The 144,179-nt window shown below is 40.2% G+C and overlaps 5 protein-coding genes across 8 annotated transcripts; 3 read left to right on the forward strand and 2 right to left on the reverse strand.

The window, feature by feature from the left end:
• Window positions 1-29,029: 29,029 nt before the first annotated feature.
• Window positions 29,030-30,629, forward strand: LOC117553575. 2 transcript variants are annotated; one of them, XM_034227579.1, is made up of 4 exons: window positions 29,030-29,375; window positions 29,634-29,819; window positions 30,186-30,223; window positions 30,257-30,629. In XM_034227579.1, exons 1-4 carry the CDS (start codon window positions 29,207-29,209, stop codon window positions 30,485-30,487), a joined length of 624 nt encoding a protein of 207 aa, XP_034083470.1. In that variant the 5' UTR covers window positions 29,030-29,206; the 3' UTR covers window positions 30,488-30,629. The 2 variants fall into 2 exon arrangements, with proteins under 2 accessions (XP_034083470.1, XP_034083469.1); XM_034227578.1 differs by having other exon boundaries at window positions 29,044-29,375; window positions 30,186-30,569.
• A 15,329-nt stretch (window positions 30,630-45,958) lies between these two features.
• Window positions 45,959-76,226, reverse strand: map2k6 (mitogen-activated protein kinase kinase 6). Its single transcript, XM_034227508.1, has 12 exons — window positions 75,852-76,226; window positions 63,105-63,168; window positions 61,883-61,931; window positions 60,212-60,325; window positions 59,315-59,434; window positions 58,179-58,295; window positions 57,999-58,050; window positions 54,502-54,629; window positions 53,595-53,672; window positions 51,091-51,230; window positions 50,102-50,147; window positions 45,959-49,642 (listed from the first exon to the last, which is right to left on the reverse strand). The coding sequence occupies exons 1-12, from the start codon at window positions 75,940-75,942 to the stop codon at window positions 49,565-49,567; spliced, it is 1,077 nt and encodes a 358-aa protein (XP_034083399.1). The 5' UTR covers window positions 75,943-76,226; the 3' UTR covers window positions 45,959-49,564.
• A 1,604-nt stretch (window positions 76,227-77,830) lies between these two features.
• LOC117553494 (BTB/POZ domain-containing protein 17) lies at window positions 77,831-83,596 on the reverse strand. Its single transcript, XM_034227447.1, has 3 exons — window positions 83,400-83,596; window positions 80,954-81,248; window positions 77,831-79,839 (listed from the first exon to the last, which is right to left on the reverse strand). Exons 1-3 carry the CDS (start codon window positions 83,476-83,478, stop codon window positions 78,765-78,767), a joined length of 1,449 nt encoding a protein of 482 aa, XP_034083338.1. The 5' UTR covers window positions 83,479-83,596; the 3' UTR covers window positions 77,831-78,764.
• A 10,193-nt stretch (window positions 83,597-93,789) lies between these two features.
• Window positions 93,790-109,304, forward strand: gpr142 (G protein-coupled receptor 142). Its single transcript, XM_034227448.1, has 4 exons — window positions 93,790-93,837; window positions 94,150-94,482; window positions 102,489-102,643; window positions 108,285-109,304. The coding sequence occupies exons 3-4, from the start codon at window positions 102,505-102,507 to the stop codon at window positions 109,241-109,243; spliced, it is 1,098 nt and encodes a 365-aa protein (XP_034083339.1). The 5' UTR covers window positions 93,790-93,837; window positions 94,150-94,482; window positions 102,489-102,504; the 3' UTR covers window positions 109,244-109,304.
• Window positions 109,305-127,008: 17,704 nt separating this feature from the next.
• gprc5c (G protein-coupled receptor, class C, group 5, member C) lies at window positions 127,009-141,574 on the forward strand. Of its 3 annotated transcripts, XM_034227562.1 has the most exons (6): window positions 127,009-127,331; window positions 128,065-128,212; window positions 130,440-131,486; window positions 135,401-135,501; window positions 138,433-138,561; window positions 139,828-141,574. In XM_034227562.1, the coding sequence occupies exons 3-6, from the start codon at window positions 130,499-130,501 to the stop codon at window positions 139,858-139,860; spliced, it is 1,251 nt and encodes a 416-aa protein (XP_034083453.1). In that variant the 5' UTR covers window positions 127,009-127,331; window positions 128,065-128,212; window positions 130,440-130,498; the 3' UTR covers window positions 139,861-141,574. The 3 variants fall into 3 exon arrangements, with proteins under 3 accessions (XP_034083453.1, XP_034083452.1, XP_034083454.1); XM_034227561.1 differs by lacking the exon at window positions 128,065-128,212; XM_034227563.1 differs by lacking the exons at window positions 128,065-128,212; window positions 138,433-138,561.
• The last annotated feature ends 2,605 nt before the right edge of the window (window positions 141,575-144,179 follow it).

Genomic DNA, 144,179 nt, shown 5'->3' on the forward strand with positions numbered 1-144,179 from the left:
AATATTACTGTAAACTAACCTGTGTAAAAGTTTCTCGAATAAATGTAATTTTTTTGGTGGAAGAAGCATGTATAATTTTTTTACCCTGCCCCTCAAAGAATCGGAATTGAGAACCGTTAAGAACCGGAATCGAAAAGTAGAATCGGAATCAGAATCGTGGAAATTCAAACGATACCCAACCCTATGACCCACACAGCGTTTTACGTCGCTGATTTTCTCCGCAACACCGCTCACAACAACATCAATAGAGGACTGCGTCGGGTAGTTTTTAATTATACGAAGCCAGATTAAATTAAAGAACTACTTCTCCAACCTTGTACCTTTCTCAAGAGTGCCGTGGTGTATTGTTTATTAATGTGGTTCAGCTGCATTACAGCCTGCTGCAGTGCTGCTCGCCTACCGGAGTTTATTCTCCCGTTAACTCGCGGCAGCGGCCACTGTAAAGTTTTCATTGTCTGACTGTCACACAAGCAGCTGATAAATATCCCCCATCCCCATAAGTCAGTGGTTCTCAAACTTTTTCTGTCAGGCCCCCCCTTTGGAGAAAAAAAAAGTCGGGCCCGCCCAACACAAATAGTCAGGCTTAGTGGCGGCGCCAGAGATTTCTTTTGGGGGTGCTGTGGGGTAGCTTGACGTTTCATAGAGGGTGCTCAAACATTTAGGGTTTCCCATTAATGTACCGGTCGCGACAGTTTAATTTTCTACTGCAACACTCCCCACACATATACACAGTGTACCTGCGACAGTTACAATGAAGGCTCGATAATCAGCTCACGAAATATAGGTGTAAGCAGGAGTAAAGTGCTATTTTTATAGGTGGTGTGTGGACCTCACATAGGGGGGTCCGGGGGCAAGCTCCCCCGGGAAGATTTATTTTTTATTTAAGTTAAATGCATCAATCTGGTGCACTTTGAGAGCAAAATGAAGAGATCCATACATCTCTCAACACCCATATGAAACAGAACTGTAAACAGATTTACTTTATGGATATTTTACAAATCACCCTTTTAAACTTTATTCTTGTTTTACTGTCATATAGTATTTCATACCTGTTTTTCGTTTATTCTCTTATTTTTTTATAACTATAAGGATCATATAAACGTGTGCCTCAGAAATAATTGTTTACATTAATGGTGACCAAAACATTTGAGACCCACTGAGATAACACTGACAGAGTCCTTTAGCTCACTGAGTCTCTCAGTCTGACAGGAGAGGACTCTCCTCCACCTTGTTGTTGAAAAAACTCTGTTAGCGTAGCTCGCCAGCACCAGAAGCTAACAACAACGATCTCCGGTACCGGTGCGCTCTCTCTCGCTCACGCACACAAAATGGCTCATTACACACACACACACACACACACACACACACACACACACACACACACACACACACACACACACACACACACACACACACACACACACACACACACACACACACACACACACACACACACACACACACCACACACACACACACACACAGCCAGCTTTAATGAAACACAGAGACACAGACGTAATAGTACTGTACTGTATCATATTATTAATTTTTTTTTTTATAACAATTTTTCCTCCTGGTCTCTCGCGCCCCCCACTTTGAGAACCACTTTGAGAATCACTGCCATAAGTGAATGTGTTTTAGTCTGAAAGCTGTTTGGCATCACAATGCTGTTATGAAAGTTTCTCTGGCATTCTACAGGTGATGTTAGCTAATCAGACTATCTTGACTACTTGTTGCTATCATAATGTGGCATAACACGCATATTTTACCGGCGTAGTTTTCGTTATGATTTGACTTGTGATGGCCGTGGCTGCTGTAGGAACTGAGGATTATGACCCCCGTAGAAGTATTCGTCACAACGCTGCTGCGCCTTGTTTTAAACCCTACCCGAGAACAACAAGGCTTCTTCGTGCTTACAGCGACAATGTGGAGGTCACTGAGGGACCCGGGGAGGGTCCGCAGACGCAGAGTCAGTACAGGAAGAGGGTGAGAGGCCTCAGTAAAACTGCTCTAAAATGTAAACATGATTGGAGTGACACACGTGAGGAGTTGTCGCGTGCCCACACCCCTACACACGGGTGTTCTATAGGAGGCTTCTTATTATTGAAGCATGACGGCATGGGAGAACCACACAGGGGACTACCAGCCTGTGTTGATGTTGTGTTAATGTTGTGTTGTTTTGCACAATTTGAAATCAAACATCAGAATAAGGGTAAAGAATGGTGTAAAAAAACAGTATTGAAAAATTGGTTATTATTAAAAGTGGCCTATGCTTCGTGGACTTACAGATTATGGATTTTTAATGATGATAACAAAGTTGATATTTGACATTTTGAAAAAAATGAAAATAGTATTTACTAGGATGATAGAATCTTCTTCTTGTAGAAACATAAAATCATCAAATATATTTAATAAGGAGCCCTTAAAGCCCCTATAATCAAAAGATGTATTGATTTGTAATGTGAAAACAATGGTAAATCATTAGATTTACGTACAGCTGAATCTGCAGCTCCCCCAGCTTTACAGAGCTTCTTATTGAATTTCAGCTCATTGTTTATCTGCACTACTTTACTGCATGGCTCTCAATGCTCATATAGCAGCGTTTCAAACAGCAACAGGAAGGAGTTTTCAGAAAAGAAGCTCTCAAAACTATTAATAACATACCTACTGTATCATCAGGGTTGCGAATCAATATATTCTGATATAAGATAGGCAATTTATAGCAATTTTCTGAATGTATCTTAGGAAATAGGTCATAGAATTAAAGACAAACCGCCCTATGCTTTAAATATGGGTATAAAAACGTGTTTTAGTGCAATCAGAACAGTGTCACCTTTATCACAGTCCCTGTAACATTTAACAAAACTGATTTTGTCTGTCATGATTCGTTGCATGAAAAATATCAGAACTGCTCAACTTCATCATAAATTGGAATCTTATTTTCACTCATGAAAAGATCCTCTTGGCTCCACCAAGTGTAGCATACAATATAGGTAAGACATAAATAAGGACATAAAACAGTGCAATCATCGTGCAAGTGATGCAAAACAGAAAGTCAAATGCAGAAGTAGGTAAGCTGTGAACATGTTGGACAGTATAAAATAAAACATAATGTACATTTAAATACTGTACAGTGGAATAAATACTGCAAACTGTGAAATACAAATATATACAGTTGTATTATTGACAGGCTGCGGGATAAAACTGCCTGGTCCTGGTGCTGCTGAGAAGGATTACATCTAAAGTTTGTTGTGAATTGATGGGATCAGTGTTACTTCACACTCACAGACAGACCCAGACGAGTGTTTAAGAGTGGGAATGTTTGGGGTGAATGAAGGGGGGGGGGGGAGCAGAGATGTTGGCTGCCTCTCACAGTTTCTCCCCTTGTGGTTCCATTGTATCCAATGTCTGCTGCTCCTCTTTTTTCCACTCGCTCTTCCTCTGTGTAACTCAAGACCACACAACACAACTGGCTGTGTCTCGGGGTAACATTGAAACATCAAAGGCGGGGTGGGGGTTTGGGGGCAGCTGAATGAATAAAAAGAGACTGGACTATTTTTTCCCCTCCTTCTGCTACTTTTACTCGGCACGTTTTTTCCGTCTGGAAACCCCGGGTGATCATGTTTCCTGATTGCGATTTGTTTCCCCTTGTTAAAGAGAAAATAGGAAAGTAGGGGTTACATTTAGATTTAGAGATTCTCTGCTTGGAAACCCTTCTACAGCTGTGGGGGTCAGTGCATCTGTCTGGCTTTATTTGTGTCCGTGCAAAAAGCAGCGAGGAGAGATGGGTTGACCTTGATCGATGCCTAGATATCATTGAATTGTGTGAAAATAAACGCTTCCAAATAAATATAACTTAAGGATTTAAGTTAGTGGTGCACGATAATTATCGGCCCGATAATTATCGGTCCGATATTAGGAATTATGACGTCATCCCGATAAACCCGATAAAAGTATTAATAGCCCCGATAATATACAATATATTTTTTGGGTAAAAAAAAAGAAAAAAATACTGCGGATTGGGATGAGGGGCACTTGTTTTTAACTCGGCTCCTCCCGTTTTGCCAGTACTGTGGTATTAGTGGTTTAGGAAGAGGGGAGTTTTTCACAAATCCAGCGCTCCCTAACTCATGCCTGGCTGTGACGTAAATGGTGTGCGGCCGTGAAGCCAGGACAGTAAACAAACATGTCGTCGGTAGTATGGGACTATTTCAAAGTTTCAGAGTTAGATAGTTCGCTTGCTATTTGTATTAACAAATGCAATGCAGAAGTTCCACGAGGAGGGAAAAAGGCAACGAGCTATAATACTTCCAACCTGATTAGTCACCTGAAACATCGCCATCGCTACGATGGTGTGTTAAAAGTGTACGAAGAGGCCCGCGCTGCTAAACTAGCGGTGAATCCAAAGCCAGCTGCAAAGGCACCGGGGCTTTTACCTATCGACGAGGCTTTTGAAAAAGGCAAGAACTTTATTTGGGAAAATAAATATGGTCACTGTTCTTGGCTTTGTTTTGTTCATAGTAGTAATGCTCATGTCATTTGCTCACTACTAGGGATAGGAACGATTAATCGAATATTCGAAATTATTCAGGTATTCGAATATGAGTTATGAATTTCTTTATTAATTCTTTTTTTTTTTTATAAATTTTTTTTTTGGGAGTGATTCCTAAGTTGATTACATATTATCAAATTGAATAATTCAATGTATACGACAGTGCCATAGCTAAATGTGTTAGGTGACGTCTGTGTGTTTTGCTCCGCTCACCGGTCCCTCACAGCGGGCAGAGCTGCAGGTGCTGATCTCTCTCTCTCTCGTCCGGTTATACTTCACTCGCGTTTATGTCCAAATCCATCAGATTTAGCTAGTTCTAGCCAATGATATGGCTGCTGCCCCTCCCTACACGCAGATCACGCAGACTCAAATCTCATTTTAGGCCCAAATGTGGCGCAAATGAGCTCCGCAGCCGTTGCGAGGTTCCGGCGCTAACAGTTAATGAGCGTGCTCCCCTGCCCCCTGTCAACACTCGCGACACATGAGTGGCCAGCCTAAACAACAATAAGCGCTGCTTGGCAACCGTGTGTGCCGGCAAAGTACAGACATTTTGACAGGAGATATTTAGTTTTGCCGGTATTCAACATATTTTACCAGTCATAGTCCGGTAATTATTTACACTCCAAGAAGAGTCCTACAACAAACATGGCGTCAAAAAGGAGTAATGTGTGGAAATATTTCGACCAGGTTAGTGAGTGCGATGTAGAAGTCAAACTATGCCAAATTAAACTTATACATGCTATACCTTGCTATACCCGCAACCTCCGTTCCAGAGGGTCTTCTCTACAGCTGGGCTGATTGTGAATGCCTCCGCACATGAAAGCTGTAGGCCTGGTGATCAAACTGTGATCACCAGTTCAATACATTTGACAAATTCGACTTGGTTTCTACACTTATTTGAACATGTATGTATTTATTTCCAAAAATTATTGAAAAAAAATTGGGTAAAAAAAATCAATAAAAAAAAAAAAATCAGAAAAACATTTTTTTTACCCAATTTTTTTTTATAGGATATGTACATTAAGGTTAACCGGTTAACCGGATATTCGAATATACATTTGCTTTCAAATTCCCATCCTTACTCACTACTAGTCTTTTTTTTACCACCAGGTGTGCAAAAACTACAGGTACATTTTTACATTACATTACATTGCATTTAGCTGACGCTTTTGTCCAAAGCGACTTACAATAAGTACATTCGACCAGGAAGACACAACCTTGAAGAAAACAGAATCATATAAGTATATCAGGTTTCATAGAGCCAAACATTTCAAGTGCTACTCAACTGGCTTTAGGTAAGCCAGTCCTTTATTAGTATAAAAGTGCTTTGTTAATAGTTCTAACGCTCGAAGTGGAGTCGAAAGAGATGAGTTTTCAGTTTGCGCCGGAAGATGTGCAAGCTATCTGCCGTCCTGATGTCAATGGGGAGCTCATTCCACCATCTTGGAGCCAGGATAGCAAACCCACGTGTTTTCGCCGATGGGAACTTGGGTCCCCCTCGCAGCGAGGGCGCAACGAGTCGTTTGGCTGATGCAGAGCGTAGTGCACGCGCTGGGGTGTACGGTTTAACCATGTCCTGGATGTAGGAAGGGCCAGATCCATTCGCAGCACGGTAAGCAAGTACCAGTGTCTTGAAGTGGATTCTAGCAGTTACCGGAAGCCAGTGAAGGGAGCGGAGGAGCGGAGTGGTGTGGGAGAATTTAGGAAGGTTGAAAACCAGACGAGCCGCTGCATTCTGGATGAGCTGCAGAGGTCGGATGGCACATGCAGGTAGACCAGCCAGGAGGGAGTTGCAGTAGTCTAGGCGTGAGATGACGAGAGCCTGGACCAGAACCTGAGTCGCTTTCTGAGTCAGCTGGGGACGTATCTTCCTGATGTTGTAAAGCGTGTATCTGCATATATATATATATATTATATTATTATCGGTTATCGGTCTTGAGAAGCAGGAAGTTATCGGTATCGGTTTCAAAAAACCAATATCGTGCATCTCTAATTTAAGTAGTAGTATTTAGTGTCCTTGTTTCCGTTGTGTTTGAGCTTCTTGTGGCGTTTTTTATTTGCAGCATTTTGTATTTGCAGCATTTTGTATTTGCAATGTTTTGTTTATGCAGCACTTTTAGTAAGTGCTGTGCATGTTTCGTCAAGTTGGCAAATGTTTTCTTAAAGCTGTGCATGTGTCGTCAAGTTGGTGAAGATGTACATGCCCCTGTCGGCCACTGTGGAATACAACCCAAAAATTGCATGAAATCTTAACCTTAACTCCTGATACGTTGTACTGCATAAGGCCAGTATTAATCATTATTAAACCATCAGAGATACAATATATATTATTTGTATGGGACAAGGTTAGTATATTTTGAACTTCTTTTAATTACATATCATTTTTAGTATCAATACATATATTATTTAACATTCAAAACTTTCTGTCAATATATTTGACACCACCCGTGGGTAACTCCCTTTGTGTTGTGGAAAGAAAACAGTGTTTGATGGCAGTGAAAAGTTGTTTTTAAAAAGGCTATACGGCAAGACATATTTATTGAACTGCAATATTCCTTTTAACGATTAATCGATTTTAAATCGAAATCGCGATTTGAAATGATGCAATTATCAAATCGCAAAGCCTGCGATTCCTTTATTATTTATTTTTATTTTTGAAAGTGCCTGCCCTCTGTTACAACCCGGCTCCTGAGCTGCAACAAAAAGCAGGGAGGCGAGACGAAAGGTAAGAAAATAGCAATTGTTTATTCTCTTATAAACAAAGTAATGACAGAACCAGTCCCCGAGGCTGGCACGGAGAGAGCGCCCAGAGGAGTCCGAGAAAACGTAACCGGCTGGCTCCTCCTATATCCTGTTTCAACAGGTGTAGCTCATCCGGCAGGTGCGCCTCATCAAACAGCTGCAGCTGGAACCTGCAATCACACACAAAACACACACAACCAGACGGCACCCCACGCGGTGTGGAGGGGTCGTCACACCTTTCCAAACGGCTTCCAATGGAGCTTTCCTAGATGGTTTGGTGAAACAAAGCATCTGAGTCAGGTTAGTAATGCTCCATCACATGTTCTACATCTATTACAGGGTGAATCTTAAACTGAAGCTTGACTTTAAAGCAACCCAACGGAAGTTTCATGTAAGCTTTGTTCTTTCACTCGTAGCTCGGGCTGCGGGGGTGCTAGAGATGGGAGCACGTTGATGCGACCTTCCTAGCCGGAGATATGGCCGCATTTTAGAATAAACTTCCGTTGGGTCGCTTAAAAACAAATATCGCAATATCGCAATTAGATTATTTCCCCAAATCGTGCAGCCCTAATCCATATTGAGTTATTTGAGTTTAAAACAATCCTGCAAGTCATCATTGGAATAGCATATACAGTATATACACTGAACAAAAATATAAATGCAACACTTTTGTTTTTGCTCCCATTTTTCATGAGATGAACTCAAAGATCTAAAACATTTTCTATATACACAAAATAACCATTTCTCTCAAATATTGTTCACAAATCTGAAAAAATCTGTGATAGTGAGCACTTCTCCTTTGCCGAGATAATCCATCCCACCTCACAGGTGTGGCATATCAAGATGCTGATTAGACAGCATGATTATTGCACAGGTGTGCCTTAGGCTGGCCACAATAAAAGGCCACTCTGAAACGTGCAGTTTTGCTTTATTGGGGGGGTCCGAAAACCAGTCAGCATCTGGTGTGAGGGGTAGGGGTAGGGTTAGGGTTATGGTAATGTTGTGAATCGAGTGGCCCATGGTGGTGGTGGGGTTATGGTATGGGCAGGCGTATGTTATGGACATAAGAAAAAAAAATTCAAAGAAGAGGAAAGTAAGTCCTCAGCTGGTAGCAGTTAATCAGTTAACAGTGATGGCGGCGGCGGCAAAAGCTTCTGGAGAGGAGTTTCGTCTTTATGTCATGATAGAGAGATACAAATACTGAATAGTTTAGATGAGAAAAGGCATCGAAATGCCAGGTTACTAGTATTTATCATGTAAACAGGGAACATGAATAACCCGATCTCTGTGCTCATGTAAACACCATATCCCCAATATGATCATAACTGGGATAATACTCATAAACAGCTTACTGATGTCCATGTAGAGCTGCAGTCAGCGTGTTTGACTGGAGCCTCAGTTCGATAACAGACTATTTTCTGAGTTCTTTAACTTAGGTACTCTCTCTCAAAATGGTAATGTGCATTATGTTTTAATTATACTTCTTATCATTCAGAAGCTTTTTGTGTGTGTTTATGTTTTACTGAGTGCTTATAGGCCATTTCCATCCCAGTATTCAGTTAACTATTTATTTTCTGTGCACATTACATAGACTAGCTAATATTCTACCTACTGCTTGGGACTTTGAGTCTTCAAAATGTCCAATGTCACAGACTGGGACTTACTTTAGAGTCAGTTGTATTTACATTCAGTATAACTTGTTATGATTCAATGTGAAAGAGTATACTGCTCAATAAATAATTATCACTTCACCACCTCTCTTGACATCTAGGCGCTTGAGAGTGAGTCAGAGGCAGAACACAGGGACAGTGGAGAGAAGTTCGTTGCTGAGGTGAGTGATGAAAGGGAAATAACAGTTTAGAGTAAATTGTGATGTGGACTCTCATCCCAGAATGTTAAGGAAATCAGTGGGGATATTGAACAGGAAACATTTCAGTCAAGGGGCATCATCATATGACCAATATAGACAGAAGAGCAACATTTATTTGAACATTTAAGTCAATGATACCATTCCTAGGTGAACTTAACATCTGTATGGAGTCAGATCAGTCTCAATATTAATAAATGCTCACAGAAGGATTCACAAATGTATTTTGCGATTTATATATAAATGACTCTCCACAACAATATCTCTCAATGCACTCACAAATATGTATTGTTGTATATAAATGTACAAAAAATGGGCATTTAAACTGCTTTTTATTAATTCTAAGACGGCTCTGAATTAATAATCAAATATGTTTCCTTTCTTTACTACTGGATCAAATTACAAAATGTACCCATCATTTTCCTCATGCTAGTATAGCCACATAAAAGTATCAAACCACCCGTTAAAATGCACCAGAATACAGGAAATATATATTTAATTTTTTTAAATGTCCCCCCACATTCAGGATGCTTCCTACGCCCATGATTGTAGCAGCTATCAGATGGAATCAATACATGGGCTGCACAGGTTGTGCTGTCGGACTATCATAAGTAGAATCATAATGAAAAGGTAAAATGTGCCTGTAGAAAACGGCTTATGCCACAATAGGATAGCAACAAGTAGTCAAGATAGTTAGTTTAGCTTTGGTTGCTGTTGCATAACTGCGGTCAACTCAGCCGTCTCTCGTGTTCGCATGGTCAATTCAGCAGCTATTTATTTTTGAGAGCGCAATGAATAGCGCCTTTACGGTAATCGCTGTACAAGAGTAAAATAATACATCTTTTTTTCTGCTTTATTTGCAACACAAGTCATTTGTACCATAAGTTCTTTTTGGGTAATACTCTCTCAAAGTCCCCTCCTGAGAAGAAAATCATGCCACTTCTGCTATATTTGATGAGAGATACAATTATGTGTAGCAATAAGCAGTGGCGTTTTCTCCTGGAGGCCAAGGGAAGCCAGGCTTCCCCTGTTTTTTTGGATTGTAGTAATAATTTTAATAAATAAAAACACTTCGTTTAGTTTCGGAAATTCTTTGTTGTGTGTTGCTGCCGGCCCGTCTCTCCCCCATTCTCATTGAGTATTTTACAAAGAGTGGAACAGCGCCCCTGTCGATGTTATGGTGAAACAGTAGATGGCACTCTCTGTTGCGAGAGGAGGCTAGCCGAAATTGGCTTCCCTTGGTGGAAAAAAAATGGAGGGATTGACCAATCAGATGAGGCTCACGTCATGCCCCTGCCAACCTGTGATTGGTCAGGGCCATGCCAAGGGAAGCCAGTGGCGGCTGGCTTCCCTTGCCTCACAATCCAATCAAATCGCATCAATTTAGTGTTGCAGTGACGCGTCCTAAAACCCGGAAGTAAGCTGCGCTCGGTTTCCCTCGACCAATAAGCAATGGGATTTCTCCATAGGATTTAGGAAAATAGCTCCAAATAAGGTCAGTGGAAAACGAACCTGTTAGATAAATGCACGTTATGTTCAGCCGGATAATATCCACATGTCTACCCTACTTTTATAATTTTCTAATCATAAATCTAATCCATAGAAGATAGATAGCGTCACTGCACCACTCTCATCGCCGTTAGAAAGTAGCAAGCAACTGAAGCAAGTGCAATTATGGAGGGTGGAGATGTGGAGTATTTAATCAAAAATAATTGTACTAAACTTCCGCTACAGCAGCAACAACAAATACAATCTGATGACAGGCCAATGCCCAAACTGGAGCTGTGTACAGCGAGGAAAAAAGGAGCGAATTGGACGTAAAACGTTAAAGGTCTCCTGATTTAGTTTGTGAATGAATGCTTATTAGAGTTTGGGCTGGAGAGTGCGTGCGGACCTGTCGGTTAGATAACAGGCGTGTGTAAGTCCTGCATCTGTATGATACAAATGTGTGTAAAATGATACCGGGTGCTGTAATCACTCATCTGGTTACGTTATTACATTGACCACCACACCCCCGACCCAAAAGAAAGGACGTATTATTGGCTTCCCCTCATTTTTTCCCCACGCCACGCTACTGGCAATAAGTTCTTAATAAAATTGGTACTATTGGACTCAGTACTTTTTAGACAACTACCCCAAATACAATGAAGTACTTTTATTGTGTATTTTGAGTAATACTAGGTAAAACTCTTGTCCTGAATACATTCTTTCATGCATTCTGCTATCTGTAAAGCGACCTTGAGGTTATGAAAGGCGCTGTATAAATTCAAGTTATTATTATTATCGTTGATAACCATCGTGGTCCTGTAACTACACGGACCACTATTGCGGTAAGCATGTTGTAACTTCCGGTTGTTGTTGTTGTCATCTCCGGGTATCCTGTGTGCCTGTTCTGCTGCTGATAGCTTATTATCTTAACTTAATCGATCGTTTTAAAACTCTTGATCACGGCAACTGCCTGACGTTGTAATCACACGTTACTACAGCTTAAGCACTCACAACTCTCCTTCTCTTAGCGACTGTAACTCCACAGTTGCCTACACTCTTTTCGGGTTTGCTAACGGTAGCTACTTTAGCTTGATAGCTAGCCATGGCTCTTTCCCCACCCTCGGGTGTTATTTCCTGCTCTAACTGTCTCATGTTTGGTTACTTCCCTTCCTCCTTTACTGGTACCGATACATGTGTTAAATATAGTATAGTTGTTAGGTTGGAGGCGGGAATCATAGCCATAGAAGCCCGGCTCCGCATCTTAGAAAGTAACTCAGCTACAGTAAAGCCCATGTTAGCCAGTGCGGACCGGCAAAAGGTAGCTCCTCTTAGCCATCCCCCGGCAACTCCCGAGCAGCAGGGAGACTGGGTGACTGTTCAGAAGGGGCATAACGCGAAACCCGCAGGTCCCCACCAACCCATTCACGTATCTAACAGATATTCCCCACTCAGCGAGACGCCCGCTGAGAAGCCAACTCTGGTTATTGGTAGCTCTATTATGAGACACGTGAATTTAGAGACCGAAGCCTCCACAGTCACATGCATTCCGGGGGCCAGAGCGGGCGACGTTGAGGCGCATCTTAAACTGCTGGCTAAAAATAAACGTAAATACAGTAGGATTATTATTCACGTCGGTGGTAATGATGTTCGTTTACGCTAATCAGAATGCACCAAACTTAATGTGGAGTCGGTGTGTAGTTATGCTAAAACAATGTCGGACACCGTAATCTTCTCTGGTCCCCTCCCCAATCTGATCAATGATGACATGTATAGCCGCATGTCATCATTTCAGCGCTGGTTGTCTTGGTGGTGCCCAGCAAACAATGTGGGCTTCGTAAATAATTGGACAGCCTTCTGGGGAAAACCTGGTCTGATTAAGAGAGACGGCATTCATCCTACTTTGGATGGTGCAGATCTCATTTCGGCAAACATTTCAGGGCTTTGTGGACTTAATCCATGACAAACTGGAGTTGAGACCAGGAGGCGGAGTCGCAGTCTTACACGCTTCATCCATAGGAATCCCGAACCCAATAAAATACCCAATATTAACGGTGTGTGTGTCTGCCCAAGGACAAGTTAAGGTAAAACCTAATAGAGGTGTCATACATAATAACCTAATAAAAGTAAATGTAAATGTTTTCTTCAAGGTTGTGTCTTCCTGGTCGAATGTACTTATTGTAAGTCGCTTTGGATAAAAGCGTCAGCTAAATGCAATGTAATGTAATGTAATGTAACAAATACTACAGTGCAACAAAACAGGAAGATTAAATGTGGTCTCTTAAATATAAGATCTCTAATATCTAAAGCAATATTGGTAAATGATTTAATATCAGATTATAATATTGATATATGCTGTCTCACTGAAACTTGGTTGAGACATGAAGAATATGTCAGCATAAATGAGGCCACTCCACCCAGCCATATCAACACTCATATTGCCCGAGGCACGGGCCGAGGAGGTGGAGTTGCAGCAATCTTTGACTCAAGTTTACTTATCAATACTAAACCAAAATTAAATTATACCTCCTTTGAAAGCCTCGTTTTTAGTCTTACGCATCCGACCTGGAAAACTTTGCAGCCAATCTTATTTGTTACAGTGTACCGTGCACCAGGTCCTTATTCAGAATTCTTATCTGAATTCTCTGAGTTTTTATCAACTTTGGTTCTTAAAACAGATAAAGTAATTATCGTAGGTGACTTTAATATTCATGTTGACGATGATAAAAATAGCCTTACTGTTGCATTTAACTCTATATTAGATTATGTTGGTTTCTGTCAGAGTGTAAATAAACCAACCCACTGCTATAATCACACTCTCGACCTTGTTCTGACTTATGGTATTGAAATTGAGCAACTATTAGTCGAACCGCATAATCCTGCTTTATCCGACCATTTCTTAGTAACTTTTGAAGTACTGTTACGAGACTACAAAGCATTAGTCAAAAGCTCTTGCAGCAGAAACCTATCTGTTAGTGCTATAGCCAAATTTAAGGAAGAGATTCCACCAATACTTAACTCGATAGCATGTCTGCATGTAAGGGAGGAAACTTATGCAAAATGTACACCACCCCAAATTGATCATGTTGTTGATAGTGCTATAGATGCGCTGCGAATAAAATTAGACTCTGTTGCTCCTTTGAAAAAGAAGAAAATAAAACAACATAGATTAGCTCCATGGCATAATGCCGAAACCCGCAAAATAAAGCAAAAGTCGAGACAACTTGAAAGGATATGGCGTTCCACTAAACTTGAAGAATCTCGTTTAATTTGGCATATTACTCTCAATGAATATAAGAAAGCACTGCGTAAAGCGAGAGCAGCCTACTACTCTTCATTAATAGATGAGAATAAGAATAATGCAAGATTTCTTTTCAGCACTGTAGCCAGGCTGACAGAGAGCCATAGCTCGATTGAGCCTTCTATTCCCATAGCACTCAGTAGTAATGATTGTATGTGCTTTTTTAACGATAAAATTGTTACTCTTAGAAACAAAATTAATAACCTCTTGCCTTTGACCAGTATAGTGTTATCAACAGCTCCCGGAAACGTAAGTTCTAATATTACACTAGATAGTAAACTAGAATGCTTTTCAGCCATAAACCTTGAACAATTAAATTCAATGATTCTCTCTTCTAAACCATCAACGTGCATGTTATACCCAATTCCAACTAAGCTGTTGAAGGAAGTTTTTCCATTAATTAGCACTTCTTTATTAAATATTATGAATATGTCTTTATTATCAGGCTATGTTCCACAATCATTAAAAGTAGCAGTGATAAAACCGCTTCTTAAAAAGCACAACCTCGATCCAGAGGTTTTAGCCAACTATAGACCTATTTCTAATCTTCCGTTCCTCTCAAAAATTCTTGAGAAAGCGGTCGCAAAACAGCTGTGTGATTACTTAAAAAACAATGATTTATCTGAAGATTTTCAGTCTGGCTTTAGAACACATCATAGCACAGAGACAGCTCTGGTTAAAGTCACAAATGACATTCTAATAGCCTCTGACAAGGGACGTGTCTCTATTCTTGTTTTGCTCGATCTCAGTGCTGCATTTGATACTATCGACCATGATATCCTATTGCAAAGACTAGAGCACTTAGTTGGCATACAGGGAACTGCTTTAGATTGGTTTAGGTCCTATCTATCTGAACGCTCTCAGTTTGTACGTGTTAATGATGAATCTTCCACGCAAACCAACGTTAGCCATGGTACCCATCATTTTCCTCATGCTAGTATAGCCACATAAAAGTATCAAACCACCTGTTAAAATGCACCAGAATACAGGAAATATATATTTTATTTTTTTAAATGTCCCCCCCACATTCAGGATGCTTCCTACGCCCATGATTGTAGCAGCTATCGGATGGAATCAATACATGGGCTGCACAGGGTTCAGTGCTCGGACCTATTTTGTTCACATTATATATGCTTCCGTTAGGCAATATTATAAGGAATCATTCTGTAAACTTTCATTGTTATGCGGATGATACTCAACTATATTTATCAATCAAGCCTGATGAAATTAATCATCTAAATAAAATTCAAGACTGCCTCAAGGACTTAAAAACGTGGATGACCTTGAACTTTTTGATGTTAAACACGACCAAAACTGAAGTTATTGTACTTGGCCCGAAGAATCTACGAAACAAATTATCTAAAGATATACTAACTATGGATGGCATTAATTTGGCCTCCAGTGAGACTGTAAGGAATCTTGGTGTTATATTTGATCAGGATTTATCCTTTAACGCCCACATAAAATCAATTTCAAGGACCGCCTACTTCCATCTACGTAACATTGCAAAAATCAGGCATATCTTGCCTCAAAACGATGCAGAGAAACTAGTCCATGCATTTGTTACTTCAAGGCTGGATTATTGTAACTCCTTATTATCAGGGTGTAACAAGAAGTCAGTCAAGTCGCTTCAGCTGATTCAAAATGCTGCAGCTCGTGTACTAACCAGAGTTAGGAAAAGGGACCACATTACTCCTGTTCTGGCTCCCTATAGAACACAGGATAGAATTTAAAATTCTTCTTCTCGCCTACAAAGCCCTTAATGGGCAGGCGCCATCTTACCTTAAATAACTCATTATACCCTACTGTCCTACTAGGGCATTTCGTTCCAAGAATGCAGGGTTGTTGGTTGTTACTAGAGTCTCTAAAAGTACAATGGGAGCCAGAGCCTTTTCTTATCAAGCTCCACATTTGTGGAATCAGCTTCCAGTTTGTGTTCGGGCGGCAGACACCCTATCCGTTTTTAATAGTGCGCTTAAGACCTTCCTTTTTGATAAAGCTTAGTTAGGGCTGATTAGATTCAGCCCCTAGTTTTGCTGATATAGGCTTAGTTTGTCGGGGGACATCTTACTTCTTCCTTCTCTCTGTCTATACCTGTGTACTCTCATGTTCCGATTAACCCAGCTTCCCCAAATTTCTTTCTTTTTGGTGTCTATATACGCCGGGATCCGGAGTCATGGATGATCCTGCGGTCCTGTGTCCTGGATCGCGAGCCCTGGATCTTGAGTCGTGGCTGTGGTCCTGGATCATAGGTCCTGGATGGATATCCTCGTGGATTCATCTTCCTATTATACACACATGCATTTCCAAACATTTGGACTACCTATGTTGCAAATGTATTACCTTTTCAATTTACACACGGCATCTATTGCACGTCTGTCCGTCCTGGGAGAGGGATCCCTCCTCTGTTGCTCTCCCTGAGGTTTCTCCCATTTTTCCCTTTAAACTGTGGGTTTTCTCCGGAAGTTTTTCCTTGTACGATGTGAGGGTCTAAGGACAGAGGGTGTCGTATTGTCATACTGATATTCTGTACACACTGTGAAGCAGAGGTGTGGACTCGAGTCACATGACTTGGACTCGAGTCAGACTCGAGTCACCAATTTGATGACTTGAGACTCGACTTGACAAAATCACAAAACACTTGCGACTCGACTTGGACTTGAACACCAATGACTCGGGACTTGACTTGGACTTGAGCCTTCTGACTTGAGGTGACTTGCTACTTTAATTCAGAGGTCTCCAACACGCCGATCGCGAGCTGCCGTTAGAAGAGCAGACTCCAGTCGGGGAGAGCAGAATCTTCAGCCGCTCCTACTCTTGCTGAGAGTCCTTGCAGGCAGGGGCGGGACTTTATTTAGCTGGGCCACCAATGCGGCCAATCATATGTGAGGTCACACTAGGATCATACCATTATGTGAAAGAAGGGTGGGGGGCACAGCAGGTGTAGTGGTACAGGCCAGCTGCACAGAGCGACGGGGAGACGGATTTAAATGCAAGTGCGTCGGAAAAAGTCAAGAAATTAGCGAAAACCGAAAAAATAATCAGCATCTGGCTGCATTTGAATGATATTGGAGAAAGCAAAGCTGAGTGCAGGATTTGTAAAATGAAAATAACCTTTTTTGGTTAACTTTATTTTGGTAACAACTCAGGATTTACTGTCAGAGGAGAAGTTCAGATCTTGTACTTGAGTAAAGTACCAGAGTGTAGGAATACTCGGTTACAATAAAAAGTCCTGCATTCAAAATGTAACAAGTAAAAGTACAAAAGTATTAGCATCAAAATATACTTAAAGTACCACCTGCAGAGGGATCTAGATTCAGGTGTTCTTTTCCCCATAGAGACCGCCTCGCTGCACATTATCCCTTGCATAAAGATAGATTGTGGGTCCCTTATAACATGTTGTACACAGTGGAAATAAACATTCTGGTTACCTCAACATCAGGGATCTTATACATTAAAGTCCTTCTGAATCAAACCGTCACGGTAGCCTTACCTTACTGATCCCTCTTAAAATAGAAAAAAACACGTTACTTTACCAGCAGAGAGAAAATTGATTATTAAATTATTAATGTGACTAATAAAGAGCAGTTTGATTATTAAGTATTATTCTGTTGATCGATGTCATTACATTTGGTGAAAAACACATAATGACTTGTTTATGACTCGTTTTGTCAAAGTTTAGGACTTGACTTGTACTTGCCCAACCTGACTTGAGACTCGACTTGGACTTGAGCGCAAAGATTTGAGACTTGACTCGGACTTGCAAAACAATGACTTGGTCCCACCTCTGCTGTGAAGACCACTGAGACAAATGTAACATTTGTGATATTGGGCTATATAAATAAACATTGATTGATTGATAAGAGATAATATCTATATTTCAGATATTTATTTAAATAAGAAGTGACCTTTGAATAAATATTGCAAAACAAAGCCTATATCACCTGCAGGCTGTAGTGTAATATGTGTATGTATTCATATTAGCAAACTATGGATAAGCTTAAAATGGGAATAATTTGGGTAAAACTGTGAGCTAGATATGGGGCCTGTTGACATGTGTTTTTGAGGACAAAGGAAGATGGGGGAAGGTGAGAGCATGTCTTGATTTGCATTCAACTTAGATCTAGCTACAGTGTTTGTGATATTAAGAGAGGTCCCTTGGGTTTCTCTGGTGGTTATCAATAGTAGCAGTTAAGTGAATACTGTTCAAACAATACCTGTGTCTGTGTTTTATATTGATTTCTCTGTTTTATCCTTTCATAAATGTAAGGACTAAAAATGGCTATAAACATTCTGGGCTGGTTGGAGTAAACAGGGTTTTATTGCTCTGTGGGGGAGGTGTAGGTATGTAGGCCTTGAGACCTTTTGTTGGAAAGTGAGCCTGTTTGGTTTCCTGCTGGCCAGCGTTGCGTCGCCCAATGAGATGACCTGAAAAGATGACCAGCTGACCTAACCCCTAACCCCTCCTTCTTGCTCTGGTATATCTCCGGTGGATCCCTGACGTTCGGTCTCTCTTCACATGCTGCCCCGAGCGAAAGGATCTCCGCAGCACGCGAACCAGGGCAGGAGTGAGCCGGCATTACTCCTTAACCATTACAATATAATTGTAATATATTATGTTGTATTGTAATGATTGTATTGCATTGTCATATTGCCATTAAAGTAGATTATTGTTAACGGTTACTTTGTAGATATGGATTCCTTCCTGTATTATAACCAGCTTGATAGGGACGCGCGGAGATTTGAAAAGCGGGCCAGTTTGCCCCCTAAATCTCTTACAAATGGTGACCCAGACGTGCCAGATATAACGAAGCTGAGGAAGAATTCAGACGACCAGAATGGGTCGGGAACAGACGCTTTCAAACATCTCAGACAATCGGCAGGACCCTGCAACTCTGCAAATAAGGTACGCAGACGCCTGTTATGAAAACCGACTGTCTGTAATTGGATACGCTAAAACTTTAGGATTGTCTGTAGGCGTTTCACAGTGTTTTTAAAGTTTAAATGGAATATACAATGCATATTTTACTATGTTAGGAAAGTTATATACAAAACGTAAACGTTGATCGCCAGGTAGACGGAAAGTCCTGCGTGACGTAAATAGAGCAGTTTGGCGCGGATCTGCAGGTAGTTTATTCCTGAGTGGCGTGGAGACGGTGCAGTTTTGTTGGTTGCGAGGTTTGATTCCTGCACGACAAAAACCTGGAAACACGATATTTTAGATCGGGTCGCCGTTTATAACTGGGGTTAAATAACAGACCAAGGCTGAAAGCTAAAAGCCAGAGGTCTGTTATATGTTAAATCGAGGGAGAGCGTTTCCCTTTGTCTGTGAACTTCTGCTGCTGCCATCTAGTGGCTGAAAGGGGGTATCACACCCTTGACATTTTTCATTACATTGCTGGCCGGTATTGAATAGTAACAATGACAATAGCCCAGTATATTAATATTAATTAAGTCAGAGAAATAAAAGCAAAGTTAAAAAAGGAACATGTTGGCACCTTCTTACACATTGTGTAGCCGTACCGCCACCTTTCCAGAAACGGCACGGCAGTTAGAACTGATTTTGGAAAACTGGTACAAAACAATAAGGAATTGAACATTTTTTACAACTACAGCACCAGGAGATGAGTAAACTCAAGAATCTGTAGAGTGTAAATACATTGTGAAAAACACATTTTACACTCGAACTGTTTGCACATCATAGACAAGGAATTTAGACAATATAAATAAATGTTCAGAAAGTAGACATAGGCCTACACTTGATTCAAATTTCATTACTGTGATCCGATTGGTGTGCTCTGCAGGTTTACTATTGTTCGAAGTAACAGTGGGATTTAAAATGAGAGAAAATATGGGGATGTTTTTTTTCGTAGTGTGTGGAATATGTGATGCTGGAAACATGTAAGTATTTCAGAGTTGTGTTGGGTAAATATGTAACAATGGATGAAACAATTTTTGGAGTGAGTTTTTGTAATATCATTAGTAGACATTAATTATGTTGTTTAGATGGCATTTAACAACTAAGACAGATAGTATTATTAGAAAGAGACAGAGTGGAAAGGGTTGGATTTATTTAACATCAGTGTGCTAGACTTCTTATACTGTAGGTAAGGTGTCCCGAGACCTGGACTCCCCCTCTGAGTTAGAAAGGCTTCGATCCCGACCCTCCAAGCAGACAAAAGACCTAACCCAACAGGAGACTCCTCCTTCTCCATCGTACAGACAGAGAACCAGAGCTGAACCAACAACAACAACAAGACTACATCAAGACTGCAGCCAGAACTATCTCCACCTGTGGCATCCAGAACCAAACAGCATGCTGACATACAGAGAGATACTCTCATCAGCCCCTCAGACAGGACATGAGAGCAGAATCCGCCCTCCATAAAAACAGCAGAGACTGTGAAGGAGGAGTGCAACAACAGTGGCATGATGGGGCTGCAGAGGTAACTGGGCCAATGGCTGCCTAAAAAAGTTACAGCGGATGGATTCAACAGCTGATGGACTGAAGAGAAGACAGAATCAGAGGAGTTGGCATGGTCGATTAGAAGTGAGGAGGCCGGGGTCACGGCTTGAGAAAACCAGGGGAGGAGAAAAGGAGAACGGGAATGAGTGAGTTTACACATAAACACACTTATTCACAAAACGCACATTTAAATAACTTGAATTAACTTCATAAATACGTAAAGACAGAAAGATGTATTAATCAATTGGTAAATTAAAAATAGCAGTAAAGAGGAAACTATTAAAGTAAAATGATAATCATCCTAAAACACACTGACAGAGTAGAACCATATTCTTCAATATTTTCATCATGTTAACAAATCATTCTTTAAGAGATTTTTATTCACGTGTGAATAAAGTAGCGATCTCATTGGTTACAATATTGATCACCATTAAAAGGATAGTTTTAGGAACCACTCTATAGGACAAATCTTTATTTGTATTAATAATGTTAAAGGGAGAGCTGGTGCCAAGCCACATATAAGATTCCAATCTAAAGTGTTGATTTCACCATTGTGGCATAGTTATTACCATAGGTTTAAATCCTTGATAAAGGAGGGAGTAATTGTTGCATGTTCGGACACCCAAGGTTCCACACACTGCTAAAGAGTTTAACATTGTTTTTTAAGTAGACCAGAATTAAAGATAAATGAGTATGATGAGCTATGAAATGCAGAGCGACACAGATCCTAGTAATGTTTTGACTCAAGATAATAGTTATGTACACAAGTTTCTGAAATAGATCATTAGACATTTTAATACTAATTAGGTGTAAATGGATTGCAGTAGTAGTAGTACTCGAAGGAATTGAGTTTTGTACCAAGTTTCAGGAAAAGTGGGAGGCAGAAGTCCCAATGACAAGTGAGAATCATCTTGAAAATCATAGTTGAAATCGTGACATATTTTTGTAGACAAAGGATACTGGCCTATGCTGAAATGTCAAAGTCTCTGCAGAGCACGACACATGGCCAAAAAAGACGGAGACCAACTGACCTTTGACCCTGACCGACAGTGTAACTTGACAAGGCACTGTGGATGACTGACTCTGGGGTGAAGCTGACCAAACTTGACATGACAACCAGACAGTGTGAGTGTGGATGAATGCCGGCATGTGATCAGTGTAACTGCATGATTCTAAAACAATAACTAACCAAGCATGTTTTTGGACTAACATATTATTTTGGAGCTCCAAGGGAAACGAGAGGTTTCCTAAAAATTCCACAACAAGGGGAAACCGCACATGTGATATTTTCCTCTCACATGAGTTGGCGGTTTGCAAATGTAAAACTAAAATCTGAAGATTCTGTTTCTTTTAGGCCTGAAGGACGGAGAGGAACACTTCTTTTCACTGAAGTGTTTACTGTGGAAATAATGATAATGGATGTCAAATTGTATATAATGTTCGTTATGTCCCTAACCAATTACCTGACAGTTTTTGTTCCCCTCCCATTACAGGCTTTTGTTACACATTATTTCATGTGTAAAAGGGGGGAGTGAGTATAATGTATAAATGTTAACATGGCTGTAAAATTCACAATTTAAATTTTTCTTTTAAGGATTGACAGAAACCTTCCGCCCCAACCCAGATGTTCAAACTGAGCATTGAATGTAATTAACCTGCTCCATATCTGGGGATAAGATACTGTTTGATGAATGTTGAGATGTTTCTAAATATTGATTTGAATTATAACAGGTAACAAAGAAGCAGTGGCCAAGGGGCTACTGTGAAACCGAAGAAGTTGACCTGTGATAATGAAACAATTTTGTAATATTTTAACAGACATTAGAGCAACTGAGGTTTGAAATGTAGAAAGAACATATTACAGTTAAAGCTAAAACATAGTAGTGTATTGAGACAGAATTTAATTTAGACAACATCATGTAACTAGCCTGGTAAAGAAGTAAAAGCCATATACTTTATTGTTTAGGTCATTATGGGGATATACATTTCATCTAAATTTAGAATAGAAAGACATTTGATGACAGTTTGTTGGAATTCTGTATTCATTTTTTCAGCGTGATAATATCTAAGCACTGACAGGTAGAAGCAGTATCACCAGGAAATCATTCACTTTGTTAGCATCGTGATTTTGGTTGTTTTTGAATCCATAACATTAGTGTGTTTCTTTACCAGAAACATTAGCAGTTCATATTATATTTGGATTTTAAATAGGATTTCATTTAAAAATAAACACAGATGCTTGTCAGAAATTCAGAGCTATTGAAATATGTTATTTAGTTTACCTAAAGATGTTGAGGTTCTTATTTAGTTGGCACAATCCAAGTATTAAGATTCTGAAGCTGTACTGGCAGATAGGAGGTCTACAATTAATTTAGAAAACCTGTTCACAGACGGCTGTTGTTTCAAGACACTCCAACAACAGGCTCCAAGTGGGTCAAAACAGCTGAGCGTAGGCTTGAGGGAGTTGTATCAGATTTCTCCACACAGGTCACCGGCGCCAAAAGGGGGACCCGAGAAGCACGAGGACAAAGTGGCTCAACCCCAGGCTCTCCGACCCCGACCGAGTGACCCAGCGGACCTCTTATGCCGTCTGCCTGGGAGAAAAGGGGGACAGCTCGTACCACGGGAGCCAGTGTGCGGCGGGGAAACCACCTGCTAGGACCAGGGGACGACATCAGGAAGGACGTGGCCCTGGCAGACGTGGACTACTCAGAAGCAGCGGACTGGAGAAGGAGGATCGGGAAGACATCTCTACAGCATCGACCCGGAAGCCGCCATCAGCGGGCCGGAGGACGAGGAGGAGGAAGACATCTCTCTAGCAGGCAGCCCAGAAGCTGCTGTCAGCGGATCGGGGGGACAAAGACACGGCAAGCCAGGACGGCACAGGGGACTTGTCGAGGCAGCAGAGGAGTCTACTTCTCTCTGATCAGTTCCACCCGTGAAGGGGAAGCCGCATCTCCCCCTCCCTATTAGCTGTCCTTGTGGGCTATTCCTCCGAGGGGGGGGGGGGCTGATGATTCTAGCACTCAGCTGCCCCTTCATGGTTCCTTCACTGCCATGGAAAGTGGTGTTCTGTCTCCATGAAGGTTTCAAGTACTCTAAATACCAGCTTCGGATGGATTTATACAATGTTTGGGGGACGGAAACAGTAGAAAAGAATGACAGTGGGTATCTTTCAAAATGCCTTGTCTGAGTTTATCTCTGGAGAAGGAGATAAAAAGGGGGATTTGTAGTGTAATATTTGTATGTATTCATATTAGCAAACTATGGATAAGCTTAAAATGGGAATAATTTGGGTAAAACTGTGAGCTGGATATGGGGCCTGTTGACATGTGTTTTTGAGGACAAAGGAAGATGGGGGAAGGTGAGAGCATGTCTTGATTTGCATTCAACTTAGATCTAGCTACAGTGTTTGTGATATTAAGAGAGGTCCCTTGGGTTTCTCTGGTGGTTATCAATAGTAGCAGTTAAGTGAATACTGTTCAAACAATACCTGTGTCTGTGTTTTATATTGATTTCTCTGTTTTATCCTTTCATAAATGTAAGGACTAAAAATGGCTATAAACATTCTGGGCTGGTTGGAGTAAACAGGGTTTTATTGCTCTGTGGGGGAGGTGTAGGTATGTAGGCCTTGAGACCTTTTGTTGGAAAGTGAGCCTGTTTGGTTTCCTGCTGGCCAGCGTTGCGTCGCCCAATGAGATGACCTGAAAAGATGACCAGCTGACCTAACCCCTAACCCCTCCTTCTTGCTCTGGTATATCTCCGGTGGATCCCTGGCGTTCGGTCTCTCTTCACATGCTGCCCCGAGCGAAAGGATCTCCGCAGCACGCGAACCAGGGCAGGAGTGAGCCGGCATTACTCCTTAACCATTACAATATAATTGTAATATATTATGTTGTATTGTAATGATTGTATTGCATTGTCATATTGCCATTAAAGTAGATTATTGTTAACGGTTACTTTGTAGATATGGATTCCTTCCTGTATTATAACCAGCTTGATAGGGACGCGCGGAGATTTGAAAAGCGGGCCAGTTTGCCCTCTAAATCTCTAACAAGGCTTAGCCAGTGTGTATTTCTTCCTGCACTACAAGATTTCGATGTGTACAAATCTGGGCCATTTATTGTGTCATTTCTCCAAACAAATACAGTACACATGCCTGTATTGGAGTCTTAAAAAGGTGCAGTAGAAGGACTTTAGCAGCATCATAAGAGGCCAACAAGAGTGACAGGGGTGTGTCACTGTGCTGAAGGAAAGTTGTGAACAGCTATCAGGATAGTCTCTAAAGACTTTCCAAGGGGTAACAATGCTGCTGCTGGAGTACTGATCTAGTGGATCTAGTGTTGATGTCATCTGTCTACCATATCCTCTTAAAATACTCTGTCTAACATGTTCTGTACATTACATTACATGTCATTTGTTAGACACTTTTATCCAAAGCGACTTACATACATTCAGTACTATGGACAATCCCCACAGGAGCAATTTGGGTCGAAGTGTCCTCCCCTGATTCGAAGTCCAGCACACCATCCACTGAGCCACAGCCTCCCAGTATTGTGAACGCTTTTAACGCTTATTAAATATAGCAGAACACATGCATTATTCTACTCAGGAGGGGAGTTTGACAGGGGATTACTCAAACACTTGATTGTACTTGTGGGAGTAGTCCAAGTAGTACTGACTCCAACAGTATCAATTTCATGTACAGTAGAACTTGTTGCAAAAAATCATTTTATCCCTCATCAAATATAGCAGAATACATGGATTATTGTACTCAGGAGGGGAGTTTGACAAAGGATTACTCAAGAAGTACACAGTAAAAATACTTTATTGTACTTGTGGGAGTAGTCCAAGTAGTACACAGCAAAAACCACAGTGTACATTGTACTCTATAAGAGTACATTTAACACCAGTCTCTGGGTGAATATAGGTCCAAGAGTTTGGTGTTCTCTGAACACTGTAAAAAGTGTAAAATATAAACTCCAAATAAAGAGTTTGATTTGAACACTTTGGGAGTCAAAATATACTCTCCAACAGTCCCAATTGTATTAAGAACTTATGGCAAAATATCATTTTATCTCTCATCAAAGATAGCTAAAAACATGCATTATTGTACTCTGGAAGGGAGTTTGACAGAGTATTACTCAACAAGTACACGGTAAAAGTACTTCATTGTATTTGTGGTAGTAGTCTAACAAGTACTGAATCCAACAGTACCAATTGTATTAAGAACTTATGGATACAAATCGTTTTATCTCATCAAATATAGCAGAAGTGGCATGATTTTCTTCTCAGGAGGGGACTTTGAGAGAGTATTACCCAAAAAGTACACAGTAAAAACTTCATTTTATTGTAGCAGTCAAACTAGGACTGAGTCAAACAGTGTCAGTTTTATTAAGAACTTATGGTACAAATGACTTGTATTGCAAATAAAGCAGAAAAAAACATGCAATATTTTACTCTTGTACAGCAATTACCGTAAAGGCGCTATTCATTGCACACTCAAAAATGAATAGCTGCTGATTTGACCAAGCGAACGCGAGAGACGGCTGAGTTGACCGCAGTTATGCAACAGCAACCGAAGCTAAACTGACTATCTTGACTACTTGTTGCTATCCTATTGTGGCATAAGCCGTTTTCTACAGGCACGTTATACCTTTTCATTATGATTCTACTTATGATAGTCCGACAGCACTGTAGTGTTGTCATCTAGTATGTGTATCTTGCTTTATTATAGACAACTCAGGAGACAGCGAGTATCGTTAACTGTGCTTTATTCCCGCTCTGTACTCCCTAATAACTGGTGTCACACATATCACATTCCGGGTATCCACAACTCCGGACCAAATAGTATGTCACAACATTACAAGCACAACCTGTGCAGCCCATGTATTGATTCCATCTGATAGCTGCTACAATACAAAACAACAATTCTGCCTGCCCTCCACAATGATCAATGACAGTGAACGGATGGTCAAAGTAAGGTACAAATAAACAGAATCACACGAAGCCTGGTTAGTGTTGCCTGACATTGTAAAGTGTGTTATTAAGTGTGTGGTTGCGTTCTAGTAACTTTGCTCAGCGCTACTGCTTGTTACAACTTTCATTTTCCGTAGGGCTACTCGCCATAAACTGTTATTATGGCTCAGGTTAATCTCGCCCCCTTCTGACGTGAGCGTGGTTCTTTAGAGCCGGCGGCTCCGCTGCGGCTGAAACAGGAAGAACCAGAGCTAAATCAGGCTGTAGCCCGGAACTGGCTCTGGACTCAGAACCAGAGAAGAACCAGTTAAGCACCAGAAAAGCACAAGAACGGTTCTTGAACCGGAACCGGTTTGGTTTATTGGCAGTTTGCAAACCACTTAAGAGTACTGGAGTGTGAAACAAGAGCTATTGAGTCAGTGTTGTGGTGCTGTTGCTTTGGTCTGGATCTGTGAGCTAACCACGCCCCGTTCATTTGCATATAAGGAATGGAAATGTGTCATTATGAAATACAAGTCCCATGAAATAAATAAATGTGTCATTATGAAATGCAAGTCTCTTGAAATAAATAAACGTGTCATTATGAAATAAAAGTCCAATGAAATAAATAAATGTGTATTTAAATGTACATGTATACATATTTATTGCCTCATTTATTTATTTCAGAATGTATTTCATAGGTATATTTATGTTTTATTTTTTTATTTATATATATATATGTATTTATTCAATTATTTATTTATTTATTTAATGTTGGCTTAAATGGCATTCCATAGTTGTCAACGTGGGAGTTTAACGTCAACAGCCGATTTAAGAAGAATGCATGAATGGAGAGTTATTCCTCAATCATGGTTATTGGAGTCTTACCCCCAGTTTCCACTGGGTCCGTCTGCGCCGCACTGCGCCGCGCCGCGGTTTTGGTCCGACCTCCTCTAGCGCCATAACCCACCGGACGCGTCCCAGAAGCGTTTCAGAAGCGTAGCATCGTGCGTGCAGGCTCGCAGTTTTGTTATTGATTCGGGCATCCTGGACATTTGTACTTCTACAAGAAAGTAAGTAGGCTACGTAGTTAAATGTTTTATTTTTGTGTCTGTTTAAATTGTGTTTATTGAATGGCTCTGTACTGTACCTACAAGTATTAATTAACTTTAAAACATTAATATGTAGTTACCTTCCACTCCACAAACTGCAGCGACTAAAAACCAGGCCTTGTCCTTTCTGATGTTGTCCTTGTAGTAAGCATTGGTTACATCATATAAAATAGTGTGTTTTTCCACTTCCATGATGAAAACCTCATTGTCCATTGTGCGTATCGTAGTGGAGGTGTTGTGATGAAGGAGGGGGGTCTGCTAAATTAGTATATGTGGGGCCTGGCCCGGATGCTCACCTTTCCACTTCCTGCGAGGGGGGGCTGCCTGCCCGACCTTAAGTTACGGCTGTGCCGCGGCAAAAATAGGATTCATCCTAATTTTAGAGAAGCGCTGCACTGAGCCGCTTCTGGGACGCTTCTGGGACGCTTCTGGGACGCGTCTGAGCCGAGACGCGTCTGAGCCGTAACACGGCGCGTGTGGTGGAATAGCACCCATTGACTAGAGTGGCCGCGATCCTTACGACCTCCGCGGCGTAGCCGTAACGCGGCGCAGCCGTAACACGGCGCAGCGCGGCGCAGACGGACCCGGTGGAAACTGGGGGTTACTGTCGCTTTCATAAGATGCAAAATATATACTATTAATATAATAGCCTTTTTTTAAACTTCCATGTACATTTGTGTTCTTTTCTCTTATATAGTTATCCTTCCAATCCAAGTATTGCTTGAATTTCTTAAGTTTATATATCTTATTATATTTTGGCTGATTTTAAGAAAATAAATTCAATTAAACCCATATTTTGCTTTTTTAAAAGCTCATTAAGATTAAAAACCCCTTTTTTCACATGAGTGTTTTTTGTAATTCTAACGTTTTCAGGGACAGATTACACAGACCGATTTAAGAGCAATTACAAAGTTTTATTTCCCAATCTTCAGTTTAGAAAATACAGAGTTCATGTTGCCACCCCTGTGATTTCAGACAGCTGCAGCATCCAGATACACAATGGGTACTATTTGTGGGGCGGCTTGTGGCAGAGGTGTGAGACTGCCAGGAGGAGTTAATAACAGCTGAATTTGTCACTGCCAATTGCACAAAACAAAGAGGTGTGGGGTTCCAAGGATGGGCACAGTAGCACATCACATGAGCAGATACGGGGGCACCTATGGCCACTTTGGACCCCACAGGCTGCATATGTCTGAGCAGACCCTCAGGAATAGATAAGCTAATGGCGCATTTCCACTGCAGAGGGTAGCCCCGTTTAAGCGTCCTTAACCGTCCTCAAGCGGCCAGGCCAATTTTTGGTGGCCTTTCCATATAGCCTAGCACCGGCTAGCGGGTACTTTTTCCCTCTTTTTCCGGCCCCATAAAATCGTGGTTCTATCAGGCCAGGGCCAGGGCTGAACTAGTGACGTCAACACTCTTGACTGCTGATTGGTCAGAGAGAATCATCACAAGATCGCGCGCGAGATCATCCCTAGCGTCGCATATATGTCTAGAAGCAAGCTTGCAGCATTTTTGTAAACGGAGGAGCTACAAAAATGGCAACGTCGAAGAAAAGCACACCGTGGTCGACCGAGGAGGTGACGACGTTCCTAAATCTCATTGGGGATGATAAAATCCAGCGGGAGCTCGACGGAACAACTCGAAATGTGAAAGTGTTCCAGGATGTCTCTGCACAGATGTCCGCGGATTTTCGAGGACTTTCCTGCAGTGTAGGGAAAAAGAGATGAAGAGTGAATATCGCCAAGTAAAGGACAACAATAACACGAGTGGTGCGGGTAGGAAACAATGGAAGTGGTTCGACTTGTTGGACCAGATTTACGGCCATAGACCGGCCAACGTTGGGAGGGAGGGAGGCCTGGACTCTGCAACGGCTTTACTGGAGTCCCTGCAAGGTACGCTCACTTCTAACAAATAAGTCTATTTTAATCCTTACATTAATGTTCGACAACCCATGCTTTTATGGAGCCCCGAAGAGCTACATAGCTAGCTAAGGCAGATAGCCTAGGCAGATAGCCTTAGCTAGAGCTATTGTTTGCTAACACCATATGTGCCATTGTTTACGTTCAGTTTTTCTTTTCTATAGTTGTTGTTGCTATTTAGTATTGTGCTGCAGTAGTTTGTGGAATTAACAAGTCATTTTGCTGGTCTAGATGATTACATTGGGACTAGTGAGGAGGAACATTCCCGAACAACGGGTGATGGCAGTTTTCCGTCCACAACATCGTCATCGAATCCAGAACGGACCCCAGCTCGACCACAGACACCAGCCGAAGAACCGACACCAACTCAACCACCAACGCCGAGTGCCATCACGACACCGCAGCGTGTGGTTCTAGGTAAGAAATAGAAATGGCAAAACGACTGGAATTGTGTTTAGTTTTTTTAAACCTTGGATCATCCATCGTCAGTAATTAAAATAAGCTATACCACTGTGTGGAAATGCTCTGTTACAAGTAAAGTCTTAGCTAGTAAGCAGCTAGTACAGTTGTGTGTGACTTCCTATCATATACATATATTTATATTCATTATCAACAGGCTGGACATAATGTAATTCACAATCATTGTAAACATCTAGGGCCAGAACTTTCTTTAGTTCACCTTACTGTTGTTCTGTTTATACATGTTATTCTTATATCCTTGTGTGACCTGTACCTGTCCAGTGTTTTTCACTTATTGCTAATTATTATCTTATTGTCACCCAGGCAAGAGGAAACGAGGAGGAGAGGATCGGGCCCAGCAGGAACGGCACCATGAACAGCACATGGCCCAGCAGGAACGGCACTTGGACTGGGCCAAAGCGTCTGCTGAGCGGAGATGGGAGTTGGATGCGGCCTTGAGAAGGGAGGAGGCCGCTCAAGCAGAGACCTTCAACCTAGCCTTCCTGCGCACTCTTGGCCAGGTGCTAGGGGGACTGGGCAGCCGACTGGGCAGCCGACTGGGCAGCCGACGTGGCAGCCGACGTGGCAGCCGACGTGGCAGCCGACGTGGCCCGTCTCCTCCGTGATACTTAAAATAACCTTAATAGTTATTGTACATATTATATATTTTTTATCTAGTTAATTTTTAAATGCAACATTTGTACTTTCTTGTTTATTTATTTTCTTTAAAATGTGCATTTTATATTTATTTTTACAATGCCATGTATATTTATGCTGGCTGCAATACAGTTTTACATTTTTTATTTGTATTGTTTAATGGCATGCCTTTTTGATACAACATTTTTTTTGTATTTTTATACTGCCATCAATAAAGTACTTCTTTGACTTATCTTATCTCTTGTTGATAATGAATTGCACCCAACAGAAATAATCACATAATCTTGATTTAGAGAAGATATAAACATACATGAATTTATAAAGCAATAACAAACACCATCAGTTAGGAAAAAGCCCATAAGATAAGTTAGTTTTAAGAGATTTAAAGCAAGAAATTGAGTTTGCTAGCTTGAGGTCTTCCTGTAAAACATTATTACATGTTTATTTTGTAATAGTATTAAGAATACATGATAAATACATAATACATGTAGTAGAAATTGCTCAATTGTAATACCCTCGTTCTACTAGACTCAAACAACACATTCCTTATATATTTCAAAGACGAGAGAACAAAAGAAGAAACCTATAACCCATTCAAGCAAGCTTTTAACATGTCTAGAAGAAAGATTGAGGTTATATTTTAATATATTATTTTATGTTGTGGATACTTTAGCCTCCATCCATGTTTACAATTGTCCACACTATTTTACACTTGCATTTATGAATATAGTTTTGCTGTGTTTTACACTTTAGTATTTATGTTTATAGTTAGCTTTGATATTCGCTTAATTGATTAGAAAGATTTTCTTTTCATGATCTGATATTTCCTCAAATGTTCTTATTATGGGGCAGTACTTACTGGTGCTTGAAATTCAAATATTTACTAAATATTCAATTCAGATAACAACATTTGTTTAAAACATTTGACAAACACATGTATATGAAAAAAAAAGATGTATTTATGTTCAATACAATGAATACAATACAATGCATATTTAGGTATTCAGGTAGCGCATCAAAACCTCTCTGATGTCAGTGCCCTCCTCCTCTGCACCTTGAGCCACTGCTACCCCAGGCTCTGCTGCTGCTGGTGCATTCCACCCATCATCATAGTCCTCTCCATGACTCTCGCAGAGGTTATGCAGAGCACAGCATGTTAACAAGCCACACACCAAGAAACAAGTAAACGATCGCTTCCACATCCTCCATTGTTGTGTGTGTTTTGTGAGTTGTGTCGCATTGAAGATGACGCCACTGCAGTTTTACCCAGCGTCGCTCCGCCCAAAAAGCCGATCGCCCCGCCTACACTGCGTTGCTACCCCAGGTCCTAAACTGTAATGGAAATGCGCCACGGCCTCGGACGGCCAGCGAGGCAGCCCGAGGCCTGAGCGAGGACGCTTAGGGACGCTTAAACGGGGCTACCCCGCTGCAGTGGAAATGTGCCATTAGAGGACGGCTTCATCCATCCATCCATCCATCCATCTTCTCCCGCATATCCGTGGTCGGGTCGCGGGGGTAGCAGTTCCAGCAGAGCCCCAAACTTTCTTTTCCCTGGCGACATCAACCAGCTCTGACTGGGGGATCCCAAGGCGCTCCCAGGCCAGCGAAGAGATATAAGCCCTCCACCTGGTCCTAGGTCTACCCCTTGGTCTCTTCCCAGCTGGACGTGCCTGGAACACTTCCCTAGTGAGGCGCCCAGGTGGCATCCTAACTAGGTGCCCGAACCACCTCAACTGGCTCCTTTCGACGCAAAGGAGGAGCGGTTCAACTCCGAGTCCCTCCCGGATGACCGAACTTCTCACCTTATCCCTAGACACCAGCCACCCTGCGGAGAAAACCCATCTCGGCCGCTTGTATCCACGATCTCGTTCTTTCGGTCATGACCCATCCTTCATGACCATAGGTGAGGGTAGGAACGAAAATGGCCCGGTAGACAGAGAGCTTTGCCTTCTGGCTCAGCTCCCTTTTCGTCACAACGGTGCGGTAAAGCGACTGCAGTACCGCTCCCGCTGCTCCGATTCTCCGGCCCATCTCACGCTCCATTGTTCCCTCACTCGAGAACAAGACGGGGGACGGCTTAACCCCTAGTTTCCACCGGGTCCGTCTGCGTCGTGTAACGGCTGCGCCGCGGTTTTGGTCCAGCCTCCTCCGGCGTCATACCCTACCGGGCGCGTTTCAGAAGCATTTCAGAAGCGGAGCGTCTTGCCTGCCGGCTCGCAGTTTCAGTTGATTTGAGCATATTTCCTGGACAGACTACTTTGTACAGACGAAGTTAATAATAATTGTAATATCCCAGTTATAAACGACATGAATCAAAGATGTGTTGCTGTATTTTAGTGGTAAAATCATCATCATTATTCTATATATATAATTTACACAGTGCCTGTAAACCGGAGGAGAACGCTGGCATTTCTCCTCCTACTTGAACGACTACGGAGGGATAGGGTCTGCAAAATGTGTTTGTGTGTGTGTATATATATATGCTATACCCTATATGCTCTGAACGTTCCACTTTCTGCCTGCCCGACATTACCTTACGGCTGCGTCGCGTCGAAAAATAGACTTCAATCCTATTTCGAGCGGAGCCCAGCGGTGAGACGCTTCTGGGACGCTTCTGAGCCGTAACGCGGCGCGTCTGGTGGAATAGCACCCATTGACTAGAGTGGCCGCGATCCTAGCGGACACTGCAGCGCAGCCGCAACGCGGCCATAACGCGGCGCAGACGGACCCGGTGGAAACTAGGGGTAAGGAATCAAATAGCTGAGGTGTCACAGACCTGTGCCAGTATGCCATTAAACTTCCCAGTGAGCAGTAGCGTGGCGTGGGGAAAAAATTAGGGGAAGCCAATAATACGTCCTTTCTTTTGGGTCGGGGTTGTGGTGATCAATGTAATAACGTAACCAGATGAGTGATTACAGCACCCGGTATCATTTTACACACATATCATACAGATGCAGGACTTACACACGCCTGTTATCTAACCGACAGATCCGCACGCACTCTCCAGCCCAAACTCTAATAAGCATCATTCACAAACTAAATCAGGAGACCTTTAACGTTTTACGTCCGATTCGCTCCTGTTTTCCTCGCTGTACACAGCTCCAGTTTGGGCATTGGCCTGTCATCAGATTGTATTTGTTGTTGCTGCTGTAGCGGAAGTTTAGTACAATTATTTTTGATTAAATACTCCACATCTCCACCCTCCATAATTGCACTTGCTTCAGTTGCTTGCTACTTTCTAACGGCGGTGAGAGTGATGCAGTGACGCTATCTATCTTCTATGGATTAGATTTATGATTCGAAAATTATAAAAGTAGGGTAGACATGTGGATATTATCCGACTGAACACAACTTGCATTTAGGTTCGTTTTCCACTGACCTTATTTCGAGCTATTTTCCTAAATCCTATGGAGAAATTCCATTGCCTTTTTGTCGAGGGAAACCGAGCGCAGCTTACTTCCGGATTTTAGGATGCGTCACTGCAACCCTAAGTTGATGCGATTTGATTGGATTGTGAGGCAAGGGAAGCCAGACGCCTCTGGCTTCCCTTGGCATGGCCCTGACCAATCACAGGTTGGCAGGGGCATCACGTGAGCCTCATCTGATTGGTCAATCCCTCCTTTTTTTTTCACCAAGGGAAGCCAGATTCGGCTGGCCTCCTCTCGCAACAGTGAGTGCAATCTACTGTTTCACCATAACATCTAGAGGGGCGCTGTTTGTTTCACTCTTTGTAAAATACTCAATGAGAATGGGGGAGAGACGGGCCGGCAGCAACACACAGCAAAGGAGAATTATCGAAACAAAACAAAGTGTTTTTATTTATTTATTTAAATTATAACTACAATCCGAAAAAACAGGGGAAGCCTGGCTTCCCTTGGCCTCCGGGAGAAAACGCCACTGCCAGTGAGCAGTGATGTAGTGGGCGTTGGACGCGGGGGTACGCCGTACCCCCACTTATTTGGAGCATGATCTTTTTTTTAATAGTCTAATAAATATAAAATTATTACCAGTCTTATCAGTTGTAAGTGTGTATTTGTTGTAATAATGACAAAAACATAATACATTTCACAGTAATTATAATAAAAAATAAAAACGATTTCCTTAAAAAATGATGATTCGTCACATCACGCTCGTGACCCCGCAGCGAGCTGGGGGTGTGTCAGTGACACACCCACGGCCAGCTCGCCGCCCGCCGGTTTTGCGGCAGCTCTTTCCCTCAAGAACGCTAATGAAAAAGCTCTATAATGGCAGGCAAACGTTTTTTACTTGACTTATTTTCTAAAAAGAATATAATTCACAAGAAGAAAGAGGCTAGCAGCACCGAAGCTACAAGTGAAGCTGCTACTAGCACTACATCATCAGAAGAGCCGCCTAAAGACGTGGATAATGCTAGCACTAACGTTAACGTTAGCTGCGCTAGCAACGTTCCCCTGGCTAGCTCAAGCTCACCTTTCCCAGAGGTATGGACGGAGGAGATGTGGCGGAGGAAACAAGAGGCATACCCGTGGATAGACTGCAAAGCTGGGAAACTGGGCTGCAAAGTTTGTTCATCCATTTCGGATTTATCAGCCTTCAAAACCCAAGGTGTGTGTGTGTGTGTGTTGCCCCGGCCACACGAGGACGAAAACGGTCGTTTCCGTTACTGTTTAGTGTCATATAGACCGTTCGGCCACACGAGGACGACCGAATACGGCACTAAACGACTGCGTAAACGATAACGGGTCCCAAGGTGGATAGAACGGCATATGCAACGGTCTGGGGGGTCCAACGGCTCCGTGTGTACGCCCTATACGATAATTTTCTGATAATGATGAGGCAATAGCCCCGCCTCTCCCCACCTCTGCTGCTCACCCCCGCGTCAAAGTAAACTGCACACTGAATTCAGATTATTTATCTTTCTCTCGATATGGACCTAAACGCGAGTGAAGTCTAATCTGACAGGACGGAGACACGCAGCTCTGCTCACCTGCAGCTCCTCCCGCTGTGATGCGGCGGTGAACGGAGTAAAACACACACTTCAAGTCCGATCATCACCCTTAGCTATTTTAATTACCTCTCAAACTACATAAACTAGATATAAATATGTTTATTTTTACTGTCGGCCGGGTCACTCATTACTGGATCAGCTGCTGCATGAAACAGACACTGGCGCTGTCCGAAGAGAGGGAGGAAAAAGAGAGGCTCCGTGTATTTTATTATTATAATATATAGATTCGTTATTCATTTGTTTTAAAGCTCAATAAATAACAAAGAAGACCTTTGACCGGCACTTTTATAATTTTGTCGGAAGATTTAAACTTTAATACAAGTTGACTGGCGAAAAACTCTGCCCGGTTCCCTCGGCCCCCACCGCGGGGAGTAAACAGAAGGGCAACCATGACAACCATGCTTCTTCGCTGCTTTTGTGGAGGAAGTTACAGAGGCTCCTGCATATGTACTGCAGCTTCTCCAGCGGTTGGAGCTAAACGGAGATGTCTCGTGTGGACAGACACTATCCGGATGACTATTGCGTGTGGAGGGAAGCTTTTTTGCGATTGCGTTTGCGTTAATCCTATGCGTTTAGCCGTTTTCGTCCTCGTGTGGCCGGGGCATGTGTGTGTGTGTGTGTGTGTGTGTGTGTGTGTGTGTGTGTGTGTGTGTGTGTGTGTGTGTGTGTGTGTGTGTGTGTGTGTGTGTGTGTGTGTGTGTGTGTGTGTGTGTGTGTGTGTGTGTGTGTGTGTGTGTGTGTGTGTGTGTGTGTGTGTGTGTGTGTGTGAAGCAGCGCTGTCTGCTTATTTGCAATATAGGCTAGGCCTAATCAGAATAATTTCAAGTCCAGATTCAATGTTGTTTGCATAAGTAGGCTATATTTTTGGTTTCGTTTATTTAATAAGTTAATTTCAGGACAACTTTGGGAATTTTGTTTGTTTGTTATGAATTTTAAATAGATTTTGAAAGTGGAGATAGAGAGAGAAGCAGCGCTGTCTGCTTAGTTGCAATACTGTAGCTTATGCAATGTAGGCCTATAAATTGTTTATGTAACTTATGTGCCTGTGTGTCCATGGTTTTGAGTCTGTGTGTGTGTTGAACGCAGCGACGTCTGCTTTTTGCAGTACAGTAACTAAAGTAGGACTAAGCATACCGGTAGTTTCTGTGGACCTGTCTGCCCGTTTTGTGAGTGCACTGCGCGCGTGCGCACTTGTGTGGCATTGATGACCTGATTAAAATAGCCTGATTAAAATGACCTGATTAAAATGACCTGATTAAAATAGCGTCCCCCCAGTAAAAAAATCCCCACTACACCACTGCCAGTGAGATGTGTTTTTGTTTGTTTTTAATCCTCAAAATGTTTACATTTGTTAATATGCATAATACGTGCTGTATATGTACTACAAACGCAATTTAAAAATAGTTTTTACAAGTGACATTTGTACTACAGTAAAACTGAATAAATAATGTATAAAAGGGCCCCGATCAGATTTTTCACATGATGATTTTAGTCATTGTAAAGAATACTTCTCTAGCAACATTTCGTAATGTCTTCGGAGATATAGGACATTTGTCAACCCTGAAGCATTTAGGAGGATTTTATAGTGAAATCATAGTATTTCATGTTTGTCCAGGAGATATTTTAAATACATATTATGCATTAAAACTATGCACATTGAGGTTTAAAAAATATGGAACCAGCGTTTATGAAGCAGGCTATGCATCATTTAAAAATGTTTGAGGGAATTTACTCTTTCTATTCTACTTTTGAGTGGTCGACTGCGCCAAAGACACATGCTTATTTGCACTAGACCATGTTTGCATGACATTTGTTTTATTTTAAATTAACTTCAACATTACAATTTATAATAGCAATCTTCATGTTAGATTATACTGCTGTACTTTAGCATAGTCCTGCTATTCTTGTCCTTGTTATTCCCTAAGTCACAGGATTTTTATTTATTCCAAGCTATTGCCATTCCTATGTGTTTGCTGATTTCTTATGAATGTGAGAACATGTTCTTTTACTGGTCAGTAAATTGTTTGTTAATAATAACATAGACATAGAGATACAGATACAGAGATGAGTGATATTAATTAATGTTAATCATTTAATCTTGAAGTACTGTCTGTCTGTTCTTCCTCACTGAGATCCTCTACCCAAGAAACAAATTATTCAGGTACAGCCTGTCAGGTAATTTGTTACACGAAAACTGGTTCGGGTTGGTTTTGTTTCTCTTTCAGTCAATTTTGTATGATTGAGTTAAGTGGCTACTTGGAAATGTTCTCATCTTCCTCTCCTTTTGTTCATTTTTAATTGATATCATTTTGATGTGAAAAGGTGCTATTGAAGAAATGTTGCCTTGGCTTTATATTGGTCTGTATGATGTCATGCGATCAACTGAACAGCACGGAACATCTTGCATTGCATTCTCAGCCCTCCAAACATTTATCAATTTTTTTAAATCATTTTTATGATTGAATCACAAGAAGAGAGTTCAACCATCAAGATACACATCTCAAAACAGCAACAATCCTGCAGGTTTTCAACAATTGTAAGTGCTACTGCATTGGCTTCAAATAAGCCAAACCTTTCTATGTGCTAGTGTAGTAGACACAGGTGGGTTTTCAGTCTTCAACAGAAGATGTGTAGACTTTGTGCAGTCCTGAAATCAATGGGGAGCTTGTTCCACAATTCTTGAGCCAGGATAGCAAACAGGCGTGTTTTTCTCGAGGGGTACCAGGGTCCCACTCTCAGTGAGGGAGCATCAAGCCTAATTGGGCGAAGCAGAGCAAAGTGCACATACTTGAGTTTATGGTTTAACCATGTCCTGATGTAAGTCATATCTCAGGTGAATAATGATGAACTTCACAAATTTAAAGATGCTGGAAACAGTAGATACTTTTGTATAACTCAGGTCTATTTTGAATAAGCAGTGCACCTCGGTATTGGTATTGAGGAAAAGATTGGACATCGGTACCGGTCATCGGTACCGGTCAGCTTGGGAAACTAAATAACATATGAAGTAGCATGAACATTTCCCTTCGCACAAAAATAACACTGATGCACTCACTGATTACATCCATTGCACTATATGGATGTGAAACCAGGACATGCCTTTGGAATGATGCTACAGGAGGATCCTTGGAATACAAAGGGTTCAAACAGGAGATACAGACACAAAACAAGGTTGCTTGATCCAATTATGGAAACTGCTAGACTGCTATTCCTGTAGTGGCCAAACGGCGGGACTACAACTTTTGTGTCACTCACGTCACGAAATTGGTCACAGTGGATGTGGAAGACCACCAGTAGATCCCAGGACGGGTATTTTTGATTTTGAGAGTCAGGCCATTTTTGCTTCTTGCTCTATTTAGCAACTGTTTATATTATATTGTGATGGCACCCCTACTCCATGTGTAATGGTAGGTCCCGATGTGAAGTCAACATGTTATGCACGTGAAGCGCTCTCTGTCTGTATATTCTGTCTGTCTTGTTCAGCCACATGTGTTGATCGGTTGAGAGAAGGATGAATATATAATGTTCCTGTCCTTTAAATAAATATGCCAGATAAAGGCTAAAGACACATGAATGAGTGACGCTTTGCTTAATCTCCATAGCGCATAGAAGGAAGACTGGGCGTCCTTTATCCAGTTCCCTTTATACATCCATGCAGTGACCTGACCTGAACTGGATGTAGGAAAGGCCTGATCCATTCTCAGCAAGGTAGGCCAGAACCAGAGTCTTGAAGCAGGTATGGGTTGCCAGGAAGGAGAATTGTGTATTATGGGAGAACCTAGGGAGGTTGTAGACCAGGGATCACTAACTACGTTTGTCCAAGGGCCTAGTGGAGCACGCTCATGTACTGCGGAGCGCATAAAGCTTAGCAGACTCTTCACGCTAACGAAGGATCACTTATTCCTACGCAGTACGCAGGCTACTGTCGCGCACTAACCACTCCGCCAATGCCACAGTCACTCCCGCCGTGCGGGCCGGATGTGGCCCGCGGCCCGCCAGTTGATGGTCACTGTTGTAGACCACTGTTGTAGACTGCTGCTCTTTGGCACAATACAGGTTCATCAATTAAAACCCTTTCAATTCACAGCCACAGAAAGGATAACAGAAGTATATGTGTCCAGATTACAGGAGGGATGAAACATGCAATTGCTTATTATTCCGCTTTTAATGATCCTCATCAGATCCCACGTCGAGCTTTGTATGTCCGGCCAGGATGTTGTAGGCTCGGGCCAGGAACAGGCTTTATCAATCCTGCTGCCACATGTTTCATTCAATAATTTCATAATGTGCAGTAATCTGATGTTCCTTTGAGTTTTGCGAGCCATCCATGCTGCACGTCAGGAGGGGCCCCATCGTGTGTGTGTGCAGGAATGTGGCTGCTAAAATGAAAGACATGAATTTTCCATTGAGGAGTTGGAGGACGTTCTATAGGAGCTTGCTGCATGTGTAGATAGAGAGGCAGCTTTCTGGGGAGCATTTTCCTGAGGGCACCGTATAGTTTCCACCTGGTGGTGGGCAGGTTCACATGTTGGAAGGTTCCTGAGTTTCCCTCCACTCTCCACTCTCCACGCCCCCCTCCCCTCCCCTCCCCTCCCCTCTGTGGTTGTTTTGTGATGTTGGAGGCATGAGCAGGAAACATTTGTTGTGCACAGGATGCCCCCTAAACGCACCGCTCCCACTCGGCTAATAACTTTAACACTTCTTCTTCCCCTTTGCACACAAACGTGTTCACTTCCTCTTTGGCCGGTCACTTCCTGTGTGGTGAGGAGGTACAGTGGGTTCAGTGTGTGTGTGTGTGTGTGTGTGTGTGTGTGTGTGTGTGTGTGTGTGTGTGTGTGTGTGTGTGTGTGTGTGTGTGTGTGTGTGGTCAGACTCGTAGTGTAAAGCAATACTTACTTACGCAAACTGTATCTCCCCAGGGACACACCAACTGGTTCTGTTTTTATTTTACTTTTCTCATTTGATTGAACTAGTGCAAAGCATGTATTAATAACCATTGGGAGGGTCTTGCCTCCCAATTTTCCCCCAACTCTTTCTTTCTTACTATGCTCCAAAATGTTGTTTAACCCTCTCTAATATTTAGATTCTGAACATATTTAAATGACAATAAAACATTTACACTTTTTTTTTGGCGTATATTTATTGTAATTTGTATTATTTTCTTTTACTAATTGTCTTATTTAGAAATTATTTGATGGTCCTTTTTTCATTTCAATTATACATGTTGGCCTCTTCTGTTCATTGTATATTTTATGTGTTTGATTTGTATTTTTATTATGTATGCTTTATGAATAAATAATTGTTATTATTATTATTTGTCTTATTATTATTGTGCCAATGATGATTATCAAGGGAGTTTTATAGTTATAGTTAAGTGTATTTAAAATGGTTTAATAGGATTCTTACTTTACTTATGAGTAACAATATAATGCATTATTTAGTTTTATGTTGAGTTGAATACGTACTTTATATTTTATTGGTTTATCTCATTTATGTGTAATATGTATTCATGAGTAATCTGTTCTCTCGTGTTGGATTATGTTCTTTATGTATAGTTTAAATAAAAAACCTGGGGTTCATGTTAAACTGTGTTTGGAGAGCTGCAAAACGTAATTGCATTTTTTTTTTACACTCATGCCTACTCATAACATTTACACCATATGCACAAAAATAATTCATAAAGGAAGTGGTAAGCGCGCCAGGAAGCATGTGAGCTACTGTACGTGACTCCAAAACTACAATATTCTGGGAATTCCCTCACTATCAAACTTCCCAAACGAGAAAAGTATTTCTACACAAATCTTAGTCACAGTCATTGTTATATGTTTAAAGTATGAAAAAGCAGCTTTACGATTTGGATAAAGATGAATGAATGGGAAATGTGTGTGTGTGTACGGGAGGTGTGTATGCTGATGAGCAGGGGCCAGTCAGAAGGAAGCAACCCCCTCCATCCATCCCATTCTCACACAGGCCCCCACTTTCTACAGAGAGGAGCAGGAAAAACAGCATAAACACAACTGGGATGGGGGGACGGCGGGTTGAGGAGGAGGGAGGGGGGGGGCTATACAGGATGTTGTTTGAGTTTCAGATCCTGTTTTCATCCCTTTTCCCAAGGAGCGACTCTAACGCAGGTGCACCAACAGCCCCCCCACCTTCACCTCCTCCGCCTTAATGCCCGCCCCCTTACTGCAACGCCCCACCCGACCTCCCTCCCCCCTTTTGACCAAATAAGTACAACTCTTCCCCCAGTTTTTTGTTGTCATTTTTTCCTGAGGACGGAGGAACCAGACATTTGTTGGGAGTGTTTTTTGTTTTGTGTAGCACTTTTTCCTCTCTTAAAGGGGACATGCTCTAATGTTCAAACAGCTCTTTATTTTTCTCATACTGCCTGTGCTGCAGCACCTCTTTTCACCCTCTGTCTGAAACCAGAGCCCAGTCTGCTTTGATTGGTTAGCTGGCCAGCTCTGTTGTGATTGGTCAACCTCTTAGAAATGTCCGGCCCCTTGGCCTATCACGTACAATGTGTTGGAAAGCTAGCCAATAGAAGCGCGAGTGTCATATAGTTATGTCTTTATGTATTATTAGGCAGGGGGGGAGTGTGTATCTGGAGGGAACTTTGGGATTTTTCATTTGCAGAACATTTTCAAGTACTACAGGAAAGGGAAAACACAAAAAGCATAATAGGGCCCCTATATCGACCTGTCAGTCACACAGTTTGACACTGAGTGGCTTTTCCAGAGGTAAAGCATGCATTAAAACCCCACATGTCTGCAGGAGCTCTTTTTTTCCACCTCAAGTATAACAACATAAAAGACATTCTGCTGCTGGACATGACAGGATGTAATTACTACTTTGGGTTACTTGGAAGTTGGAAACATAAATGTCAAAGGTCTAATGAATAAAAATACTCCCCGCTCGTGCCCCGAATCCATTGCCGAAACTCACCTCCCCCCCAGAAAACTCAGGGGCTGCATTTCATTATAAATCATTTTCCAGTTTTTAAGTGCGCTTCTGAGCAAAGTTTCCATGAGATCATCAGCTGTCAGTATGGGGAGCCAGTCTTAGCTTATATTCTGAAATTCAAACCAGCAGCAGCAGGAGCAGCAGCATGGCAGGCGTGCAGCGAGGAGTCTCCCGCTGGTAAAGACATAGAAACGCCACAAAACCGGCAACATGAATAGTTTGTGAAATATCAATATGACTTGATAAATAGACTCCATCGAAGAAAAACAATTTCAAGTTTGAGTTGGGAACGAGTCTAGAGGCGTAGGGGGGAAAATAAGTTTTAAAAGGAAGTCACAGCAGCAGGAAAGCAACACATCCCACAGTAAATGTTTATTGATTTAACAGGTGTGGCTGCTGTTAGTTAAAGGGGACCTATCATGCAAAATGCACTTTGTGATGTCTTTTATACATCAATATGTGTCCCCGGCAGTGTTGGGCAAGTTACTTCCAAAATGTAATATATTACATATTACTGTCTTTTGAAAGTAATAAGTTACATGACAATATTACTGTCTCTGAAATGTAATGAGTTACACTACTTTTGAGTTACTTTCACCAAAATAACCGCAAAAGAATGGCTAGGTATTTTAAATGCTAAAATGTAGTTTAGTGCAGCTCATTATACATCCAGTGAAGGGCAATGTGGTTTAGCATAACAACTGTGTAGGCCCTTAAGGCTACTAACAACTTGTATGACACGGCTTAGTTGAATACTCGATTTTGATTGTAAATTCTTAACATGTGACACGTTGTTAATACAGCAGTACAGACCACTGTCAAGGACTATAATGAAGGTTGCTAAGGAGGATCAAGAAAGAGAAAGGAAAAGAGGTTAAAAGACGGAGCGCTGGACGTCAGATAAATCACCAGAAGAAGGCAGAGAGGAAGTAAACATGAATGGACAACAAGGATAAAACTTTGCTACTTTGGCCAATTACATTGTCAGTTAAAACATTTATTAAAAAAAGTAACTTCAATCCATATGGTTTTTGGCATCATATTTGATCACTGGTTCAGACATTATTTTCTTCAGTTGTCGGATGAAACCTCACAAAATGTAGTAAAAATATGTAACGACTCCACAGAATTATCCCTGATTAGTTTGGCGTTTTTTACTTCTGTTGAAATATGACATGTAGGCTACTTTATGGATTAGCACAAGACTTGATCCACGTAAATTAGTGTTCCAAGGATATGTCTTGACCTCACTACTGACCTTATGAGTTCTGTCATTTGGATAAGTAGTTGGACGCCATTTTGCGTCCCAGTTCTTTGAAAGCACAATGAACATTTTGCTCCACAAACAAATTCAAACTGCAACAACAGATCAGGCACGGACCTCGTTGTGTAAAAATACCTCTTTTTTTATTGAATTTCCATCATTACAATTGCACATAATCAGTTTGAGCAATCTAAAATATTTATAGAAATTAATTGAGCATCTTAATGAACAGTCATCAGTCTTTAGCAGAGGCTTTAGAGATGTGTAAATATACTGAGAACTTCACTTTCCATGGGGCAAGGAGCTGTAGCCACAGTTACCCTTCCCTGAACCCCACCCGACAGCAACAAAAGACCCTCTTCCACGTACAGTAGCATCTCTGGATAACAGATTACTGTGGCGAACTAGCCCGGATAACCCCGGTTAAAGAACACAACACCGCAACACCAGAAGTCACATACAGCTGTGTGTACCAGCAGTTTACCACCTGCGACAGAGAGACAGAAGCTCCAAGGCTTACGAGTCGTAGTATTCGAGAACGCTCCAAGCAAGAATAGTTGGGTAAAACAAAGTGTTCAAAAACCTCGGTTCACGCACAAACGACAGATTTACATTAAATGTATCTTGGCAGAACCGGATCTGTAAAGGGCTGGAAGTGGGACTTTTTAGATATTTCTGAATTCATCCTGTGACACATTTAGAGGATGAGGAAGAAGCTACATTTCCTTTGATTCTCTCCAAATCTCAAATGTGTGTGGGACTTCCACTTGTAAAATGAGGCGCCTTGTTCCAGTAAAAAGCCTCCCGCCAACTGGATGTTACCAGTGCATCATCCAGAAGTACGTGCCCGTTGTTGGGACCCTGTTTACCTCAGAGGTAAAGAGCGGGATGATGGCGGGATGTGACAATAATCGCCCGCAAAGGAAAGTTGCCACTCGGACGTCCTGCCCCTGTTAACCCCCAGCTACAGAGGTTTACTCAGCAGGTGAGCATTGGCCACAAATAGACTCGCAGGCGGGAATTCCCGCGTGCAAGCAGACATGTGAATGCAACATGTAAAAGAGACTGAGACAAAAAAAAGAATTGTTCCTGCAGGATTTGAAGAAGTTGGGGGATATGCTTTTTTTATCTGTGTGAATGACGTAATGACGTGACCCGGAGAGCAACAGAAGGGTAAAGATAGCGCTGCCCTCAGAAAAATACACACACACAGGAAAATGCCATGCGACAGGTGATTGGAGTTTCCTCATTACTCTACAATGAATATGAGTTAACTGTGACCAGAAGTGCTTTTTGCTGAGCAGAACAAATAAACATTGAGTGTGGAGTTAAAAGGTTCTGAGTGCAGCTTTGGGATACCGAGTGTACAAAATGGGACAAATGCCCCTTTTAAAATATATACCTTAAAAATGTAATCATTTAATACTATAATTATTAGGTGGATACTGTGCATTTTCAAATTGTAGTGGCCAAAGCTTTGTAAACTTAGCACAATGTAGACTTTCAACTGAAAGCTTAACAGCTGGAATTGTTGAGAAAATAACTAACTTTTCTGCATTGTAACGTTTAAGACCAGGAAACAACAACTCTTATGCAAAATTAGGAAAAATACAAGACAGTATCTAGTCTCATTGCAATATCGATATGAGGTTGATATATTGACCAGCCCTAATATCAACTTTGGAATTTTGCTTCTAATCCAAATCATTTAATTTATAAAGAGACAGTATAATTTTATTCCAAGAGTGGTATTTATATTTTCTTGTTTTTGAGAAATCAGTCAATTTTTGCATGATGCCTTGGGAAACGATACTGTTCTTTAAAAAAACTAAACTCACAAATAAAGCCCATTCGGCCGTAATATTGATGTCTTTGTAATATTTACTTGTGGGTATTTTCAGAAGTAAATTTGACACACAGAACTGCATGGATTATTCATTTATGTCATGCTGATCGATCCAGCTGTGCTGCACTTAGAGTTTCTCTAGTGTTTTTGTCCAATAGTAGCACTATTGGACAATGTTTTTGCTTAGTATGCACTCGCACAAAGACATGACTATTTCAAAGATCGACAGTTGTTGCAGCAACATGCAATTGACAACAGTAAAGAAGAAGAATGTCAGCTAGTGAATCAAAGAAGATATAACTAGTAACATAGGTGTAGGTGAGGAAAAAAACACTGAGAATTTACAAAGAAGCAAATTCAATAAAAAAAACATCAGAAGATTTTACTTCCAATCTCTTTATAACACCCTGCTGAAACTGAAACAATATCCACCTACACTGCAACCTTTTAGGATCCAAATGACAGTAACTAACATGCAATGTGACTTTGTGATATGGCTCCTCAGTACAGTGCAAACAATCACAGCAACATGTGGTGTGTGCCAGAGAGGAAATAAAAGACCAAAACAGTTTTTAAGCATCACTCACAAAGATGGAAAAAAGTGTTTAAACCACAAAAAAGCATCGTCAGGCACTTAATAGACCTAAACATACTACACACACCAAAATCAACGCTACAAGACCATGCATGTGATGATATTTTACAGGTAGGATATCAAGGGTATCTGGACTAGTTTTTTTCTTGATGCTTATTTAGCAGCTTCAAACACTGTCCCACACATCGAAAAATGTCCCATCGCTTTTCTATTTATGCTCTTTGGTCATGCTTTAATTTGTCTAATTTAATCATGTAATAGAGGCCAATTACAGATTCTCAACAGTATATTCCCATCTTTGGCATAACAACATACCGATGAGGAGCCTGTCAACATAATAGCTATCAGAATGCCACCTATCTTCTGACTCAGCTTCATTACTAAAGAAAGGAAAGGGGCAAAATGTTCAAAGCGCTCAACCACATCCACTGTGTGTCATGTGCTGGGTGTGATGAAAGGTTTGGTTACCTAGGGGAACTTATGGAGGAGGGTGAGTTTCTGGAACATCAACGCTTTGTGAGGGACCCGAGTCAAGCAGGGTGCATATATTGGTGTGGAAGGAAAGTTTGTCTGATACAAAACAGGATACTCCCATGTGAACGCATTGAAACGACAAAGCCGACTGAGGACACAAATTTGAATGGCGACAAAAAACAGAATAACATTTTTGAAGACATAAAAGTGCTAAAGACAGAACTGAACCTTTGAGTACAACTTTGTTTAGTTTGCTAAAGGCCTAATGTGCAATAGTTTTGTTTATCGCATTTACTGCGTATGAAGATTATGCTAATAGTACGTACTTGATTTTATGATAATGGTAAGGATTAATTTTTAAATAATAGGCCTATTTCCTGCTGTGGAAATAATTGTATCATAGTAAACAACCTTTTAAGAGCATCAGAAAACAATTAAAGTTGCTCTGATAAATATTTTTTAATGTAGGCACTCCGGAAAAATCGGGGTCATCCGACGCTGTTTTGCATTTGAGCTTCTTTTAGCTCTTTGTTTTGGTTTTGCCCAACAGCTTCTCTGTTAAACAGCAACAATCACATGTAAGCTGGTAAACGTAGTGGAACATTTAGCAGAAAAAGAGACAGTTTGTGACGAGCGAAACAATGTTTGGAAACACAACCAAATCTTACCAACTTTACCTTTAGAACAAACCAAATGTTATAGGGTGATAACATGTCAATAATGAAACTTATTTGACTGTCAAAGTGACCATAAAGACATCAATGAATGCAGCTTCACATATCTTTACGCAGCTCTTGTCTCATGTTTCAGTGTCATGTTTCTACTGGAACAATTGCTTTCCATTTAGGGATGTCTACATTTAAGAAACAATTGTTGTTTTCATAAAACCCTGTTTATTTTAACACTGTTGGACTGCCATGTTTTCGAGGTCGCTGAATTATGATTTCTCTGAAACTTACCACAACAACTAAGAAGACAATTCTGAACTTGTTTTTGAATTCCAATTAACTTTTTCCTATTTTAAATCCCAAATCGAGACTTTCAGCATTAACCACACAACTTTAACTAAACTCAGCAAAAAATTGACAGGAGACATAAAAACACTAATGCACAAAACACCAAGGGATAACCTGGTAACAAAATATTTATAGGCAAGAAGATGATCCACAACATCCAACTGTGACAATACCCTGCCATCCTGTCGCTTACAGTATTTAAAGTTTCCCACTTTGTCATCACATTACAACAACCACACGTTGAGCTTTGTGGATGCAGCCTGACACTTCCTGCCATCAGACACCACCATGAGGAAAAAGCCAAGGCAACAACAAAGAAGAGTTTACTCTTCTTCTTTTTTCTCAATACTGACGAGAAACGCAGAGTAATAAAAGCAAACAGGAAGTGGAATTATGATGCCAGGTGAAGAGGGAGGATATGATGGGAGAGGCACATAGAAGGATTGCAAGTTACATTTAAAGTTACAAAGCATTTACGTGTTTGAGCCAAGAAGAACACGACAAAAACAAACACACAAGAGAAGTCTCCAAAGAATCGCTCAAGTTTTCAAACGGAAAACAGCAGTTGTAATAAATAAGAGAAACTGCAGTAAATATATCTGGGGACAAAACCCTGGATCTAAATAATACAAATAATTAATATAATATTAATAATAATGTCCAGTTCTTTTCATGTTGAACATGGAGGGGAGAGGGTTGTGATTGGCTCAGTACAGACAACAAGGAGAAAATGGGCAATATTCTTCCACAACTGACCAATGTCAACACACACCTCATATATAAATCACTTTTAAGTGTGTGAGCAAAGTAGGGCTGCATGATTTAACGGGTTTCCAGAATTTCGCCAGGAACAGGATCTCATTTCACTCGTATCTTAGCATTAGCGGGGGCATTAGCTGCAACAAGCTAAGCGCTGCTAGTTTTCCCTAAACTCATTACCATTGGGGATTGTTTTACAAATGTTGTAACATGTAAAGTGTCAGAATTAATGAAGTTACTGTGTTAAGTCAAAGTTTCAAACCATTTTTACATATACTTGGAAAAACCGAGTGTTTCAGATATTAGCACAATTAGCAGGTGCTAATGCTTTGCTAGCATCAAAGCACTACGACAAAATGAATGTAGGCTACCTGGTATGAAAATGACACAATAATTCTGCCCCCAAAATCATAAATAACAGGAGCATAATGTATGATGAGGCTGCAGAGGAAACATTTAAATACAATGTTACCCTCAGAATAGTGAGAGTAAATCCTTATCCCAACCTAAAAATAGATTTCACCCAAAATCGTGCAGCCCCACACACACACACACACACGCACACGCACACGCACACACACACACACACATACGCTTTGTAATCTAGGGAAAGCAGTTGGTGTGTAGTACCTATTTCGGGCCTTGAAGCGAAGGTCGCAAATCTGCATATATCCGACTGTCGGACTCTGCAACTGTTCCTCCTATTTTCCCCCAGAGATATATTCTGTACATGCAGTCAATGAATAAACCGATGCAACACTTGCTTTGAGTATACAAACATTTAGATTATACATAGATAGCATTATATCATTCATCTTTTTTTTTTAATATAATCTGCACCTCTTTTCACTAGCAAAAAGACTGTATGAGAAGTAGGCGGTGCACAGGGGCATACAGATATCTTAAATTATTCCAGATTATGTGTGAGGAACCCGTCTCCCCCACCCTTCCCGTGTCAGATAATGAAGAGAGGACATAATGGGGGCAAACTCCTCTCTATGCCGAGTCAGCGTCTCCTTCTGATGCTCCTTTCTGGAGGGAGGGGTGAGAGCAGGCTGCAGGTAACAGAGGCTGCGATTGGTGCTTTTTTGTTTGTTTGTATTTCTTCTTATTAACAGATATTCCCTTCCTTCTGTGGCCACTCAGTCTCCCAAGATGATTTTCACAAAGCTAGCCACGTCAGTTTCTTTGGCCTCATGGGAGGTGAAGAAGGGATGTTGCTGAGGAGAAAAAATAAATGAATTCAGTTTGAAAAAAAATACTTTTTGTGATTATTTCCAATTAAATTGTAACTGAAATGATTCGATGAAAATATGAGGGCCCTTTAGTAGGCCTGGATATCTCTGCAGCTCCACAATAATTCATTCAAAGTGGTATTTGAACACATAAATTGTCTGAATGTTGCCCTTCCTAAAATCATTAAATGCTGCAATATTATACTTTTTTTTTCATAGCCCTAATTAAGAATCAATTGTATATCAGATAAGTGTGATATGAGAACTGGTGTGTATGTACTGAGGCATTACAGCTTATTAACTCATTCACTATGTGAGGGAGGAAATATAGATCCTAGTGCACCCTCCAGTGTCTGATTAACAGTATTACATGTTGCATGCATCTGCTTAAACAGCAGAATAAAGAAAATACAACAACAAATATATAAAAAATACAACACTCACCATGAGTTCTGTGTAAGTCGGCCGCTCTTTTGAAACTTTCTTTAAGCTGGGGAGGGAACAATGCAACATTAACACAATAAATGTACATTATAAACGACACCATATCCATGCATTAAAGTCATTATTTCATCTTTTCATCCATAAAGGAACACTTTATTGTGTATCAATATTCACTCTGTGGTACTTTGAATTGTTGTACAAATGTTTGTTTTCTCATATGACTCCAAAACAATCGGAATGTCAATGGCAAGATAAGGACAGAAATATAACAAAATAGAAATGTACAAACTCACACACAACTTGTGCACTAAAATACAAGCCTCTTTTATCCAGTGGTATGCTAACCACTTCCCAAACACATGCATGTTCACTCAAACGCTGTAAACATCTGGACAAGCTACTATACAAAATTAATGCGGCCCCTATTTCAAAGAAAATAAATCAGTGTTATTGGATTCTTTGTTTTACATAAAGGCATGTGAAAAACTGACTTTTATTCAGTATTTCAAGGTAACGCCGGTTAAGTAATTACTTAAAAAACTATAATTTAGGGGTGATATACTCCTGTGGAGAAATGGTGTTCAAATTTGCTCAAAACACTGTTGATGTCGGGGAAAATAAATGTGTGTAAAGCCACAAGATGAGTACCTGCATTCCTGTAAGGAATTACAGTTCAATAAAAACAATCACCAGGGGATTAAACCAGGCAGCAACAAACAAAATCAACGTTAGTGATTATGTGTAATTTGTGTTTCGCTCTGTATTCTGTTCAACCTCATTTTAAACTCACTGTTCTTATTTTCAATTTAAAAAAACTAAATACAGTATGGAAATTGTGTAAAAAAATGTAAGGCCAATCAGTTTCGTTCTACACACATTTCTATCTGATTTAATGAGCAGAGTGATTCTGCCGATCAGCCTTGTGTGTAAGAAAAATGATATGAAACTGAATGTTTCCTGGCTAGACAAACTGAGAGAAAAGGTTGTACCACAGGGAGGAGAAGTCCACAAAGTCGGGGGAGAACTGTTCTGCAGGAAGCTGGGGCGAGGGTTCCTCCACCACCTGCTTCAGCTGCTGGAAGGGCGTGCCCCACGAGTCGTACGGGAAGCGCAGGATGGCGAGCTCGATCTGAAACAGAAATCCCTCTCACTGAGAACATGAGCCGTGCAAGAACAGCAGTATTCAGGTTTTTTGGTCTGAGCTTGTCAGGTTTGAAGGGAACATGAGAGATCTTACTATTCATCATAGTTAGTCAGTAAAAACAAATTCTGACAAACCCTCCAATGACCCCACCTCTATAAATGAGAAACATATAGAAACAAGATAACCAAAAAGGACTTATATTTATTTTGTAAACAGTCAAAACAAATAAATGAATAAATAAATGAACAAATAAATTATTAAAGTGGAGATCAATTATTCAAATGTATTTATAATAATAAATTACAGTGTGTAATGGTGAATTAATTCTTACATTTTTGTATTGAGTAATTGACTACAATACCAATTAATTACAATTTTGATAATCCATTAAACTTTATTAGGTAATTTATCTGTCAAAAAATAAATACTTTCTAGTTCCAGCTTCTACGTGAGGATTTCACTGTTTTTTGCAGTGTATATATATATATATATATATATATATATATATATATTTAGCACATTATTATATGCTTACCTTTAACCTTTGTGTGCTGTTTGGGTCTGTGGGACCCGTTTTCAGTGTTTACTCAAATAAAATGTATGCAATTAAATTATTTTAACCTGCTTTATTTGAGGGCGGACCTCACATCCTCTAGGGCGGACCTCACATCCTCTAGGGCGGACCTCACATCCTCTAGGGGGGTCCGGGGGCATGCACCCCCAGGAAGATCTTTTTCTTTTTTAAATGTTGAAGTTAAATGCATCAATCTGGTGCACTTTGAGCACAAAATAAATGTATGGATACAGCTCTCAACACTCAGATGAAATGGAGCTGTATACTTTTCAATAATCCAAACATCTTTAGAATATGATCACAACCAATAACAACTCATTTAAACTTGTGTATTCTTATCTTATGTTACCTAGTTAGCATTCTTTCTTTTTATTTATGCATATTTTACTAATCACTCCCCTTTTAAACTGTTTTTTTTTTTTAACTGTCCTATAGTACACATTTCTTACTTTATTTTTTACAATTATGACTGCTTAATAATAATAATAATAATAAATAAGAAACATATTTGTAAAGTGGGGGGACACAAACGGGATTTCGAAAAGTGGGGGGGACATGTCCCCCCTGTCCCCAGTGTAAATTATGCCATGTGTGTATGTGTGTGTGCGTCAAGTGCAATAAATAAATATGCAAGTTGCAACACACATTGAGGTTTCGTTTATGCATAGGGTAGAATATTTTAATTACATTTCCTTTTTTGTTTTGTGTATTTTTTACATTTTGGATTTGCTTGGCGAGCTATTTTAGAACATGCCCCGCGGGCGACTCACGTTACCCCTGTGGGCGACTAAGTGCCCGCACCGTGTTGGCTACCCCTGGTTTAGTGACATTTATCATTTTAAATACAATTCTATACTCTTAGAATAAAACATTTGAATATCTTCACGTGTAGTATTCAGAAAAACGACAAGATAATGGTGTTCTAAAAATATGTTACACTGTTTATTTGAGTTTAGATTCTGGTTGTGTATTTCAGATATAATTGGAGACATGAATGTTAGTTTGGACTTGCAACAAAGGATATTTCTATATGCAAGGTGAATTGATGTTTGTGTTATTTTAAATACCACTCATTTCATCATTTTTTGCCACATACAGTATGTGCGGATTTTTTGACGGCCGTATTATTCAGGTTTCTAAAATCAGTCAGCATGTGAAACCACTCAGGGACTCACAATATATCTTACTGTTTTACCAAAGACCTTAATAATAATTCAAAATTCCTATAATAGTTATTTCACTATAAACTGTCAAGCGTCTCTTCTCACCGTAAGTGTATTTTATTCAATACACTTGTTTCTGTCTAGCCCAGTTTGGAAGATTTCTTGAAATTAAGACATGCAAATCTTCAAATTACTCATAATAACACTGTTCACCCTGAAATCTGAACTCTTCTTTAACCTCTTTCATTTAAAAGCTCTTCTCCTCTGCCCACCAAACACTTAGCGCTCTTATTGCCATTCAAATGAGACTTGTGCTGGAACATTCTCTGCTAATAATCACTCTGAGGAGCAGAGAGGAGGTTAAATTATGGGGAATAGATTGCTGAATCCAAAATATTCTCGGTTCTGCGTTTGAAATGTGCAAATGCGAAGCTATAATTTAACAACTCGTTATAAAACGTCTAGACACTCCTGGAGCCATGCCTCATAGAACGAGATTTATCTATTATTATGAATAATTCCCACCCTTCACAGACTTTTATACATTTAGACAAACTAAGATGGAGGAAGAGATCAGAAAAGAGAAGTTAAAAGTCATTAAAGCTGATTTACCATGGTGATTCCCAGACTCCAGATGTCAGATTTAACGCTGTAGCCCTTCTGGTTGGTCTCGGGGTTGATCCTCTCTGGCTGCGGGACAGAGGGGAGGAATGATGATGTCACGTATGGCAGTGGTTGTCAGGGACAACCTGCACGCTTCCCTGCCATCCTAACCTTCTTGTACACACACACAGACGGCGATGTTCCCTCAGCGCTAACCTGCCCTAAAAACCACTCAGCCAACCAGCGGCAGAGCGGGTTAAAATGTAACCCGGCTCAATAAGTGTGCGGGTAATAATGAGAGACTGAGAGAGGGGCGGTCTACTCATGAGGCTGGTCACATTATTGAAAGGTGTTTGTGAACTTATGGAGTTTGTCCTCATGGTCAAATCCCACCACTGTTATGAAATCAAATCCTACTAAATGTTCTTTACAACAAGTCATGTTTTTTTTTTTTAAATGAACATTGAATCAACTAATTCATTATGATGTACTTTATAAAGACTGAATCAAAAGTCAATGATCTGTTATTGAATGAGTTATCTCATCCTTTACCAGCTTCAAAACTAGAATGATGAACACATTAATGCATGACAAACTATAAACCAGTTATATGTATTATTCCCAGAATGGCCCCTTTGGATCATGAGTACTTATGATCCAATATCCAGTATATCCAGTAGATCCAGTATATTTTGCTGCTAATACTTGTGTATTTTTACTTAAGTAACATTTGTAATGCATGACTTTTACTTGTATCAGAGTATTTCTACACTGAATTATTATTACTTTGACTTAATATGAAATCAGCTGAAATCCACTCCAGGAAGCGATGCAGATTCAGCTGCTGATTTTGTGTTGGTAAAATGAAGCTTCAGATTTTCAGCTGTAAAACATTTTTCTCTCTCTCTGTACTTACTGCCATGTAGGGTTTGCAACCGGCGTCCATGGTTTTGGCCACGGAGTCCACCAGGTAGCCGCTGATGCCGAAGTCGCACATCTTCACCTGGCCCTGCGTGTTGATCAGCACGTTGGAGGGCTTCACGTCTGCAACCACACGGCAAACGGAACACTTAGTTTGTGTGCTGCCACTTTTAAAGAAGTCTCTCTTTGTGGTTGTGTTATTTTTGTCACTTCTAGTTGCATCACATGAAGCTGTGATGCAACAGAAGCCACACAGCGGTAATGGCGGGGCACAGAGGTGTGAAACAGGAAGCATTAACCTTTGAAGAAGCATCATTTTAACTTAAAATATAACTGTCTTCTTGCAAGTTTAAACGACTTGGCTTCAATTAATGTGTTTTTGGTCTTTGCTGAACATGTTTAAATGATGCTGTACAGTTTATCGTTCCAGGTAGCCATATATATAATGTCCACCAGGCGCAAGAGTGAACCCTCACTATTTATTATGACCACAACCAACAACAAAAACTATTGCAAAATTCTGGCTACAGAGGAACCGTCCCTTTAACGGTACCTCCACGCGGTTCCGGTGCATGCTTCAACGGAGACGCTTCCCATTCACTTAGAATGGGGTGATGTCAAGCTTTGCCGAACTGCATTGTGGTTCCGCCGCGTTGCTTTGCCTCCGTTGCTTTGCCTCCGTTGCTTTGCCTCCGTTGCTTTGCCTCCGTTGCTCGCTTCGAAAGTTGAGAAAAGGAAGCGCCAGCCAATCAAATCATATGCCAGTACAAGCGCTAGCCAATCAAACCGCGTGCTTGTGTGTCCGGGGTGGGAGATGAATGTGATTGGTTGTTGGTCGCACGCCAGACACGCCCACCGGAAAGCTTCAACGTGACGGAACCGTGTGGACGATACGTTAGGCTCCGGAAAAATGGAATTGTTATAAATGTTTCAAGTTGTCTGACCAGGGGCGCCGTAAGGGGGTGAAAAGTTAGGACGATTCTAAGGGCCCGTGACTGACAGGGGCCCCAAATATATTTAGAACATTAAGAAAAAAAATGTAAGTAACCTTTCATCAATCATCAATAATTAACATTAATATAACGTCATATTGATGATGTACTCACTAAACTTACGATTCATTTAACTTATTTTCTTCCAAAAGTTAATTATCCAAAGCATCGAACACCCCCATCTATTTACATGTAATGGTTTGGTCCTGCCTCCAAACGCTGTGCGGCACCGCACTTTCTAGCAGCAGAAAGTGAGAGCATGTGAGGAGGGAGGCTAGTACTTACGTGTGTACAATGTCTCAACCACTAACAAAGTCAGGCTTTCAAGAAAGAAAAGAAAGGAGAGAAAGACAAGAGAGAGGGACTAAAGGGGACTAAAGTGTGTCACCCAGTTTTTCAAAAGAAAAGGTGGGTGTGGTCTATGAGTAGTGGAAATTAGTCTGTTAGCTAAGCTTAGTCCATTGTAAATAATAATTGTAATGTTTTGCTGACATTAAGTACTGTTAATATCTTCACAGAAAATGCAGAGGTTTTTCATTTCACTCCTCTTTTAGCTGACATTTAATAAATGCAGGTACATTTTTAGCAGCTATTTATACTAAATCAGTTGTCCCTCCCCCTGGTGCCAGGACCAACAGATCCATCTTTAGGCTCAGCAGCCCTGACCCCCCATAAGGCTTTGCAGTCTTGCCATGCTGTCCATTGAAAGCCAGTTGACTAGAAAGCTGGACTTCAAGGACTTTGAGAAGGCTAGGCGCTGGGCTCTTGGTGAGTAAGGCTGAGCCAGGGCTCGTAATAACTGTTAAAGGGCAAGGCTATGGTAACGATATTGGATCACTACACACCAGATGCATGATGAGAAAAAGACTGAGAACAGGTAATAGGCTCTGATTTAGCACCACCATCAGGCCTTTTCACTTCCGTTTTGTTGTCCGTTTACACTTTAATACCCGCTTATTTTGTAGTTGGTATGTATATGTAATTAAAAAATCTGCTGCTTATGTTATTTTTTTTGTTATAGCATTTTATAAATTATAATATTGGTGTTAATGTTCACTTTATTTTAATTTAAGAGGTCATGTATATTTAAGTTATATTTATTTAGATTTGTTCCATTCAAAAATGTTATTAAAAAGGCATGTACAGCATAAAAGATGACTATTGAGATCTATTGTCAGGAATGTTAGTGTTATATCAAATAGTGAATTATACTGCAGTAGAATGTTGCAGCAGAATGTTGCACGTCTGCACAGTGTTATTATGTTCACCGCTCAGTGTCAGTAAATACTGTGCAGTTAGTATTGGACTACATGATAGATGCAAGCCTGTACAGGTAGAGTTATTTAAAGCATACATGAGTGGGTTGGGTTCTGGAGGTGTAGTTACAGCAATTGTGCTTGGTTGGCGTGGCCTGGGCCTGGTGGTGGGGCCCAATGTGATATCTTTTCATGGGGCCCAAAATCCCTGGTGGCGCCCCTGTGTCTGACCTCTTTTATATGCATTGTGAACTACCTGTGCATTTATTTACCTTTTATGAGAAACAAAATAAATTCTGCCTTCAAAGTAATGTTACCTTAGTGTTGGAGGATTATAAAGTTTAAAAGGAAAAGGTATGAGCAGAGGTGTAAAGTTTAAGGGAATTGTACTTTACTTGAGTATTTCACATTTTTGCTACTTTTATTCCACTACATGTATTTAATACCTTTAGTTACTTCACAGATCTGGATGAATGATGTGAAATCTAATCAAGTGTTGAATCAGACTTTAGTTCCACCTGGAGTAAATCCACAAGCTACCCTGCAGTATACAAAGTCATTCAAACTAGCTGCACCTTTACCAGCTTTGAGAACACTTTCATGATCAATCATTATAAAACATATCATATATATTATTCTGAAATGGACCAATCTGCACAACGACTACTTTTGGTACTTTAGGTATATTCTGATTATACTTGAGTAACATTTTGAATGCAGGACTTTTACTTGTAACAGAGTAATCCTACTCTCTGGTACTTCTACTTTTACTTAAGTACAAGATCTGAGTACTTCTCCCGCTCCTGTCAGTGATTGACGTCAGTCATACTACATTCAATCCACTTTTTATACAAATATATTGATAAATGCAGCTTTTAATGGAAATTAATTTGAAGTATGTAGTACTGAAAGTCAAAATGATAATGTAAATAATGCAGGCTTTGATGTCCATGGTAATGGCTTAAATGACTCATGCAAAGAGGCTGCTAATTTTAGCATCATGTGAAAAAGAATGGAAAATAATGGCTGCCTGAAAGATCAGATAAAAGACTTTGATAATTATATAACGCAGCAGCATTTATGACTTTATGCTAATGGAGTAAAACATGACTGACGAGATCCTTTAATGAGAGCTGGATGGAGTAACGAAAGGGAAGAAAGCCTCTCATGCAGCGGCGTGTTGATGCATATCAGAAGTGGATATGGACATTAAGAGCTTTAATGGCTCTCCACTCGGCTCTTACCTCTGTGTATGACTTGCAGATTGCTGTGCAGATGCTCCAAAGCTTTTACTATCTGTAATAACAAAGCTCATTAATAAGCAAATGAGAGTTAGACAACAATTATGTGTCATTAAGCTGAGCATTCACAGGAAGTCAATCATTTTGAATTGTGCTGCTCAGAGTGATTTGAGTGGAACCCACGGAGACGGCGATCTTTCCCAGGATGTCCTCGGGGATGCTCATTCCCTTCTCGATCACCTGCTTGTAGAACTTGTCCAGGGAGGTGTCCATCAGCTCCATGCAGATCCAGACATCGCCCTGCCGACACACGAGGACAGAGATGAGGAAAACACAACACCAGGACGCGTTCCAGACAGACGGACAGGAAGACACGGAATTTCCAGTGTTTACAGTCACGGCGAGGAAATCCTGAACATCCACTCACTGCTGCAGGAAGTAGTCTGCATCCTTCACAGGTATTCAGAGATCTGGACTAAAGACACCTTTTTTAATTTAAATATTTGAATATTTTACAGTTTCTTCATCATTTATATATTTATATATATATATTTTATTTTTTTACATATATTATTATTTTTTTATTTTACTTTTAGAATCTTGATGTATTTTTTATTCTTGTTTTCTTTCTTTTAATTATCTAACATGTTTGTCTTTTTTAAAGCTAAAACCAAAAAATAGAATTATAAAAAGAATAAAACATATACATATATATTACAAAAAAATGCTGTGCACTTAAAATAACACAACATACTGTGAGGAAAAACAGAACAAAACACTTTCTGGTTGCTAAATAAATAATATATTTTTTAAACGTTCCTTAACAAATATGACATTTTTTTCCTACGAAACTAAATTGTCTGCTAACAAGAGAGGTCAGACTTCTTGTCTAAATGCATACTTAAATACAAATAAATGATTCAAATCAGAACCTAACAGAGAAAAAAGATATGAACGTGTGCAGCTAAGGTTAAAGGTCAGATGTATTCAGGTTTGGAACACAGCCCTATGGTGTGTCCTCAGGGTGACTGTGGCTGCGAGGGAGTCTTTCAACCAGAAGGTTGTGGGTTCGATCCCAGCCCATGCAGTCAACATGTCGAAGTATCCTTGGGCAAGATACTTAACCCTGAGTTGCTCCCGATGGCATGGCCAACGGTGTGTGAATGTGTGTGAATGTAGGTACGCTCAGATGACATGAGGGGTCTTAAAGACTGGATAAAGCGCTATATAAGTACAGTCCATTTACCATTCCTCTAATCAGACGAGTTGTCTCCTACAGGTGAAACCTTCTAAATGTTTCCATCTCTACAGCAGGTTACCTCTCTGAAGAGCGCTCCGTAGAAGGTGACGGTGTAGTAACAGTCCACGGTCCTCATGGAGATGTCCAGATCCATGAGCAGCCTCTTCTGCTCCTGAGTGTTCACGGTGGCCCGGATCCGCTGAGGACATGAAGTACAACGGCTCAGAACCACAAGGGCATCTACTGTGTGTCAATGCTTTGTTTGTTCTTCATTTTACAACATATATCTTCCTCCAGGTACGTTCCTGTGTCTTTTGCATGTTTGTTAATTTACCAGAGTCTGTAATTCTGATGTAAGTTAATATGAATATGGCTTCAAATGCACAATGTGATTTGATGTGAAATGCGATTTTGTGCCAAACAGGGTTGGTCATTCAACGCTAACAGCTTATTTGTCTAATAACCAAAAATCCAGATGTCCCAAGACTAACATCCTTTTAACAGTTAGATATTTAGTTAAACAACCATGAATTTATAAAGTATATGTAAAAAAAGAAAGAAAGCTAAACAAATTACCGTTTCTGGCAGACAACCATAATGCTGACAGGGGACTTTGAATAAAATAATGATTTTTTTATAAGATTATTAGTGATAATATAGGTACACAAGTTAACAAAATATATAACTAGGTCAAGTCCTTTTCAGACATTTCTATGCGGGGAGGTACACATTATAAATGTAGTTCCTCCATGTTTGTTGGTGAAAGGCCCCTGTGACGGAGCGGGTCACAGAGTGACTGACTCCGCCACTGACAGCCGACACACACACACACCACACATTTCCTGCTCTCCCCCTGAGACAAATGTGTTTGCTGATATTGAGCTAAATTAATCAAATTGGATTTAAATATTATTTCATTGATATACCACCTTACGTGTGAAAGCATGGGGGCTTGTTGAAATGCAGGGACCCTCACCTTCACAGCCATGATCAGGCCACTGGGCACGTGCCTCATCTTCTCCACCACGCCGTACGCCCCCCGGCCCAGCTCGCAGATCTGCTCCAGGTCATCGGCCTTCACCTCGAAGTTCTGCAGACACCACAGAGGAACAAGGCCGCGTGAGAGGGGCATATAAACACTAAAGAAATATAAAAAATAGTCTTTGATTAAAGAGAGTTAACACAGGAGGAGAGGACAGGAGTGGGTATGCCTCATCTACTGTAGTTGTAGTTGTTGAAAGTTAACTATAAGTTCTGAACTTTAGTACAAATGTAAGGTACCCACTTCACTTCAGTACTTTCATGTTATGCTACTTTATGGATCAGAGATAAACACTTTGTCGTGCAGCTTTAGCTACAGTTTTCATCCCCTTCGTGTCTAGTGGAAACCTCTCCAGATGTGTTCATTCTGAATGTTTTCGATTAACTGAATGATGAAGTGTTTCTGTATTTGTTGAGAGAATTGTCCTACTTCTTTAGCCAAATATCAAAAAGCCTCTTGGAATAGATGTATAAATAATCACAACCTTACACATAGAGTGGAAACATGCATCAAACATACTGATGCAGCAGTAATAGGAATCCAGAAACATCATGTACTTTTATTGTAAAACAATGAAATGTGGAATTTTACTGCAATTAAATTTGAAATATATTTTGCTCATATTTCTTTCATACTTCTTAGAGAGGACATATTATGCAAATGTTCTGGTTCATATTTGTATATAGTGTCTCTACTGTGACATGTCTCCATGCTTTAATGTTCAAAAAGCTCTATATTTTCCTCATACTGCCTGTGCTGCAGCACCTCTTTTCACCCTCTGTCTGAAACCAGAGCCCAGTCTGCTCTGATTGGTTAGCTGGCGGGCTCTGTTGTGATTGGTCAACCGCTTGGAGATGTCCTACCACTTAGCCTATCATGTACAAAGTGTTGGAGCTCCAGCCAATAGAAGTGGGAGTGTGACATTGTGATGTCACTATGTTACAGAAGTAAACACACTTTGGGATGTTAGCCTTTGCAGACCATTAACAACCACAACAACCTATATTAAGGAAAGGGAAAACCCAAAAAACACAACAGGGCCTCTTTAAATACGTTTTTGAATGCAGAGATGTTACTTGTGACAGTGGTGTAAGGTATTTCACTGAAGTTAATGATTGGAATACTTTTTCAACCACCAGCTTCCTACATTATGTAAATATTCTTCGAAGTCTGAATCCTTAAATAACTCCATGCAGCAAGACTAGTCTTTCATCTCTTTTACATTATTCACCAGACATCTTTCACTTTGACTTCTGGCCAAACTCGAGCACAGAAAAACAGGCAGCTCAGCCAATGGAAAATTCCACTTATTTGATGAGTTTAAAATAAATATTTGTACGGCCCGACGGGCAATAAAAGACATTCCAGTCTCCCCACAATCAGAAGTGTTCAATTCGGCTGTAATGTTCACCCGGGCGTTCTTTACGGCTAACGGACCCTCTGCTAAGCTGACCTGTGAGGAGTGCTAATACACTGGGAGAGGAAGAAAAGTAAATAGTGACGAGTTATGCAAGATATACAAGGTAGGAGAGAAAATGTATAAACCTGGAACGGGATTAGGAAAGGTGAACACATGAATTATGCACTCCTATCTAATGAAATTACCTTCTCTCCGATAGTTACACAAGCTTTCGAATCCAAATCTCTGGGGGGTCTGAAACACACAAAGATATGACTTATATTATGACCAGGTTATATTTGACTTCTGAGGAAGATACAACAAAGTGAAGCAGGAAGTCAAAGTCAGGAAAATGTTGAACACAGATGAAAATGTAAATGTCTTTGTTCTCAACCCTACTGAGGAAGCATAAGCAGCCTGTGTGGATGAATTCAAATGATACTGTATATCGCTCATGTTGTTCATAGAGGTGTTGAAGAACATTTTATGTGGATCATAAATTACATTTTCGTCCAGTCAAAGTTAACAGATTTATAAAGCCAAATAAATGCAACAAAATGCATATATGCGATATCATTTAAAAGTTACATAAAAACAGCAAATAATTGAAATAATAACTTTGATGATCGTATTAAAAAACTAAAACTAAAAAAGTTACAAATGAAATAAATCAATAAATAAACTAAATAATACAAAATCACAAAAAAAATACATGTTTTAAATAAAAGAAATAATAGAAATTAAAAACACTAATTCATTGGGACAAATCTAATCACCACATTAAAAAGGGTGTTGTATGGGTTAAAAGTATTTGCATTTAAAATATTAAATTGTAAAAAAATAACTTAATTTTTAAATACAATAAATAAAAATAACCCAATTATACAATAAGAAATTCAATTAAATGTAAAAGATTACCAAAAAAAAGCTAATAAAACATGTGAATGCAATGGGAGCACAGAGTGTAATACAGCTGAAAGTCTGACTCTTCATATGAATTTCGCCTGAAACCAAAACGCCTCTGCTGCTGCAGGTTTCTCAATGAAGATGGTTCACTTTGAGACATTTCGTTTTCCTGTTGCTCTGCAAACAGCTGCAGTCTGAGCCTCATGTTAACAGGAGCAAGGAGAGGACGATGATGATGATGATGATGATGAAGGAGCAACAGGACGTACACATGATTATTGTGTTATAACAAATGTCAGGGGTGTGATGTGAAGATATTAATACTCACGTTTGTATTCCAATTACAATACACTGATGATAATATAAGCCATCATTGAACTTCCCTCTCCTTTTGAATGCAGTTCATCAGATAATCATTTACCACATTCAGCAGTCTGTCTACTAGGTTTCATTCAGTGTGTGATGGATGAAAATAGGGGACATCATAAATCGTGACAGTTAACAATAAGGAAAAAGTCTTACACTGCTGTGGGAGGAGGCTGCTCAAACACCTCCTTGGGGAGCTTGAGCAGCGTCTTCCTCTTACCTGAAACACACAAGAAAGAAAAACATCATTAGAAAACAATGGTTAGAGACAAAACTTGATTGAAACCATGAGACTATGTACAGACACTTTATTGTTTATTCCAAATAATATCTCTGTTTGTAGTTCTTCTAAATTATTCATTGATTGGTCGAGCATGTAATCATCCTCAACTGATTATTTAGCAAAAAAAGCTTTGTTTTAATGTTATTTATGTCAATAAAGCACTATTAAATATTCATATTAAAGATTAATCAAGAGCTTGTTGTGTTTTATTGATCATTTATTCGGTAACATGTGAAAAATAGTGAAAATCCTAAAAACCAATAGATATTCAGTTTGATGACAATAACAGAAGAAATGGGAGCAGTTACGCCCATGGTTACGCCTCATCACTAAATGGACTGATTGTAAAGTATTATGGACATGACCTCAATATTTTTACTTTATAAGCTAATTGTAAAATTAGTATGGACATGAGCTAAATATGTTCACGTTATTAACTCATCTTATTATGGACATGCAAAATACATTAAAAATATCAAAATGACCTCGATAATTTTTTCATTATCAACTCATTGTACAATATTTTGACATGACCTTAACATTTCTTGCGTCATCGGCTTATCGGACGTTGAATGAACTTGATATTGCCTGTTAACATGCATGTTTTTTTAAGTATGAATGTAACTGACATCATGATGCCAGTATGCCTTGCTGATTAAATACAATTATTAGATCATTTACATTTTTGCCAATTAATCTGATGTTGACAATCCTCAAAACAATAATTTTGCAAATCTGAATCCATTCAATTGCCATATTGAATCACAAAAATGTAAACATTTTAAGTAACAGTAGTGATGCATTAGTTGATATTCAAGCGACTAAAATCTAATATGAAAAGAATCAGGGCTATAACTACCAAATGTTTTGTTATATTGTATTATTGACTAGTAGAATTCAGGAGCTGGAATCGAACCCACAACCTTCCGATTGTTAGACCACCAAACTAAGTGTTATAATATATATACGTTAGGGAAGTAGCCAAAGGATTCCAATGGCAAAAAATATCAATCACAACTAAGATCCCAAAATGATGCTGTTTTTATTTTCCTTACCAACATTCCCAAACAGCTCAATTTCGATAACATTTAAGAAGCTTGAGCCTGGAAAAAAGGTTATCCAAATTGATGCAGATACATTTGATACAATCAATGTACGACCCCATCTCTAGTTAAATCCCTTTACATGACATATCTGTGTGTAAAGCACTCACTTTGCACTAACTTCTGTGGTAGTCTGAGAGGGAAGTAAAAGCAGGACGGTCTCGCTGTCAGCGGAGCATACCACAAGATGAAAGCATACTTAGCTTCTTAACATAGCTCTGGAGGAGAGATCAGTTGATCAGAGTTAATCCTGGTCAATCTATTACTCTTGTTCTCCCTCCAGCAGCAGAGAGCTGTCTGTAAACCCCTTAATGGGATTTTCTATCAATTTCCAGACAAGCTGCTACGACTGAAATGAGGACTAAATCTATTTTTAGATTCAAGAAACGTCAATGGAACCTTAGAGTGAGTCAGTGCAAGTACTTCTGCTGAATAACTGATGACATGTATCTGCCAAATCACACGCTGCTTCTGTCCGGAGCCAACAGCCGCTATCCGGCACTTTAGAAAACTCCCATTGATGCAAAATGACTCAAACTTCCTGCAGCTATCACTCCGAAAGCTTCATATGTATCATATGTGTATTGCAACTGCAACAGAAGCTTTATCTCATCGTTGACACTTACGGTTGGATGCAGTAAGTGACTCCAGATCCTAAATGAATGTAACAGGCGCTGAAAGCAAGAAGAAGAGGATGATGGTGAGGAGGTCTGGCAGCTAGGATGTGCTTGCTCCATCTGGAGTTGCAGCACCGTTGGTTTAATAGCCGGGCGCCTTGTTAAAGTGGCGTCACAGGTTCCTTAGGGTGTGACTCTGTGTGTGTGTGTGTGTGTGTGTGTGTGTGTGTGTGTGTGTGTGTGTGTGTGTGTGTGTGTGTGTGTGTGTGTGTGTGTGTGTGTGTGTGTGTGGCTGTTTTGTCTCCACTCAGCATCTGGCTCAAACCTCCTCAGACCGGGTTCAGCTGCTATGAGCCTGTCAGAGCTTGTTGCAGATTTGTTCTGATAAAAGGTGCCACTGATGTGTTTTTGTGAGCAGGTGTCTGACGCACAAAGCTTTAAGGTGACATTTAAAATCACCCCACTATGCCCTATGATGTTATAAGGTGCATATTTAAAAGGTGTGTCTTTTTCAAAAGAACAACTCCTCAAATAAATACCTGGAATTACTCACATTGTTGTCTTGTAAACTGTCGGTTATAGAGGACATATTATAGTTATTTTCAGGTTCATATTTGTATTCTGTGTCTCTACTGTGACACGTCTCCATGCTTTAATGTTGAAAAAGCTCTCTATTGTTCTCATACTGCCTGTGCTGCAGCACCTCTTTTCACCCTCTGTCTGAAACCAGAGCCCAGTCTGCTCTGATTGGTTAGCTGGTTAGCCAGTAGAAGTGAATAGTGATGTCACTATTTTGTGGAAGTAAATGGCTTTTAGCGCTTTTTACAACTTTTATACCCTAATGATTAAAATAAGGGCTGAAGTGTGTTCATACTGGGTAGTTTATTTAGCAAAATTGTATATGCTGATTTACAGATATCTCTTTCACAATGTCAGTCAATGGGAAAACGTTTTTCTGGGCCCAAATGCATCAAGAACTACAACTTAACCTTTTCGGCAACAAGGCACATTTGCTTCAACGGACGGCACTCTTCCTTGGGGCTTGAGAAACTCCTTCTGGAGGGAACTTTGGGATTGTAGCCTTTGCAGACCATTTACATGCAGACAAACCCCATAAAGCATAATAGGGCCTCTTTAACAAAGTGTCCCACACGGTGCGTCCATAGTGTCCTGGTTTGCTCAAACAGTACAGGGTGTGCCTCCACCGGGGGCTTCTTGCTGCCTGCCTCCTGGTCTCCACTTTCCAAAGCAGCTTTGTTGCACTAAAATGTCAGTTTGAGCCCCTCCTAAATGCATTTACACAGACAACAATAGTAACTGGAAACCGACTCTGTTCTAACAATGAGAAGCAAAGAAAAACCTCAGAGAGAGATACAGCACCTGCACGACCCTCTCAATGTGTTACTTTAGAGAACATTAGATTTCATCTGCATCAGTGAACTGAAATGATGCTGATTGGCTGCTGATCAAAACAAAGACACTCCAATGGGATAACGATGTAAGACGAAAAGACTGACTTCACCATGGTTGAAACCTGTCAATATTACTTTTAGTGTAACAAATTGAACATCTTGCATGTATTGAGGAAGACACTAGACTAGCAATTGAGACTACATACTTATTAGGAAAAGAAAAACTAAGATAATAAATCAAGAAAGAAGTTTTCATTTTCAATTTTCTCATAGACTTCCATACAATCAGATTATTTTTGTAATCATCATTCAACCCCTAATAGATTGTACCTGACCTGACAACTGTCACTTTCACATCAGTATTGCAACTATAACAATACTACTACTACTACTACTTAATTATATTTAAAAACGAGTGTGAAGGAGATAACGTGAATGAAGAAACTCAGTATGAGTGAGACCAAAACACAGCTGCTAGCCTGCTGCCAACAGCTTCTTAGCGTACAGTAGTAATTGGGAAGATTCCTGACAGTAACTTAAAGACATGGAACGCAACATGTACAGTGTCAATTCACCTATAAGGTTCAAAGCAGGAAGAGAAGGGAGCGTGGATAAACTTCCCCTAAACGTATCCAAATGTCCACAATATTATCCAAATTCTGAATTTGACAGCATGCATTACGTTTTTACTTTGAATATTTCCAGTCCAAGAATGAATTAAACAAATCCACAGCCCAAATCGTATCCCTTCCTCTTCCTCCATGGTTTAACTTTCCCTGGAATCTGATTTATGATTTATAACTGACAAACACATCCTCTTTGGCAGAAGTAACTACGGCTTCCACATGCAGAGAATGGATCAATAAAGACTTTGGCTTTCATTAACCAGACTGGGAAGTTTATCAGATGATTGACCTCAAACAATGCCGGAACAGAAACTCCATTGTGTGATTACAAATGAAGCGACAGCATCCTTCTTCCTTTCTCCTCCAGCACTGAATGGAGAATCTCCTGCCTGACAGCCGCTCATATCAGAGACAAGATGCAGCGTGCTCCTGACAGATTTATTCTCCAACCTAAGCATGCACATTAACATGCAGTGCTTTTCAAATTAAAAGCCAACAAACAGGCGAGACGCAACGTGTATAATGTGGGCTGCAGTCACAGATGTGTATGTAAAGTCATGATGACATGCAGCTCCTGTACGGTGACATGTCTCAGCTAAAGGAGGACACAGTGCAGGAAAACCCACTGCTCCTGACCCACGGAAAGAACAGGACAGAAAGAGAAGAGCGAACAGAGGTGTAAGAATGAGAGAGGGGTGGGGGGGGGGGCAGTGGATTATGTAATCGATGTGGTTGCATCCATGTGCTCTGCTTTGTACAGTAGCAAATTTAGCACAATGCAACCCAATGATGGAAAGCGAATTCCTTGACCTAATGTCAAAGCAGCAATTAAGCTGAAACAATAGTCCAGTCATGTGGGTTTACAGTATTCTTCAAGTTTGATAATTAATCATTCGAGTCAATATTTGCGTAGAGAAAGCCAAACTGTAAATGGTTTCAGCTTCTCAATTGGAAGTAATAAATGGAATCTGTTTATCTAGTTATAAGTTCATTTAACGGGCGGTGCACATTAATAGACATTTCTTCAAACGCACCACAGTTAACCAAGAGGCTATTTTCCTTCTGTATTTTAGATTTGGTCACATTTAAAATAAAATAAAAATCTGACATTATTATTACAAATTATTTATTACTTAATCAAAAAAACATTGTTATTATAAAAGAAGACTCGGAGAGATTTGTAATTGTATCAATGTGTGACCACAGCTTGCCAGAACTTGATATTCATTTTTATCCAGTTTCCAGCTTTTTAGAGCTTTGTCTTATTTTACGTGGATTAAAGTAATTGGAGGGGTGATACTTGATTCAGGGTTTGTTGAAATTGTATTACATTTCCATCCATATTACATCTCGTTTGGTCCATCACTGACTTGATGATTCAATATATGCTAAAACACTGCAACATTATCAAAAACTTGTAGCGATACAATCTTGCAGACTAAGTAGAAACCTGGTGTATTGTGTGAACGGCCATGGTCGCTTTCTTTTAGAGAGAAGAAGACCTACGTGGACCATTGGGTTCATGGTTAAACCGCCTGAATGATGAACACTAAAGGACTCCTAAGTGGAAGGCAGCTAACTGCGATGACAACAGCGGTGGTGAAGAGAACACCTCCCATGATCCCACGCTACATCACAACGTCACTGTCTTTGGTTATAGCTGCAGTTGAGAGATCCCTAGTGGCAGATAATCACATGTTGTGTGTTTAACTACTTGTTGGCTTAACCTGTACCACTGCACATTCATTGATTTGTGTAAAAGTACAGGGTTTCCCTTCTGACAGAGGGCAGTAACACTATTAGGTAGCTTAAAATGTAAATACTACTACTAAATACTCAAGCTGTAACAATAAATGTTCCTATTTGCTTTCCACTAAGCTGACTAGGAAGCAAAGTGAGCCATCTAAAAATATCCCATTTCAGAAGATCTCCAGCTCATGTTGCATAACTCAGATACACAATTCCTTCCTTTATTCTTGCTGAGCTCAGCATCTAACTTGCATACTGTGGCAGGCAGGCAGTGTGGGTTAATTAAAAGCAGCAGCACATATCAGTCCCAGTGATTTGCAGCACATGAGCTCGAGTATGCGGTGAAATGCCAGAGTGAGGCCACAGGAGATGGGTGTCAGTCTCTGTTCCCAGTTTCTGCCACACCCGATACGAGCATGCATTCAGCCTCGTCATGTTTGTGATCAGTGAAAGGGAACAAATATAATGCTGACAGGAACGGTGTGCAAGGCAGTGTGCAGAAAGGCAGATGTAATGAGGCTTGGATCACGGGAACACACAGCATCCCACTCATGCACCCTGGCTGGAATTCCAACAATGCCAAGTGTTCCTCAATGGAATTCCACGGAGCTAGAGGAAGACAGATCAATGGCAGACGGTGGGAGGGCAGTGACACAGGGAAGGACATGGACAAACAGCAACACAGGACAGGACAGGAGGAGGGGGTGGAGTGGTAGCAGAAAAAAGAGATTTGAAAATAACACCAGCCGGAGCTGCTATGGCAGTTTGTTAGATACTCTATACTTCCAAAGATGGCATCTCCTTTAGGCTTCAGCTGTCAGATGCTCCTTTGGGAATCATGTCGTCATCGGCTCATGCTACACTTCCTGTGCACTCGACTCAACTTTAATGAGAGTCGCAGAAAGCAGAGATTGTATTAGCATACAGATTGGCTCAGAGCAAGAAACGCTGCTTTCACTGAACAACTCCAGAGATATTACCGGAGACCACCGTGGCACAAATACTGAGAGGAATAAACGAAAAAATCCTTCTGATTTTATCTGGCCATGGTTTGTAGATCTGGCTCTTAGTGGCTGCCATTTTTCAGAATCAATGGCCAGCATCCAGGTCTGAAAAGTGAATTGCCTTAGAACTGCATTTGTTCAAAAGGCCAGCAAGGGGCAACTCCACTGGTTGCAAAAATAAAGTCCAATTATATAGAAGTCTATGAGAAAATGACACTCATTTAATTAATTACCTGAGTAAAATAGTTTAAAATACGTTTATTCGCTATTTTTAAGCTTTTCTTCAATAAAGCATGATGGTCCTAACAATAAAAAAGGATATGCTTTAGGGCAAGTCTCTTGTAATTGCTGGGTCATTATTGGTTTATAAATTGTCTTTGCTATTGTCTTGGAGTTCGGACCCTTTCCCAGTTTAAAAGTAACATTTCTGTTGCCTAAGAATGTCTTGTTCTGTGTTCGGCTGCACTTCGCACCACCCTCGTGTCATTTGAATACAAATCTCAAGGCTTCAAAACAGTATACGACCAAGGTCAGAGAGCTTTCTAGGAACATTTGTCAGACTGACAACCAAACATATCACAATATTTTCTTACGGTTGTCAACCCTAGCTGCACAAGACCTCAGAATCTTGCACCACCTGTACCACAACCCTGAGCAGACAGCAGCAATCTGAGCTGAATATAGATTGTTTATCCAGCTCTCGCCTGTAAATAATAGCTTGACATGTTTTTTTTGGCTGGATGTCTACACTGTCTTCACGTCTAATGAGAGCCGATGTGAACTGGAGTCAAATTCCCTTTATATGTCAACATACTTTGTCAATAAAGGGGATTCTGATTCTGAAACCAAACAGTGTAAATGAGACCATGTTCAGCATAATAATAAGATATTGTACCGCTCAACTGATTTACTGCCCAGTAAAAACAACATTTAGACATTGTTGACAGCACCCAAGTCACTTTCCTGCAGAACTCTCAAGGGTTCTGTAACACTGGCAATAAAGCAGAAGCCCCATAAAAACACTGTCCCATTAATAGACAGGTTACATAATGTAAAAGGTTCATATATTAGAGTTTCTACCAGTGAGAAAGTGTTGAGTTGAGTGTCTCTTTGCACTCATGACTGTCAACAAAAAGGCCTTCAACTACAAATCACTCATAACAGTGAGTCACTGATGCAGCCTGAGAACACAGACATTAGCACAAATGATACATTCTGTAGCTACGCGAAGGTCAATGTAAAGTATATATCGTCATCTTCTTGTGTACGCACAGACACCAGGGCAGACAATGTAGCACAAACTGATATAGATGAAGCAAGCAGTGTTGTGTGATTAGCTGTTTGTCGAAAAACAAATGTTAAAGGGGCCCTATGATTCTCATTTTCAGGTTCATATTTGTATTGTATCTCTACTGGGACATGTCTCCATGCTTTAATGTTCAAAAAGTTCTTTATTTTTCTCATACTGCCTGTGCTGCAGCACCTCTTTTCACCCTCTGTCTGAAACCAGAGCCCAGTCTGCTCGGTTGTGATTGGTCAACCGCTACGAGATGTCCCGGCCCCTAGCCTATCACGTACAATGTGTTGGAGCGCTAGCCAATAGAGGCGCGAGTGTTACATAGTGATGCCACTATGTTACATAAGTAAACAAGGTGTTTCAGGCAGGGGGGAGTGTGTGGGAGAGAAACTCTCTCTGGAGGGAACACAGGGATTTTGAGCTTTGCAGACCATTTACATGCACAACAACCTATATAACACACTATAGGAATGGGAAAACCCCTAAAAGCACAATAGGAGTCCTTTATTAGGCGAATGCAAAATAAAACTTTTTCTGACTTTTTAATACATTGAATCAATTGTTGATAAAAAAGGTCTCAACCCACACGCCGATTCAATGTTATTATTTCCTTTCCTATCACGGCTCTTAGTAAGTTGTTTTATTTAACACCAGAAAAAAAAACATATAAGGACACAGGTGTAAAAACTGCTGACTGTGGGTAAAGTCAGAATGGAGGTTGCTCTCACATAATTACAGCAAACTCAACCCAAAGGAAAGAGCAGCTGGCACAGCCACTAACTATCCACATGTAGAGAGAAAGGTTGGGGAAGAATGCATGCAACTTCACTGTAGTGCAAATATATTGTTTCCTCCAGAAAATCTTTCTCTAAGCCAGAACTGGGAGAAAGAGAAAATGTTTGCAGGATGGAGTTACACTAGTGAGAAAATCAATGTCTTCATCCCCCTTTGATAAATTACATGATTTGTATGCATTATTTTGCAGTGCTAGGCGATGCTACTGTGCAACAACCCCTCCTCCCCTATCCAGGGTCAACAGTGAAGTATAGAAACCAGCTAACATCACAATCCAAAAAGAGGTTACTCCAGGTCGAACAGAGACCTGGATTTGTGTGCCTGTTATTATCAGCTTTGCTGAAAAAAAGGAAGTCACAGTAACATCTCACAACTCTGCTTGCATGCAAAGCTGAAATAAACAGGAATTGTTTAAAATATCCTAAATAATGTCGTTCAGAGAAGTTGCTGCAGTCTGAATGCATGCATGCTTACGCAGTGGAAAAGAGAAGTACAGTTAGTGGATCATGTAAACAATGCTCTGAACAATTTGACTGTTATTGAAGCAAAAAAAAGCCACTTCAGGCCTGGAACCGGTCCAACAACTGGCCGGTTGAAACAGCAAATTTAGTATCTGTGCAGCTGAAAACGCTGCCTCCATTAGCATGACAAACGGGACATTTGTGCACTGGCTGGAGGGCCAGCGAGGCTGCAGGGGGACACGAGCTGGGGGGGGGCTGTCACCCTGCCACCGGCCAGAACAGCACACTGCACACTCAGCACAATGGTAGGGGACAAAACGCTGCGGCCCCCACAGAGATTCAAGACTTTACACACACTAAGCCAAATGATATGAGAATTGAAGGAAACCAGCAGTAGGGCGATGGGATTTTTGCTCCGTCTGGCGTCAACAAAATGCAAGGACATGGTGCTTATTTTAACTTTGCAGATTTGTACTCATTTCCTTTCCTAAATTATACAACACTAATGTACAGTCTGTGAAGGGATGCGAGTAACAGTTCTATTTTCAGTACAAACCAACCTGTGTTCACTTTACTGAGATGTATAATCTGTGTAAGGTTTATTACACATTTTTCTTTTTTAATAAAATACATTCTTATAACTTGAACTCATATCTGCATTAACTGTTTCTTGCTAACAATCTGTAAGTACAATATTTAAACATGCTAATTAATTGATTTGAAGTTTAAATGTGAATAAAGCGGCCATGTTGTTGTTCTCTTTGCTAATGCATGGAGGAATCAAGCAAGCCATCCTGGTCAGATAAGCACACCAACAAGGCATCTAGCATCAAGTTAAATGTGGCCGCATTTTGGATATAACTCTATAGGAATCATGCATATGGGCAGGGCTGTTTGCTACCTTTGCCATTTTCTTAATGTCTTTCGTTTTTTGTAAAGCACTTTGAATTGCCTTGTGTTGAAAGGTGCTATATAAATAAACTTGCCTTGCCTTGCCTTACTGTCACGTTAGCATGTCACTCCCTGGGGCAAAGGTACAATGAAAGAACTAAAACCAAGGTCAATTCTACAGTGTTGGTTATCACGAGGATACATGGGTTGAGTTTGAGTTTTAAAGAATTACAAACATGTTTGTTCCGATAGTTACGTTTTTTCAACAAAAAAAACGGGTTACTGTGACTTTCTTTGAGCACTTCAGATATACGATACTTGTAATTTATTAAATCTGTTAGAGCTACAACTAATAATTATTTAACTAGGATTAATACGCTGATTTAAACATTCACAACGAGGAAAAATGTCCATCTTCAAAAAAAAATTCTCAGAGCAACAGTCCAATTTCCAATGTGTCTTCATTCACAACCATCTAAAACTGAATAAGCAGCGAATCCTCACAATGTAGAAGCTGGAACGCCAAATGTTTGGCATATTTGTTTAATAGAAATACTTTTAAGCCCAAAGCATTGCCATCAGATTGCCTGTTTTGTTAAACCAAAATAGATAAATGATTTCATTTATCATCACAGAAGCAGCAGAACTGAAGAAAACTCTCACAAATGACAAGCTGAAACTTAGGAATAAACAATTATCCATTATCAAAACAGTTGAGGAAATTGCTTTTCTATAATTGACTTATCATTGCAGCTCTAGGTATTTCCTTCATTAGTACTAAAGATCCATGATTTCAAACGGCCGCAACAGAATCATTAATGTGCGTGCAGTTGACAAAAGTAATTTCATTTCCAGTGCCATTTTGTTTTTCGTACAACAAAAACTCAAGATCAAACTTAATGTAGTAAAAAATCGGCCATACATTTAACCAATACTCCTTTCAGACCTTTATCTCTGTGCGTGGCGTTTTCTGCACCGTACAACATCACTGAACAGAAGCCTACTTCTGCTCTCAGGAAAGTCCCAAACCAACTCATTCATGTACAAAAAATAAAACCCATGTCTGTGCATTATTCATCATCATGTGTGTGTTCCTGTGTGTAGGTGGGTGAACAATTGACTGTACCAGATAAACACTGCAAGCCTCTGACCGTCGGGGGCCCTCTCTGCTACCTGTTCACATCCTGTACAGCCCTCTGACTGTGTGTGTGTGTGTGTGTGTGTGTGTGTGTGTGTGTGTGTGTGTGTGTGTGTGTGTGTGTGTGTGTTCTACATGTTGTGCAATGAACCAGCCTCAATTTGGACTTCTTGGAAAACACGGTACAGGCAGGAGAAAAACGCCTGAGCTGTTTCACTGCAGCTGTTTTTCTCTCTGCAGTCACTGATGTTCTGTGAGAGCTCTCGGCTGCAGGTACTCCACTGCTGCCTGTTGATAAAGTCGGGGTCAAAGTGTGGCATGCATGCTTCCATATGCATGCTAAAGGAAACATCCCACACACAGGGGTTGGACTCATATCCAGTTGCCAGGACAGAATGTTTGGAGACTTGTTTTATAATACCCTGAAGAAGCCCCCTGCTCTTGAACTCAACACCACCTCAATGCTCACAACAGACAGGCTTGGGGATTACATGTAACAGGATTACATAATCAGGATACAACACAGTATACTGTATTCCCTTACAGTTACATTAAAAAAGAAGTAATCAGATTACTGGTAATTTTTAAAGGGTATTACAGGATTACAAAAAAATGATATTATAGGTGGATGTTCTGCTTGTTTTCTTTTTGGTTTACATTTAGGCTACTTTCAAGTCTTTTTTCAAATGCAGTTGGTGAACACCTGATTAGTTAGCAAAAATACCATGTTTAATCAATATATTAAACTAAATCAGCATTGTTTACTATACTATAGGAGGACTATCCTATAAGAGGACACATCTTAATATATTATTTTCCAAAAGTCATATTGTTCTGTTGTCTTACATAATACACTTGAGCAAAAATCACGTTATTGTAATTTTGTTTCTCTTGTATTTATTTGCATTGCATTTGATATTGAAGTAATCCAAAAGTAAGGGAAAGTAATGATTACTTTTCAATTAAATACATTTGTTATTGTTCATATAACTAGTAATTGTTACAGATTACATTGTTAAAGTTACCCTCCCAACCCTGACAACAGATTATATTCTTAGATTGTAATTGTCTGTCCCATAAACAGGAACAAATCAACACCTAATAAACAAACTTGACCACTGACAGCTTGTCACGTCACTGCACAGAACCACGCATATTTGCAGCCCTGCACGCGACTCTGCTTCCAGTATTTACCTTGAGCAATGGTCACAAGCCATGCATCAAGTCGTGCAGAGTTTCATTATAAAGAGTTGCACTGTCCTTGTCTATCTCGTGACTGTTAAAAGGCGCCCTGTGCACAACATCCCTGCGAACAGCGTCAATATGAGTGAGCACACACACAGCATCGTCTTACCAGGAACTGTGCAAAGGGGAATATCTTTAAACAGGAAATGCAACTGACCCTTTTCTAAAGCCATGTAACTTTAAAATGCACCGGCCGAGCTGCAGCGGCTGCATGTTGCAAACCGTGCAGCCGTGATTGCATGATGTCGCACAGTATTGCACAGATCGGTTTCATATGCTTACCTCCCTTTGGCTGAGACATTTCCCCTTTGCTTTGATGAGGGGGAGGGGAAGCACAAAAGACTTTGCCTTCTTTCTCACTCCCTCCCTCCATCGCCCTCGCAATGGAGCTTCAGCGGCTTGCTTTTTTGCAACAAAGATGCAAAATACAAGCCTCGATCTTCATGCACTTGGAGCCTTTTTGCGTCCGGAGCGTGCGTGTCCGTGCACAGAGCGCCGGTGTGATTGCACGGCCCCCGCAGGCGTCAGGTAACAGGTAATTTCTGCAATTGCACTGCAAAGAATTCTCCGCAGCACTTACATGATGGGCCAAGGCTGGCAGCTGAAAGCTCCTAACTTGGATCAGTGCGAGCCCCTGCGAGAGAACGTTCTTCCTGCTTGGAGCGCAAAGGATAATGGGAAATGGAGTCCAGAGCGTTTAGAGAGCGGTTTTATTTACATTTCTGTGCTGGATTTGTGTGAACTAGAGTGTAACGAGTGTAAGGAGAAGTAGTGTGTTGTGCAGTGGTTGATAGTACAATTAACTAAAGTAATACACTTTAATTAAAAATGTTAGTGTATTTAGTGAATTGTTTTAACTAGTTCAATAGTTAAATGATGTGCATAAAAGGTGACATTTATAATGTATGTCACCAGTGGTGTATAGTAACTAAGTAGACCTAAGTACAATTTTGCGATACTCTACTTGAGTATTTAAATATTTTTGCTATTTTGAACTTCTACTCCACTACAACTCAGAGGTAAGTGGTGTACTTTTACTCCATTGAATGTATAATACCTCTAGTTACTTCACAGATGTGGATGAATGATGTGAAATCTAATCAAGTGTTGAATCACACTTTAGTTCCACCTGGAGTAAATTCACAAGCTACCCTGCAGTATACAAAGTCTTTCAAACTAGCTGCACCTTTACCAGCTTTGAGAACACTTTCATGATCAATCATTATAAAACATATCATATATATTATTCTGAAATGCACCATTCTGCACAACGACTACTTTTACTGTTGGTACTTTAAGTATCTATTGAAAATAATATGTTTGTACTTTCACTTGCGTGACCTTTTGATTGCAGGACTTTTACTTGTAACAGAGTATTCATACACTCTGGTATTTTTACTTTTACTCAAGTACAAGATCTGTGTACTTCTCCCACCTCTGCATGTCACCATGAAACCTTCCAAAATGATACATAAAGAACAATTTGATTAAATATGAGCAAAGTGTCATGCATTTCCCAAACAAACATTTGAACATCTAGATCTTATTGTATTTTGTTGAAATGTTAGGATTTGGAGACAGAAGATTTGGGATTTTATGAGTTTAAAAATATTCATACAATAAAGAATGAAATGTGAAATCAGGCTATTAATGATAAATAAACAAACCCATGTGTAAAAACATCCAGAATATGTTTTAGATGCTCAGAGTTAGACTATCTGGATTTATTTATTGCGTAATAATTATTGTGTTCCCACAAATGTGTGGGAACATAATAACTAATTCGTGGCCACGCATTATTAACTCGTGGCCACGCATTATTAATACGTGGCCACGTATTAATATTTTTCTCACCAATGTCACCAGGGGGGCTCCGTAACTATGTGTATGTGGGAGGTTTTTTTCCACCAGTCTATCTGTTTGTGTACTTTTTTTGTTGGTTTAATCTTACAATGCATAACATATTGTAAATACTATTGCATTTCTGCAGTTTTTCCTAACCTGATCGAGAGTACAGGATGACATATTATAAAACCCTACTAAGAGCCTAATTTCGGGTTGTAATTCAAATGGACTTGTCTTAAATGAAATGAATAATGTTTGTGTCTGGTGTTGAGGTGATGATTACATGAAATCACAGGGGAAATATTCAGTTTACTTTTAAAGTTCAGTAAAAATCTTTATTATCAGGTAACATTGATTAATGCAAAAGTGAAACTAAGTAATGACTTTAATGAATGAATTAATGACAAGTTACTCTGACAGCTACAGTACTCTGGTGTGAAGGCTTATACGAGTAGTTTTATAAATACATTAAAAGTAAAGAGTAAAAACGGGCCTGTTGGAGCACCTGAAGTTCAACAGGATTACATTTGGTGCCCAGAAAGCACGGATTTAGTGATTATTTTTCAATCAGCAAATTGGTGCTTTCAGGGTGATGAATGACAACTGTGACCCCTTAATTGCAAATTAGGGATATTAGCACCAATATTAAAAACACAAATACAAATAAAATGTAACAGGAACAGAAACGCAAACATAAAAGATGCAGCTGGTGATATTACATATTTTTCTTTTTGACAGCAAATTCCATGAAAAGACCAAAACCGACAGTGTTTTTTAGGTTTACAGCACCAAGAACATCAGTTCTAAGAGAAAGCTTTACAGACAGCTTACAAATAAAGACTCTAATACAAAAAATAGAAAGACATTGTAATGCCCTTAAACATTTGGGCATTGTAGATTACTTGCAAAAAACCTCAACGGGGATGCAATAGTGCATTTGTTGGGGTCTACTTTCAGTGGCGGATTGATCTATATTTGATGCTCTAGTGAGTAATTGGGGCAACAGGACGTGGATGTGTGATTGAGTCAAAAATACTAAAGGGAGTGTGGCTCTTTGATGTGTTTTTAATAGTTTTTGGACAACAATGGAGCTCTAGGGCACATCAGATTTTGATCAATGGGATTTAAAAAATATAAAATAACACCAGACTTATCCTTTGAAACATGTTCCAATATTGAAAAATGCTCTAAGCAGTAATACATAAAGCTTTGGTGTGGTAATTGCCCAATGAAACAGCAATAACATGAGACAAGACAAATGATCCAAACATCACACTCAAAGAGGTTTCAGATCCCCACGATGTGATATGAGATGTTGCTTCACATGGTTGGATTGTGTTTGGTAGAGGGTCAGTTCTTGCTGGTTATGAGGCTTTGGTACAGAGGTTTCACCACAATATGGAGGAAGAGGGAGCTGTCGATGAGGTATTCAGATGTCCGGCGGTACAGGTCGGCTTCAGCCAAGAAATCCCCATTTTCTTCCGTGCTCTGGTGGAAATTGTAGACATGTTTCACCACCACCTTCCCCTGCTGCTGAGCCATCACAATCACCGTCTTCTGGAAGTTAACTCCGGCGAATTCTGCGCTGGACGTGGCCGGCGTGATAATGATGCGAGGGCGACCTCCGTCCACACGTGTTGGCTGCATGGCGCCCGAATCTGTGTACATCGGCCTCATGCTGAGGGGTAACCAGCGCGGCGAGAACAGGGCGTTCCAGGTCACCCGCTTGCTGGAGTCGTGCCCGCTGGGCCCCAGCTGCGTCTGGAAGCTGGTGCTCCGATCGTCTCGTGAGGGGTTGTTGATGATCCAGGGAGACCCCCACACTGGGGACAGGTAGTTCCTAGGCATGAAGAGGCTACAGTTCACATCAAAGTACTTGGCCATTTGCATTGGTGACGCAGAGTGAAACTGGTAGGACATGTAGAGCAGGTCGCGCACCGACTCTTGATAGCGAGCCAAGATGGCCGACTGGGTCTGCAGGCGGAAGAGCTCTCGTGGCGGCATCATGGCATAACGCACCGCTCTCAAAGCATTCTCCGCTGTCAGACCGTCCGGCTCATTCTGAATAATCCAGGCCTCCAGCCCGGCAAAGAGCTCCATCTCGCTCTGCAGGATCAGGTCTGACCTCTGAAGCAGGGACATGAGCAGCTGGCTGCTGATGGTCACCCACTCCCCGCTCTGCAACACCGACGATAGGTTCCACGCCATAAACTGAATGCAGCTGTCCCTCAGAGTCACGTCCCCGGCCTGCACGGCGTACTCATACCAGCCCGCCACGTGGCCTGAGGTGGACTCCCGGGCCAGATTCTGGGTCATGTACTGGGTGATGCCCTGCTGGAGGCCTGTCACTTGGTACTTAGTGGCCAGCTTGTGTAAAGGTGTGGCCTGGTCCAGACGCAGTGAAATCTCTCCGCAATACAGATACCTGCTCAGAAAGAGGAAGAAGGGGTTTCAAGGTGAAGCATTTGAATCAACAACATACATACATTCAGAATGAGACCATCCTAAAACAGCTAGTTGGAAAATGTTTTACCAACATCAAGACCCACTATTCTTGGACTGCAACAGCATTTTTGCCATTTGGGGGCAAAAGAACGCCACAACAAGCTAAAGAACACAACCTAGCACATTATCACATGCTAATATGCTAGCAAACAGTTGCATATCTACATATCCAGCAGGTAAAGCAACGTAATCATCCAAATGCAGTTGTTTAAGTCTACCTGATGAATGTAAAGCGCCATCTACACATGGAGTACAACCCTAAAATTATATAGACATGGTGATAAGAGTTCAACATTTAATCTCTTTTAGCTCTGTTTTGGTCTCAACCAACTCCTGAGAATTAGATGTGGTTATGGCTGCTACATGCTAACTTTGTCTAGCATTTGGTACTCGGTAGGTAGTGTCCAGTGGGTTTATTATAGCTTTTTTGCTGAAAACAAACTGCTTGCTGGTTCTGCAGACAGAACAAAACCGTTTTTGTGCTATTAAACCCAAAACAAAGAGCTAAATACTGCTGAAAATACTGTTGTTTTTATGAAAATAGATAGAGTGCAATTGTACAGACTTGTGTTTCTGTCAGACTTAATTCAATCAAAGTAATCTCACAGCATCCTCCTCTTCAAAAAGTTACCGTTGACCCTTTATGGTATTCGGGGAAAGGTGTCGTTTTATTTTTGTTACAATGAATGAATGCAGTCTCAGTCTGGCAGATATCATGTCTACTATAATACAGCTTTTAGTCAAACTCATTAGCATTTGAGATAAAAATAGATAGTTTTATTGATTGCTCCTGCAGCACAGGCTCCTCAATGTCTTATTGCTACACCACAGGAGCTGCTATTGAGCAACCCAGCAGTTCCCTGATTGGTCAATCTGTTTTATGTTGGACTCATTGATTGTTTGTCTCGGTTAATGTAGGGCTGCAGTTGCAGAGTTCATTCCTCTAGGCATAATGACTCAATCAAACTGGGTGAAGCAGGGGGTGGAAGTGACTCTCACACAGTCTGACATATTGAGATGAAATGTGTCCCCACCTGATGAACTTATCAAACACAGCTGCACAGTCGGAGCTCTCCTTCAGGACCAGCTTGCTGCTGTTGCGGCTCAGCAGGATCTCCTCGAACACGGGGCTCTGCAGGGACAGCACCAGAGAGTGAGCCTGGATCACCTTCACCTCGTCCGCGCTGGGGGTCTCCACCCGGAGAGACAGGTCACTGCCGTTCCCCTGAAGCAGCAGCGCCTCCAGACGCTGCACCAGGGTCAGGGAGTGGCTGATGGTGTCCCCGCCCCCCCCATTGCCATCCGAGGTCATGTCAACTTTCAGCATGCCTGGTGGAGGGGGAAAGGAGGAGGAATAAATAGAGTTATCAGATTGGAAAACAAGTTAGATTAAAGCAAGGTTCCAAAACAGAATACTTAAATGCACCATTTATTTGTTCTATTATCTTTTGGGGGTTGTCCCTTTACCTTTAGTGTGTTATAGGTGTTTGTGCATGTAAATGGTCTGCAAAGGCTAAAATCCCAAAGTTCTAGCGGGAGTTTCTCTCCCACACACTTCCCCCCCCATGCCTGAAACACCTCCATTGGACTCCTTTGTTTACCTCTGTAACATAACGACATCACTATGTAGCAGTCACGCTAGCGCTCCAACACATTGTACTTGACAGGCTAAGGGGTCGGACATCTCTAAGCGGATGACCAATCACAACAGAGCAGGCCAGCTAACCAATCAGAGCAGACTGGGCTCTGGTTTCAGACAGAGGGTGAAAAGAGGTGCTGCAGCACAGGCAGTAAGAGAATAATAAAGAGCTTTTTGAACATTAAAGCATGGAGACATGTCACAGTGAACCATTTGAATCATTGGGCATCTTCAATGTTCAAGTTCGCAACTGTTTACACATTTTGTATAAATATATATATATATATATATACTTTTGCTTAAAAAATAAATACATTCATGTTTACATTTAGTTTCAATTTATTTACAATAACTGACTTATATAACTTTTTAATTAATTTACATTTTTGTGAATTGACCCCTTACTATTACTTGTTATTTTCTTTATAGTCTTCTCATGATTAAACATATTTAATTAGCATTTTTAAAGGTAGCCTATAAGCATTCAGATTCTTATTGCTAACGACTTATTTTGCATTTGTTGTAAATATGACAAATGCATGCCAGTTATAAATTGGAGCAAATAGTGGGGCAGCATCACCCAATACCATGCCATTGATTAGTCCAGCTGCACTGTCTGGATAATGAGGCATTGTGGGTCACGTTTAATTAAAGCTTTGTTGCAGCTGATGTGGCTGTGCGCCCGGGGGGGGCACCTCCTCTCCCCTGCACACTGCACTGTTACTGTTACTGCTGGGATCAGATTCTTGGCTTGTATTAGCACAGTGTGATTCCTCTGTATCTCTTCCTTTCACTTTGATAAAAACAGTACATAAACTCAGTTATGGGCAATAAGTAAAAAAGTTCATAACAGTCTGTCAGCTTTTACGTGTCAATTAACAGACGTACATAAACTGAAGTTACCTTATTAGGGATTGTGCAGAATTATTTGATTATTATGAGGAAGAATTAATGGTGAAAATTAAAAACCCTCCCCAGAAGATAATATATGTAATATATATTGGCAACTTCCATTTTGGAGGCAAAAAACTTGCACTGCTCTTCCAAAAACAATCAGTCCTTTCTGACCTACTTTCCTTCCAGTTTAATTTTCATATTGCCATTTCTGTCACCATATACTGCAGGATGAATGAAGTCTTCTGATATTTTTAATTTCTTACACTGCATTTATTTATACCTTTCTTATATAACTTCATGTTTTAGCTTGTTTTCATATTCTAGTCTCTTGGATTTTTATGGCTGATTTTAATATTTAGAATTCAAATGGTCATCAGTGGTGTGTGGTATTTTTCGCTCTGTTTGTCTTGTTGCTGTTGATGATTTAATGTGAAGCACTTTGAATTGCCTGCTTGAAATTACATTTCATTTAGCTGACGCTTATATCCAAAGTGACTTACAATAAGTGCAATAAACCATAAAGATTCAAAAGAAAAGTGCTTATATATTAGCTTCAAAAAGCCAGACCATTGTAAGTGCTGGTGCATTCATTCAACTTGAGTGCTACTTTTCGTTGTGTTGAATTGAAATAGATGTGGTGTATAAATGAACCTGCCCTACATTTGAATTCCTGTAGCAGAAAGTATTACCAAAAAACAAGTCACAGTTTAAAAAACTCTTTAAATGCACTACTGAAATATAATACATTCATTTTCATGACATGAGTACATCCACTATTACTATTATTAGTTTAAATGACACGTCAAAAACTCATTTGCAATACTGCCTGTGGCCCACACACAGTAAGTCTTTGTGTAGCAGCATATTAAATGAAGCATAACTAGATCAGACTGCAAATGATTCCTCCTGTTATTGATGTTGGAGCATTATGGCCCATAACTCACCTGCAGTAGCTGCTCCCATGTGCAGACAGAGAGCCACAAACAGCATCCCAGCCTGGGTCTGAACGCCTTGTTGCACCATTGTCTTCCTCCGTCCGTGCCCACTGTGCGTCTGGATTCCTGTCCACTCTGCTGTGGAGGGTGAGGGGGTCTGAGTCTGAAACTGGGACAGGGGGTTCTCCTCGCTACATCCGGCCCGCCACACACACACACACACACACACACACACACACACACACACACCCTCATCGATCGAAACAGGCCTGGGTTGTTTCCATGGCTACCACTTTGATTCTGACTTTCCTATCCTTGGGTATTAATGCCTGCTGCATGTCATTGATCTGATGAGGGGGCCGCGGCGGGGGGGGCTCGGTTTGATGTTGAGAGTTTGATTGAGTAGAACATTATTTGATATACACATCTCACTGTGAGCTGTGGCCAGGACTGACGCTTGATCAGGAACCAGTGGTGGAATGTAACTAAATAAACATACTCAAATACTTAACTTAAGTACAACTTTGGGGCACTTTACTTTAATATATAATTTATTCGCACCAACCAATATGTAAATGTTGTAGACTTGTACAATTTGTAAATATTCTCATTTAATTGAATTACTGTGTGAGGCCTCACCTTGCGGAGGGGGCCTCAACTGAGCCAAAAATGCGGTAAGACAGATAAATCAGTCTTACCACTTGACGAAGACAGTGAAGTAGAGCAAAACAAACAACTTAAAGGTACTTATTACTCCTTGCAGCACAGCGGTAAAAAAAACGTGTCTTCAAACCAAAAACACCATCAGCTGATACAATCACAGCCTTGATCACTTCTGTCAACGAGGGAGTGGTATTTAAACGCTCATGTGGAGAACAATTAATTAACATTTCTTTTGTATGCAGTTTCTATTCAAAATATACTATATTTTTTTATAACCTGTTCTGGTAAACTGACTATAAAGCATATACCAAAAATCATCACCTAAAACTGTGTAACGCCGTTTAGCAAACTTATTTCCAACTCATATTCACGTTTAACTCTTGTTGTTTTTAACTTATTTACAAAATAATCAACCAATTTTGGAGAAAGGCAAGTCATATTTTGACTATATATGGTTAAGATTAAAGTAAAATATCTTGACGGTATCAGGTACTGGTATATTTGTGTGGTAATTAGATCAAATGAACCCTTATTCCGACATTACAACATTTGGAAATGGGTCACATTTCAGTTAAAGACAACAGAAAGGTTAATATAATACTTTATATAATCCTGAATTGGGCCATTATGCAGTGTGAGTACTTACTTTTGGTACTTCAAATATACTTGGATGCTAATTATTGTGTACTTTTCGAAGTCAAATTTTGAATGCTGGACATGTAACATTTGAGTATTTCTACCCAGTCAGATTAAGTAAAGATTATGAGTAATTATTCCCCCTCTATGGACAGACAGTTATGTGTGTCAGTGTGTTCACCCAGTTCAGAACATGTGCGTGACACAGCAACACAAGCAATTTATTCACAGCTTCAGGCTACAGCACGCTTCATTAAGGGGGGGCTTAGTTATACGATCAATATTCCTCGCTAATTTATTTGGGCTTAAATCCTCCTGATTGTTAAGGGAAATATGCCTCACAAACACAGATTCAAGCCCTGTTCTAGAAGAAGTGTCATCAATAATGACCCTCAAGTTGATATCTGTGCTGTTTAAGTTCATGATCTGCTTCAGTGGGGCCATGTGAGTGTTGTTGACCCCCGCCTGTGAGTATGGATCATATCGTGTCGATGTGTATCCCACAGCATGAGTTCTCCTATCCCAGTCTGATAATAAAGGATCTGTGTGTCTGGATGCTGGTCAACAGGTCAGCAGTGGCTGTTCACTGCGTACTTTTAACATATCCCTTTTTATATTTCTGTAGGCAGTCAACACTATACATTTAGCTTGAAAAAAAAAAAACACGGTAAAAGTTAATTTATGGATGAAATAATCGGTTATTTGAACCTTTGACATCTACTTTCTTTATGTGTTCATTAAGTCATTATAGTTTTAGTATTTGTGTCCATGTTTCCTATGAGATTTGGTCAACTGACTTTTCTAACAGGATTGTTTGTAACAGGATTCCAAAATGACACTAAGAACCAGTGTAACTTTGTTTTTTTTGACGACAGCATAATGTACAGAGAATAATACTCATCTACCGCCTGAGATACTAGTTGTATTAACACGTCATGTCCACTAAAGGGCAGACAAACTGCATCTCACCAGCAGTCAGGAACCAAGCACTGAACATGTGTCACATGATACTTTTGAACTTTTTCAAGTGATATCGTCATTTTATGTTTTTAATTGCAAAAGTTACAAAAGTGACATTACATGAAATGGGGACGCCACAAGACAACTAAAGGATGTGAGAATGGAATCCAGTGAACATTTGCGTTAAAGTTGGGTTTTTAGTTGGGTTAAATCAGGTGTTATATTTATATACATGTTAAAGTGGTTGGGATGTGCAAATGAAAAACATGAAAACACACATAAAGCACTCAAAGAGTTTGTGGCTATCATCAAGCAAGTGCTCATCACACATTACCTAAGAAAAGTGTTCCAAGTTTGACCTATTTTATGTGATTCCCTTTTTTTCAAACAGTAATGAGAAATAATATGCAAGAGAATACCTCAGTGTTTGCCATGAACAAGCTCATCATTTTGCTAGAACAATATAGTAAATATATTTAATTTCTTATAACCATGAATATCTAAAAAACATTACATTGCAGAGTTTAGTATTAAAAATGACACTTTTACCCATTATATGATTTATTAAATCCAGCACATTCTTCCCAAAGCAAGTTATCTGCAGACACCCCCACATCCTGACACTGTATTATCTGTATCTGTGATGAGCTTAAGCCTCAGTCATAATGTGTGATTGTGTTGTTACAGTGGATTGAATACTGAGAGTTCATTCTTTAACTTAGCAGCGGCGGAGCTGACCCGCTGAGGTGATTATGTAGACATTAGTGCTTGTTTGTTTTACTCAAATAAGTCAGGCACTTCTTTGGTAAGATTTGAACAAATTGAAGAACAATCAAGACGACAAGACAACCAGAAGATAATGGCAGGACTCAGTCAGTCTCAGTATACATTCAGTGAACTCTGGGAGAAGATTGAAGAAAATACACAATTAAAAACAGTTATGGTACTAAGAGAAAGAAAATGTACATTTTAACTTTCATAAACATTCAAAATCCTTCTTTCTAGGTGCCAAGTTAACAATTAAAGAGGACATCAATTGCAAATGTTCAGGTTCACATTTGTATTTGTTGTGCATCTGTGACCATGCTTTAATGTTCAAAAAGCCCTTTATAAATCTCAAACTGCCTGTGCTGCAGCACCTCTTTTCACCCTCTGTCTGAAACCACAGCCCAGTCTGCTCTGATTGGTTAGCTAGCATGTTTCGAAAATGTCCCGTCCCTTAGAGAGAAACTCCCTCTCGGAACTTAGAGACGTTAGCCTTTGCAGACCATTTACATGCTTAAAAACCTCTATCACACAATACAGAAAGTGAAACCCCCCAAAAGCACAATAGGGCCCCTTAAAAAAATTGAATAGACCCTTTAAAAAATTAAATAGATTTGCATGAATGATTTTAATGAATACCCCTTTCACACGCGTGCAGATTTTACCCAAAACAAAAACCCTAACTAGTTCACACATCATAAATAAATATTGAACCTTTTTCTCGCAGGATTAGCTGCCACAGAGAGAGCATAAAATGATGCTGAGTGTGTCTGAGCGCAGATAAAGTGTCAGCGTTTGTCTGAGAGCTGCTCATGTTACGGCCAGTGAGACTCTGGGTGAAAGCTGCACAGAGGGACAGTTTGGACAGCCCAGGTTTTGGGAGGCGTCCAGGTGATCTCAGCATCAGTTTATCTTCCATTAGCTTTTCCTCTCTCTTTTCTCCTTCCAGCTGCAGCATCCAACTTAGTACATTTACTCAAATATAGTCAATGTTAAAGGAATAGTCATTTAAGTTCTGGGCTACTTTCAAGAAGATTTTTATAAACAGTGGTACAAATATTTAAGGAAAGCTAGAAATGGGTTTTCCTTTTCCTGTAGTGTGTTATATAGGCTTTTGTGGATGTAAATGGTTTGCATAGGCAAAATTCCCAACGTTTCCACCAGAGGGAGTTTTTCTCCCACACTCCCCCCCCCCTGTCTGAAACGCCTCTATTTGACTCCTTTGTCTACTTCCGTAACATAATGACATCATGTGACAAGTTGTACATGGGACATCTCTAACAACTCGTACTTACGGTTCCAAAGCAACGGAACCACAATTCAGTTCGGCAAAGCGTGACGTCACCCCATTCAAAGTGAATGGGAAGCATCTCCGTTGAAGCACACGACGGAACCATGGGTGTTTCTCAATGTCGAGGACGCTTGCTTGGTAGCACATGTCTTCCGAGTCACTTGCTTCAGAAGCGAGGCAAGAATCCTTCCTAGCCTCGGAAAACAAAGAATGGTGGAACAGGCTAACAGGTGTGCAGGTGTGCGTCATATGAGAGGCCCGCCTTAAATGGAGCGCAGTTTCCGCCAAAGATTTGGAAATTGGTCCGTGCGCAAAGCATTGTGGGGATTTTAAGACCACGGAGTCTACACATGTGCAGCCTCAAAATTTCTCGCTACGAAGTACGCCGGGCTCGGTAGAATTCCAAGTATGCTGGACATTGGAACTGTCCTTCGGCGGTGCTCGATGACGTACAGTAGTATACTTGAATTAGTGGCTCTGGAGCAGCCTTTCTCGACATTGAGAAACACCCCGTGTGTACGAGGCATAAGCAGTTGGGCAGACTGGGCTCTGGTTTCAGACAGAGGGTGAAAAAGGTGCTGCAGCACAGGAAGTAAGAGAAAGATTCAGTACTTTAGAAGCACAAAAAAACTAATATAAACCTAAAAATGTGCATTATAGGGCTCATTTAAGTATTGCAGATATTATAAAAACAACTGAACTATAGGGAATATTTTTTAATGAATGTGTTTTGTGCAACCTACCGCAGGAGATTTAAACATTTTGTCTTAACCTGCAATAAAAGGAACAGTGGTTTGTTGCACAAGTGAATATTTTGAGATGAGAATATTTTGTGTAAGCAATAATGTTCAGGGAAAAAATCCCAGGAGTTTTAGACATTTTAATTAACCTGCAAAAAAGCTTGCTTCTCTACATTAATAATCATTATATTTAAATGCTAGCAGTTATTTAAATTGTATTCTATCTGTACAAGCTACCGTCTCAGTGAAACGCTCGGGTTTATAAGGTGACTTCCGTCTATCAAAGGACGTTTGATTTGTGTTGATCATGGTGATGAATATTAACTCCGGCATCAAATTCTTGATGCAGGATCAATTAAGCTTATCCCCTCATATCCAGCCTGATTCATTCCCCCTGCGTCATCCGCCTCTAGTCTAACAGCTCTGATTGATCGCGAGTCATGTCTTTGCATGATCGTTGCACCAAGGATTTGTATTTGCCTGACTGACCCCTGCTGCAGTGTAAAGTCAGAGGTTTTATGCTGCATGTCAAATAAACACTTAAAATGGTATACAGCCGCAGGGGGCAGGAAGCCAATTGGATCGCAGTGAGTGCACGCTGGCCCCATGTTCGGTTTGTCAACAGATGGATGAATTAGTTCTTCAAATCTGCTCCTTTAATGCACTGTTTGCTTTGCAACTCGGCTATCTCAACCATTTGAAATCATGTAATGTGGTCTCTTGAAGGGTTTAGCTAAATTTAGGACACATTTGTCTTGTGCAACCTGTACAAGATCAACTGATCTCAGTATGTCTTCTGCTTGTGATTGTGTTATGTTCAACTACTGTTTAGAAAACAGATTGGAAAGGTGCTGCTGCTGCTGCTGGGTGCCCTTATTATTAGTTCCCTGCTTTTTGTGTGTATTTCTGAGTTTGTTTTGGTCACATCCTGGGGCCCACATACGATTTGGGGACAAAAGGTGGTCAGGTAACTGTTTTTGTTAATGATCCTAATGGGATAAATGTAGGTAATGCCCAGTTCTCACGTGTGTGTGTGTGTGTGTGTGTGTGTGTGTGTGTGTGTGTGTGTGTTAATATAATCCCATTGAGACCTTAATGAGGCTCATGCCGACCTCAGTGCCCACCAACACTGTGGGCCCTTCTCACTTCGGTTAAATGGATTCCTTGCGTCCCTCACTTGCGTCGTTTCCCTGCGACTAGTCCCTCCCACCATGGGAAGTATGGAGAGACGCAAGGAAACCACGAGAAGCAGGGAAATGAGTTTTAAGAGCAATAGGACGTCCTTTCCTCCGGAGCTCATGTGAAGCGACGTCCGTTTGTGATGACGCCGCACAGCTGATCGTCTGACAGCAGCCAGCTCTGTCCCCATTATTTCCACACACCCCCCCCCCCCCCCGCCTCTGTTAGTACACATTTACTGACACAAACATTTGTATCATCTGTTGTAGACCCAAATACATGAAATAAAATAAGAACTCATTCTCAAAAAAGATAAACGCCATTCTTAAAATGTATAAACGAACATTAGTTTGATTAATATTGGATTAATATACACAATAGAAATAAAATAATTGAGAGAAGAAAAAGAGATATGTTATCTATCAAAACCCAGTTAGATTCACATTCATTGGATTGCACACTTTGTTTGTTTGTGTGGATATGTAGCAAATTAACATTTTAATAGCACTTAATGACTGACTGAATGGAAATGACAATAAATGAAAATGTAAAACGAAAAAAGTGATCATGAAAATGTTTCCAAAAAATGAATAAAATGATTTTTGACCACTTTGTTGTTCAGATATATCACATATTTGTAACTAAATGAAACATGAATTGAAACAAAACACGGTATAAACTGAGGAGTGACTCCCGTGAGGTTCATGTATTTTCTTCACTCCGCTGGGAAACGGCTCTCATGTCAAGAAGCATCAGATCAGTGCATGCACTGCATCGTCCAATCAGTGAGCGATACACAGTAAGGGGGCGGGGCGAGTGTCTGAGGATTTAATCGGAGGATGGTCTGCTGGTTCCTCGATTATCGCTCCTCCATTATCGATCCTCGCTCCTCCCGCAAAAATAAGGCCATTGGGACAAGATGGCGCAGACAAATCAACTTGTCCCCCCCCACACACACACACACACACACACACACACACAATACACGTCAACAACACCAGAATGAGGTGAAAAGTATTGAACCAGGTGAAAATCATTACACGTCTGGGCATGTTGAGAGCTGCTATTACACAAAAGGGGAGTTAGTCGGTTCCGTAAGAGCCAGCATGCGGGAACGGCTGTACAATGTTTCGGTGAGTGTTAAACGAGTGTAATGTGCAACATTAATGTCAGCTAGCTAACATTAGCTAACGGTACACTCCCGCGTTTTGTTTTAGCAACTAGTTCTATAATAATAATAATAATGGGTTCCATTTATAAAGCACTTCATATTTGATTTCAAATCCCGCAGTGCTACAAGTAGTGAGCATAGTAGTTCTCTGTTGCCCCTTTCACACCAACGCGTTTTCAGCTCCGGCTCGGAGCTGGAGCCTGAAAAGTGCCGGTTTTTCCTGTTCACACCGCAGCGGCGCCGCCTCTTATGCCCCTTTCACACCAGCGCTTTTTCAGCTCCGGCTCGGAGCTGGAGCCTGAAAAGCGCCGGTTTTTCCTGTTCACACCGCAGCGGCGCCGGCTCTTAGCTCCGGAATCCGGTTCACTTCCAGCTCCAAAAATGTGTCGGTCTAGAAACAAGAGCTTCGGAGCTAAGAGGTGGCGTCGCTTACGTCTCTCTTACGTCGAGGCGTGCAGGAAACTAAACCCACCTCCTCTGAACATGGGTCGACTGTCATGCTTGCCGACAAGCATAGTGCTTATAAACACACTTTATAAAGTCAGGCAACACTAACCAGGCTTCGTGTGATTCTGTTTATTTGTACCTTACTTTGACCATCCGTTCACTGTTATTGATCATTGTGGAGAGAGGCAGACGTTTTGTTTTGTATTATAGCAGCTATCGGATGGAATCAATACATGGGCTGCACAGGTTGTCGTGTCCGACTATCACAAGTAGAATCATAATAAAAATACGCCGGTAAAATGTGCCTGTAGAAAACGGTTTATGCCACAATAGGATAGCAATAGCAAGTAGTCAGTTTAGCTTCGGTTGCTATGCTAACATCACCCATTTTATACCAGAGAAACTTTCATAACAACGTTGTGATGCCAAACATCGTCAATTCAGACTGACACACATTCAGGAATGCTCCACTCATTAGATAATTAATCAAAACTTCAGTATTTAGTGAAACATTATGTTTAAACCATACCCTGAAGAAATCAGCGATATTCCCCGGTAAATAATGATTTTATAGCTCTTTTTTATCAAAACCTGTATATTCCGTCAGGCCGCTGCCATTTTGGCCATTTTCAGTAATCACGTGATGGTCGTGACGTCATCCATGCGTTCACTTTGTAAACACACGAAAACATGGCGGAGTATTTGAGTTCGGACTCGTCAGCCGAGGAAGAAGTTTTGAGCAATATGAAGAGATTGGATGGGGGAATTCAGCCATACAGGTTCGAGCCAAGTAGTCAGAACCGTCAGGAATCCAGGGACAGTGACGATGAGGATGAACAGCACGGTGATCTTGCTGGAGACGATCCCTTTACTCGTGCAATTGATTTCGGGAGGCGAGTAGGAAGACCTGTACATTAATGGTGTACCTAGAACCACGATTTTATGGGGCCGGAAAAACTGGGGGAAAATACCCACTAGCCGGTACTACGCTATATGGAAAGGCCACCAAAAACTGGCCTGGCCTGGACGATAAAGGACGTTTAAACGGGGTTACCCGCTGCAATGGAAATGCGCTATAACATACCTTATTCTTACTCCGAGCACTACTTCTGGTCCTCCGTCGCTTCACACTTGCAGAGGGCGATTTCTCAACTGGCCGAACTGGTGTCCTGGTCGGTGATGACACCAGAAAGACCGATGGTACTGCATCTCCATTAAGTAATGGTTGTTCAATAAATCCCATGTTATGTTTTATCATACTCTCAGAGTAGTCGTCCGGAAACTTGAAATGTTCGCTGCATACATGCGCCTGTGGATCTTTCAGTTCGGGCCGGCCACATTTCGCTAGCCACTGCCTCCGAACGTACTTCCTACGCTTACCTTTTGGCAACAGATGGAACCGAGCATTCCGTGGATTGTTCCTATCAGAATTGTGTCAATGTTTCGCGATACAATGAGGCATATTTGAAGAGAGTAACTACAGTAAATAACATGAACATCAACGTGTCCTCGAAACCAAACGCATGGTTTACGTCACGTCCAGTAAAATGGCGCCGCCCACAGTGTTGATGTTATTTCGGTAATTAATCAGTTTAAAATCACTGATAATGTCATCGGATTAAAAAAATAAAAAAAAAGACCGGCAGAGACTGGTCTGTTTTATCGGATGATAATTATTTAAAAATGAGTGTCATGAGCATACCATTCCTTTAAGGGGAACTGGGGATATGTATCAGCTGCTTGTGTGAGTCGGACAGTGAATACTTTAGAGCGGCCGTTGCAGTGTGAGCTAACGGGAGAATAAACTCCCGTGGAAGAGCAGCCAACACTGCAGCGGTCGGTAAATGCCGCAGAAACACATTAATAAACAATGAACCACGACACTCTGGAGAAAAGCATAAGGTTGGAGAAGTCGTTATTTAATTTAATCTGGCTTCGTGTGATTAAAAGCAACACGATCATCGACCCGACGCAGTTCCCCGTTGTTGTGAGCGGCGTAATGCCGTTGGGGAGCAAATCAGCGATGTAAACGGTGACGTCATGACGCAGCAGTGGCAGCACCAGTCGGGCTCTGGGCGGTGTGAACAGAGCGGGAGCAGAAAAGGGAAACCGGAGCTGAACCAGAAAAGCTCCCGCTCGGAGCTAGAAAGGGAAAAGCGCTGGTGTGAAAGCCGCATATGTACCTTGTCCTTGCCAACACCAATGTTATCCACAGCATACACAGCGATCACGCAGTTCTTAACGAGAAAACTAGTTGCTAAAATAAAACACGGGAGTGTACCTTGTTAGCTAATGTTAGCTAGCTGACATTAACGTTACACATTACACTCGTTTAACACTCACCGAAACCTTGTACAGCCCGTTACTTCACAGTTTTACGACAAAAACATTTTTTTTTTACTTGCAAAATTATCTTTTAAATTGACAAACATCATATGTGTAACTCATGGCACAATTCAAGCGGGATCGAAAGATACGTTTTCTCTCTCCATTGACTTCAATACATAATGTTCCGAAATAAGGTCCCATGGAGTTCCACCGGAAAGGGAGGGACTTCCCCTCTCTATGGAGTTTTGGCCCACGCATATAAAAAGAGTAAGTCTATCACCAAAAAAGTAGAAGAAAAATGTGTATTGGGTGAAGTTATATTAATACTTCTTAGCTACTACAATTCAGTAAGGTGCATGGACATATTGTATTCTAAGTGGAATACAAATGCTACAATTTGACATTTAGTACTTATTACATAGGCTATAGTTAAAGTGAATACATAGTATGGAATTTGGAAAAATGTATCTGCATTCTGACAGCTTTGTGTTTATGTATTTTGACTATTTTCCAAAAAAGTATTTGAACACAGCCCGACATTTTGTAACCCTTATCTGACTTTATATTGTTTTCCATCAGTATTTCCTGTCTCCTCTTGGTACTCTCCTCTTTTTCATTTTCTTCCTCAAGTCACTCACCTCCACAGATCAGCCCCTCCCTCTCTCCCGCTCCTCGCCCTCTCCACAGTGTCACTCCCCTCTCCCTCCGCTCACTCGTTGCAGTGATGAACCAGCTGCTTGGACTCCACTTCTCCTCCTCCTCCTCCCCTTCTCCGTCCTCCTCCACGTCTCCTCAGCGGGTGTCCAGCAGTGATGTCGGGGAGTCTGTAGCAGCATCGGGGTGAAGGACAGAGCAGAGGACCGCTCGGGCTGTAAACCAGGTGGAAAGTTGCTGAGAGAACTGGATGTGAAGGTAAGACTGTGAGAGTGACCATACTAAGCCAAATAAACTATTTCTATTCACTGTTTATGCAGAAATGTCTGATTACATGTTTATGTTTCTTGTGCAATCAGCGCTGTTACACATCATTTACTTCAAGAATGGTGCAAGGTACAGTCTTGTTATAAAGTTATTTAGGGAAGCCGGGTGTCTGGACACACTCACTTCCAATTGTTTAATAATGGACATTGCCTTGAACTCTGTCTTTTATATGGAGAACATTTATTTATCTCAAGTGTTTTCTTGTTATATGACACCCAGTGAAAGTCACATTTGTCATCAAATTAGCATGTCATTTCTGCCAAATGCACTTCTGGATTATGTCTTCCTAACGAGGATCTTGGCCTTATGGATGAACTTTTAACAGCATCATGATGAAGACATTCATTGAAGTTCCTACATTAAGATACATCAAAAAGCTGTAGTGCAGCTTCCAAAATAAAAACAAAAGTAACTTCTACTTTCTTGGTAAACAACAAGAATGCATCCCTCCTTGTTCCCATGTGAAACACTGATATGTTTGCTGTATGGCCACGCTTGCAGCACCCTTTATCTCCCCAGCGCTGTTGTTTCAGGTGCACGGTCCCTTGATGAATTATTAAGAGGACTCAGTGGAGCATAGATAAAGTTCAGTCCAGCTTCCTGGGCACTGAACCCCCTGCAGAGCCCCGTCCCATAGCCTCCGGCTGCGTCTAAACCCTGGGAAGAATCTTAATCAGAAACATGCCTCGGCCTCTGATCTGCAGAGCGGTGGATCAGCTGTCCTGGTTAAAGGGACAGTTCTCATGTTTTGTATGAGGACTTATCCATTGTCAGTGTATTGCCTACAGTAGATGGAGGTTGGAACAGCCTAAGTTTGGAGAAACAGGCAGGAGTTACCACATTGAAGATAAGCAAAATAATATTATTTGATATTTGAGCATCCCATTCAAACTCATTTTGACGTGTTGAAGAAGGTAGGATTGCTGCCAGGACAGCTCAGAGTAGAACAACAGAAGTGGCATCATATGAAAAATATCACTATGCTCCTCAGTACTTTTTAGCTTCTCACATAACAATGGTAAAACCTAAGTATAACTACAATACCAGGACAAGGACCAGTGTGTGTTTTCTTAACTGCCTCCAGTAAACATTTTAGTCAGAAGTATTTTATGTAGTTTTTAGTCTTTCATTGTCTAAAGAAATTAGGTTAGGGTTTGTTTTTGGACCAGGGTAACAGTTTTATAGTAAAATGTCCAATGATATTTATATTATTTTAGCTGCCTTGTTTTTTTATAGGAGTAAATTGTATTTTTCTTGGAATGTATAGATTGTTTTTTAGTTGTTTTCATGTTGGTTGTCTAGTGCTTGGTTGTGTTTTCTTGGTACTGTAACAATTGGGAACATTTTTTGTTAAGTGTTGTCAATTTTGCTAGTTTTCCTTGGGATAATCCATAATAAAATTCAATCAGCCAAGCAATGCTGCTGAGCAAATGGGCAGTGGCAAAAACATATGTGAGCAACCTAAAATAAATCAATATCAGTGTTGATTACATCGCTAAGTAGGTGTATGTTTTTGTTCAAATGTGGTTAGTGCAGGATTACCAAAGTCACGCATAACACATAAAAACTGCAAACAGTCTAGTCAACAGTAGAACAGCAACTCCTGTATTCTGCAAGTACTCTTGGTAATAAACTGAATATGGATAATTTCCTCTTACAACCCAATTTAAAAAAAATCCAAACTATCCTTATAGAGTTGACTTACTGTACACTCTAAAAACAAATGCCTTGGCTCAACAAAGAAAATCAACGCAACAGTTTGCATCGATGTTTATTGAGTTAAGACAACTTCTAATGAAATTGTCTTAAAGCAACAAAGTTATTTGAGTTAGGGGAGAAGGCTTTTCCTCTACAATCAGAGGTGTTTTTAATTACCACTTACTTAATAATTGGTAGCATAAACACAAGTTTTTAAGTTGATTACTCAAAAGATTAAGTTGTTCCGTCTAGTTTTACCACATGATTTAAAAGGAATTTTAAGTTGTATGTACTTAATTACCCTCATTCGGGATACACGTTTTTAAGTTGATTACTCCAAAAATTAAGTTGTTCCAATTAGTTTTACCGTATAATTTAAAAGGAATTTTAAGTTGACAACCATTTATAAATTAAGTTGCTCCAAATATATTGTATTCAATAGTTTTTTTTCTTAGCTTTTTCATGTTTTTGCCTTTAAAGAAAGAAATTAATTGATTTCACAACAAGAATATTAGGCAATTCACTTTTATTTTGAACTGCAGTTGTTTATTTCAACACATGATGTTTCAATGAGGAGAGAATTCATTTAGTTTGAACATTTATTCACACATGCCATATGATAAGGTGCATGAACACCTGAAATCACAGCTGACTGCCGGAGAGAGGAGAACCATTTTATAGTTTGGCTGCAGCTCGTTGATTGGCTGCTGGAGAATGAGGTGAAATGTAATAGGTTAAAGAGAACGCCTGTGATGAGCTGATTATATGCAGCTGCGGAGTGAATGTATATACACCCAGTCTTCCTGAAAGAACTTGCACTGAGCTTCATTTCAATCTTGAAAAAAAAGATAAATAACACAAATTTAAATTTCCCCACAAATAATAAATAAACACATTAGCCATATTACCATGGGACATGGGGACACAGCAAATACATGCTGCCATCACATCGAAGTTAGAGGCCGTTGCATATTTAAAACCAGTGCCAAATGTGTAACATCTGTAAAGTCTTTGTAAAACTACAGAAACAAACTCTCAATGGCCACCAGTCTGCAGATCACACACATCCATTTCACAAAAGATGTAACAAAGATGTTTACACTGCCGACAGTCATTATTTCAAACAGTATGAATACATTTAACGCAGAATGCTTGCTCATTCATTTGTTTCCCTCGACCACGATGGTTGCCATCGTATGGTCAGATCCTGGGGTGGACCGGTCACTGATGAAGGCGATATTCATGTCCTTTTGAAGCACATTAAATAATAGGTTAGCGCATCAGAGATAATGAATTAGGTAACTGCATACTTTTTAAACTGTCACTCTTAGCGAATTCAGAGCCATTAATACCATCTGCTAAAGCAACGCTGGTATTGTTTTCATCTATTGAGTCTGCATGTGTGTGTCGTCATGGCAATGTGGTCCTGAAGACACACAGAGGTGGTTTTGAGTACTTTGCCTAGTGTTTAAATGCATGTGGACAGATTTTGTCAATCACAACCGTGCAAGCTTTAGTGTACCTTCTCATCTGATTAGCAGGTTCCATACAATATGTGAACTGGAGCAGAAGAGCAGAAGCCACTTTTCAAATGTTACACAATCCTTTTCCCATGCCATTGCTGCCAACACCTATCCATGCTGAACGTTGCTAAGATATTATTGATTGGGGTGTGGCCAAAAGTGCAATATGCTTCAAAATGTAGCTGACAGAGAGCAGTGCTTTTGTCCTGTGTTTTTACACTTGGCCCATGGATTTTATTTTATTTCAAGATTTTTAATTACGTCGCTAAACTCCTTGAAAAGGTCCTCTTCCTTTTCTCCAAGGTACACGACAAGGCAGCGGATGGCTATAGTTCTCTGCGTACTTCAATTGTATTGTGCTATTATTGAAAAAGGAAAAAAGATAAATGACCTAAATGAATATATTCTGAATGCGTGACTGCCAACAACTTGCATTTCAATGACAACTCTAAATAACGATCCTACCTCAAGAAGCATCCTTGATCTGCTTCACCGAGATTCATTTTGAATAAAAAGCGATATCACAATAGTAACCAAAGTATTTGTACTCTCACAGTAGCCTCTACTTTGTATCCTCTCACAGAACTAATCACAGTTCAAAGGCTGCTAATTTTGGTCAAACAGCAATTTGCCTATACAGTGCAACAACAAGGCTATCTACTGCATTTGAATGACAAGAGATGACACTCACCTTAAAATGTCCTTTGTATATTTCTATGTGTCTTAACTGTAGGAACTTGTCCAGGCATGTTAAGTGGGAGTGGACTTGAAATCCTTAACTCAAGGTGTAGAACAATGAAGTTATCAAGCCAATTGCATTACTTACTACAACTTGAATTTTGTTTTTAAGTCAATTAACGCAGAAATCAGAGTTCAAATTACACACAATATTAAGTTGATGTAATTACCAACATTATTACGTCAACACAATTTATAAATTAATGTTTTCAACTTAAAATGTTTATCTAAATCAATTAACTCGCATTTTTATCTTGCAACCATGCATTTAATTAAGTGGAGGTGAAAGGTCGCTTGAATTCGTTTTTAGATTGTATGTTCTTTTAGGAGGGAGTCTCCAGAGGATTCCGCCTGTTGACACTAGACTGGAGCAGTACGATACGATTGCCATGCCATTACCCCTAACTTCCCTTGAGAAAGAAGACTTTAGTGGACTTAATTAAACACCTCTAATGCTCCTTTCCCACTTAAAATCTGTAGCACCCAGGGGACTGAAAATGGCGATTAGACGCAGGAAACTTCCCCGAGACTAAAGTGTGATGAAGAGTAAATAGAGGAGACAGATAACTCTCCCAGCTTCAAGATTTCATTTGCACTTTCAGGATTAAGGAGGATCTCTGCCGGTATTATAGAAGTGGCTGCAGGAATATTGATTGTTCAGTGTAATTAGTGCTCCCTTCTGCTGTGTTTTTGCTGGCAACTTCACAACCTTCTCATTTATAATGATCATCTTTCTTACCCCTGGTCCAGAGATGAGGCCTGTGAAGAAGCATGTCCTGTTTCTGAAAGAGCCAGCGCTATACTCCCTTTCTGGTCTGCTAGCCATTTCCCCCATTTTTTTAAAGTAAATCTAAGCAGCATTTGTGTTAGAAGGTCATTTTAGTTTATTCAGACTTTTAGAATTATTTCCTATTTAATCCTTACACAACTGCTTATTTACTCCATGCAGTAGCGATTTAGCAGCTAATAATGCTAACATGCTAGAACATAAAAAAGGAAAATTTTACTGTGGCTTTAGGAAATGGAATTATTTTCTTTTACTCTTTTCTGACACTTTAAACCACTGACCAAGACTACTTTCACTAGTTTTACTACTTTTTTCAAGCTGCCACATAAGTACGTCTCTAAGGTCAAACATTGTATGTAGGCCTACTGTATGTCTGCTCTAAACCTCCTATGGGAATAATACTCCTATTAATACTGAATAGGATATCGTATCTCAGCACATGTGATGTTGTTACGTAACCAAGAGTGAAATAGGAGAACGTCTTACAGGTAAACAAGGCAGCAAAAAGCACAATAATAACAATTTGGAAACAGATCTAGGCTTACATCTTTTTGCAAATTCTGAAGAAGTGTACTTTTGATGGACTTATTGTAATACTTTGTGCTGAAGGAAACACTCTGACTTTTAATGTAGATAACTGTGACTGGGGTTAAAAAATTAAAAAAAGAGGTTAAGAATGATCTGTCAAACTGACCTTTTCGTTCCTAAATTGCTTAGAAATATAGATTTTTGTACACCTGCAATTCCATGACATATGTCTAAAGTGAAACATCCAGTCAAATAATTTCCATGACATTCCCATTTTTATCCAGTTTTTTTACACATGGTTATACAATAACACGCATATCAGATAAAACAATTCAATTCCATGGTTAACATTAGCATTATTTAAAACATTTGGAACAAACAAGACTGAATTTCACACATTTCAGATAGAACAGCTAAGACCTTCATGTGCCTTTGTCTGGTGACGTCAATCAAGGAGCCAGATTTATCAGTTGTTAGATGAGATGTGATTGTGACAAATCTCCCACTCCTGTAGGCCAACTCTAACATGTGAAGACAACAATGCATCATTCTTCCTGATCTCACTTCCCCATCATTCACAAATATATATCATTAACCATTTTCAGGTGGCTGTTCGCTAACTAATGGCCTGAGTATACTTTAAAACAAAAGAATCCTGCGATAGTTTGGATTACACAGACCTTTTTCATTTCAACAAAACAGCATAGGCTACTTAATTTTGCCATTTCTGTTGAACTGATTGCTTTCACTACATGACTTCCTGCTATTTTATTGTGAAATGAAATCAGCCAAACACTAGGATATGTTTTCAATTTTATGATCACATTCCAGCTAAAAGTCGTAAAATGCTCAGGTCATATAATCACATGCAGGGATTTTGCACAAATAGCCTTTACTATCAGGGTGATTAAATATGACCAACTGTTAGAAGTAGTGATTGCCCCGCTCACATAATGAGGTCAGCTTCACCTATTGGGTGTTTCATGGCTCCACGATGATGTTGACGTTGGTTAAGCATCCACAAATGGTTTGCCAGTGAAAGCTTAAGAGATAACACAGTCCAAATACAGCTTCATGGATGAGTGAAGTAAATTAGGAGAGTAGGCAGAGGAGAGACAGACAGAGAAAAACAGGATGGATGGCTAGTGGGTGAAAAGGTTAGACAGGGAGACGGGACGATAATGTCACTGTCAGCCCATCTGCTGTTGTGCACCTGCAGTTTAATTGACTGAGTCCAAATGTACCTACTTTTTGTTTTCCACAGTTTGTGTCAGAAAAACAGCAACAGCTCCGTAAAGCAAACGTGAATCACACCACTTGTAGTAAAATGCAAGATGCAGAAATAAAAAGCAGGTGATCATCTGCAAAGGTTTGACACTTGATATTGTTGGGTTTCTGTAAATAGTATTATGAAGATTGAAAACCAGCTTCTGTTATGATTAGGCCCTACATTCATTAAATTGAATTAAATATTTCACACAGTATATACAAGGTTGTCTATATATTGATAGTTTTCTTAAACAAGTCTGACCTATTGTCAATGATGAATTGATATTGAATTGTATTTACGTAAAATAAACTTTATCTAAAGACAAGGTGTATTTTAGAGAGTTTTTTAGTGTGTTTTTAGCTGCTTTATTTCACTTGATTTATGGGACTGCAAGATAGAGCTGCAACAATAAGTCAATTAATCCCTCAACAAATAATTCATCATCAATTATTTTGATAATCAATTAATTGTTTGGATAATTTCTCAAGCACAAATGTTAAACCATTTCTTGGTTGCAGCTTCTCAAATGAGAATGATAATTATCTTAATGTTATACACAAAACATATTATTTGGGGTTTAGAGAAAAAATCAAAAAGTGAGCACAACAAGAGGCTCTGTGTATTTTTCTGATTTGGACACAAATATGAACCGTTTAGTCATTAAAGAAAATCATAAGATCATTAGAAATATTTCAGATGAAAATATCCTATTCTGTCTTTTGTTGAGACTTGATTTCTAATGCATGAAAGCATTTGAAATAAAAATATATTTCCTTTGAACTCAAAATATTCTATTTTCAAGCTTCAAAATCTGTATTTGCTCTACCCAAATCCTAATTCAAATCCATTTTAGTATTACAAAGCAATTGTGTCTTTCTTTTCCTTCTGACAAACCCATTTGTGCTAACTACAGATGCACACTTTTTTAAAACACAAATGTCACATACAGTACAGTATTATTGTTTCACTTTTGATAAAGGCTCAGTAATTTACTAAAACAGTTAAAAAGTGTATTTGATGGGGACTATTTTCAGTGGTGGAATTTTCCACAATTAGTGCTTTAGTTAGTATTGGTGAAAGCAGCAGGTGTATATGGGATTGAAAAAATAATAAACAGTGTGTGTTCATGGTATTCATATAACAACGTCATCCAGTGTGTCTCGTTGATGTGACACAAAACTTATAAACATTTCATAGGTAGTTTAGGTTATCATAGGATTTATTGAGAATAGGAAAACTACAGAAGATCACAATTATTCGTCAGCTTTCCCTTGTGTCCTGCTTTCCTTTTTTTTAAAAAACTTTTTTTTTATTTTTTTTTATCAACAAACAGCCAGTCCTGCTTTCCTAATGAAAACACTAACTCTGAGTCTCTGTCTGTCTTATTTCCCAGGGGAAGCACCAAGGTCATGATCGACTGGCCCAATGTGACAGCGTCCAGCCAACAGGAGCTGGGCCTGAAACCTGAGGAGCTGCAGAAGTCCAAATGTGTCCTGGGCTTCATCCCTGTCATCTACTACAGTATCCTGCTTTGTGTGGGAGTGCCAGGTATGTCTTATAGTGAGAAATGTTTGCATTGTTTGTTCACCCAAATTAAAGGTCCCCCATTATACTGTTTTTCATCAATATATTATACGTCTCAGATATAGACAAAACATGTCTCTGAAGTGTTTGGTTCCAAATACCAAACAGATCATGAATTGCAGCATCCCATAATCCCCTCTGTTTCAGCCCTGTTTCAAAAGGGCTGATTCTGTGTCTGTTACTTTAGATGAAAATAAGGTGCCACTTCCCTCGCCCTTCTGCGAGATAATTGGTTAAAAAAGGAGGAAATTCAGGTGATAAGGTGGGCGGGTGTTACCTTGGTTGGTTATTGGCTAAAATTACACAACCCAACACACAGTTTTTGATATAAACAGATCAGGACAAAAAGAGAACAAATATTTGGTCCTGAAACTTTCAGAATCTCTTTACACAGGGGACACATATTTCTGTATAAAAGACATGACAAAGTGGATTTTGCATCATAGGTGACCGTTAAAGAAAATTCATTTTTTCTTATACCTTGGGGTTTAATACGCCATGGTTTTGAGTCTTCAAAGGCAAGGACGTCTGCTACCACTGCTTTAATATTAGTCCATGAACTCCAGCTATATCTCCTACCAGAAAACATGTCTTTTACGTCAAATATCTTATTTGTCATTTAGGTAAATGTACATTTGAGTCAGAATATTAATTGATGTACGACACGATTGTTAATGTTGCATTTGCACTGAATCACCATCACAGTACAAATTGCTGCATTGATATCTATTTATAACAGTGGGAACTGCAGAGGACAGAATAAATCAATACACAAGTGAGTTAGAGGTACATTACAGAGCTCTAATGGACCAGTCACACTGTTGTGGCACATGACCAAGCATGAATGGCTCTTTTCACAGGTTACAACAATCAAATCATCTCGCAATCAGTGTGTTTGAGTCTATGAGTATTTATCCATTCGTCCGTCGCTCCGGCCAAGTGTCCTTGGAATGTATCTGTTTCAAAATGTATCACCTGATTTAAGTGGAAATAAATGTCACATTGATGGACAGCGTTCACCTCGGCATTTTTCTCATTACTGTGCTTCATGCACAAGTCGATGGTGGTGATTTGGTATTGATCCAGCAGAGATTTAGACCAAGTGGTTATCAAAACAAGCCGACGTGTCACTAGAGCATTTGGATGTGTCACTTAATTGTTCCCAAAGGAAAATAAATAGAAAGGCCAAAGGGCAAGAGTCAACAGCTGTATGCCGGAAGGGGTCTTAAAAGACGGGTGATTTTACAGAAAATATCCCGCTGACAAGATTTGAAAAACAGATTGCAGATGCTGTGTAAAAAAGATACTGTGTGGCAACAGTACTGCTATGAATGCATGTTTTCCCTACAAATGCACCATTAAAATTAATAATTTCATATGTTTTGCACCATGAAAGAAATTGAGTTATATAGATATATAATTTTTGTGAAAGAAGTCGTGAAATTTGCAAAAACTTCTAAACAGAGCTAAACAAGCCAAACTGCAGTTATCACATCTTTAAAGAGCCTGTGACACGAGTTTCCTCCATCATCCAAACCCATCAATTTGAGTAAATATTGTCCCCTTGAAAACCGTTACTGAACTGATTTTGGATATTTGTACTTTGATAACCATTAATCTGCCCTTCAATGTTGACCATTTTCTGGATCTTCTCGGGGATTCTTCAAGTCCCGCCAAATTATGTGTGACGTCATTGCGGGCACAGCGCTCCAGCTGCACCGTTCAGGATCCCAGCATCTGCATGTAAACGCACGATGGCGCACACAGCAGCAAGCTCAGACAGCGATGACAGTTTAATTTTGAACGTGTCTGAGAGCTCATATGAGGCTGAAGGATCGCTTTATGTTGTATCTGTTAGAAGTTTAGGAATTAGGTGCGTCAATATGGGCGATCATACGGTCATGTAGCCAGTGGTGGAATGGGACTAAAAATCATCCCGGGACTCTCGACCGGCCCACTTCGGGACGGTACCGCTAGTAAATTGTCAACGGGGGGAGTGGGGGATGTGCTAGTGACTTATCCGACCGGCCCACTTCGGTACCGGCCCATCGGGATTCGTCCCGATGGGCAGTCCGCCACTGCACCCAGCCCACGTAAACTGTCAACGGGGGGAGCCTCGCTGCGGGGAAACGGTGGACCTAGTGTCCCGATCGGAGTGGGAATAATAATAATAATCCATGCATTTTATCCATTAATTTCCCCAACATTGTGGTAAAAAAAAACACACGTTTAATCCATGTTGGTGTACTACAACTACAAAAAGCATCGGTTTGTTTTCTCATCAGGAAATGCAGACCGGCTCAAACAAACGATTTTTAAATCATCATCCTCACGATCATTTAATCTATCATATGTTCGCCGAATTGACATGAAAGCACTAATAAATGTAGTTTCATCCACTTGAGTTTACAACTACAAAAATAATCGATTTGTTTTTATATCACATCTGACGGGAGGGAATTCAGCAGCTCCGATTTTAATCCTAATTTAATCATCTTCACCACGATCATTTATGTTTATGTTCGCCGAATTGACATGAAAGCACTGAAAAATATGAATATACTGTAGTCAACTTCATTAAAACGTTATTAACGTGCCTAAACTCAGTAATTCACAATTTCTACACATGACAACACACTTTGTCCGTGTTTGGCTCTCTCTCCGCACAGTGAAGCGTTCCCGCATTGACGTCACTTCCGGCTTTCCCCAAAACTTCAAAATGAGTCGATGGAATTTCCCCGCGATGTTCGAAATTATTGATATTTATCGGAACGGTATTGCACCTTCTTTTTTAAACTGACGGTTCAAGATGACTAGTAGCCCAATATTTCATTGCACAACAGTTGTTGGGAGGCTGTCAAATCGCTGTAAAAAATCGCGCTGAGCCGTGGATGCACTCCGGCATACTGACCGCCATGAAAACCAGAGACAAAAAATGCTCTGAGTTTCATAAAAGTCAGTCAATGCTTTCCAAAAGCACGAGCAGTGAACTCCAGGCCCACGTGACTGAACTCAAAACTCAAAATTGAAAGAAACAGACTAAGAAATGACGTAAGCTCCATGATCAAAACTGCCAAAAAGAATTTCATCAATGTCAAAACTGAGGAAAACAAAAATAAACCCCGTGAACTTTGGAAATTACTCAATAACCAGCTTGGCTGCAGTAAAAAACTCAAAACGAGATTTTCTAACTTAAACATAAAGACAGATAACAGGCTCATCACAGACAAACTGGATGTGGCCAAGTACTTGAACATTTTTTTCACAAACATAGCCACAACTCTTGTAAATAAATTACCCTCCCACTCAGGGCTTTTTGGAGTCGATCACATCATGACCTACTACAAAAACCTAGGGGTACGCAAAGATGATTTCAGTCTAGCAAGGGTAACCACAGCAGAGGTACTCATTAAACTGAGCGCCCTCCAACCTAACAAGGCCACTGGTCACGACAATATCCCCTCCAAATTCCTCAGAGACACAGCAACCGCCATCTCACCAGTCATAGCTCACATAATTAACCTCTCCATAAAACAGGGAAAAGTACCCAAAGACTTCAAAATTGCAAGAGTAACCCCCCTGCACAAAAAGGGCAGCAAATTGGACCCAGGCAACTACCGCCCTGTTTCTATACTTACCTCCATCCCGAAAGTCATGGAAAAAATAGTATATGAACAGGTCGAAAAGTACCTCGCGGAAAAGAAACTAATCTATGAATTTCAATCTGGCTTTAGAACATCCCACTCCACTGACACATGCCTTCTTTATTTGAGCGACCACATCAAACAAGAGGTGGACGAGGGCAAGTACTGCGGCATGGTGATGCTGGACCTACAAAAGGCTTTCGACACTGTCAATCACCCCATTCTGATTGACAAGCTAAAAGCAATTGGTTTTGATAAACTATCGGTGAGCTGGATGCAATCCTACCTGGAGGGCAGAGAACAGATGGTGGAGGTAAACGGTACTCTGTCCCCCCCCCCTCCCAGTGAGCTGTGGTGTTCCACAAGGAAGCATATTAGGTCCGTTACTGTTCCTAATTTATGTAAATGACATGTCATCAGCATGTGACTGCAACTTGTTCCTGTTCGCGGACGACTCAGCCCTGCTGGTCTCTGACAGGAACAGGTTGCAGGTTGAAAAAACCCTCAGCTCCGAGCTCGGCAGAATCTGCACCTGGCTCGCCGATAATAAATTATCATTACACCTGGGTAAAACAGAGTCCATTCTCTTCGGTTCGAAACATAATCTCAGCAAATCCGACGACTTCTCAGTTGCAGTGGGCGACATTATTGTCACAAGTAAGAAGGAAATTACATACCTAGGATCTATTCTTGAGGCAAACCTCTCCTGTGACAAAATGGCATCCAATGTAATAAAAAAAGTCAATCAAAGAACTAGATTCCTATACCGGATCTCCTCTCTGGTAAACAAAAACACCCTGAAAACTCTGGCAGGAGCACTCATTCAAGGGTACTATGACTATGCTTGCACGTCATGGTACCATAGCACCTCCAAGGCGCTAAAAATAAAACTTCAAACATCGCAAAATAAACTGGTCAGACTACTGCTTGACCTTTCATCTAGAACCCACCTCACCTCTGCCCACTTTGACAACCTAGGATGGCTTAGAGTAGACGACAGAGTACAGCTACTTGCAATGGGCCTAGTCTACAAGATCCACTACACCTCTATGGTACCCATGTACATGTCAAAATTCTTCCCAAAGGTCAAGGAATACCATGATCATAATAACACCAGAGGGAGCTCCACAAATCATGTGAAACCCAGATTTGGCACAAAAAAGGGGGAATACACGTTTCGCAATTATGCCACATCAAGGTGGAACGCTCTTCCCACAACTGTAAAGGAAAGTAAAACTATACTTACCTTCAAAACCTCTCTTAAAGAGCACCTTCGGGGGAGAGCATTGCAAAACTGGCCCCGGTAATGGTACAAATCTCAACCTGTCGTTCAATGGACAGCTTCCCCCCCCCCATCTATGTATATACTCGCATTTTAGACTCTGTTACTAACTGTATATCTGTAGACTTGGTATGTCTTAAATGTCCGGTTAGGATGTATTAGAACGAAATCTAAAATGAAAATTGTAAACAAGCAATCTGTATGTAAAAAACCACCTGTATGTAAATTGTAAATAAGCCATCTGTATGTCAAATATGTCTTAAATGATATGATGGATTGGAAATGGGGGACCCTGATGTAAACAAGACGAAAGTCTTTCTCTGGTCTGCATCCCCTTAACAATTGTATGTTTTGAGCTGTACTGTACTGTACCCAATATACAAGCTGTTAATAAACTTTTCAATCAATCAATCAGTCACAGGCTCTTTAAGCTAACATGCTCTTAGCCACAGCTAATCTAGGCTACATTTATTAGTGTTTCCTGTTTTGTGAAATTTCATTAACTTCCAAACAAAGCTAAAAACAAGCCAAACTACAGCTTTAGCTAGCCACACAGCTAACCTTGGCTACATTAAATACGTTTCCAGGAGTTGAAAATATAAATATGAGCCATATATTTAAGATCTTAAGATACAACTAATTTTCTACAACTTTTCCATTATGTCTCTGTTTTTTTCAGTCAACATCCTCACAGCCGTGGCTTTATCCAGGCTAGCATCCCGCACTAAGAAAGCTCTGTACTACTACCTTTTGGCCGTGACTGCTTCAGACATTCTCTCCCAACTCTTCATCATCTTTGTGGGCTTCCTGCTTGAGACGGCAGTTTTTCACCGAGACGTCCCCATACTTCTGCTGCACTCCGTCAGCGCTGCAGAGTTTGCTGCAAACCACGCCTCCATCTGGTCCACCGTGCCCCTCACCGTGGACCGGTATGTGGCGCTGTGCCACCCCCTCCTCCACCGCCAGATCAGCTACCCGGCCCGGGCCAGGAAGATCATTGGGGTGGTCCTCGGGTTATCCCTCGTATCGGGTGTGCCCTTTTTCTGGTGGTCGGACATGTGGAGGAATAGCAACCCCCCCACAGCCCTGGACACCGTCCTCATATGGACGCATGTAACTATAATCTACTTCCTGCCCTGCAGCATCTTCTTGTTGCTGAACTCTTTGATAATCCACAAATTGAGGGTGAGGCAAAGGCAGCAGCCATGCCAGGAGGAGGGCGGGTCAAAGATTGCGTCTCCGCGGCTACTTGGAAAAACTACTGCCATGCTGCTGGCCATCACATCTGTGTTCTCTGTGCTGTGGGCCCCCAGGACAGTAGTGGTCATCTACCATCTGTACGTGTCCTCAGTTCACCGAGACTGGCGCGTCCACCTGGCCTACGACCTGTCCAACATGCTGGCCATGCTCAACACAGCTGTCAACTTCTTCCTCTACTGCTTCGTCAGTAAGCCTTTCCGGGGAGCAGTGCGGGATGTCTTGCTGCTCAGGGGGGGCCCACTTTATCCTCGGAGGGCTCGGCCTCACCCGCTGGCCCACACCAATGCCTCCATCTCATCTCTGTACAGTGGGAACAACAAGCGGTCACAGCGGGACTTCACCCCCTTGTCACCTCACAGAGCCAGAAAGCCCTCATGACCCCCGTGCCCCCTTCTCTTGATCCAAAACACCCATCATCCCACGGTCCCCGAGCACTTCTGACCCCAGAGACGTACACTCTGCTCATTTTAGGCCCTTTGAGTAAGCTCCGGGGCTGACTGGCAGCTGTCCACGGTCCTAGCTGGAATGCAGTATTCTAGCTAGGACCGTGGACAGCTGCCAGTCAGCCCCGGAGATTACTCAAAGGGCCTAAAATGAGCTCAAAATAAGTATGTTTTTGGTATTGTACTATGTCACAGGCTGTTGTTTGTCCACGTAAATCAGATAAGATAACAGCTTATTTGTTTTGTTTTTTGGTATTATTTTCCATACAGTGTAGTAATGTGATTTTTGATATTGTTACAATAATGCTGAAAAGAATTACGACTTGTTTCCTTGGGGTTAATTCAATAGCTGGATCCATGATAAGGACACAGCAAAGAAAAATGGAAGGGGGAAAGTGATTATTTGCATGCTGCTACAGTAATTGTAATCCATTCTACCCACATTTATCATGTCAAGTGGTTGGTTTTAATCTACTTTAATTGCCCTTCTACAATATCCACTCTGGAAGCAGCCAACAGGGAGAAATAAGAGTTTTTAACTGGCTGCTATTTCTGCAGTTGTGTAAAGATGCTAAATGTCCAAAAGACAATCCGCCCTGCTGAGCATTGCCAATCGAGCAAAGAAATAGCACTCTGCAGCGCGCTCCCAGGCACAAAAACCCCAGCTGCTAAGGGGTCTGTTTATTTGTCATGAAATGCAACTGGATGGAGCCTTAAATTAAAGCTTGCTGTTTAGGCGGCAGGAGTGAAGACCCTGCTCTTCAAACAGCCCCTCCGCTACATCCCCAACATTGCCTCAGCTCTGGCTAAACAAACCACAGATTAGCCTGATGGTCTGCACAAACACACACATGCACTCACAAGAAGGTACACACACACAGTCATGCATGTACAGTACTTGCTCACACACCGACGTCAGCTTGTACATTTCCATTGGCTTCAACAGGAATTTTTTATGTAACATCATCATCATTTTGATGATGTTTGATTATTGTATCAGTGTTGTAAAAATATAAGAGATCTGCACTTAAGCTTCTAACAGCTACTTTGCATATGTGATTTTTAGGTTGTGGACAAACTAACTGTATGTATATATTTTTAATTACGCACACTTTTACTTAGATTTGTCATGGAGCGGTAACTTGTTCTGTTAACAACTGGGTTTCTAATGGTACCTCATATTGAGCGTTTTTTCTAAAGTCAGATAAATGCCACTAAATGTAGGGCTAGATCAAACCACGAACTGACCATAATTAGTATATAAAATAGACAATTTACCAACCCAGTCTCACGGCATTTCGTGTTCACCAACACGATTTTTAATCTATTGATTCGTGTTCACCAACACGATTTGCCCCTTTTTTTCGTGTTGCACAGCACGATTTTAAAAGCAATGTATTTCTACTGCCTGCAGCACGTCTTTTTCTCCGGTCGGGTCGAGGAAGACCGGAAGCTGTGTGGTTCATAAAAACATGTTCTTACTCAATATCAAGCCACAGTTATTGCTTTTATTTGAAATCGTATAATTTCGGACTTTTGTTGCCGTCTGTGAGGAAAATAAATGGGGCTCAGAGCCTCAGGATACTGAAATCTGTATTTTTTAAATCTTTTTTTCCTTCTAATTTGTTATTCTTTTCAAAATAACACACTGTTATTTACTCACCAATAACACACAATTATCCTTGCTTATATTTATTGGTTTAATTCCATAATCTCTGGCTTTTTTGGTGTCCGTCAGGAACTGAATTTCAAAATAAAAATAACCGGAAACAGACGTAGGCATTTCGAGCGATTACCCAAGATCCTCAGCTATGGTTTTAAGCTCGTTTATTGGATGTTTTAGCCGCAATGCATGCTGGGATTTGGTGTTTATATGATATGAAATCCGGAAAACATTTTAAAAGAATAAAATAATACTTTATTCCGAGTGTTCTTGCTTTTCTCTTTGAAAGTCATCACATAACGGCAATGGCAAAATGCCGCCGAAACTGAATACTTGACGTGGATCATAAATATATTCAACAATTAAACAACATCTTCAATTTCTCTTCACACAATACGTCTCCTTGCAGTATCAACACTAATTCGGCTGACTTTTACATTTGATCTAATTCGTAGATAGGTTATATTTACACCATAACGGTGCACAGCTGATATAAAAGGACTGTAGTTTTTAAAAATATTACTGATTTTCTTTGAATGTAAGAATGTAAATACTGAGTCTGAAATAGTATAGCAATATGCTGTAAAATTATGTGAAAGCATGAATAAAACTACACATCTTCAGATGTTGTACGAAAACAAAAGTGTCCTACACTAATAATACAAAGTTATTATGGCTGTGTGTACCTTGTGTGCACCGCCTAGTGGTTAAAGCACGTTATTGAATTATTGTGTTTTATTTGATTAAAAAAATATTAAGAGTACATACTTTCATAGGGGGAAAGTATAAATATAGAATATAAAAAATCAAGAAGATACTATAAGTGATCTCTACAATAAAACAGTTTAGTGCAGAATGTACAAAGATATTAATAGGAGGAGGTGCAAAACAGAAAAACGAATTAACCTTTATTTAAACATTAAATAACAGATTAAGGTCTTCTTTTAAATAAGAAAAAACTTTGGGGGTATCTATCTACAGATAAATATTAAGCCTGACAAAGTACTTAACGTCTAATATATTGCTTTCCTGCAATGTTAACTATGTTGAAGCACTTATTTTAACTGATATTATACATATGAATTATACTCTTATGTATGTAGATAGAATAAGAAATGTGCAGAATATGACAGTTTAATGGTGGAGGTACACACATATTGATAGATGTCTTGTAATGCACTGTTGAGGAACCTGTGACCCAAGTGTTTCATTCATTGCATAACTACACCGTAGTTGTGTATATGATATGTCAATACACCTTTGAAAATCTTGAAAGGGATGTGCAAAATAGCCATAATATACAGTCTTTAATTAACTATTAGTAGAGAATAACGAGTAATGAATATACTTTATTACTCATTTCCATTCATGTCAATTGCAGATACATGTTTAGTCTTCTCAAGCACCAACTATCAAATATCTCTCCTGATTGTTGGCACTTGACAATCACCTTACCTGAATTTTACTCAGGTGTAACTAAAGTCTGATTTAAGGGTTGTTTATATTTCACATAATTAATCAGAATCTGCAAAGTAACTCAAATAAATGCAGTGGAGTAAAATACCAGGTAACCTCTGAATTGTAGTGAGTCGAATTACAAAGTAACAATGAGCTGTCATTTGGGTATTAATGCTGCGCATTATGGACACAAGCGATTTTCACCCATTTATTAATTATATGTTTTACATTTGATAACACCAATGTGTTTAATACTGGCAACTTCTAATTGTGGGAAAAACGAAAACGTTCAGTAGAGACGTCCCATAGAACATTTTGCGAAACACAATAGCCAGCATGTGTAGTTCTGGGGGGGGCGTTTCGATTCCAGTTTTGGATAGTCTGGCGTGGTTTCGTTCCGATTTCACACAGCTGTTTGACGCTCTTGCGTAACCTTACGGGGACTGTAGTCCTAAACGATAGCTGGGGATTATGGGTAGTGTAGTGTCTTCGGCCATCCTAAACTCCTAGAGGCCTACGTCTGTTTCCGGTTATTTTTATTTTGAAATTCAGTTCCTGACGGACGCCAAAAAAGCCCAAGATTATGGAATTAAACCAATAAATAAAAGCAAGGATAATTGTGTGTTATTGGTGAGTAAATAACAGTGTGTTATTTTGAAAAGAATATCGAATTAGAAGGAAAAAAATATTTAAAAATACAGATTTCCGTATTCTGAGGCTCTGAGCCCCATTTATTTTCCTCACAGACGGCAACAAAAGTCCGAAATTATACGATTTCAAATAAAAGCAATAACTGTGGCTTGATATTGAGTAAGAACATGTTTTTATGAACCACACAGCTTCCGGTCTCCTCGACCCGACCGGAGAAAAAGACGTGCTGCAGGCAGTAGAAATACATTGCTTTTAAAATCGTGCTGTGCAACACGAAAAAAAGGGGCAAATCGTGTTGGTGAACACGAATCAATAGATTAAAAATCGTGTTGGTGAACACGAAATGCCGTGAGACTGGGTTGCAATTTACATACTGTGGAATCCAGTTGTAAATTATTATTTGTGTTGGTATCTGTCAATGTAAGGATTGCCTTAAACTGAACTTTATAGGCACGATCTCACATGTTCTGCCCACTTGGGGTCTCTCAATCAAAACATTAACAAAAGTGTTTGCGGTATTGTGAAGTAGTGTGGGTTTATTTTCTTACAAATATTGCCTTCGGTGTTCAGAAGGTTTTATTCCTGCCTGTGATTTACACCCGGTAAACATGTTGAGTTAAAGCAGTTTCATGTCAAAAATCAGTGTTTCCCCAGCTCTCCTCTGCAGGAAAGAACGTCCCAGGGGTCTGAGAGCTGAGTTGACACTAATGTTTGCTCAGCTTGTTTCTCTGAGAACTTAAGATCCAGACATCCAATGACTAAGATCCTTCATCCGGTTTAAAACATATTGTAGGGAACAACTAAATGCATTGCAAAATGTGTTACATTTATGATAGCTTCTAGCAGACAACCACAACATTTACAGATAGATATAACTATTGTCAGTCGTCCTAACAAGACATTACTGTTAGCTTGAAAAAGACTACAGATTTTTCAATGTTTAAAATGGTTTTGAAACTCTCAGAGTTCGAAAGTTTCTAAACCTCAACAGCAAATGATCCACAATCTCTCTGCAACCCTTTGGTAGCCTTTAGCCTCTTTAAGCTTATTGTTGGTCTCATGGCCCACTGTACTTTACCTGCTCAGCACCAAACACAGTTAGAGACTAGCTGGTTTTAAAAAAAGTGAAGTATTAAAACTGCTAAACAGCCGGATACTTTGACCAGAAGTTGGTGAAGGACCACATCAGAGCCAAAAGGAAGATGGTTAAGATTGATGAGGTGGACACAAACACAGTAGGCCTATATTACTGTGAATGCTTGATGTTGCTCCATTCAAATATGTTGTTAACATGTTACAACTTTATTATGTGAAAAATAGTATGGCTGTTTATCCGCTAGCTTATTTGTAGCTTAAGTGGTTAAAAAGACTTTAATGTTCAACATATTTGCAATCATTGGTTTCAAAGAACTTCAAAGCTTCATTTAATTATTTCTGAATCATCCCATACATGTTTTAATGCTTCACTCAACTATGCAGTCTCCAGTACAGTACATACATCTCCCCTGACCACCCATTCAGGTTTAAAGTTTCAGATGTAAGCCATCTGCGTGCTCCCATTCCTTTACAGTCCTCATTGTGTTACTGTAACGGTGAGAGGACACAGTGTCCGTTCCTCTGAGGGTCCCTGCGTCAGTCTCTCATGTCGCCCCCTCCGTCGTCCACACTGAGTTCTGAGAGTCCATACGCAGATGTAGATGCAGACGGTTTCTTTGAAGATGTCTCCTGCTGCCTGACAACAGCAGAGGGGGGTGTGAGAGGAGCGGTTGTAGTGACGGCGACCTTACAATGGTTAAGACAGTGGGGGGTCAGAATAAACAGTTAGGACAGTAATTATGATGCTAAGATGTGAGAGCAGGCTTTGATTAAAGTTTAATGGAGCTGCAGCATCTACTGAGCTGTTCAGGGAGCAGATGAAATTATAGGGTAAATATTATTTTTAAATATGCGAACAAGCATTCTCTAATATGTGTTAATTAGCATACATTTCCAGAACAAAAATCTGAAAATGTTCATTAATAAAGTTTAATGTAAGAATATTAGTGGATACTAGGGCTGAACGATATACCGTGTCATGCATGGATGTATAATAAGAACTGGATACAGCGTGGGAGGCGGGCCTCATTCATTCCTATGAGAGCTGCTCATTAGCGCATGATGATAAAATGGCTCAACTTTTGAGGAGAGAGTGACACGTCACAGATTACCCAGCATGCCTGAGAAGTACCCGTTATGTGCACTCACAGAGCATGCGCAACTTTAACCAAAATGCTCGTTCACATCAAGCACGTCAATTTGCGTACACGTAACAGCACCGCGCGTTCATGACAGGCATGGTAATGGATTGTGTTATCATGGATTTGATATTAACGATGGCGGCAGGATATTAGCTAGCGGCTAGCTAGTATGATGCTAATGTACACATCAATCGTTATGTACTTATATTACGCTGTAGTAACAGGATCTAGTGATATCCAACAGAGCTTCCTTTAGCATGAAATAATTATTGCACTGTAGCATATATATTTATATACAGTGCAATAAGCTTCTAGTGCAATACGAAGCTACAGGGACGTTAATAATGTCGGTAATATTAACTTTATTTAATACAACATTTACGGGTACAAGATTGAATCATACAGCCCATGTAGTATTGATAATGAATTACAGCAAACATGTGCAATATATCCATTATTACAGCTCCGTGGGATGGCAGTAAGACGATATGGATCCGTTCTTATTGTGCATCCATGGGTAAGATAAACGCAAACTCACATTGGTTTCTCATACAGCATCTCTGTAAACTACGTGTATTCACTGAATTTCCACTCTCTGCCTTTAACGGCTCGTTGTAGCTCCAATAGCTTCCAGCCCCACCCTCCCTGTGAGCACAGTGTGCTCTGATTGGTCGGGACACGTAACATGAATGTGCCGGGCGGCGCGGTCCCGTGGGTTAGATGCGCATTCATAATGCAGAGGGAAATAACTCTCAGAATAACGTTATTAGCAAATGTTTACAACTTGAGGAACGAATGTTTTTAATAAGGGCTATAAAAGTGTTCATACTGGGTAGTTTATTTAGTTTAAAAAAAATTATCCAACGAGTTACAGACCACTCTTTCCCCATGTAAGTCAATGGGAAAAAGTGTTTCCGGGCCTGGCAACCAACGGAAGTGTAGTACCGCCGTTTGGCCAGCACGAATATTTTCATCTGAGTCCGGCGCACTTCCTGGGGGCTTGGTGTCATGGCGATAACCGCGGTATGCGCATGCGCGGTATTCACACCGCAGGGACGTGCGGTTTTATTAATTTTTTTTTTAAATGCTAACGCACTTTAGCACAGAATTCTAAATAAAGATACCCTTATTACTTATCGAAACTGCACATACAATATATCCGATTAAAGCTGAGACTCCACAGATTATTTAAGTATAGTATCTAAGCGATCCGATCTCGCAACAGGGGAACCAAACACAGACATCACAACACGTACCTTTTACGGAGCTTTTACGGGAGATCGTCTCACCGTAGCTGTCAATCTGATCAAAAGACGTGTTCAATGGCATAAAACGAGAAATAAAAACGCGGCTGAATCGGTTGATCCATAGGTTGATAATGTATCTGTGGCTTTGAAGCAATTGTTTATAATCCATAATTCCATTTGTATGTAAAAATCGGATCACAAAAGTTAGCTGCTAATGGTATAGCCACCTTGGTAGCATGCAGCTTCCGGTTTTGGCTACGCGTCGTCACTCTCACTCCTTATTTGTTCATGTGTTGGTGTGTGTAGAACTTCCCCTGATATTTGACCTTTTTAGACAGATTTAGCACCAAAAAAACCCTCTTTTGGGGCCATTTGGGTGGATTTTCCATATCTCTGGCCCACCTTACTGGATTTTGACATGTGACATCTCTTTCTGACCGTCAGAGCCAATGGAATCGAGGGGAAATCACACAGTCCTTATTTGATAATGTGTGTGTGAGAGACTTCCGCATAGCCAAGACCGGAAGCAGCAGCCACTATGGTGGCTACCATTAGCAGCTAACTTTTGCTCTGCGATATTTACATACAAATGGAATTATGGATTATAAATTAAATCATTTTTCTATACAGAGACGTTAAAAACCTATGGATTAACCGATTCAGCCGCGTTTTTTCTTTCTCGTTGTAATGCCATTGAACACGTCTTTTGATCAGATTGACAGCTACGGTGAGACATCTCCCCTCGAAGCTACTTAAAGGTACGTGTTGTGATGTCTGTGTTTGCTTCCCCTGTCCGAGTTCAGATCACTCAGTGATGATACTATATACCTAAATAATCTGTGGAACCTCAGCTTTAATCGGATATCTTGTAAGTGCAGCTACGATATGTAATAATAAGGGTACTTTTATCTTGAGTTCTGTGCCAAAGTGCGTTAGCATTTTTCGCTCAGGGGTCATTTAGATGCTTCTTATGAGACTTGTGTTTTGTTTTGGTATAAATGGTTTGTATCGTCAGTTAGCTGAGATTATTTCCGTTAATCTGGTATAACACATTAATAGGTTCTTAAATATTACGATCCCCTGAGACCACTGTCGTGAAAAAAAAAGTAAGTACCCCCCGGGACTTTGGGGTTTAACAGGTTAAAAAACCGCGATATATACCGCAGGGGGGGGAAAAACCGCGATGTCAGTTTTTTTTCAATACGTGCAGCCCTAGTGGATACTTAAAGGTGGGGTAGGTAATTCACCTCAGAAACACTTTTTGTTATATCCCATGGAATGCTCTTAACATCCCGATAGCAATGAATAAATATATACAAATATTTCATCTGTGGAAGCCGTGGCGCTGTAAAAAGCTAGACCAATTATCTGCCCCGCAGCTGATAATTGGATGGCCTACCTGCCTGTCAGCCTTCCATCTGTGCACAAACTTATCTCGTGCCCTCATTGGTCATGTGCGAGTTTGTGTGTGTTGGAGGAGGGGCTCTGTAAGGAAGTCTGAAGGCAGATTTCTTTCGGTTGTGTACTTTCAAATTCTAGCCCACTCGAGCTGGTTTCTCCATTCTTACCTACCCTGCCTGTAACAAACCCCCTAGCTAAAAATCTTCAAATGATAGATACAACTTGAACGTTTGATATATGTTAGTGCTACTAGAGTGAACATGATTTGCCCCATTGGAGAAAAAAAAATATTCTAGGAAAATTCCATACATTTTGCACCTGAATTTATCACCATTACACTTCCCTACTTGATTACCTACATTTCTTACAACTATTTTTTAGCATGTCATGTAAAAGAAGGCAAATGAGGAATTATCTAATCCTAACTTTGGTTCATGCTAACTTTAGCTAATTCTAATTTTGGCTAATGCTAACAGCGAATACAGATCAAATCTTCAGACAACAAAAGAGAAACTTGCTAAAATAAACCCCTCATTTTAATTATTTATGTTTTTCTTTCCCCTATTCTCAAAGAGAACCTGTTATGAAAGCAAAACATCCCTTGCCTGTGGCGTCTTTCCGTAAAGAGCAGGTGACCCCCTCACACGTCCTCTGTCTGCCTGCCACCTGTCCTTTGTGCCTGTTCAAATAACTGCCTCTGTCCCCTGACTGTTTCTATTCAGCCTGCCTGATGTTCAGCAGGTGTCAGGAGGCATAACATGACAAGACAGAGCACCACAGAGAGTGACAAGTGTACTATCAGATGCAACGTCTATATATAGAAAAACGCATACTATATGTAATTGAAACTAAAACATTTATCGGATGTTGCTTTATCCAGAAAATGGAAAACACAAGTCGTGGCTCAAACATGCATATTTCATGTTTTTTTGGGTTTACTCTACATTAGCAGATTACGGTCATCTTTACTTATGTACATTTACAGAATGATCGATTTGATCATATTCCAAGGAGATTCTGGCTTAAGCTAATTCTTTGAAATGTAATTTCTAGCTGCAACACTCAGTATTCCGAATAAGTATTTTTGTTTAATGTCCTTGGATGTTCAATGTTAAAGTCCAAAAAGGAGTTTGTCCCAATTAAAAGTACTTTTGTCTAAAGCAACTAAATCTGTAAAAACTGAGCCTGAGTGATAAGATTTCTGAGCAGGTTTGATAAAATAACTACTCCATGAGATGAGGTTTGATAACTGCCATTGAAATGTACAATATTTTGTCAGTACGTGAATGCAACTGTTCTGAACATTTCATGTGAATAATGTCTGACCCCTCCAAAAAAATGAAAGCACTGCTTGTTTGTTTATTAAGTTTAGCTTTTAAAATGGAACATCTGTTTTCCTGACGTACAGTCAGAAAAGCATCCTGTGTCTCTGCTTCAGTGATAAAGGTTAAAAGTCTTGTTCTCCCGCATGTTGTTGCTTCATGTGCATTGTTTACATTATTTCTGTTGGCACACATGTAACCGTAATGTAGAATGATCCTGTCTGTAAGCACTGAGAAGAGTTGTATATGGGGGGGGGGAATAAATGTTTAACATGGGATTGGTCCAGTTTATTTTATACTCGCCCAGACAGATTGTACATCAGGTGAGTCTGTTATCCTGCATAGATTTTAAAATATGAAAAAGGCAAAAATGTACACCTGCAAATTCACAGCCGAGAGTGGACGTAAATCAGTCATTCTAAAGCACATTTATCTATGTAGAGATATAACTCTACAACATATTTTATTTTTATTTGCACACACCACGAAGAAGAAGAAGAAGAAGAAGAAGAAGAAGAAGAAGAAGAAGAAGAAGAAGAAGAAGAAGAAGAAGAAGAAGAAGAAGAAGAAGAAGAAGAAGAAGAAGAAGAAGAAGAAGAAGAAGAAGAAGAAGAAGAAGAAGAAGAAGAAGAAGAAGAAGAAGAAGAAGAAGAAAAAGAAGAAGAAGTTAAAAGTGTATTTATATAGCACCTTTCAACACAAGGCAATTCAAGGTACTTTACAAAAATGAAAGACATTCAGACAAAGGCATTTAAAAACAGTAAAAGATAATAAAAGAAACATTAAAAGAAAAAATACATGAATAAAAAGTTACAGTGCAGTTTAAGATATGAATAGTTCACACAGAAGTTCCACTTTACTGATGAACACAACCGCTCAGTTTCAATTAATTGATTGGTAGTCAGAGTTGCAGCGGACCTGCAGGTTTCTGGGAGTGTGTTCCAGATATTTGGAGCATAATAACTGAACGCTGCTTTACCATGTTTAGTTCTGACTCTGGGGACAGAAAGCTGACCAGTCCCTGAAGACCTGAGAGATCTGGATGGTTAATAATTTAGTGGCATTTAAAGAAGAAGAAAATATGTGTCAGAAGAGATCAATGCACCTTATTCAAAGGACCACCCTTTTATCCTTATTAAAGGAGGAACACGTGATAACAAAAATCTAGGGGAGGCTTAGAAAATATGGAGAACAAACTAAAGTAATGAGGAAGAAAAGCACACAAAATCTGTAGATTCTCCCATACATTTAAGGAAAAACTAATAATAACAAAATTGGACAGGGGGGGGACTAGAAAAACCCAAAATACTAATCAGTTGAAAAAATTCATTAAAAAACGATTAAGGGAAATAGAACAAAAAAAAGAATATAAATACAGCTTAAAATGTATTAAAGATCCTTAATTACAGTCAAGGTGCTGGCCTTGAAGATGATCATCTGTATACTGAGCGAATTTGGGAACTAGCCATACAAGTTGCTTAATGAGGATTGGAGAAAAAGCTAAGAACCTTTATGTAAGTGAATACAAATGAACAGATAATGAGAAGGCCTGAGATTAATGATTTAGCCCTTGCAGAGTTACAGAATGAAGGACTGCCTGCCTCTCTAATGTGTCTCTTGGGTTTTGGTTCAAGGAGACGGTGAATCGGTCAATAATAAATCTACCTTAAAGACCCCATAATGAAGGATGGGTTTAAGGATGAGATGTGGTGGAGGTGCTGGAGGTCAGACTTGGACACTGATCTATATCTGGAAACAGACAACTCAAATCTGACCACCACAAGGAGCCTGATGAATAAAAACGTGTTGTTGGAGGACTTAATTACAAAGAATGGAGTGCTAAAAGCCCTGTGCCATATGGAGGAGCTGAAGAGAGAGAATGAATGTCCAAACAAGAAGCGGTCCACTCTGCAGAGGTCAGCCAGAGGCCTCGCTGGGGGAAATGAAGCAGGAATAATCAGCTCTTGAGCAACACGTGTGAGTGAGAGTAAACTGGATGAGTATATAAAGAGCAGGAGGAGCTTCACTGTGGGTGGACTGCTCTTTTAATCATTAACTAAAAACCCATATGATATGCACTAAAACATTAACTTCTACTGTCAGCACTCAAAGCTCAATTTCAGGAAAATAATACCTTATAATCCGGACTTTATGGTGGAAACGAGTCAGAATCCATAATTAGCTTTATGGTTAAAAAACGTGTCTTATTTCACACCCTTTGACAGCATCACTTACGGTATGCATATATTCAAAGTCATGTGGGAGGGAAACATTCAAACCTATGTCTCCCCATGGTTTCAATAGCTTTAAAATGTCCATTAAATGGACATATTCTATTTCAGGGGTGCCCAAAATGGGGTTTGACTGTCGACCATAAGGTTTGATTTAGCCCACCAACTATTTTCTATCAAATAAAGGTAAAATATAATAGACACTATAAATCACTGTTTATGCTTTTATCTTTTAGGCATATTCCATTAAAAAAAATTGATTATCCCTAATTAATATATTTCTATTATAATCTGAGCACAGTCTATCAAATATAATTCGAATGGCTGAAAAGTGGAGAAATAACAACCTTGAACCTATGAATCCTGGAAAATAGAGCTGCTGTAAATGGTTCGTAAAGTGCCACATCGCGGTGCTGTCGGATCTAAATCAAATCCTCTATGGCCTGGCTAACTTTTGCTTAACATATTGTCAAAAAGCTAAAAGACTCTGCGGTCTTAAAATCCCCACAATATCAAGCACAAGTACGGGCACGAGCAAAAAATAACACTCAAGAGCACAACCACATAAGGTATTTAGTCAAGCGTTTAATCCAAAAGGTAAAAATAAAACAGGCAATGATCAAAAAATGTACTGACTGGAAGCAACGAAAAACAAACTAAGTTGGCGGAAAACTACTGGAGAAGCAACAAAAAAACAACCAACTAGGTTGGTACAAATGCTAAGCAGCTAGAACAATAGCTTACGTCAGGAGAGAAACATGGTGCACTTTCTGCTATACAGACAAGACGAACTGGGACTGACCAAGGAAACAGCACAGACTAAATACACAGGTGAGGAGTGATCATTAGGGACAGCTGAGGCTCATTGAGGCCAGGCAGGTGATTAACAGGGAGCGAAAATACACAGGTGAGGGAGTGAGGCGATCAGCCAGGGCCAGGATGTGACACACAATGCTTTGCGCACGGACCAATTTCCCCAAATCTGTGGCAGAAAATGTAAGGCGGGAACTCTCATATGAAGCACACCTGCACACTTGCTAGCCTGTTCCATTCTTCGTTTTCCAAGGCTTAGAAATATTCTTGCCTCGCTTCTAAAGCAAGACGCTCGGAAGACATGTGCTACCAAGCAAGCGTACTCGAGATTGAGAAACACCCAGTGACACTGCATCCCTGTCCCTCATGGCTGAATGGCAAGTAGCTACAGTATATCGCAACCCAGTCTCATGGCATTTCGTGTTATAGTCACAACATTTAATCTATTGATTCGTGTTCACCAACACGATTTCCCCCTATTTTCCCCTTTTTTTTCGTGTTGCACAGCACGATTTTAAAAGCAATGTATTTCTACTGGTAATGTGTTTCGTGCCTGCAACACGTCTTTTTCTCCGGTCGGGTCGTGGAAGACCGGAAGCTGTGTGGTTCATAAAAACATGTTCTTACTCAATATCAAGCCACAATTATTGCTTTTATTTTAAATCGTATAATTTCGGACTTTTGTTTCCGCCTGTGAGGAAAATAAATGGGGCTCAGAGCCTCAGGATACTGAAATCTGTATTTTTTAAATCTTTTTTTCCTTCTAATTTGTTATTCTTTACAAAATAACACACTGATATTTACTCACCAATAACACACAATTATCCTTGCTTTTATTTATTGGTTTAATTCCATAATCTCTGGGTTTTTTGGCGTCTGTCAGGAACTGAATTTCAAAATAAAAATAACCGGAAACAGACGTAGGCATTTCGAACAATTACCCAAGATCCTCAGCTATGGTTTAAGTTCGCTGATTGGATGTTTTAGCCGCAATGCATGTTGGGATTTGGTGTTTATATGATATGAAATCGGAAAAACATTTTAAAAGAATAAAAGAATACTTAATTCCGAGTGTTCTTGCTTTTCTCTTTGAAAGTCATCACATAACGGAATTGTAATACACGTTTCGGCTGCATTACATATTACAGATCTGCCCTAGTTCTTTATTTATAGAGCCCTGATGAGAAGACCGAAACTGAATACTTGACGTGGATCATAAATATATCAACAATTAAACAACATCTTCAATTTCTCTTCACACAATACGTCTCCTTGCAGTATCAACACTAATTCGGCTGACTTTTACATTTGATCTAATTCGTAGATAGGTTATATTTACACCATAACGGTGCACAGCTGATATAAAAGGACTTGTAGTTTTTAAAGATATTACTGATTTTCTTTGAATATAAGAATTTAAATACTGAGTCTGAAATAGTATAGCAATATGCTGTAAAATTATGTGAAAGCATGAATAAAACTACACATCTTCAGATGTTGTACATACATAAGTGTCCTACACTAATTATACAAAGTTATTATGGCTGTGTGTACCTTCTGTGCACAAAGAAAGTGGTTAAAGCACGTTATTGAATTATTGTTTTTATGTGTTATATTTGATGAAAAAAATATTAAGAGTACATACTTTCATAGGGGGAAAGTAGAAGGTCTGTGATAGAAATATAGAATAGAAAAAATCAAGAAGATACTTTAAGTGATCTCTACAATAAAACAGTTTAGTGCAGGATGTACAAAGATGTTAATAGGAGGAGGTGCAAAACAGAAAAACGAATTAACCTTTTTTTAAACATTAAATAATACTTTAGATTACGGTCTTCTTTTAAATAAGAAAAAAACTTTGGGGGTATCTATCTACAGATAAATATTAAGCCTGACAAAGTACTTAAAGTCTAATATATTGCTTTCCTGCAATGTTAACTGTTGAAGCACTTATTTTAACTGATATTATACACGTTAATTATACTCTTATGTATGTAGATAGTATAAGAAATGTGCAGAATTTGACAGTTTAATGGTGGAGGTACACACATATTGATAGATATCATGTCTTGTAATGCGCTGTTGAGGAACCTGTGACCAAAGATTTTCATTCATATGTCCTTAAACCTTAGAAAATCTTGAAATCTTGAAAGGGAAGTGCAAAATAGCAATTATATACAGTCTTTAATTAACTAGAGAATAACGAGTAATGAATATACTTTATTACTCGTTTCCATTCATGTCAATTGCAAATAAATGTTTAGTCTTCTCAAGCACCAACTATCAAATATATCTCCTGATTGTTGGCACTTGACAATCACCTTCCCTGAATTTTACTCAGGTGTAACTAAAGTCTGATTTAAGGGTTGTTTATATTTCACATCATTAATCAGAATCTGCAAAGTAACTCAAATAAGTGGAGTGGAGTAAAAATACCAGGTTAACTTCTGAATTGTAGTGGAGTAGAATTACAAAGTAACAATGAGCTGTCATGTGGGTATATATTAATGCTGCGCATTATGGACACAAGCGATTTTCACCCATTTATTAATTATATGTTTTACATTTGATAACACCAATGTGTTTAATACTGGCAACTTCTAATTGTGGGAAAAACGAAAACGTTCAGTAGAGACGTCCCATAGAACATTTTGCGAAACACAATAGCCAGCATGTGTAGTTCTGGGGGGGGCGTTCGATTCCAGTTTTGGATAGTCTGGCGTGGTTTCGTTCGATTTCAAACAGCTGTTTGACGCTCGGCTTAACCTTGGCGCACTGCCACTCCAACATCCAATCCCAGAGCTTGAAGATTAATCACGGGGACTGTAGTCCTAAACGATAGCTGGGGATTATGGGTAGTGTAGTGTCTTCGGCCATCCTAAACTCCTAGAGGCCTACGTCTGTTTCCGGTTATTTTTATTTTGAAATTCAGTTCCTGACGGACGCCAAAAAAGCCCAAGATTATGGAAATAAACCAATAAATAAAAACAAGGATAATTGTGTGTTATTGGTGAGTAAATAACAGTGTGTTATTTTGAAAAGAATAAGAAATTAGAAGGAAAAAAAGATTTCAGTATCCTGAGGCTCTGAGCCCCATTTATTTTCCTCACAGACGGAAACAAAAGTCCGAAATTATACGATTTAAAATAAAAGCAACACAGAGGGCTTCATCACATAAATTGGAGTACCAAACACTGACCCATGGTACTCATCTGAGTACCTCAATGAGAAAGTTATGTGCACCCCTGGCTATATCCCATACTTTTGATATAAATCTGCTCTAAAATCTGAAAATCGGCGTGTAACTTTCAGAATTGTCACAACCGAACACATTTTATCTTCAGTTAAGTACACTTTTTCGGGGTTTTATGCAAAGTAGCCTATTAGGTTTTTATGAGTGTAAACCTCTTCAAAAACGTGTATGCTAACCATGTAGGCTACTTGCTAGCATTCTTTAGTTATGCTCAAACTTAGCTAGAATCTTCATTACCGAAACAGTCACTACCGAAACATATGGTTACGTTTCGGTAATCGACATGATCGTTTCGGTAGTGACAGAATGGAATGGTAAGCAGGTAAATCCCATCATATTGAAATAAATGTGTTTTAAAGTCTGAAAATCAGTGTGTTACTTTAAAGGTCTCCTATTATACTATTGTTAGGCATATATTATTGGTCTCAGATATATAAAAAACATGTCTATGAAGTGTTTTGCTCAAAATACCAAACAGATCATGCATTCTAGCCTCATTCCCCTCTATTTCAGCCTGTTACTAAAGTGCTGATTCTGGGTCAGTAGCTTCAAACATTCACACTTCAACATAAGGCATGTTATGAGTTAAGATTAAGCAATCAGGTTGAGGGAATATAACACAACCATGAGAACAAAATACTGTGGTCACTACCGAAACAGTGGATGTTTTGTAAAACAATAAGTATATTGAGTTATCAACTAAAATGATATGATACTGTTTGGTTTAATGTATGTTCAATTTCAACAATCATCAACTCTGGAATCAATATGATCACTATTGTGCATTTTACAAAGAAAGTTTGCATTATGATTTTTATGAATTGTATAAATTGAACTTTGAAATTTGATTACAAATGCACTTTAATTCATTTAATTGTGAAAACCCTCAAGAAATATTTGTTAAAATACTATTTAGAGAAGGGAAGATAAAACAATTTTAACAGGTTAATATAATGCTTTTTTTACTACAGTGTATGTACTATGTTTCGGTAGTGACCATTTTTGGTAGAGGAAGAACATTCCAATACAGTCTGAAAATACGATATCAAAATGTACGGTTCTTTTACTAGATAGGCCTATGTGTAATTTAGGGTACAAAATATATATGGACAAAGTTTTGGGAAAAAAACATACAACATTTCAAAACATTTCCAACCTGAGTTTGGTCCAATTCGGTAGAATGGCCCATATACATGTCACCACTAGATGTCACTACACACCACCTAAACACCACGCACATGTTGGATGTTTAATTTTACTGTAATAAAATCACTTTATCTTGCATAAAGAAAACATGTAAAGTTAATTTGCTACAACAAGAAAGCACTGAAAGATGTTTAAAGAAATAAAACATTAAAAAAAATGTGTATTAGATATTGATTGATGGAAGTACAGTCATGCATTGAAGTGAGATCGTGCGTGAGAGAGGGGGAGAGAGAGTGAGTGTGTAAGAGAGAAGGAGAGAGAGACCATCACAGCAGTCAGTTCGCTGGAAAACGCTCGTGGAGGATTCTTTAACTTGTATTCTCATTTATATTAGTATGAAGTGAGCTTTGCAGGGACCAGTCTCGTGAGGAGTTCCAGGAGATTTACCGAAGACTGCAAACTTTTTAGTTGACTTGTCTTTTATTTTTTACTCTCGATGATTTACGGTCAACTGAGCGGTGGCAGCCGGAGGAGCAGGTGAAGAAGAGATTCAAAAAGCGGGATCAACAACCACCAACTCAGCGGGGAAGTCTTCACAAAGGTACTTACACATGTATAGATCAGACCCATCTTGTTAAAATAAGGCGAATTGTCTCGTTTAGATTTCTACGATTGTGATATGTTTACAAAAAACAGTTTTTATATTCTATCTAGTTAGATATCTTTTTATATTTGTACACGAGGATAATGTCAATGGTCTTGTCTCTGTGAACAACCGAAAATGTGTGAAACTGCTTTTTAATAGTTTAAATGCACACAAACGTCATATTCATATTGATATGAGAACATATGCTGCATGTAAGCTAAATAGTGACGAGCTATTAACAGAGGTATTAATTATAACACGACTGAAAATAAAAGGTGGTTTTCCTTTTATTTATTTTAGTGAGAACTCGATACAAGTTACGAAAACTGAGCTTAATAGGTTATCATAGACGAGGTACACATAATTTGACAATGACAACAAACCCAGTGAGTCCTTCCAGGGCTTGACAAAACTTTTAGAAAACCCTGAGTAAAGATTTTTACTGTGAACTCCCCCACCCCCCTTTGTCTTCTAAGTTGTTAATTTTATATTTATCATGTTGCGTTTAAGTTCTAACATTTAAGGCAAGCAAACAATGAAAGCAAGAGTTTGACACCAGAAATTACTTATAACATTACACTTTGAATATTTTGTTTCAGTGGTTCACATTGCTAAATATCACATGGTAAACGTTAGAACCTTGGGGAGCATTTTGTTGATGTCTTTTGTTGTCATCTCACACATTTAGGCCCCGTCCACACGGAGATGAAAACGAAAACGAACCGAGGTCGATCTCAAAAAAGTATTCCGTCCACACGGAATCGGCACCAGAAACGTGTCCGTCCACACAAGACCGCTAGACCCGTTGGAGACGCTGTAGTACATATGCCGGGACTGTAAGTGGCACTGTACTTCCGCCACAAAATTCACCAAAAGCAGCGAATAAGACCCCCCAGCATGGTTGCCATGGTTGCCTGGTTGCCCTTCTGTTTATTCTCCGCGGTGGATTTAGCAACATGTAGTTCATGTAGTTCTACATGTCCACTTGTTGCTGATGGTTGTGGTAGAGGAGCTGTAGATTTTGAGATCTGTATCATGGTCAGTAGTGTCTGGAGCACGAAAGCAACCCTGTGATCCTCCATTGTTGTTGTTGGCAAAACACATCAGCAATGACGCAGGGGTGAGCAGTCGAGGTGGGGAAGGGCGGGGCTATGGCATCATCGTTATCAGGAAATGATCGTATAGGGCAGGGATCACCAACTACATTTGTCCAAGGGCCAACATTTATCCAAGGGGGGGGGGGGGGGGGGGGGGACGACAACGACTCTCTGTTGGACTCCGGTACTGCACATTACTCACGAGACGTTGTATTAAAAAAAAATTAGTGGGGGGCGAACGCACTAACGCCACAGTCACCCCCGTCGTGCGGGCCGGATGAGAATGTCTGGTGGGCCGGATGTGGCCCGCGGGCCGCCAGTTGATGGTCACTGGTATAGGACGTACACACGGAGCCGTTTGGCCCCCCAGAGCGTTTTGTCCGCAGATCTACCCACCTTGGGAGCCGTTATCGTTATCCGCGTTTCCGTGTTGGCCTCGTGTGGACGAACCGTCTATACGATAGAGAACTGTAGCGGATACAACCCGTTTCGTCTCTGTGTGGACGGGGCCTTAGGCTGTTGATGGGAAAACATTCTCACCTGAAGGTCCATTTAGTAAATGTTGATGAGCTTACAATCACATCACATGATCTTTATCAGCAGGGAGTTTGCCTAGTGATCTTGGAATTGTAGATTCTCATTGAATGTGGCTCAGACGCTTTGATCAGCAATTTAACAAAGCCATGATAATTGGACAAATTCTTCCTGCTGATAAAGACCATGTGATATGATTGAAAGCTCCGGAAATGCTATGGACCTTGTGGTGAGTTTGTTTTCTTTCAGAGATTATGAAAGAACTTGAGATAGTAGAGATGAATGCATGATCGATAAAATAGTTGCGATTCATTGATTTTTTAATTGTTCTGTTTGGAGCTTGATAGAGCTTTTAAGGAATCAGGGGTTTCCCTATCCTTGATTTATCTCTGTCCAAAGTTTGTATGGAAAGACAAAACAAAAAAAGTTGTACCAGCTGGGAGTCTTTGGTCTTTGTTTCTTACTGGAATGAAATTATGCCTTGTGTTCTTACCTTGAACATTCAGAAATAGCAAACATGCCATAAAACGGTTGGTCCTTGAGCTTTCCATGGTAACAGAGGTAAAAATACAATTGACGTGTTAATATAGTGTAATCACAGGTCTCTGTTATTCAGTTGGTAAAAAGTGGCTTCAATTCTGTCTGTGATTAGAGGTCACACCCTAAACTGAAAAAAAAACATATAAGTGATTTATTACAAAATAACTGACAGACCTCTTGAAGCCACCCAAAAATAAGGGACTAACCAAATCATTCAAACCAGAAAAGGTTATAACGTTGTTCCAGAAAGATCCTTGTCATGATAGAGTCAAAGAAATTAGAAAGACTGAACTTCCGCCACTAGAAATCTATCGATCTGGCTCAGAGTCCTCAGTTCAGAGTAATTTAATCTGACGGGGACAAAAAGAACCAGCCAGACACAGTGAAAAGCAAAAACAGGCGCTGTGGAGATGTTTATCACAAAGCAGACGCTGTTCCACTCTGATTTTATGTTGTTTAAAATAAATCATCATTAAAAGTACCAATGATTTTGATTTGTGCATTGTTAAAACTAAAAGGTCCACCCATAGCACTTAAGGTTTAATGCACTTTCACCTATTGATTCAAGTGTAATCGCAATGCACAGAAACAATATTTGTTCACAGATCCCTCTAATGATTAACGTCAAAGTTAGGGAAAAGTCCATAGTTGGACATTCAGCGTTCTAATTCTTTCTAGCTCTGAAAGAGTGTCAAATTACTTTCTATTTAAACATCATGACAAAGCTTTGAATCCCATGTGGGGAAGTGTGTAAACTGACTCATGTAAGTGTAATATTTGCTTAATTGGGTGTAGACAACAGTATCCTATTCCAGTATTTGTGACGAGTCTTTGTTAATACTCAACAGTCCAAGAAATGTTTCAGACTCTCCCTGTTTGTCCTTCTGAACAGGTGCTGGCAGGATCGCAGAACAACTTGTCCAAACTAAATTCTGGTCTTTACAAGTAGCCATGGCTGCCAACAACACCCCTCACGGCTGTGGCCCCAATGTGGACTCCCTCTATTACAACTTGTGTGACCTTGATGCTGTGTGGGGCATCGTGCTGGAGGCCTTCGCGTCGGCTGGCATCGTCTTCTCCATTGTGCTTTTCATGGCACTTCTGGCCAGCATACCCTTTACGCAAGACAAGAACCGCAAGAGCTCGGTGGGCCTCCACGCCTGGTTCCTGTTCTTCACGATGGGTCTCTTCTGCCTGACGTTCGCCTTCATTGTCGGAAAGGATTTCTCCACCTGTGCCTCCCGGAGGTTCTTATTCGGGGTGTTGTTTAGCGGCTGCTTCGCCTGCCTCCTAATGCAGTGCGTGAGGCTGAACATCCTCGTCAGGCGGAACAGTGGGCCCCGGGCTTGGGCCTTGGGTCTGGGGGCAGTGGCGCTGTGGCTGGTGGAGGTGGTCATCAACACAGAGTGGCTCATCATCACCATAGTGCGCCACCCACAGGGGCCACTCAACGCCACAGCCGAAACTAGCACAGCCACGGCTACTCCTTGCAACATCGCCAACGAGGACTTCGTCATGGCGCTGATCTACGTAATGACCCTGATCCTGGCTGTGGTGGTGGCAAGCCTGGCCATCATGGCGGGTAAACACAATAAGTGGAAGAAAGACGGTGCCTTTATCCTTCTAACCAGCTTGGTCTCTGTGGGGATTTGGGTGGCGTGGATCGCCATGTACGTCTACGGGAATGAGAGGAGAGGGGGGCCCACATGGGATGACCCCACCTTGGCCATCGCCTTGGTAGCCAATGGATGGGCGTTCCTCATCCTCTACTCCATTCCTGACATGTGCAGTTTGAGCGGTGACGATGACAGTCAGCAAAGCTTCGGGGACGATCTGTACCCCAACAGAGGAGTCGGCTACGAGACCATTCTGAAGGAGCAGAGCTCCCAGAACATGTTCATGGAAAATAAGGCTTTCTCTATGGACGAGCCCAACCAAGGTGTGTTGCCTGCTAAAATTACAAATCTCCTCTGAGACTCAAATGTTGTTTATTTCCTCTTCATAGTTAGTTTTAACCACCGGCTTGGAATGAGGCTTTGAAAGGTTTTTTGTCCATTTCCTATTGAAACATACAAGCTAGTTAGGGTTAGAGTTATTGCTTTTTGTTGATATCATTACACTACTACTATTACTCTAAAATATTACAGAAATACGACTATATTACCTGTAGTTTTAAAAAAGGAAAACCTTTCTTAATGGTTTATATCAAATCCATAATGATGAATTCTAGATCTGGGCACACCAAGTTATAGAAACAATATATCCTGTTTTCCTTTTTTTTTTGGCTATAGCATGACTATTGCCTCATCAAAGCTCAACTTTTCAATTTAGCAGGTATTGGCTTGGTTTGTTTGAATGGTTCTAACAAGAAGGGTTCGAAGCACACATACATAAACGTTGCATGTGACATTAGTAGGGTTGGGCATCGTTTGAATTTCCACGATTCTGATTCCGATTCTACTTTTCGATTCCGGTTCTTAACGGTTCTCAATTCCGATTCTTTGAGGAGCAGGGTAAAAAATGATACATGCTTCTTCCACCAAAAAAATTACATTTATTCGAGAAACTTTTACACAGGTTAGTTTACAGTAATATTCACATTAATTAAACAAAATGCTTCAATCTGGTGCTTTAAGCAGAATTACTAGAGACTAGATCTAGAGGGTACAACTCTAAACACCCATATGAAAAAGATCGGTTTACATTTGAATAATTAAATAAGTATGTGAACATAACCAATAACCTACCATAGCCAATAACAAGTACATGTATCGTATTTTATTATGTTGTTCATTCATATCTTATTTTACTTTTTTATTTATGCATATATTTTTTTATCTCTCCGGTTTAAAACGATATCTCTGGTTTACTGTCCTATAGTATACATTGGAATGATTTCAAACCTGTTTTATCCCAATAATTATAAAGGAGTGCCTTGGAAATATGTGTTTACATAAATTGTGATCAAAACGTTTGAGACCCACTGAGATAACTTAGACTAAAGTGAACTATCTAAACACTCAGAGTCCTTTAATAATAATAATAATAATAGATTTAATTTGTTAGCGCTTTTACAGGTGCTCAAAGACGCTTTACAGATATAGTGAAGGGAAAAGAAACCTCACTGAGCTGTAGTTATCAGCCTCTCAGTCTGACTGGAGAGGACTCTCCCTCCACATTATTGTAGAAACATCTTCTTCTTCCGTTAGAGCAGCTAGCACCAGATGCTAATAACAACAGCGCGTACCGGTGCACCCTCCCTTTCTCCCTCGCTCGCTTGCACTTTGGCTGTGAGCTGCGGGTGCCAGATAAGCCAACATCCCCCATTTTCATCACTTACAGCGCCCATCGTACAGGGCAAATGAAAAGTGTAACCGGGGTAAAAAGGGTGTTACATTTACTTAATTATGAATGTTGTTACATCAAGGCCGAACATTAGGATGAGCCCCAACGGTCAAACATTTTTTTCAGCGCGGCGCCTCCACAGATCTGGCGCCCTAGGCGAACATCTATAACGCCAGTGCGACGGGCCGGCCCTGGTCTCAGGTTACGCTGTAGGAAGTGTAGGTACAACCATATATATATATATAAACCTATGATATAAACACGTGTTTATATATATATCTATGGGTACAGGGTACAACGCTACATTTGCCGCCGCAGTCATACAATAAGCTACGGAGAGCGGTGAGAAACATTTCCTCAGGCATCGAAAAGCGGAACCGAAATTCACATTTCTAAATGATGCCGTTGGAATCAAAATGTTGGAACCGGTTCCGAACCGGAACCGGTTCTCGGTACCCAACCCTACATATTAGTCACACAGCTTGCTCCCTGAATAAATATCAATCATATCGGAAGCTCAACAAAATGTCTGCATGGATTTGTAGGTTTTGTCCTTTGACTGAATTACCTCAAAAAATGTATAGCCCTCATAAACATCAGGACGGGCTGATTACCTTCCTAACTGTCCTCAAAAAGGTTGTTTTGCATCTACGTGATGACCCCACACAATTTGATATGCTGCAGTTTAAGTCCTGAGCCGAGCAGGATGATGATGCAGTAAAAAAACGCCACAAAGATCAGAACATAAGTCTGCAGCTCTCAGGCAGAGAGAGCTGGTCATCAGGGCTGGAGTCAGTGGATAATCATAGAGGGTGAGGTAGACGCTGTAATGTGGCAGTTAATGTCACTAGTCTGTCAGCTTGTGTCACTGTGGTCTAGAGGTGGAAAGCCACCAGCAAAACTAGTTTTTATGTTTTTCATTACAACAGTTGGTGTGCGTTTATAGATTCAGCTTTTACATTAAACACTAGATACAAAATGGCTGTTGTGCTTCCGTTTTTAGGAATTCTATAATACAGCCTTGCTGCCGGATAACAACATTATTTTGAGACATTATCTGATCCTCTCAGCCTTACTCCACTGCCTTATTCAATCTGCAAACACATTTCCTTGTTTATACCTTACTGGAACCAAAGATTATCACACAACAGCTGTTGTGTGATAAGGCTAATCATATCTGGGTTCATGACACAGAGCAGCATCATTTGAGTTCAACCTTTATCCTTAACTTCCCAGTTTACTCCCTATAGATAACTTTGTTCAATGTATTGGGAGACATGATGAATACAAATCCATAATAGGTGCGGAATGGAAACTGTGACCAACCATATGTACACATGTTGTTCCCAGAGTTGCAGTCAGATATTCAGAGTAGTGGTGCACGATAATTATCGGTCCGATATTAGGAATTATGACGTCATCCCGATAAACCCGATAAAAGTATTAATAGCCCCGATAATATACAATATATTTTTTGGGTAAAAAAAAAGAAAAAAATACTGCGGTGTGGGTGGATTGGGATGAGGGGCGCTTGTTTTTCACTCGGCTCCTCCCGTTTTGCCAGTACTGTGATATTAGTGGTTTAGGAAGAGGGGAGTTCTTCACAAATCCAGCGCTCCCTAACTCATGCCTGGCTGTGACGTAAATGGTGTGCGGCCGTGAAGCCAGGACAGTAAACAAACATGTCGTCGGTAGTATGGGACTATTTCAAAGTTTCAGAGTTAGATAGTTCGCTTGCTATTTGTATTAACAAATGCAATGCAGAAGTTCCACGAGGAGGGAAAAAGGCAACGAGCTATAATACTTCCAACCTGATTAGTCACCTGAAACATCGCCATCGCTACGATGGCGATGTAAGCGTACGAAGCATACGAAGCGTACGAAGACGCCTGCGCTGCTAAACTAGCGGCAAATCCAAAGCCAGCTGCAAAGGCACCGGGGCTTTTACCTATTGACGAGGCTTTTGAAAAAGGCAAGAAGTTTGCCAGAGACGACCCCAGGCACACCAGGTGTGCAAAAACTACAGGTACATTTAATATATATATATATTATATTATTATCGGTTATCGGTATCGGTCTTGAGAAGCAGGAAGTTATTGGTATCGGTTTCAAAAAACCAATATCGTGCATCCCTAATTCAGAGTGTCTGAATCATTCCTGTTAATGAGTGTCTAGTATCTAACTGCATTCCTAACCACTGTGTCCCATGCAAACACTCCCTCTGATTCCCACCAGAACCATCACTCCTTGTGTTTGCATAGTCTCCATGGCAACTGAGGTGTGGCAACAGTTTCACCCTGAGGAAAACGTTTGATTTTAACAAAGTCATCTCTCATTCTAAGGATGCAAGCACGAATGAGATTAAGGCTTTGTAGCTTAAGTGGTTGTAATATAAAGATATAAGAGATGTTTGCTAGGGAAAGATAGCAATTAGGAGGCAGAGAGATATCACTCAGAGGACTTGATATGTGACAAGATTATAACGTTTGTTGTCTCTTTGCATTACAGGGTCCAAGCCTGTGTCTCCGTACAGCGGCTACACAGGGCAGGTGAGGGGTTCAGTGTACCAGCCCACTGAGCTGGCCATTATCAGCAAAGGAGGGGGGATTGTAAGTACAAACAAATTGGTAGTTTGCTTTCAGAGAAACTAATTTGAATGCTGCATTTGAGGCTGTAACGTAGCTGGTTTACTTCCACTGTATGTCCTGTGGTAGGCAAATGTAAACTGAAATGAACACCACAAGTAACACTTTCCCAAAACCCAGGAAATGAGTTAGCATTCTACCTGTTTGCGCCACAGATCTTATCTGACAAACAGGTTTTCACCACAGCAGTCTATTACTTATTCTTTATTGATAAGGCTACATGCCATGTTTGATGACATTTAGGAATGATCATTTACAAGAAGTGTCATAAAAGATGCACTGGTCAAATTGTGGTCTTAACGATGAATATTTCCAAATTGCATAACAGTGTAAATTACAGTTTTAATTATATTATTTTTTTGCAAATGTATTGATCTGAGGTATGTCAGTATTGATTTAAATATATATAAAATCCCTTATCGGTTTTTTTCCGGTGTCAACCTAGAGGCGAATATATAGTCATCCTTCAATTATGATATGTACGCCCAAAACTACAGCATTTAAAAAATAGTGAAATTGATAAAAAATTGTCAAAACTCAAGAAAAAAACCCAGTCACAGTGACTTAAGCCCCGGCCATACAAGGACGATAACGGTCGTATCTGCTACAGTTCTCTATCAGATAGACGTCCACAGCGGAGAATAAACAGAAGGGCAACCATGGCAACCATGCACGGGAAGTCTTCTTCGCTGCTTTTGTGGCAGGAGTGCAGCGCCACTTACAGGCCCGGCATGTGTACTACAGCGTCTCCAGCGCTTTCGAGCGGTCTCGTGTGAACGGACACGTTTCTGGTGCCTATTGCATGTGGACGGAAGACTTTTTTGATATCGATTTCGGTCCATTTGCGTTATCATCCTCCTGTGGCTCCAGCCTTAAAAGGGCAGGGGCTAAAAAACGATCTGTTCTCTAACAAACAACAATTATACAAAAATAAAGGAAGGTAAACACAGAACAAGAGGGCTAGGCTATCACCAAATCCAGGATATACGGGGTAAGGTTAAAAGAAAACCACTTGCTCAGATGCAGGAAAGCTAAGACTCACAGCACAAAGACAACCTGGTGGAAGTGGACTGGTTAATATACTAGGGTATGAAAAGGGGAGCAGGTGAAGTGAATCTACTGACTATGCCGAACATAAACAAGCAAAACAGAAAAGGAATTTAAAAAAAGTAAATACAGGTCAAGTCAAAACCATGACAAAAATAGGTAAAGTCTGTTGATTTTGGACAATGATGACAGGAGAGGGGTGCTAGCGAAAATGATGCCATTTAAAAACATAAACGGCCGTCAGCGAATCGACCGGCCGTTCTGTGATTCTCCAGATTCTACAGATGGTAGAAGAAGTTGGAAAATACATACCAGAAGTAAACAAAGACGTGCAACGGGAAAGTGTTCCCACACGAAACAAAACTTAAAATATTAAATGAAACAATCTCATCTCTTAAAATTCACAACTTATTATGAATTAAACATTCACAAACTTATAATTATGTATTCACATGTTTAACTCTGTTACATATTAGGGTTGCCAGAAACTGACCATGATTAAAATCGATTAATCGACCGACCCCCCCTTTTTTGCTTCTGCCATAATTGTGTGTGTGCGGACTGTCACTCCTGTTGACACGGACAACGTCAGCGAACTAGTGCCCACTGCCCACCAGCCACGCCCCGACACATAGGGTCACGCCAATCACAAAGCTTTGATGCATTCAAGTGCATTGTTCTGGCACAGGAGGATTATGTTATAGGACATTAACGATAAAACAGAATATTGTTGTTCTATTTTTAGACACATCTCGCGATCGACTGGGAATCTCCAGGTGATCGACTGGTCGATCGCGATCGACTGGTTGGGCACCGCTGTCTTAGAGAGTTTAATTGTGAGAATGTATAGGTATGTACATATGCAAAAATGTGATCAAGATTTAAAATATTTTATCCAAGAGTTTGGAGGGTTTTAGCTTTTTTGCTTGAAGGGACAGCTTGAAGATAGGCAATGCATTATCCAGGACAACATAGACAGGAAGGGAGAGGTATTTCAAATGATTTGAAGTTGGGCTATTTGAGATACTTATCCACAGTGAGTATATTAACTACAGAACATGGTTGTCAGCACGCCCCCATTTTGGAGAAACACGCAGGATTACCAACACTGAAGCTAAGCAACAGCTTAACAGCAAGTATTGTGGGAGGGGTCAGCAGCAATATGCATTTTGGACACGTTAAACAATCAATATCATAGCAAAACACTATATTTAGATTCTTTGGCTTTATCTTGTCGTCAGTTAACTGAAGGGGTTATCTATGCTCTGTTTAAAGTCAGACTCTTTGAATAAAGTTACATAAAATAACAGTTATCTTTGTAGAACATGGACGTTGGGGTCTTACGCTGACTCAATCGCTAGTATTGTTTGTGTTTTTGTATGACTTTGGTTAGTTCGGATTCACCAAAGCAACCAAACAATCGAACGTATTGAGGCAGTGGTAGACTGGCAGCTCCTTTGTTCTGCATGGTTAAATGATCCCTTATATTCAACGGACCCTGGTGGCAATGGCGAGAGTAAAGATGGATGAAACGGCTTCAGTTTGGCTGTCTGTCATCACGGTAAAGCAGTCAAATGTTATAAATATAGCCTGCACGTCATCATCTGTGTCGCTTGTGCCTACGTCAAAAGCTGTGCATCACTTTGCTTCTGTCTGATTTCTAAACTGGGGGCGTGTCAACCTCCATCTACTGTAGTTAATACATTGAATATGAATACATTTTCTCATACAACCCCCTTGAAACATCCAAACTGGCTCAGTACACTATTTGTGTGGAGGTCTTTCCAAAAAGTATGTTCTTTCCCATCCTGGTCTCTGAATGTTTGTGTCCTGGCCCTTGTTGTGCAGCACCCTCCGGACGTGTCCTATGACATGATCATCCCCAGAGCCTCAGCCAGCTCAGCAGCCAACAGCGGGAGCAGCACCCCCTCGACCCGCACTGACAGCAGCAGCACCGCACACACAAACGGACACAGCGTATGTGGTACCCTGAACCCCCCCACGCCTGTCTTTGTTTCTCCTTATCAACTCGCTTACCTCCAGATGCTTTCTATTCCCCTGCCTCTGTGCATGTCCACCTCTCAGTATCCATAGCAACTTCTCCTACAGGTTCACTATGAATCACCTCTTTGTCTGGGGTTTATTTTTTCTTACCTTGTGGAGCTCACTCTCTTAAGGCCTCTTCTCTTTTACCTTATCTGCTCAATATGCTACTTGGACTCCATGTACTTTTCTATCTGTTTTCTGACTGCAATGCAAGAAGAATGTTGGTGAAAAGGATTGCATTTGTAGGTCATATTGCAGTGTTTGTATCTCTCTGTACATACCATTTCCTTTTTTAAGTCTGTTATTTGTTTTTTAACCTGAAAAGTTACATTTTGAGTTTTAAACCCTCAACTTGATGCTTTAAGGTGGCTCTGAAGAGTATGGTTCTCTTATTTCCGGAGGACAGAAGCTGTAGTCAATTTTAAGCAGATTTCAATGTGACCCAGATTTATACTTTTTAGACATTTTAATAGATGACTCATAATACGTAGAGTTTATGTCATGTTTTAAGCTAACCACACACAGAGGACAGACATATTTAGCCAAATCTTTCCTTAAGAATTAGTCAAATGGATTTTTCTTTTTCACCAAACTCATTCTGTGTCTTAATAACCCAATCACCATTCCATGTATAAAAACACAACATAAAAAAGTTGACTATATTTGTATTTACCCAATATTTCTTATAAATATATAATTTTAAGGGGATTTTTTTAGATCACAAAATGTGCCCATTTATCAAAATTAGGTTACTATCCACAAAATACACCTAAACAAAAAGCCATTTTATAACAAAACTCTGTTGGATTGCACTGTGTTTAGGCAGAAAGAATACATTCCTTTCATTATTTCAAAATAAAAGTGTTTTCACTTTGAATCAATGATATCGGATCACTGATCTTTGAATAAATACATTTATTCAGAACAATGGATTGTTTGACAGCTAGTGTTGATACAATGGAAACTAAATGTTTTGCTAAATAAGGTGATTATTTGTGTGCAAATTCTTTAGAAACCCAAAAAAGCCACTTTTATTTCAGACACATCATTGGTCACAAATGTTTGACTCCAAGCTGCTGCACTCAAGCTTTTCAGAGCCAACCATATAACACTGTACACTGGTTTTCAGTGGCGTTGTCATCTGCATCCAATAATGTGCTGTTTGATTAACAACCGTTCTCTCTTCTTCATCTGCAGGGAAATGGTCTGCAGAGGACGTCCCAGTGGTGAAGATCCCCAATACCCCTTCAAAATAACTTAAGTTCATGTCTTTTAATTTGCACCTGTTGGCTGTATTTATGCTGTTCTCCATGGTTCCCTAAGCTGTTTCTAAGAGCAACCTTCAGCCCAGACATGTGGCAAACGCTGCCTCATTCCCACTGATGGAAAACAGCTTCTGTTGACCGTTCTTTCGCATGAGCCACTGGGTGTCAGAAGTTTAGAGCTTCATTTGGAAATCAAAGCGAGGGGATGAAGCAGAACAAAGACTTTTTGCAATGGCGGCCTTTCACTGGGAATGGACTGTGAGCTCTCTGCTGGAGCCAATCACAGCTGAAGAGTGACGGGCTGATGGTGCAAATATCATCTCCACGTGATCACACACACAAACTCCATGAAAGTCACTGCAACGGCACCAATGAAACCATCTTCACTTATATTTAACATATTCTGCACATGTGAGTTTAATTATAGGATCTATTCTTGTGCCTCTATTTGTGAATATTGTTAACAACCACACATACAATTGAACTTCTGGTGTTGGATTAATGTAAATATGTTATTAATGTGTCAATGGTTTTACACTGCATGAAAGCATTTTATGAATATGTGTATTTAATACTATTTATAGCACCACTGTGTGCTATTCAATTATTATAGATCCCTTTTAATAATCAAATAATCATTTGGATAGAGCCATAAACACGCCTGGGATTAGCTTGTTTCACTTGCTTATAATTTTTCACAATACCATGATACTTTTAAGTCCAAAAATAAATATCTATCTAATCCATTACATCACCTACAGTTTGAGAACCTTGTCAATCTCACAGAGATATTAGGTTAACCTTTTATAAACATATTGTTAGGTCTTAGCTACAGAAGTATCAAAGCTTCATGGGATTTGTAGTTCTTCAATGTATAAATATCCAAAAGCTGTATCCATACTCATTTCCGGTTCACTAGATGTAGTCCACGGAATGGTGAGATTTGTTATACCCATATGGGACTCAAGTGATCCTACAATGCATCATAAGGGGTAGTGTACAATCTATGGTCCCTAAAGTTCAATAGCTTAATGCAGGGGTGTCAAACTCAATGTCATCACGGGCCACGTACGAATTATGGTTGCACTCAAAAGGCCGGTTGTAACTTTAAGACTATATCAAAATACATATATACATATTTAATATATATAAAATAATGCATTATATTACATGATTGCCTCTGCATTGGATTATTATCAGATAGGGTAATAACTTCATAATTAACTACGTCTGAAAGCAGAAGTCTAGGGCAAGTAATTGCAAGTCTCTTCAGTGAGAATGTCACAAAATAATTTAAAAAGAAAGCCAAATTCTGGAGTGTGTGCAAAATCGCAGAAAATGCTGTTTTCAGCCTCTCAAATATTGAGATTTGCTGCTTTCCTCTGTTTATATCAGATTTAAGTGACTATTTTTGGATTGACAAAACCAGACATTTAAAGACCTTACCTTGGAGTTTAGTCTTTACAATCGTTGGCTTATCTCTGCTGTGCATTTTTGATGGTTCCTCCTTCACCCTTTGTAAAGATACAGATGTTGTTGCTGGGAATGATATCACACTGGTGATGGACCTTCAGATTTCTAATCATTTTTTATTTGATCCTAATGTTCTGTTTTTGTACCAAAGCCACACTGTGAAATGTCTTCAATATACACCAAATAAATGGTCACTTGTCAAGTTATGAACAGTATGTTTACTCATCAAAATGTGTCTCATGAGATGGTGAGGGCAGTCAGAGTGAAAAATACATTCCTGAACACGACAATGAGAACTCAAAAAAGAAAAAATTGAAACACGAGCAGAACTAATGAGGGGATAAGTGCAGGTGTACAGGAGAGCAGGTTCATTGCAGGGCTAACAATGAACAGGTGGAACCAATAAGGAAATAAAATGGGTGGGAAAACACACAAAGACAGGAAGTAAAAACAGGCATGACATAGGGCAAGAAAACTTTTCAAAATAAAACAGAATAAATAAACTCAGAGGTGGGATCATGACATGGTTAGCATTTGATGTGGACCAAAAAGGAAGCTCAGGACTAACCATCCCCTAAAGAAGTTGAATAAAAGAATGAAATAAGCAGGGCTGCACATAACTGGTGCGCCAAAGAAAGAGCACCGGGTCATTTGAAAAAAGGCGCATTTGCGCACCAACATTGAGAGGGAGAGAGAGAAGGGAGAAGAGGAGAGAGAAGAGAGAAAGATATTTGTGAGTTGCATATGAACTCAGGCCCTGGGCCGGCCCGTGGCACTGGCGTTATAGATGTTCGCCTATATGCGCCAGATCTGTGGAGGCGCTGCGCTGGCAGCTCTGGGAGGGAAAAACATTTTTTTGACCGTTGGTACTCATCCTAATTTTCGGCCTTGATGTAACAATATTCATAATTAAGTAAATGTAACACGCTTTTCACCCCGGTTACACGTTTCATTTGCCCTGTACGATGGGCGCTGTAAGTGATGAAAATGGGGGATGTTGGCTTATCTGGCGCCCGCAGCTCACAGCCAAAATGCGAGTGAGCGAGGGAGGGTGCACCGGTACCGGCGCTGTTATTAGAATCTGGTGCTATAGCTGCTCTAACGGATATAAGAAGATGTTTCTACAATAATGTGGAGGGAGAGTCCTCTCCAGTCAGACTGAGAGGCTGATAACTACAGCTCAGTGAGGTAAAGGACTCTGAGTGTTTAGATAGTTCACTTTAGTCTAAGTTCAAACGATTTGGTCACAATTTATGTAAACACATATTTCCAAGGCACTCCTTTATAATTATTGGGATAAACAGGTTTGAAATCATTCCAATGTATACTATAGGACAGTAACCAAAAATATCCTTTAAAACTGGAGAGATAACAAAAAATGCATAAATAAATAAATGTTACGGTAAAATAAGATATGAATGAACAACAAAAATAAAATAAGTTACATTAATTTGTTATTGGCTATGGTAGGTTATTGGTTATGTTCACATACTTATTTGATTACATCCACTTGTCTAAGATGACAACAGAGACTTTCGACCCAAACCCAGCTGTTGACTTGTGGATGCAAGCAGCTAATCGCAGACTCAACCAGAGAGGAAGTAGTAGGCCTACATCATCAGCTACCATGTCTGACAGAGAGGAAGACAGTGAGGAGAACAGTCAGGAGGGTAGTGATGACAGCTTGTAGGATTACTGGTCGTGCTAATGTTGTCTTGTGTTCACCTCTGCATGTGTGTTCTGTGTTCACCTCTGCACGTGTGTTCAGTGCCGTGTGTCTGGCAAATAAAGTCAAGACCCCCTCAAAAGTTACGGTTTATTTCATTTTAAGGATGAGCACCAAGCAACATCTCCAGGTGCTCCTTTGAGAACCAGGGCAAAAAAGTTATGTGCACTCCTGGAAATAAGCAATAAATACATGTCCTGCTGCAGACAAACAAGTTTTCCAGACTTTTGATACCCTCTACATGTATTTTGCTTGGAATTGTACTAATTCCTTAATTAATTTTCACTATTTTTGTATGTATTTGAATAAAAATCCACCCTTTGTCACCAACCTCTGGGCCAGAGAGTTATGATCGTATTATTTAATCCACGTGCATCATGTCTTTAGTTTGGATAGCAGGGGGAGGTCCAGTGTCCTGAGAGGATTAACAGCAGGCAAACAAATTCAATAATGTTCATCAACTGGTGCAAACACATTTATCGATCCAACCTCATTGATATCAGATGGCTGAATTCATCGAGGTCATCAGAGGAGGCAGAGATAATTGATCATGGTTTCAGTGATCTTTTTTTCTACAATGCCTAACTATCTTCAGTAGAAAAAGACACTGCAGCGTCCTCTAACTCCAACATTGAAGGGGGAGACCACAGTGCAGCGACTCCACTTAGGGTGGACTTAGCACGAATGTAATGTTTTGACAAAGAGTACCCAGTTTCTCATCATCCAACTGCCTCTCAATGTGTTAACAGTGTTTGAGTACACCATCTAAGCTTTTAAAATGTCCGATGCCAGCTCCCCATTACATAGAGCCTCTCAAAGGTGGACAACGAGCCGCACATACAATAGATTTTTGACCAAAGGAAGATAGAAGGTTAATTTTTAGCGTAGATGATGATACAATTTGTTAATAAAGCTGAAACTCTTAAAATGTATGCGGAATATTTCATAAATGGGTGTAAAATGTACCAGAAAACCTAAATATATTGCTTTAACTAATGATAAACTAACATCTTAATTTCAATGATTTATCAGGAGTTCTAAGGTAAACACTTTGAGATACAAATATTTCTATACCAGTATATAGT

The sequence above is a fragment of the Gymnodraco acuticeps genome, unplaced genomic scaffold, assembly GCF_902827175.1.
Source record: "Gymnodraco acuticeps unplaced genomic scaffold, fGymAcu1.1, whole genome shotgun sequence".
NCBI classification, from domain to species: domain Eukaryota; kingdom Metazoa; phylum Chordata; class Actinopteri; order Perciformes; family Bathydraconidae; genus Gymnodraco; species Gymnodraco acuticeps.

Bases quoted from the DNA above. Each gene is read 5' to 3' on its own strand.
- map2k6 (XM_034227508.1), bottom strand. From the start codon at position 75,942: ATGGAGGGAGGGAGTGAGAAAGAAGGCAAAGTCTTTTGTGCTTCCCCT. The intron at 58,296-59,314 runs GTAACCTGCTGT...GTGTGTCGGCAG, and splicing joins ACGGAGCGCTCTTCAGAGAG to GGCGATGTCTGGATCTGCAT. The intron at 51,231-53,594 runs GTAAATCAGCTT...TTTCTGTTTCAG, and splicing joins GGAGTCTGGGAATCACCATG to ATCGAGCTCGCCATCCTGCG.
- LOC117553575 (XM_034227578.1), top strand. From the start codon at position 29,207: ATGAAGAGTGAATATCGCCAAGTAAAGGACAACAATAACACGAGTGGT. The intron at 29,376-29,633 runs GTACGCTCACTT...TTGCTGGTCTAG, and splicing joins TTTACTGGAGTCCCTGCAAG to ATGATTACATTGGGACTAGT. The intron at 29,820-30,185 runs GTAAGAAATAGA...ATTGTCACCCAG, and splicing joins ACCGCAGCGTGTGGTTCTAG to GCAAGAGGAAACGAGGAGGA.
- LOC117553494 (XM_034227447.1), bottom strand. From the start codon at position 83,478: ATGGTGCAACAAGGCGTTCAGACCCAGGCTGGGATGCTGTTTGTGGCT. The intron at 81,249-83,399 runs GTGAGTTATGGG...CCCCTCCACCAG, and splicing joins CATGGGAGCAGCTACTGCAG to GCATGCTGAAAGTTGACATG. The intron at 79,840-80,953 runs GTGGGGACACAT...CTTTCTGAGCAG, and splicing joins GTGTTTGATAAGTTCATCAG to GTATCTGTATTGCGGAGAGA.
- gprc5c (XM_034227562.1), top strand. From the start codon at position 130,499: ATGGCTGCCAACAACACCCCTCACGGCTGTGGCCCCAATGTGGACTCC. The intron at 135,502-138,432 runs GTAAGTACAAAC...CTTGTTGTGCAG, and splicing joins TCAGCAAAGGAGGGGGGATT to CACCCTCCGGACGTGTCCTA. The intron at 138,562-139,827 runs GTATGTGGTACC...CTTCATCTGCAG, and splicing joins CACACACAAACGGACACAGC to GGAAATGGTCTGCAGAGGAC.
- gpr142 (XM_034227448.1), top strand. From the start codon at position 102,505: ATGATCGACTGGCCCAATGTGACAGCGTCCAGCCAACAGGAGCTGGGC. The intron at 102,644-108,284 runs GTATGTCTTATA...TGTTTTTTTCAG, and splicing joins GCTTTGTGTGGGAGTGCCAG to TCAACATCCTCACAGCCGTG.